The following is a 120,776-nucleotide window of genomic DNA, read 5'->3' on the forward strand; positions in this document are numbered from 1 at the left end:
TCAACAAGTGTTCAAGAATGAACCAAATAAATATAATTTGTTGAATATTGCCAAAGTATTTTTCCTTGCAATTTTCATTTTCAGAAGGTTGAATCCAAAGAAAATATATGAAATGTAATGCTCCAACAAACAAAATCAAAAAACACTAATCACAGATACTTTTATTTGATTATTCAATCAAAACAAAAATTCATAGAACATCGAACAATACTGCACAAGAATGGGCCCTTCGGCTCACAATGTTTGTGCCGAACATGATGCCAAGTTAAACCAATCTCATTGCCTGTACATAATCCATATTCCACTATTCCTTGCACTTCCAGGCGCCTCTCTAAAAGCTTCTTAAACGCCACTATCCTATCTGCCGCCAACACAACCCCAGGCAATGTGTTCTGGGCCACCACTACTCTCTGTAAAAAAAAACTTGCCCTGCACGTCTCCATTGACACATTTCCCTTCTCACCTTATAGCTAGGCACCACTAGTATTGGACATTTTCACCCTGGGGAAAAAGGTTCTGACTGTCTATCCAATCTATGCGTCTCAAAATTGTATATACTTTATCAAAGTTTCCCTTGAACCTTTGACATTCCAAAAAAAAAAAAACAATCCACGTCTATCCAATCTCTCCCTGCAGCCGAAATCCATTAATCCAAGCAACATTCTGGTAAACCTTCTTTGCACCCCCTCTAAACCCTCCACATCATTAGTGCAATGGGGTGACCTGAACTCCATGCAGTGCTCCAAATATGACATGACCAAAGTCCCAGGGAGCTGCATCGTGACTTTCTGATGGATATTCAATGCCCCTAGCAATGAAGGCAAGCCTTTACCATCCTATCTACTTGTGCTGCCACCTTCAATGAGCTATGAACTTGGACTCCAAGATCCCTCTGCACATCATTGCTGTTAAGGGTCTTGCCGTTAACTGTATATTCTTTCCTTACATTCAACTCCCCAAAGTGCAACAATTCACACTTGCTCAGGTTAAACTCCATCTACCATTTCTGCAGCTGGTCTATATCCTGTTGTGCTTTCTGACAGCAATCCTCACCGTCTGCAACTCCTCCAATCTTAATGCTGTCAGCAAACCTACTCACCAACCCATCTACATTTACTACTAGTTCAATTATATACCACAAACAACAGAGGTCCCAGCACAGATCTCCGCAGTATTCCAATGGTCACAGACCTCCAGCCAGAATATCTACCTTCCACCACAAACCTCTGTTCCATGTATAAACCAGCTCTGCATCCATATGACCAAGCAATCCTGAATCCCATCGACCTTAATCTTCTGGATCTGCCTACCATGAGGGACCTTATCAAAAGCCTCGCTAAAATTCATGTATACAACACCCACCACACAACCTTCTTCAATCCCTTTTGTCACCTCCTCAAAAAGCTCGATCAAGTTAGTCACGATCTGTCACTACAAAGCAGTGCTGGCTATCTCTCGTTAGTCCATTCTCTTCCAAATGGGAATAAATGTTATCTCAAAGTATTCGCTCCAATAGTTTCCCTACCTCTGATGTGAGGCTCACCAGCCTATAGATAGATCCCTGTATTCTCTCTGCTCCCCTTCTTAAACAATGGACAACATTGGCCACTATCCAGTTCTCTGGGACCTCGCGTGTGGCTAGAGAAGAAAAAGCGATCCCTGCAATTTCCTCTCTGGTTTCCCTCACTAAACTGGGATAGAGCCCATCAGGCCGTGGAGACTCGACCACCTTAATGCTCTTCAAGAGTCTCTGCACCACCTTCTCATTCTATAATTGCCCTAGCATATTTGCATTCTCTACACTGATCAAGTTGTCCTCCAACTCGTCCCCCTCAGTGAATACAGATGCAAAGTACTAATTTAGTACCTCACCTATATCCTCCAACTCAAAGTAAAGATTCCCTCCGTTGTTCTTGATCCAGCAAATGTTAAAAACATATTTATCAAAGATAATTTGGAATATTGAATAGCTTAAAATGATTTCTATATTAGCATAATCAATGACTAAGCAACAAGGTCCGAAAAGCTCACCTCCAGGTTGAATTTCGTCCTGATTTATTCCAGTTCGATTCACCTTTTGCTCCTGCTCTGTTTAAAAGTATTTGTGCAATTGTTTAATATTCACCTTATGACAATAACAATGTAATCATCATTGAATTGATAAATTATTCAGAATTAATTTGTTTTACCTAACTACTATTAGGTAACAAACAACAGTTCCACAAAATAGCTAACAGCAGAATCACAATTGGGAGCATGAGTGACTGATTTTGCTTGAGTGCAGCCATTTTGAGGAAGGCCCAATGTTTCCTTGGAGAGGTGCTGCCTATGTAGTAAATGGGGTGAGGAGAGCACAGGATTTTGATTGGTGACAACAATGCAGTAATGGCAAGTCAAGCCCTGAACCATGTGTAGGAAGGAACTGCAGTTGCTGGTTTAAACCAAAGATAAACACAAAAAGCTGGAGTAACACAGCGGGATAACTCTGGAGAGAGGGTCTGAAGAAGGGTCTTGACCCAAAGCATCACCCATTCCTTCTCTCCAGAGATGCCGCCTGTCCCGCTGAGTTACTCCAACATTTTGTGTCTATCTTGTTCCTGGAAACATGAGTAACGTTTGGGATGAAGGTACAGAGTTAAAAGGAAAACAGCTTTCCATTTATAAAGCTTTACTCCTTTAAAGACTCCTCAAAATGCTGGCTCCGTCCTGGGGTTGGAGTTGGATTCACTGGAGATGGTCTTGGAGCGGAGGATGCTCCTCAATCTGCAGAACATCTTGGACAATACAGCTCACCCCCTCCAGGACACACTGGTCAACCTGTGGAGCACCTTCAGCAACAGACTGGTTACACAGTACACACACAGATCTATTTTCCCTGTGGTTATCAAACTGTACATCTCCCCCTTCTGTCATGGGGTAGACCGACTTCCCTCCACCATCTTTGTACATCCCCAATCCGGGACTTTCAAGTCATCACTATAATTTCATGTTTCATGCATCTTGTTGTGTTTTTATGACTGTTGGCAGACCAATTTCCCTCCTGGGATAAATGAAGTTCTATTGCATCGTAAATATATTTTTCTTATTTATTTGCAGGAAACTGGCAACGCTAGCAAAGCCAGAACTTATTACCCAGCCCAAACTGCCCTTCGATCTGATGAATGGTCTCGACCCGAAACGTCACCTATTCCTTTTCTCCAGAGATGCTGCATGACCCACCTCCAGTTTAAATTCCATTTGGAATATTTTGGAGGACCAAGAAACCAAGAACCCACTGAGTTATTCCAGCATTCCAGTTATTCCAGCATTTTGTGTCTATCTGTCCTTCTGAGGTTGGCTGTAAGCTATCATAAATTGATAACTTGGTGGAGAGGTTTCTGGTTTGGGTATACATTTCATCAATGGCACACGCTACACTAGTGCACCCTTCTGCCACATTTGAATCTGTCTTCCGTTGCTTTTGAAAGCACATTCCTACTTTGAATCACTCTGACAATGAGGACAGTTTCTCTCTCTCTCTGCCTTCAACCATCATAATTTGTCTTCAAATCAACATGTACACCTCCTCTGATCCAAAGAGAACAATATTAATTTCTCCAGTGTATCTATATAATTGAAATGCCTCGTACTTGGCATTATTTTCGTAAATCTGTTCTGCGATCTCACTGAAGCAACAATATTTTTCCTATCCATCTTCCAAAATGTTATCAATTTTGTAATTATTCCTGTGGATTGGGGCGTAAATGTGACCTCACTATTTAAGAAGGGAAAAAGAAAACAGGGAACCACCAAACTATTAGCCTAATGGGAGGAATAGGGGAATTACAGGAACCTACGATTAAGGATATAACATAACAGAAATCAATACGATTGACTAGCTTCACAACGAAAGGAAAATCATATTTGATTCATCTGATTTTTTTTGAGAATGTAATTAAAACAGAAGGAACAAGTGGAAGTGATGCATTGGGATTGTGAGGAGGTTTTTAACAACTGTAGTATAGGTTGGTCATTGAGGTTTGAGAACATGAAACTGGGGAAATAACATTTTGACATTGACTATGAATCACAAACAAGGGGTGAAAGCTACTAGATAAAAGGCCAGTCATTTAAAACCGTGTATATAAAATCATTCTCTCAGGTGAGTCTCTGCAATTCTCCGCCCCAGGGAGCAGAGGGAGGCCAGATTATTAGATATATTCAAGCTGCAGATAAATCGATATTTAAAAGATCGATGAATTGTGGGCTTATAGGGAACTGGCAGAGGAATTAAATTCAGCATAGATTAGCTATGATCATATCAAATTGCAAGGCTGTCGTGAAGGGGTTATGGGTTGCTTCTATTTTCTGGAGAGCAGGTAATTGAATGAAAAGCACAGTGGGAATAAATGGATGGTTCTTAGGTTGACACCTGTGATGAGTGATGAACGGCAGGGATTGGAACTTTGGCCCCAGTTTTTCATAACCGACACTGACAATTCGTCACGAGGGGAACAAATGCCATACTTCCAAGTTTGCTCCAGATATTAAACTAAGTGGAATGATGATACAGAGAAATAAGTAATGAGGCTTGAAGAGGACATGACCAATTTTAGTGAGTGAATGAGAGAATGTAAAGTGGAAAATATCCACCGTGAGAATAGAAAAACATGGTATTTGGTTAATGGCGAGAGATTTCCAAAGGGACCTGGTAGTGTTTGTCTAGTGCTAGTCCTGAGGCGCAACATACCGTTAAAATGAGCGGACAAATTGATGAAGCCGAGTTTTAGTTAAAAATATAAGAAGATATTAAATTGGTTTCTGGGCTAGCTTACAGCTTATATTTAGTGTCAAATTAGGCTTTCCTCAGGTTTGTGTGAAAATGAAGGAGCGGACTTTGAAATGGCCATCCAAGACCAATTTATTATCAATAAAGAAGTACAGAAGTAACAAATGAAGTATTTTTGAGGGACCAAATGCAAGGAAGCAGTGAAAAGAGCTAGGGTTTGGCGAGATACTGTGGAGTTTTGGTCTCCTACCTATGAAAGAGGGGTTTCTAGAGTTTAGAAAAATGACAGATCTCATCAAAACACAACATAAAGGGCTTGACAGGCTAGATATAAGGATGTTTTCCCTGGCTGATGACTTCAGGTTCAGGGAGCAGATATTCAGAATAAGGGGTAGTCCATTTGAGACTGAAACATAGAAAATAGGTGCAGGTGTAGGCCATTCGGCCCTTCGAGGCTGCACCGCCATTCAATATGATCATGGCTGATCATCCAATTAAGAAGTATCCCGTTTACCTTAAGATAAGTAGCTCTCCATACCCCCATGATCCCTTATTATCAAAGAAGTACAAGGTGTAGGGTTTGGCGAGTACTGTGGAACCTATGAAAGAGGGGGTTCTAGAGTCTTAAAAAATGACAGATCTCATCAAAACACAATGAAAGGGCTGGACAGGCTAGATATACCTTCTGTGGCAGAGACTTCAGGTTCAGAGAGATATCACCACTGTTGAAAAATGTTGCAGGTTCCTCATCGGCCCTCGAGGCTCCCGCCAAAAATATTTCATGGCTGATCATCCAACTGTGACCCCTTGTTCTCCATACCCCCTTCCCAACAAGGGCCACAATCTCCCTGCATCTAGCCAATGAACTCCCTCAACCCTTCTGTAGAGAATGAGATTGTACCACTGTTTCTAAAATGTTTTCCCTCATCTCTTCCTAAAAGATTCTAGCCCCTTATCCGTAAACTGTGAAACTGGGATGAGGCCCCCAGACCCCTTGTTCTGGGACTTCCCAACATCGGGAACAATCTTTCTGCATCTAGCCTGTCCAACGGCTTAAGAATTTTGTAAGTTTCTATAAGTTCCCCCCTCAATCTTCTAAATTCTAGCGAGTACAAACCAAGTCTATCCAGTCTTTCTTCATATGAAAGTCCTGACATCCCAGGAATCAGTCTGGTGAACCTTCTCTGTACTCCCTCTATGGCAAGAATAACTTTCCTCAGATTAGGAGACCAAAACTGTACGCAATACTCCAGGTGTAGTCTCACCAAGACCCTGTACAACTGCAGTAGAACCTCCCTGCTTCTATTCTCAAATCCTTTCGCTATGAATGCTAACATACCATTCATTCGCCTTCTTCACTGCCTGCTGCACTTGCATGCCTACTTTTAATGACTGGTGTACCATGACACCCAGGTCTCGTTGCATCTCCCCATTTCCTAATCGGCCACCATTCAGATAAAGTCTACTTTCCTGTTTTTGCCACCAAAGTGGATCACCTCAAATTTATCCACATTATACTGCATCTGCCATGCATTTTCCCACTCATCCAGCCTATCCAAGTCACCTTGCAGCCTCCTAGCATCCTCCTCATAGCTAACACTGCCCCCCAGCTTCGTGTCATCCGCAAACTTGGAGATGTTGCATTCAATTGCCTCGTCCAAATCATTAATATATATCGTAAATAGCTGGGGTCCCAGCACTGAGCCTTGCGGTACCCCACTAGTCACTGCCTGCCATTGTAAAAAGGACCCGTTTACTCCTGCTCTTTGCTTCCTGTCTGCCAGCCAGTTCTCTATCCACATCAATACTGAACCCCCAATACCGTGTGCTTTAAGTTTGTATACTAATCTCTTATGTGGGACCTTGTCGAAAGCCTTCTGAAAGTCCAGATATAACACGTCCACTGGTTCTCCCTTATCCACTCTACTAGTGACATCCTCGAAAAATTCTATAAGATTCGTCAGACATGATTTACCTTTCATAAATCCATGCTGACTTTGTCCAATGATTTCACCACTTTCCAAATGTGCTGTTATCCCATCTTTAATAACCGATTCTAGCAGTTTCCCCACCACCGACATTAGACTAATTGGTCTGTAATTCCCCGTTTTCTCTCTCCCTCCCTTTTTAAAAAAGTGGGGTTACATTAGCTACCCTCCAATCCTCAGGAACTACTCCAGAATCTAAAGAGTTTTGAAAAATTACCATTAATGCATTAGCTATTTCTGGAGCTACTTCCTTAAGTACTCTGGGATGCAGCCTATCTGGCCCTGGGGATTTATCGGCCTTTAATCCATTCAATTTACCTAACACCACTTCCCGGCTAACCTGGATTTCACTCAGTTCCTCTATCTCATTTGACCCCCGGTCCGCTGCTATTTCCGGCAGATTATTTATGTCTTCCTTAGTGAAGACAGAAACAAAGTAGTTATTCAATTGGTCTGCCATGTCCTTGTTCCCCATGATCAATTCACCTGTTTCTGACTGCAAGGGACCTACATTTGTTTTAACTAATCTTTTTCTCTTCACATATCTATAAAAGCTTGTGCAGTCAGTTTTTGTGTTCCCTGCCAGTTTTCTTTCAATCTATTTCCCATTTCCTAATTAAGCCCTTTGTCCTCCTCTGCTGGACTCTGAATTTCTCCCAGTCCTCTGGTAGGCTGCTTTTTCTGGCTAATTTGTACGCTTCATCTTTTGTTTTGATACTATCCCTGATTTCCCTTGTTATCCACGGATGCACTACCTTCCCTGATTTATTTATTTGCCAATCTGGGCTGAACAATTGTTGTAGTTCATCCATGCAGTCTTTAAATGCCTTCCATTGCATATCCACCGTCAACCCATTAAGAATCAATTGCCAGTCTATCTTGGCCAATTCACTTCTCATACCCTCAAAGTTACCTTTCTTTAAGTTCAGGACCCTCGTTTCTGAATTAACAATGTCACTCTCCATCCTAATGAAGAACCCAACCTTATTATGGTTTTCTCTTGCTAATCTTCTCCTGCTGTTGCTTCCAAATCTACAGCAGCTCTGAGTGTACAGAGATCAGAAATGTCTTTATTCAGACGATGGTGAAATGCCTGGGCAGAGTGGACATGGAGAGGATGTTTCCAGTCATGGGAGTCTAGACCAGAGGGCACAACCTCAGAATAAAACGACATATCTTTAGAATGGAAGATGAGGAGGAATTTCTTTAGCCAGAGGGTGCTGAATCTGTGGAATTCATTTGGGGGCCAAATCATCAGGTATTTTTAAAGCCTAGTTTGATAGGTTCTTGATTAATAAGGACACCAATGGTTATGGGGTGAAGGCAGAATGCGGTTGAGGGAGAAATATAGATCTGCCATGATCAAATGATGGAGCAGACTCAATGGGTCGATTGGCGTAATTCTGCTCACACGTCTTATGATCTTTGGAATATATACTCCACTTGCTGTCATTCTGTTCATTTAAAACAGAAATTAATATATTCCTGGGCATTAAGCAAATCAAGGATAAGGACATAATGCTGGAAAGCAGCAGCAAAGGCCAATGGCCTCCTCTTGGTCCCAATTCGTGAAGTCTTCCACAAGAAACAGCTGCAAGGACTGGACACGAGACTCAAATTGCAACCAGGAAATTGTTTTAAGGTTCATTGGGTCTCCCTTGCTCGTGTGCTTCCATTTAAACGTTACAACCTGCCCAAGAAGAACTTCAAATGACTAAAAAGGCATGTTATCCCTATTACACCCTGTACTTTCATCCCTATTCACCCCTCTTCTCGTTCTACCAGCTGTCTCCCCTTTACTTCGGCAAAACACGAAGTGCAGTTGGAACTCAGGTCAGGCAGCATCTGTGGAGAGAAAAGGACAGACGTGACTGGAGGAGGATCTCGACCCCACCGGCGCTTGTTGATTCCCTCTACAGATGATGCCGCTGAGTTCCTCCAACACTTTGTGTTTTGCTGAAGTAGAGGAGAGATAGTTCTTAGAGATTGTACCATCTACGGTCTCTATCCATCCTTTAAACCCGCTTCCAGGTTGTGCGGGCCGCACAGGCACCAGTCCTCCGGGGCCGTACTGGGAGTTGACATTTGTTTGTTTTATCCTTCCAGTCGATTCGCAGGAATTCACAGAGACTGCATTAGTGGTCCGGAAAAAACTGCTCGAGGAACTCAGCTCCTCTATAATCTTTGCTCAGCAGGCTAGACTGGCTGACTGACGGCCGGGCCGGGTCGGATCGGGCAAGCGCCTGCTCCAGTCCTCCCTCCATCGGCCGAGCTCATGGAGACGGGACCGCGAACCTGGACCCGGTGCCATCCCGCTGGGGCCCAACCTGGACCCGTCCCGCTGGGGCTGGACCCGGGGCTCAACCGTCAAAGCAAACCGCCACCGCCGCGAAGTGCTGACCCTCATCCTCTGCAACTCACGGTAATCCTGAGTGTACATCAGCGGTCGGAAATAGATGGGATAAAACGCAGCTCCGACAGCGGCCGCAAAGCCGCCGAACAGCAGCACTGCCCGCAGATTCTTGGCCATCCCGGACCGGACACAACCGGCTGCAGCGGTGGCCAAATATACTATAAGAGCTCCTTTAGTATCTATGGCAGTGGCGGCTCCTCTCCCTCCTCCGCTCAGGCTGCGCCGGCTACCACGTGACGGCAGGCGCCATCTTTGACACGGTCACGGGTGGGCGCCATCTTTGACACGGTCACGGGTGGGCCCCATAGAGTACGAGTGGCGCAGGCGCAGAAAGTTATGCTTCCAAACTTGACCCATTTACAGAAATACAGTGAACCCTCCTTATAACGAACTATGGAGGGGAATGGCGTCCGTTATTGCCGAAGCAAAGAGTAGGAGGGAACGGGACCTTTTCAGAATCACAGGCAGTGGCGAGTGGAGTTCTGCAAGGCTCGGTGTTGGGGCCGCAACTGTTTACCATATATATTAATGATTTGGAAGAGAGAATTAGGAGCAACACTAGCAAATTTGTGGATGACACAAAGCTGGGTGGCAGTGTGAACTGTGAAGAGGATGTTAGGAGGTGGCAGGGTGACCTGGACAGGTTGAGTGAATGGGCAGATGCGTGGCAGATGCAGTATAGGGTGATTTCACTAAAGGTCACTGGAGCGTGGATCCGCACCCACGTGACCAAAATTCTCCGGTGGAGGACACATCCGGGTCCTGGTACATGTTAGTGGATGGGAAAAATCGCATTTTTCCACCCGTTAAAAACATAGAAAACGGCGAGGTTGAGAGCTGCAATTTACTGTGCCAGTCGGGGTGACTGTGAGGCACAGCTACCTAGATTTACAGGGAAAAAAAAAGATAGCAAGTAAGGTAAATTCAAGAGGGAACTGAAGGTGCCTATCCACCGGAAGTCAGGAGCCGATAATTGCCGAGGATATTTAAAGGTCCAGAATATCGGGAAATATCGCGTTTTCCCGCTGAATTTCATCAAAAGTAAGGCATTATATACTTTTTTATCTTTATTCATTTGTTAGATGAGAATTTTTAAAAGTGAAAAATCACTCAGTAAAAGTTCAAAATCGGCCATGGTTCTCAGGTTGGTTTTAACATGCAAAATCAAAACGCCTCTGAAGCTGCATTTACCATTTAAATAATGATAAACTATCAATGCATTTTTAAATAAATTTCACTCAGATGCAAGCTAAGGAATGTGATAATTATCAGCTGTCAGTTGGACAAAATTAGGACATTTTATTATTTGCCAAAATATATTTCTCAATGTTTCTTGTTTAAAGCCTGCCAACTTATGTATTAATTAGGTGAATGTGCAGGCTTTAAACAAGAAACATTGAGAAATATATTTTGGCAAATAATAAAATGTCCTAATTTTGTCCAACTGACAGCTGATAATTATCACATTCCTTAGCTTGCATCTGAGTGAAATTTATTTAAAAATGCATTGATAGTTTATCATTATTTAAATGGTAAATGCAGCTTCAGAGGCGTTTTGATTTTGCATGTTAAAACCAACCTGAGAACCATGGCCGATTTTGAACTTTTACTGAGTGATTTTTCACTTTTAAAAATTCTCATCTAACAAATGAATAAAGATAAAAAAGTATATAATGCCTTACTTTTGATGAAATTCAGCGGGAAAACGCGATATTTCCCGATATTCTGGACCTTTAAATATCCTCGGCAATTATCGGCTCCTGACTTCCGGTGGATAGGCACCTTCAGTTCCCTCTTGAATTTACCTTACTTGCTATCTTTTTTTTCTCCTGTAAATCTAGGTAGCTGTGCCTCACAGTCACCCCGACTGGCACAGAACATTGCAGCTCTCAACCTCGCCGTTTTCTATGTTTTTAACGGGTGGGAAAATGCGATTTTTCCCATCCACTAACATGTACCAGGACCCGGATGTGTCCTCCACCGGAGAATTTTGGTCACGTGGGTGCGGATCCACGCTCCAGTGACCTTTAGTGAAATCACCCTATAGGGGGGTTGCATGTAAGGTCACCGGGTCAAAGGGCTTGACGCACGGAGCTGCTCAATCAATCTGGAGGACATCGCAGCTTCCTGTATATGTTGTTAATACACGAAACGCATACTTTCCTACCTGTTAAAAACCGCCAAAATGGTGAATTTCTGCACTGTAAAAAATTGTGGAAGTCGGGGTAACCATGAGAGACATCTATCCTACTTCTGAATTCCAAAAGTGAAGAGAAATTAAGGTAAAGAGAAGCAAGAGCTGAAGGGACAACAGCTAAAGTGCTTGGCGAACATTGGCCGTGCAGATATCAAATTGGAAAATATTAGGAATTATCTCGTTTGCTCACTGCATTTCATCATCAGTAAGGCATTATGTATGTTTTTTCTTTATTCATTTGGTATCTAAAAAGTTTCTGAAGTGATAAATCTGGCTGTAAAATTTTAAAATCGCCCATGGTTCTGAAGTGGGTTTTCACATGCAAAAAGAAAATGCTTCTGAAGCTAAATTTATCCTTAAAAAAATCTCCAGACTTACGAGTGGTGTGTGGAAAAGTAAGTTTTTTTTTTATCATTATGCTATTGAGATGTATATTTTGGCAAATAATAAAATGTTCTGTCAGCTGAAACACCCACTCCCTTTCAATAGGATATTGTCAATTTGCTGAGGTTGATTATGTCCAATCAACAGCTAACAATTATGCCATTCCTTGGCTTGCATCTGAGTAAAATGTAATTCAAAACCCACGTATGGTTTGAGATTTTTTTTTAATGATAAATTTTGTTTCAGAGGCGTTTTCTTTTTGTATGTAAAAACTCACTTGAGAACCATGGGTGATTTAAAAATTTTACAGCCAGATTTATCACTTCTGAAACTTTTTAGATGCCAAAGGAATCAAGAAAAAATACAAATAATGCCTGACTGTTGATAAAATGCAGTGAGCAAACGCGATAATTACCTTTATTTTAAATCTCGATATCTGCACGGCCAATGTTCGCCAAGCACTTTGGCTGTTGTTGTCCCTTCAGCTCTCACTTCTATCTACTGTCATTTCTCCTCACTTTTGGAATTCTGAAGTAGGATAAATGTCTCTCACGCTTATCCCGATTTCCATAATTATTTACAGCGTGCAAAAATTGACCATTTTGGCGGGTTTTAATGGGCCCGCTACGCTGGAAACAATGGTCAGTGCTTACCTGCAGTTCATCGAGAGTGCTCCAGTTGGCATAGCGTAGCAACAGTACGGGTCACGGGTCGTGACCTCGACTGCCATGTAACCTCCCTATAATATAGATAAATGTGAGGTTATCTACCTTGGTGGCAAAAACAAGGGGGGCAGATTATTATCTCAATGGGGTTAGGTTAGGTAAGGGGGAGGTACAGCGAGACCTGGGTGTCCTTGTATACCAGGCACTGAAAGTTGGCTTACAGGTATAGCAGGCAGTGAAGAAAGCAAATGGAATGTTGGCCTTCATAACAAGAGGATTTCAGTATAGGAGTAGAGAGGTTCTTCTGCAATTGTATAGGGCTCTGGTAAGACCACATCTGGAGTATTGTGTACAGTTTTGGTCTATTTTGAGGAAGGACATCCTTGTGATTGAGGCAGTGCAGCGTAGGTTCCCGAGATTGATCCCTGGGATGGCGGGACTGTCATATGAGGAAAGATTGAAAAGACTAGGCTTGTATTCACTGGAGTTTAGAAGGATGAGGGGATCTTATAGAAACATATAAAATTATAAAGACTGGGCAAGCCAGATGCAGGAAAAATGTTCCCAATGTTAGGCAAGTCCAGAACCAGGGGCCACACTTAGAATAAAGGGAAGGCCATTTAAGACTGAGGTGAGAAAAAACGTTTTCACCCAGAGAGTTGTGAATTTGTGGAATTCCCTGCCACAGAGGGCAGTGGAGGCCAAATCATCGGATGCATTTAAGAGAGAGTTAGATAGAGCTCTAGGGGCTGGTGGCATCAAAGGATATGGGGAGAAGGCAGGCATGGGTTATTGATTGGGGACAATCAGCCATGATGACAATGAATGGCGGTGCTCGCTCGAAGGGCCGAATGGCCTCCTCCTGCACCTATTTTCTATGTTGCCATGATTGTCCGCTGTAACCGAGAAAGGTATTATCGTTGTATAATAGAAACGATCAACGGCAATTGCTGGTAAATACACAAAAGGACACAAAGTGCTGGGGTAACCTAACCAGTCAAACGGCATCTCTGGAGACCATGGATAGGTGATGTTTCAGGGCGAGACCCTTCAGACTGTCAGTCCGGAACTGGGCCTGGAATCCATGTGAGTCGACAGACCCTGGCCAGTTGGCAGCCAGGGGGAGAGGCAAAAATCAGCTGAGTCTATGTCGTGGCTCACGGGCGGCTGGAGAGCAGGTAAGGGACGGAGATGCATCAGGCGCGGCTTGGAAGCGGCCGAGGAAGCTGTGTGGGCCGGCAGTGGCAGCAGGAGGTCTGGCATAGAAGCGACACAAGCCAGGGATGGTGTGGGCAGTCAGGGTTGCAAGTGGCCGGGGAGGCGGCGCCAGCCAGGGTGACGTTGGCAGCCGTCCATAGGTCCGTGGGCATGACGAGTTAACATTCTGAGTGTAATTAGTGCCTCATTGTTGGCAGGATAGGCCTGAGAGAGAGGAAGTTGACATTTGTTCGATTTTTCCTCCCAGTGGATTCGGAGGAAACCATAGAGATGTGGCCCTAAAACACTGCTCATGGAACTCAGCAGGCCAGAGAACATCTATGAAGGAAAATGGATAGGAAATGTATCAGCACTTCCGGATTTTTTTGAGGATGTTATTAGGAAAATGGACAAGGGAGAGCCAGTGGATGTAGTGTACCTGGACTTTCAGAAAGCATTTGTTAAGGTCCCACATAGGAGACTAGTGGGCAAAATTAAGGCACACGGTATTGGGGGCAGAGTGCTGACACGGATAGAGAAGTGGTTGGCAGATAGCAAACAAAGAGTAGGGATTAACGGGTCGCTTTCAGAATGGCAGGCAGTGACTGGTGGGTTACCACAAGGCTCGATGCTGGGACAGTAGCTATTTACAATATACATCAATTATTTGGATGAAGGGATTCAAAGTAATATTAGCAAATTTGCAGATGACACAAAGCTGGGTGGCAGTGTGAACTGTGAGGAGGATGCTATGAGAATGCAGGGTGATTTGGACAGGTTGGGTGAGTGGGTAGATGCATGGCAGATGAAGTTTAACATGGATAAATGTGAGGTTATCCACTTTGGTATCAAAAACAGGAACAGATTACTATCTAAATGGCGTCAAGTTGGGAAAAGGGGAAGTACAACGGGATCTAGGGGTCCTTGTTCATCAGTCTATGAAAGTAAGCATGCAGATACAGCAGGCAGTGAAGAAAGCGAATGGCATGTTGGCCTTTATAACACAGGAGTCAAGTATGGGAGCAAAGAGGTTCTTCTGCAGTTGTAAAGGGCACTAGTAAGACCACACCTGGAGTATTGTGTGCAATTCTGGTCCCCTAACTTGAGGAAGGACATTCTTGCTATTGAGGGAGTGCATCTTAGGTTTACACGGTTAGTTCTTGGGATGGCGGGACTGTCATATGCTGAGAGAATGGAGCGGCTGGGCTTGTACACTATGGAGTTTAGAAGGATGAGACGGTTTAAGAATAAGGGATAAGCCATTTAGAATGGAGACGAGGAAACACCTTTTCTCACAGAGAGTTGTGAGTCTTGTGGAATTCTGTGCCTCAGAGGGTGGTGGAGGCTGGTTCTCTGGGTACTTTCAAGAGAGAGCTAGATAGTGCTCTAGCGGAGTCAGGGGAGAAGGCAGGAACGGGGTACTGATTGATCACATTGAATGACGGTGCTGGCTCGAAGGGCCGAATAACCTACTCCTGCACCTATTGTCTATTGTGTAACAGGTGCAGTTAATCCAAATTTAATGAGCGTATAGAGCAGATAGACTTCACTGCTGCTCATTAAACTGAGTTCATGCCACTTATGAAAACTTCAAATATCTTATTTTTTCTTCAGTTTACTTTAAAGCAGTGGTGAAGTTCATGATCAATGTTGGCTTTCTCCGAGATGCATCTTAGAGATACAGCATCGAAACAGGCCCTTCGGCCCACCGAGTTCTCACCAACCATTGATCACCTGTTCATACTTGTTCTGTTATCTCATTTTCTCACCTTGGCTAAGGACCAAATACACCAAGGCCTCATCTTCCTGGGTGCCAAGAACAGAGGTGAACTTATCAAATATAAAAAGGCAGTGTATGCTCAGTTGAAAAGTCTTCAAAAGCCTCCTCAACTGAAGCATTCCTCGATATGAACTCGCTTGACGCCCATCCCAAAGTATCCCGGCGAGCCAAAGGACCAGCTTGCCTGCCGAAGACTGGGGACTCGCCTGGTTGGCCTGACTCGCCTGCCACAGATGGAGGACCCGCGTTGCAGACCAGAATCCACCTCAAAGGCCCAGCTCGCCTGCCACAGACCGGAAACTCACCCGCCACGGACAAAGGTCCCACGCCACCTCACCAACGTGGATTGAGGGCCTGCTGCATGGATCGAGGACCTACGCTGCAGACCCACCTGGAAGGCACGGCTCGCCTGCCCAGAGTGGAAGGAATTGGATGGAGCGGACCGGTTGCGGGAGGCAATGCAGTGCCTTGACAGTGGAGCGGGTCACTGGAGGCCCTGCAACATCCTGGTGCTCAGCTAAACCGGGCGCCACTCCAAGAGGCCAAGTGCATGGATGCACATCGCCTACACTAGCACGGAGCAGTGGAGTAGCGCTGGAGAATACGAATTGCCATGCATCTCTGGGCTGACCCTGCAACGCCGCCATGACAACGGGCCTTCATGGTCAGGTCATGAACCCTACACGTGCAACAACTGGGACTTGAAAATGGCACCAAAATCTGTCGACTGTATAGTGTCTCAGTGTACTACTGCTATACACTTGTACTGTATCTGAGATGCTTATTTGATATGTATAGAAGTGCTTATATATAGTGATACTTGTACTGAACTGTAGACCAAAATGAATTTCATTTCGCCTCGGTACATGTGACAAATAAAGTACCTTGCTACAATCTATTCAATCCAGCTTTGCCGTTGCTTCTTACCGGCACAGAGTTATAAATGCCATATTGTCATGTAAAAAGCAACATGGCCAGGGCATCAGAAGGTATACATGCTGAAGTTCAAATACCCACTGGTGAGGAATATCAGTTGCACATCCAACACCCCATTTTATCCTGCAGCAGAATCTCAACCTAAAACATGGAGTGTCACTTTCCCTCCACAGTTGCTGCCTAACCCACTGAGTTTAATTTAATTTTTGGCTCCAGATTCCAGCATCTGCAGTTTCTTGTGTCTCCACAATCTCACTGAACACATCTGAGAAATGGAAGATCTCAGAGACTCCATAATGGATGTGCACCTCTAATTTCTGGATTCTCTCCCCTTTTAGAAAATACTAGACTAAGTGGGACCCGTTGGGTCCCATGTTCACACGGGAGGGCTGGTCCCCCGATGCAATATTCTACCTCTCCACCAATTCCAATATTGGTGGCCAGTGGGGGGGCTTTCTGGAGCGCTGGTATGGGTTCTTGGGGTGGCAGCTCAGTCTCTCAAGCCTGATCTGCTGGCAGCTCACTCACGGCTGGTGGGCTGGCAGTTGACTCATGGCTATTCCTTGAAATTCCATTTCAAGCAGGGTGCAAGGCCACCAAATTCAAATCAATTTTCCTATCATTTCAAGCAGGGTGCAAGGCCACCAAATTCAAGTGCAGTTTCTTACCACTTCAAGCAGGGTGGAAGGCCACCAAATGCAAGGCCGCCATACCACTTCAAGCGGGATGCAAGGCCGCCAAATTCAAGTGCAGTTTCATTCCACTTCAAGCAGGGTGCAAGGCCACCAAATTCAAATGCAGCTTTATACCATTTCATGCAGGGTGAAACCACCATAAAACCACACAAAACACCAAACTCACAGTTCAGTAGACATTCAGTCAGTTCAGTCAATTCACAGCTCAGCCAAAGTCGTGATCTCCCCCTCCATCATGCAGAGATTGAGCCACACCCACACTTCCGGATTTTATAACCCCTCCCTCCAGAAAAGGTGTGGCCTTCATGGCGCGATTGACAGAAGAGGGATTATAACGCTTTTATTTTTCATTGATGGGAAGAATTCTCTGCACCTGCTGAGCAGAGGGAGACTGAGTAAGATGGCCAAAAATCACAGCCGTAAATGGTAGAGTTTTATCTAAAATCAATATACAGTGCAAACAGGAAGAAGTGCATTTGCAGTAGTGCCTTTTAAATTCAAGCCAAAGCACCCAAGCCACCATTTACAGTAAGTAGTGCCTTTCAACTTCAAGCCACCATTTGCAGTAAGTAGTCCCTTTCAACTTCAAGCCAAAGCACCCTAGCCACCATTTTCAGTAAGTAGTGCCTTTCAACTTCAAGCCAAAGCACCCAAGCCACCATTTGCAGTAAGTAGTGCCTTTCAAGTGCAAGCCAAAGCACCCAAGCCACCATTTGCAGTAAGTAGTGCCTTTCAACTTCAAGCCAAAGCACCCAAGCCACCATTTGCAGTAAGTAGTGCCTTTCAACTTCAAGCCAAAGCACCCAAGCCACCATTTGCAGTAAGTAGTGCCTTTCAACTTCAAGCCAAAGCACCCAAGCCTCCATTTGCAGTAAGTAGTGCATTTCAACTTCAAGCCAAAGCACCCAAGCCACCATTTGCAGTATGTAGTGCCATTCAACTTCAAGCCAAAGCACCCAAGCCACCATTTGCAGTAAGTAGTGCCTTTTAACGTCAAGCCAAAGCACCAAAGCCACCATTTGCAGTAAGTAGTGCCTTTCAACTTCAAGCCAAAGCACCCAAGCCACCATTTGCAGTAAGTAGTGCCTTTTAACTTCAAGCCAAAACACCCAAGCCATCATTTGCAGTAAGTAGTGCCTTTTAATTTCAAGCCAAAGCACCCAAGCAACCGTTTGCAGGCAGTGTCTTTTTACTTCAAACAAACCAAATTTTCATTTTCAAACCACATTAAGGGGACTCACAGTTGAGTAGACATGTGTTCAGTGTTATTCAGAGCTCAGAGAGACGTGACCCTTTGGCTTCATCCATCTTGCAGAGACTGAGTGAGGCACACCACTTCCTGGTTTTATTGTCCCCCCCCCCCTCCAGCAGGGGCAACAGAGAGAATGGTGAATTTTTAAAAAACATTAATATCTCTCTGATTTGTCATCGATGGGAAAAATCCTCCGGTCCAGGGAGGCGGAGCGAGGTGGCCAAAAATGACGGCCGTAGGTGGCGGCGTTCTCTCGGAAATTGCGGCACAGTTGGCCAAAAACGGTCAAGATCAGACTTTTAGTAATATAAGATATTGATGGTAAGGAAAAGGCAGGGGGGGGGGGGGGGGGGGGGGAGGATGGATGTGGGTGCAGGAACAGATAATTTGCTTGCCATTGAATAAACCTGCTTACCATTGAATACAATTGCTGATCCAAAGAGATTGTTATCTTTTAAAATCCTGCAATCAAATCTTCAAATAAGTGCAAAAACTGGCAGAAAGGCAAGTAGAAATGTATTCATGGAGTCATAGAGCTGTACAGTCGGGAATCAGGCCCTTCGGCCCTCCCTGTCCATGCTGACCAAGTTGGCATATGGGGCAATCCCATTTGCCTGGATTTGGACCATATCCAAATGTGTTTAAAAAATGTAATTGTGCATTTACAGTGTTGGTTCTGATTAATTTGTAAATGTTAAGCTAGTTTTAGCAACTTAATTAAGCTACCAGAGATAACAAGAAACATAGTCCAATTTAATAACTCATTCAGCGCACCACTGGACTGGAGAAGCCTGCATTTCCACTGCAGCTTGGAGTGGCAGCTAATTGTGCTTGAATAGGGGTTGCAATGCTAGCTGAAGGTAGACACCTAGGGCTGGGGTGGCACAGCGGGTCAGGCAGCATCTCTGTAAAAATGGAATATGTGATGTTTCAGATCGAGACCCTTCATTTTCAACCTACAAGATACAAGATAGATTTAATTGTCACATGTGCCTGATGGCACAGTGAAATGAATTACCATACAGCCATACAATAAAAATCAACAGGACACAACACACTATAGGGTTTAACATAAAACATCCCCACACAGCAGAATCAATGTTTCCCATGGGAAGGCTCATTCTCACCTCCACTGTTCCCCGTGGCAGGGCCTCCCCAAGGACGTTGCCGCTCGGGCGGCCCGAGTTCAGGGGGGACCGCTTGGTTAAAAGTCACTCGGGGCTGCGGGACGTCCTCAGCGGCGTGGACACAGAGTCGGCCCCCTCCTACCGGAGTCGGCGGCTTCCAAAGTCCGCAGGCCGCGCCGGGTGGAGACTGCTGCTGGAGACCCTCTGCAAGGCACCCCAGGACTCCACAATGGCCGTCAGCGCCGCCCGCGTTTCTCCGCACCAGAGCTCCACGATGTGGAGCATCATTCCGGAGCTCCAAGGGAAAGGTATCGCCCGCTCCGCGGTGAATGCGCCGCCGTGTAGCAACCCAGGAGGAAAGGCCGCTCCGATCAGCACTGAGGTCAGCGCATCGATTGTGAGGAAAGAAACGGTACCCTTTAAAAAAGTTATTTCCCCCAATACAACACTTTGGACTAACTAAAAATAATAAAAAAGACAGAAATAACAGACAGGCTGTAGGCAGAGGCTGCTGCCAGTGCAGCGCCCCTAGGTTGATCCCACAACAGTGCTAATGAAACTCGTCACCACTTGCATGTTGGAAAGGACGGTCTCCAAGTAACTTGGCAAAACACTAATGATTTGGTGCCAGGATCTTCGATGCACCCTGATTCTAAGCTTAGTGTTTCTGAGATTCATTGGAGATATTAAGGGAATCAAGGGAAACAGGAATAGTGCAGGAAAACAGCACTGGTCAGCCATGATTATGAAAAAGTTACTTTTATAACTACTAAACCAGGTTCGCTTCTTAATAAACAGACACCACACAAACTGTTTGGTAGACCAGTTCAAAACTTTACTTAACATCGGCCGTTGGAAGGGAGCGAGAATTCCAGCTAAGTGACCAATGTAGACACTCAACTGTCCTCGGTCCTCTTCTCTGAACAACAGAATTAGCCCATTCCACAGACATTAGTCATGTCAGAGGTACAGGAAAAGGTTTCCACAGAATGCATCACATCAAAGGCCTTTTGTTTACATGGTACAAGATATACTAAAAACATTGGCCATTTGCTTTAGGTCATTTCATCTCTCCACTTCCCTGGTTCCTCTCTGTCACTTGGTCCCTCATAAACATAGGCCATTTGCTTTAAGTCATCTTATCTCTCCACTTCCCTGGTTCCTCTCTGTCACTTGGTCCCTCATAAACATAGGCCATTTGCTTTATTGCCTCTTGCTTCAAAGATGTGACTAGCTATGTCTCTCTTCCTCTATCGCCTCCTCCCCCATAAACATTGGCCATTTGCTTTATTGCATCTCACTTCAAAGATGTGACCAACTATGTCTCTCTTCCTCTATCGCCTCCTCCCCCATAAACATTGGTCATTTGCTTTATGGCATCTCACTTCAAAGATTTGACTAGCTATGTCTCTCTTCCTCTCTGTCACTTCCTCACTTGGGAGACAATGTTATGGTATTTATTATCCCACACACTGCAACCTGAGACAAGCCTAATTTGACACTAAATATAAACTGTAAGCTAGCCCTGAAACCTATTTTAATTTTTTCTTATTTTTGTAACTTTATTCGGCTTCATCATTCCATCCTTTTATCAAAATTTTGATAACTACAGTCCTTGCCGAATACATACGAAAGACCATAAGCATCGCATCAGACAAATTACGAGTACAACTAGTAATACAATCAATCCATAGTGGACAATCATTCCCCAAGTCCCTCCAAACATATTAAATGGCCACCAAACTCCACCGGAGCTATAACCATGGAATTCAGCTCCTACCTTCCTTATTTTAGCTACTTCCATTCTGATATGGGCAGCCAAGTTGGTAATGTTGGAGGAAGCATCGGGAATAAAAGTGCAACATTCTCGACCTATTATTGCACATGTTCCTCCTTTTTCTGCCAGGATAAAATCTAAGGCCATTCTGTTTTGTAATACTACGGTCCTCATAGCTACCATTTCAGCTGTTACCCCTTCTACCTCCTCCTGGGTTGCACTCAAGGAGATGGCAGTGGCATTAGCAAGTGTCTCTAAAGCGGAGGCCATTGTAATTAGTTCCCGTGACACTATTATACTACCAAAGGACGGGAAGAGTATCATAAAAAATTGCTCAGCCTTTGCTAGGCTTCGCTTGGAAATCCCCGTGTGCTGGTGCAACTGGCTCATGCTTCTCATGCGTGGGACTACATATGCAACATAACAACACCCTGTCCAGTGATGGGGTCCTTTTAGTCGTTCCCAAGCTGCCCCGTCTGCCGGCGGCATTCCTGGTAACCATGGGTAGGCCCAGGATCCACATACAAAATATGTGCCATTAACTGGTCGGGGTGGGCCGATAATGGTGGCTGCCTGAGTTGACATACAAGTACTGTTTCCCAAGAATACACCTGTGCCTTGGTGGTGGCAAAAACAGGTAGTATTAACTGGCCTATGAGGATCTTTTACTATCTGTAGTCGGGGTATATCTGCTGCATTTGTCACGTTCAATTTCCAATCTCCTTTGAAGGGAGGGGTGTACCATCCTTCAAAATTATTGTATTTCGGGCCTCCATAGGTGATGTTTATTGTTTCGTTTTTGGTATTTGTTATCCGTATGATTTTTAGGCATGACGATTTTTTTAGCAGAGTTACAAAAGCACCTCATCGCTAGTCTCTCGGTAAGGTTTAATGGAATGGGGACCAGGGGAATTCCTTCCTTACTGCTAGTCGGAACACCGGTGCATACCCAACATTCAGTCCCATGTGCCCGTACGGCAAACTCATGGCTCATAGTCAGATAGGTATTAGTCCATGTTACCCCGGCCATGGTTAGGATCGTCAGTAGAGCGAACATCACTCGTGCCATCCTTGTGTCCAATCTTTTTGCAGTCGGAGAGATGTATCCAACGTGGATGGTTTTCAACCTTCACTGCTGTTGGTGTAGTCAGCAGCACCTGGTATGGTCCGTTCCAACGGGGGCCGAGTTTCTTGCGGTTCCAATTTCTGATAAGTACGTAGTCCCCTGGTTGGACTATTTCGCACTGGTCAGCATCAGGTAGCGGCCTCTGGGACTCCTTTACCTGTAAATGCAATGCTGACAGAATATGGGTGAGTCGTTGAACATAGGTAATTATTTCAGAATATGGGTGATCGTTTAATGCGTGTAAATCTAAGGTTCCTTCATGAGTAATGCTTGCTCCCCAGGGGGTTCGTAGAGGTTTACCGTAGATAATTTCTGCTGGGGATAGCTTTGTAACACTGTGGGGAGTTACCCTCATTTCAAATAATGCTAAGGGTAATACTTTAATCCATGTCTGTCCCATTTCTCCCATCAGCTTGGTAATTTTGTTTTTTAATGCCCCATTGGCTCTTTCCACCATCCCAGATGCCTGTGGGTGGTGTACACAGTGAAATTGCTGTCGGATATTAAAATGTGCACATATTTCCTTATTAATAGTGGCAATAAAATGGGGACCATTGTCCGAGCTTATGACAGTAGGTAGGCCAAACCTGGGAATAACTTCTCTTAACAACAATGTTACCGTAGTTTCAGCAGTATTATTAGTGGTTGGTAGAGCTTCAATCCACCTGCTAAATAAATCTAAAATAACTAAGCAATATTTATAACACTGAGCCCTTGGCATTTCAATAAAATCAATCTGTATGCATTCAAACGGTCGTGATGGCATTGGCGTCACCCCTGAGGGTATCCTAATTGGTTTGCCTGGATTATTTCGTTGGCAAATTTTACATTCAGAGGCCTGCTTCAGTGCCTCTTGCCGGATTTTTGGGTGCCACCACGTCTCTTTTGTCATCCTTATCATTCCCTCCTTACCAGCATGGGTAAGTGAGTGAATATATGTTAGTAAAACAGGTAAAAATGCATCAGATACACAAACTTGCCCAAGCGGGGTGAGCCAAAGACCTGTGGTGGAGTCAATGGCACAGCCCTCTTGTTTCCATAGTTGTTTTTGGTTATCAGAGGCGTCCCTCTGTAATGCACATACCTCCCTCATATCTGGCAGGACCGTTCTATTTGCTAGTATCTGTTTACCAGATGTCACCACGCATTTGGATGTACAGGCTGCTTGCTTGGATACACTATCGGCAAATTCATTACCTTTTGCTATAGGGTCCCCAGCACCAGTGTGTGCAGTACATTTAATAATGGCCAGCTGATCTGGTAGCATCAACGCCGTAAGCAAATTACGCACAAAAAGGGCATTCTTAATGGGTGTTCCTGCCGAGGTCAGGAATCCTCGGTGTTGCCAGAGAGCGCCAAAGTCATGAGCAACGCCGAAGGCGTATCGGGAATCAGTATAGATGTTAATTTGTTTGTCCGTTGCTAATATGCAGGCTCGAGTTAGGGCAAATAATTCTGCCTGTTGCGCTGATAACGGAATCTGAAACCTTCCTTCTTCCAAAATCATCTGTGACCCGTTTACTACTGCATAGCCGGAAGCCCGCTGTCCTGTTTCAGGGATAACCATAGAGGAGCCATCGACAAACCATGATGGTATGTTGCCTTCCAATGGGATATCAGACAATCCTTCCCGTGTTTTTGTTAATAAGTCATTGGCCATCTCACAATTGTGGGGCGGCTCTGTGCAAGGCTCAGGTGGCTCCGTCAAAAAGGCAGATGGATTTATTGTAGAACAATGCTGAAAGGTCAAATTTGGATTATTCAACAATGTCAGTTCATAGCGGCCCAGGCGTGCCTGGGTGAGATATTTCGTTTGGCTTGCATTCATTAATGCGGCGACACAATGAGTTGTAAATACGATTACCGGTTGATGTAAAGTTATGTTTGCAGCAGCTGAAATAGCGGCATGTATACCAGGCAAAATCTGGGTGCAAGGGGGGTAGCCGCGTGCTACTGCATCCAGGCGAACTGAGAAGTAAGCTACTGGTCGTTTAACATCCCCATGTTGTTGCGTCAGTACGGCTGATACACAGTCTTGAATTATTGTTACATATAGCTGAAATGATCTGTCATACAGTGGTCTTCCGATGGCTGGGGCGGAGGCTAATGCATCTTTTAAGGCTAAAAAGGCCTCAGTCTGTTTTTCATCAAGGGAAAAATGTCGTTCGGCATTTGCAGACGCCAGTGGTGATAGATGCTTCGTATAAAGTACAACATTGGGAATCCACTGACGGCAAAAGTTCACTAACCCCAAGAAGGCTCTCATTTGTTTGGGGGTTTCTGGTTTTGGGTATCGAACAATAGGGTCCACTCTTGCTGGAGTAAGTGCTCTTTCAGTGGCACTGATCATAACTCCAAGAAATTTAACCTCCTTCTTGCCCTCTTTAACTTTCCTCTCAGGGATCACATACCCCCAAGCATGTAAGGCTTCTAATAACTTTGCAGTGTCAATAATGTTGCTGGCCTCATCAGAGCTGGCCAGAAGTAAATCATCAACATACTGAATTACAATGGAGCCTTGTGGGAGGGCTAATGTCTTTAACTGGTCTGCTAGTACTTGGGAAAACAGAGTGGGCGAATGTACAAAACCTTGTGGCAGGCGTGTCCATGTATATTGTTGTCCTTCGTATGTAAAGGCGAAAAGGTATTGGCAATCGGGATGCAGTGGGATTGAAAAGAATGCATGTTGTAGGTCAATAACTGTGAAGATTGTCGCAGAGGCGGGAACCTGGCTCAGGATAGTTGCGGGGTTCGGTACGATGGCGTGCATAGGCGTAACGATCTCATTAATTGCACGGAGGTCTTGTACTAGCCTCCACTCTGAACGTCCAGGCTTGGGTACCGGGAAGATTGGGGTGTTACATGGTGAGTGACACTGCACCAATATACCCTGGTGTAAAAGAGACTGCACCAGCTGTTGTATTCCTGCCACTGCTTCTGGTTTTAAAGGATATTGGGGAACTGCAGGGAGGCGGACATCCGGCTTAAGCGTGATCATTACAGGTACACAATAAGTCAGTCCTACCTCATGCGGTGATGTCGCCCAAATCTGATCTTTGTCCATGTCGTTTGCTGTTGGCTGATGGCGGCTGATAACTCCTTCAACGATCTGGTTCTCTTGCCAATATTCCAACGTTCCCTGAGAAAAATATTGCTCACCCAGTATGTTACTTGCTTGTTTGCATAATTCGTAGGTGAGGTACCCCAGCTCTTTTGCTGAGTGGTCTGCCCTCACTGAGGTGGTTACATGAGGTGCCACTAGAGAAGCATTCTGTTTCCACAACCCTTCCTCCACTTGCACGATCAAGGCAGTGCCAGGTTCGCCTGACACTGTTCCTATCAAGCGGACCCTAGTTGCTTCCCCTATTAGTGAACTAAAATAATCTTCCATTTCGGGATTGCAACCCGTAGGATCATAACATAAGGTCACATGTGGATCGGGTGTATTTCCAAAGACTGGTGCTGACAAAAGATCAATAGCCCACCATTGAGGTGTTGGGAAGTGTAAAGTGTGCATCATCTTCTGGGTCTGGAGGTGAATTCCCTCGTCAGTGCAGATAATTCCTGCTTTTAATCCTATCAATAGGTCTCTGCCTGCGAGGTTGCAGCCAAGAAATGGTGTAACGGAAAAGGGGAGGGTACATTGTTCCTGTCCATAGGTTACAGTCAAAGGCTGAGTTAGTGGGTAACACCGTACTTTCCCATCCAATCCTGATAATCGTGTTACATGGTCTGACATGGGAACTCCAAGAGATGCCGCAAGCTCCTGATTCAGGGTAGATGAGGTTGCTCCTGTATCAATCAAAAACGGAACTCTGGTGTCCCCCAGCATCATGTTTACTACGGGTTCTTCATCGGGGTTGGCGATTAATGGGAAGAGATGCTGTACAGGGAAGTGGGTGGGTCATTGGGAAAACGGGTTGTTGGTCGAGTACGGAGCCTGTCTTCCCTGTACTGCCCCGGAGACACCAGAGGGACATTCCTTTTTCCAATGCCCTCTTCCCCCACACTGAAAACAGCTTCCTCCAGTTTCCCTTTCACCTCGTGATCTTCCCTGCCCTGGGTGGTTTTGATTTTGTCTTCCCTGGAATGCTCCCCATCGTGGTCTATCCCATTGTGGTCTGGGTGGAAAACCCCTTCCTCTACCAGGGCGCATCCCGTTCCCAGGTCTGATAGCCAGAGCCTGGTAGGATTCCTCAGCTGCTGGATCCCACATATAATATTCAGTTTTTATTCTGGGTGCACTGGTGGCAGCCGTGTTTCCAGCACCGTCAGCCCAAAAGGCAGCTACCGCACGTCTCATCTGGGTTATGTCGTTGTCTGACCAGTTTAAGTCTGTTTTAATCATTGACTGCACTTTAAGAGGGAGACAACTCATCAACATAGCATTAAAAGCTGGGGACCTATTACCCGCATTGTATACAGAGTCTCCTGCAAAGGTCCCATAGATACTAGTGAAACGATCCAGATACGACTGGGGGTCTTCCTTTGGACCGGGCTTACAATCGAGGACCACCGACATGTTAATTGGCTTCTTCAAACATTCAAACAGATTGGTCATCATAAAATCTACACAAACTGTCTCGTCTGCATGTGCCTGCACGGCTTTTAGTGTCTGCCAAGTCTGATGTGTCATAATATCCTTCCACTTCTGTCGTTCGGCCGCTGACAAAAGTGACAAGGTCATGGACCAAATATCACGGTCCGTAGCCTGATAATATTCTACCGTACTGCGGAGGTATTCTACAAATTCCTTCGGGGTCTTATGGCGGTCTGGGGCTTTATCCCGTATCATACATTGCTCGTGTGGTCTCCATGGTGCGTATATTTGCATGGTATCAGCCTGATTGGCGTCACCTGCCCTAGGGTTTGGCACCGCTCTCATAGGGAGGTTCTGTGCAGTCCTTCTAGGGTTTGTTTTTACTCGCTCCCCAACCGATACCACCGTGTTAATTGCTTCATCTTGGACACTGTCCGTCAGCTCACTCATGTCTTCCTTTAGTATTGCACCGTAGCTTTGTAAGGTCGGAACTTCGGGGTATATGGATATTACTGACGGAGCTGCCAAAGGTAAGGATGCCATTGCTACTGGTAGGACATAGGGAGGTGGACGTCTCCCAGGATTATCTAACTCCTCATCTTCACTACCAAACAGGGTCGTCGTGCCAGACATGAAGTCTCCTCCAGAGGATTTACCAGTACTGGGTTTATTTTTACTAACCATCACCTGTTTATCACCTCCCGCCTGTCTCTTAATTCTTTTCTCTTGTTCCTCCGCCCACTGGCATTCTAGTTGCAATACTTTCCATCCTTTCATAGTGCCATCCTTATTCCGTAACTCTATCCCTTGTTTACATGCAGTATCCATCCAACTTCGATCCCTACTCTCCTCATGCTTCTTCTCTGCTTCTGCTTTCCACGTTTTAATTCCCTGCTTCCATTTCTTTCCTGCCTTCCTTTCCCATATCAACATCTCTGCTCTTTTAATTGTCTCGACATTCCATGTGCCCCCTACTGGCCAGGCTTCATCCCCCAACCGTTTGGTCAACTTGTAACTTAACATTCTAAATTTCTTATTATACTTAGGATTCAAATAACACATATGTTGGACGGGGGTTCCCCCCTCACTGTTATCCAAAGCATTCCCCATAGATAGATAGAGAAAAAGAGAGAGAGAGAAAAGAGAGAGAGAAAAAGAGAAAGCAGACCGCTTTTTAATTCCGAATTGTTCCAAATATATCAACCAGGCCGACTCGCTACTCGAGACCCCAGTTTCTCAATTTGGCTGACCTGTTTTTTTTTTTTTAACTCTTTAATATATGACCCAAGTGTCTCAACGAGGCCGACTCGCTAACCGAGACCCCCGTTTCTCAACCTGGCAGACTTAAAATAAGCCCCAGGTGTCTCAACGAAGCAGACCCGCGTACCGGGACCCCCGTTTCTCAACCTGGCAGACTTCTTACTCTTTAATATACAACGCCACTTATTTCTCAATCCGACAACCCTTCGGATGTCTCAATAAGCCAGACGCACACCTCAACCCCCGTATCTCAACCCGACAAATCACGGATATCTCAACGAGGCTGATGAGCCCTTAGTAGAGAGAGAGAAAAAGAGAAAACAAAGAGAGATAGACAGAGAGAGAGAAAGAAAGAGAAACCACTCACGCCCTTCTTAACAATATACACAAGCCCTTCTTAAAAAATACATGCACAATGCTGTCTGAAAAATACAAACACAATCCCGTCTGAAAAAAAAAAACCTATAAAGCCCAACTGGTCTTACCTTGGTCTGTCACTAAGAACCTCGGCAGGGAACCTGGATCAACCTCTGATGAAGGATCACAGACGTTCCCGGGAGTTTCTAGGGAGTCGGTCGTACAAGGGGGCCGATAGAGCTCAGTTATCTCCCTTCCAATCCCGGCAACCTCCGCAACCTCTTGCACAGTCAGCCGTTGATGTGGTCCCAGCGAGGCCTGCCAAAAAAAACGCCAATGAAAAAGTTACTTTTATAACTACTAAACCAGGTTCGCTTCTTAATAAACAGACACCACACAAACTGTTTGGTAGACCAGTTCAAAACTTTACTTAACATCGGCCGATGGAAGGGAGCGAGAATTCCAGCTAAGTGACCAATGTAGACACTCAACTGTCCTCGGTCCTCTTCTCTGAACAACAGAATTACATTGCCTTAAATAGGGTTTTTTTGTCCCCTTAGCACATTCCACAGACATTAGTCATGTCAGAGGTACAGGAAAAGGTTTCCACAGAATGCATCACATCAAAGGCCTTTTGTTTACATGGTACAAGATATACTAAAAACATTGGCCATTTGCTTTAGGTCATTTCATCTCTCCACTTCCCTGGTTCCTCTCTGTCACTTTGTCCCTCATAAACATAGGCCATTTGCTTTAAGTCATCTTATCTCTCCACTTCCCTGATTCCTCTCTGTCACTTGGTCCCTCATAAACATAGGCCATTTGCTTTATTGCCTCTTGCTTCAAAGATGTGACTAGCTATGTCTATGTTCCGGTAGGCGGCGCGGCTCTGGCCAGCAGCGGCCTCTGCAGCCTGTCCGCGTTTTTGTTATTTTTTGTCTGTGTTTCTGTGTAGTTTTTTGTTATTTTATGTTGGGGTGTGTGTGTGGGGGGGCGGGGGTGGGGTGGGAGGGGGGGGGGAAACTTTTTGAATCTCTCCCTGCACTGGAGACCCGACCTTTTCTCGTCGGGTCTCAGGTGTCGTTGAGGCCGCAACGAGGAGCGGCCTCCAACGGGAAGAAGCCAGGGACTCTGGTGCCGACTCACCGTTGCCGTCGCGGAGCTGGCCGACACCGGAGCGGGTGGAGCGGTGGAGGAGCGCTGCCGCTGCCGCTGCTGCTGCTGCTGCTGCTGCTGCCGATGCCGCTGCTGCTGCTGAGTCGGAGGCTGCTGCTGCGGGTCTGCGGACGGCTCGGACGACCCCGCGCGGCTCCCTGGAGGGAGACCGCTTTTCGGGCTGCTGCAACGGCGAATTCTCCCGCCCGTGTTGCGGGGTCGAAGAGCTCCTGGAGCGGGGCCTAACACCATTGCCCCGCGCGGCTGGAACGGCTGCGGGACTTTGCGAGCACACACCGGGGGCTCCAACATCAAGACCCGGTGTGCGACCTCGCACCACCCGGCGTGGCTTCAATGGCCGCGGGACAATCGCCATCGCCAGCCGGGGGCTTTGACTTTGACTGTGACATCGGGGGGGGGGGGAGAGAGTGCAGTGGAGAGATAAGTTTTTTTTTTGGCCTCCCATCACAGTTATGTGATGGATGTTTATGTTAAATGTAATTATGTTGTGTCTGGGGTCTATTTGTGTGTAATGTATGGCTGCAGAAACGGCATTTCGTTTGGACCCCCAGGGGTCCAAATGACAATTAAATTGACTCTTGACTCTTGACTCTTGACTATGTCTCTCTTCCTCTATCGCCTCCTCCCCCATAAACATTGGCCATTTGCTTTATTGCATCTCACTTCAAAGATGTGACCAACTATGTCTCTCTTCCTCTATCGCCTCCTCCCCCATAAACATTGGTCATTTGCTTTATTGCATCTCACTTCAAAGATGTGACTAGCTATGTCTCTCTTCCTCTCTGTCACTTCCTCACTTGGGAGACAATGTTATGGTATTTATTATCCCACACACTGCAACCTGAGATAAGCCTAATTTGACACTAAATATAAACTGTAAGCTAGCCCTGAAACCTATTTTAATTTTTTCTTATTTTTGTAACTTTATTCGGCTTCATCAATTGTGGTTCCCTCTTCTCCCCTCTCCCATCAGGCAAGAGGTACAGATGAAGTGTGAAAGCGCACACCTCCAGATTCAGGGATAATTTCTTCCCAGCTGTTATTAGGCAAGAGAACCATCCTATCACCAACTAGAGAGCAGTCCTGAGCTACTATCTACCTAATTGGAGACCCTCAGACCATCTTTAATCGGACTTTACTGGACTTTATCTTGCACAAAACGTTATTCCCTTTATCATGAATGTGTACACTGTGGTAATCATGTATGCTCTTTCCGCTGACTGGTTACCATGCAACAAACGCTTTTCACTGTACCTCGGTACAAGTGACAATAAACTAAACTAAACTTTCATCAGGTCCACTTTCCCACCCATCCCCAGAATTCTTGATTCCCTCACTAATTAAAAAGCTATCAGTCTCAGGTTTGAATATATTCTTTGATGCAGTCTCCGTGGTTTCCAGGGGCAAGGAATTCCAAAGATCCACAACTGTTTGAGTGAAATAAGTAATTCCTCATCTCAGTCTTAAATAGAGACCTGCTCATTCTGAGACTATGCCCTCTGGTCTTATTCTCTCCCACAAGGTAAACCATCCTCCCAGCATTTACTGATAGGCACAAAAGATAGACACACAATAACTCAGCTGGACAGGCAGCATCTCTGGAGAGAAGGAACGTGTGACATTTCGGGTCGAGATCCTTCTTCAGAATCCTGAGTCTTCAGACTTTACTGAGAGGCAACCTCCCACCAACTCCATCTGAACAAATTATTCATCAACTCTGCCCAGCCAATTCATTAACCAACTTTGGGAAGTTTGTTAACCATTTCCAACTGGGAAATTCATTAACCAAAAATCTAAACAGTTCAAAAGTTAGTTAATCTCTCCTGCTCTCTTAGAATTGTTACTCCTCATTGGCATACATTTTGTTGATAGTTACAAATTATATCCTTAAATATCTGCCATTACTTGTCCATTGTTTTGCCTATATATTGTTTTTCCCAGACCATTTTAGCTATTTTTTAGCTAACTATCCTTTATAGAATTCACTTAAATTTAATGCATTTGTATCAGACCTAAGTTACTTACTCTCTCGCTTAATGCTAATGTGCACTGTACTTCCTTGGGGTTCTGTTACTCTTGAGATTATTTATTAAAACTAATTTGTTAAAATATCTAATTTGACATTATCCGATCCAAAGTAGCCTGCTCTGGTTGGCTGGATAATGTGCGGTTCTGGGAAACTACCGAATGTGCTCTGTGAATTCATTCTTGTGGTTCCCATTTCCAATTCAAATAACCCAATCTTTGTGAACATTACATTCACAGATGATTTTGTTTACACCACTCCCTTCCCACCTCCTGTTACTGAAGAAGGGTTTTGGCCTGAAACGTTGCCTATTTCCTTTGCTCCATAGATGCTGCTGCACCCGCTGAGTTTCTCCAGCTTTTTTGTGTACCTTTGATTTTCCAGCATATGCAGTTCCTTCTTGAACAATCCATCTGAATGTTGGCCTCTTGGCGACGGAGTTGCTAACTGATTTGCGCATTAGTTTTAAATATGTGGTAAATAGGTGTTCGTTGATTTAACAAATATTGCAACCTTAAAACCAATTCAAAAGTGCAGTTTGCTGACCAATACAACTTCCTGTACCTTTCTCCGCGTTTGAAGAAAGACAAATCAAACACCGAGGTTTATAATATTTTTAGATGCCGAAACTTTTTAATTGAAAAAAAGTCAAAAAGCTCATTTTGGTTATTACATATCCGGAATTAATATAATGATTCATCAGTTTAATAATTTGAACTATAATAGTCCATGATAGGAAAGAAAACAACATGTTGTTTCATGAGTAATTGAACTGATACAAATTTCAAGCGACCTGGGCAGTGACAAGGTTAAAACTGTTTCCCTGTTTGAAAACATGTGGCATAGGTAGAATTAAAAATGCACATATTAAACACCGTAATTGGGGGAAATGACAGGAGATTTGATGATTGTTTGATATTTGCTTGCCTACCCGCCCCCATACTATACACACATATCCATAGCTTTTAGAGGAGAGAGAAAAGAAAAGGGAGGTAGACACAAAATGTTGGAGTAACTCAGCGGGACAGGCAGCATCTCTCGAGAGAATGAATGGGTGGACGTTTCGGGTCGAGCCGCTGGGTTACTCCAGTATTTTGTGTCTACCTTCGATTAAACCAGCATCTGAAGTTCTTTCCTACACCAAGACAAGGGAGCGTTATATCACCAAGGAAGATAGCCTCACATGCTGTAGAAGATCAAAACGCGCTCATACTGTTAAAGTTCGGGCGGATTAGTCTCATTTAATGTACCCAGGGGTTGCTTTGCGCCAAGGAGACGCGTGGATCTTCCTGGATTGCGCTGTGGCTGTCTCTCCTATTGGCCGCGCAGCTCCCGGAAGTACCTTGGGTTGCTCCACGTCTGTCAGATTCACCCGGGCTGAGTCAACAGTGGCCACCAGGCGAGACTCACCTGTTGCTTGCTGCTCCCCACCGGAGATCACGTAAGTGTGAACGGGTCACCAAACTGGGGGGGAAAAAGTCAAACTATCTTTCCTAGAACTTCCGAAATTATTTGTACACAGTTGAAACATGCAAGCCTCTAATCACTGAGCTCTTCTTAAAGTAATGTCCAATTCGAAGAAGTAAAATATACAGATGGAAGATGCAAAGCTATTGGATTTAGGATGGTGACCAGATTGCGTGCCATGGCGACTTGCAGGAGAATTAGGTCATTTCACTGGCTGCTCTGCCTCGGGTGGCTATTCGTGATGGTAAGTGATATTAAACAGAGATAATAGGTTATGCTGACGCCAAGATCAATGTTTACATAAGTGTTTCCAGGTTGTACTGCATCCTGTTCTTTTGCCCCGCTCTGCTGGTGACAGGTTGTGTGAGCTGGATGATCGTGCGCCAATGAAATGGGATTTACATAGAAACATAGAAACATAGATGGTCTACATCATGGTCTGAAAGAAAAATCTTGTTTTACTCCATTGCAGTTTCCCATTTTTCATCAGTTTTCTAATTGAAATATTTTCTTCTATTTTGGATTCATATTCTGGTACAGTTTTGGGAAATTATTATACCCCACAATAAGCTTTAACTAAAAGTAATCTCAAACAGTTTTTTTTTAAATTACTTGAAATTATGAGTCAGCTTATCAATTTAAGAATCAGTTTTTATAGCTTCTACTGATTTAACCTATTGTGAACAGTTGTCAGTATTTCAATCTGATCTCCATTTGGCCTTTATTGTATAAAACGAGTGCAGAGCTGTTGCTTTCTCAGATACAATTCCAGATTCTTGATACCATTTTTATGACTGCAGGTTCTATCCATGGGTTTGACATAGATCTCAAAGTAAAATCACAGCAAAAGTAGTTTCCATGCTCCAGAACCTATTGGAAAATAGTGACAAGTCCAGCATACCTGTGCTTATAATAATAAAAAGGCATGCCTGCTGTTGTGAGTGAATGCTATAAATTGTTTTGCATTTTGGGACAGTCTAATATTACTCTCACAAACATGGTTCAACTCCCTGTTACAAGGATAGTTTAACAGTCAAGAAACGTTTGCATTTGATCAATAGAACTGAATAAATCGTACTATACAGACATTGTAGTATGGTATTTGATGTCTCAAACGTGACTGGTAATTGATGTCCAAAAAGTGCAGTTAATGAACTGATTTATAGTCATGAGATAATATTCCATCTCGGAGGCCCAAAATGGATATAATTGAAACTGCGATGAGAAGATGGAGTCATATTTAGTTCTTTGCTTCCTCTGAGGAAGTATCATGGTGACTATGTTCATGAGATTTGGAAGGAAAGCACAAAGCAAACTGCTTGAGGGAATTGAATTTTGAACCAAATCCAAATCCTTTTTTTGTACCCTTTTGGAAATATTTAAAATTCGCCACAGAGAAACAGGCCATTTGGTTTATGCTCCATATAAGCAAATAGTCTTATCAGAAATTGTGGAGAACTAAAAGTCTTATGAGAGCAAAGAACTCAACAATCAATATTATCAGAATTTTTTTTTATTGAGCATAAAGCTAATAAATATTGTTGTGGTTAATTAATAGCTTAATCCCAATGAAGGGCTACGCAGAGATTGTATGATTTAATTTGAATCATTAATCTCTGACTTGGAATATTTTGTTGATAATAAGTACAGATAAAGGGTCTCGTCCCAAAATGTCAATTGTCTATATCCCTCTACAGATATACCTTACTGGCTGAGTTCCGAGCATGGAACATGAATTCAAGCATTTACAGCTTCTCATGCCATCATTTAACAAGAATGTTGCTTCTCAAAAAAATAGGGAAAGAGATAATAGAGACCCACAGGTCAGTTAGCATGATATTGGTCATTGGACAACCAACAGGTTGATAATGGGACAGAGCTAACATGGTTTCATGATAGTGGAATTAAGTTTAATAATTATGGCTAGTTTCTCAAAGATGCAAACACCGAGGAGGAACCAATCTATGGGATTTAAAAAGATAACTAAGTTCAATAATGTTGATCCTAGTTATTTTTTCTATCTAGTTTTTTCTAGACCATCAGAACGGCATAAAATTCATATTTGTAAATATTCTTTAGGAAAGGAAATTCACTATCCTATCCATAACTCCAGTCATACAGCAATACACTGGTTCTAAAATGCCCTCTGAAATGGCTTTGAAAGCCAAGCAGGTCTAGCAAACAGGCTATGTTTGAAACGCAATAAAAATAAAACCAGACAGATCACCCGACATTGACCTGGGCATCAAGCTTGCAATCATTTACACAAACACTCGGGAACTGGTATTTAAATTGAAATAGTTGTCATAATTGTACTTAATGAAACATAGAAACATAGAAAATAGGTGCAGCAGTAGGCCATTCGGCCCCTCGGCCCTTCGAGCCTGCACCGCAATTCAATATGATCATGGCTGATCATCCAACTCAGTATCCTGTACCTGCCTTCCCTCCATACCCCCTGATCCCTTTAGCCACAAGGGCCACATTTAACTCCCTCTTAAATATAGCCAATGAACTGGCCTCAACTACATTCGGTGGCAGAGAATTCCAGAGATTCACAACTTTCTGTGTGAAAAATGTTTTTCTCATCTCGGTCCTAAAAGATTTCCCTATTATCCTTAAACTGTGACCCCTTGTTCTGGACTTCCCCAACATCGGGAACAATCTTCCTGCATCTAGCGTGTCCAACCACTTAAGAAATTTGTAAGTTTCTATAAGATCCCCCCTCAGTCTTCTAAATTCTAGCGAGTGCAAGCCAAGTCTATCCAGTCTTTCTTCATATGAAAGTACTGACATCCCAGGAATCAGTCTGGTGAACCTTCTCTGTACGCCCTCGATGCCAAGAATGTCCTTCCTCAGATTAGGAGACCAAAACTGTACGCAATACTCCAGGTGTGGTCTCACCAAGACCCTGTATAACTGCAATAGAACCTCCTTGCTCCTATACTCAAATCCTTTTGCTATGAATGCTAACATACCATTCGCTTTCTTCACTGCCTGCTGCACCTGCATGCCTACTTTCAATGACTGGTGTACCATGACAACCAGGTCTCGTTGCATCGCCCCTTTTCCTAATCGGCCACCATTCAGATAATAATCTACTTTACTGTTTATGCCACCAAAGTGGAGAACCTCAAATGTATCCACATTATAGATAGATAGATAGATCCTTTATTGTCATTCAGACCTTTCGGTCTGAATGAAGTTATGTTGCCTGCAGTCATACACAGAATCAATAATAACAAAACATACAATAAACACAAATTAAACATCCACCACAGTGAGCTCACCAAGCACATCTTCACTGTGATGGAGGCAAAGTCTTAGTCTCCGTCTCTTCCCTCCTTGTTCTCCCCCTGCGCTGAGGCGATCGATCCAGGCCGAAGATTCCGCTCTCCAGTCCAGCGGACCTCCGTGGTGATGTCGCCGCCGCCGAAAGCCGAAACGCCGTCTCCGCTCCGAGACGGCCCGCCACAGCATCAGCACCAGGCAGCCGCCCCAGCTCCAGGCCGCCGCCCCAGCTCCAGTTCCCGCAGTCTCCGCTCCAGGCCGCCGCCCCAGCTCCAGTTCCCGCAGTCTCCGCTCCAGGCCACCGCCCCAGCTCCAGGCCGTCGCCCCATCTCCAGTCTCCGCTCCGGGCAGCTGCCCCAGCTCTGGGCAGCCGCCCCAGCTCCAGGCCGCCGCCCCAGCTCCAGGCCCCACAGTTTCCGCTCCGGGCAGCCGCCCCAGCTCTGGGCAGCCGCCCCAGCTCTGGGTCCCGCAGTCTCTGCTCTGGGCCACCACCCTCAGCTCCGGGCAGCCGCCCCAGCTCTGGGCAGCCGCCCCAGCTCCAGGCCACTGCCCCAGCTCCGGGTCCCGCAGTCTCAGCTCCGAGCCCCGCTGCATCAGCTCCAGGCCGCCGCCGAAAGCCAGAACACCGCACCAGCAAGTCGGGCCACCGCTACCTTAACCCCGAAGACAGCCAGCCAAGTCCTGGCTGGCTCTGCCTCCGGAGCCTCGGAGTCGGTCGCAGGTTGGAGGCCGCCAGCTCCGCCATTAGGCCTCAGCGCAGATGGAGGCAGAGAAGGGGGATACGACACGAAAAAGTCGCATTCCCCCGAAGGAAGAGACAGAGAACATGTTTCACCCCCTCTAACACAACCCAACAAACTAAAACTTAACCAAAACAAGACAAAAAAAACAACAGAAAAAAGTAAAGACAGACGGACTGCAGGTGAGCCGCAGCTGTTAACAGCGCCGCCACTTCCGGATATACTGCATCTGCCATGCATTTGCCCACTCACCCAGCCTATCCAAGTCACCTTGCAGCCTCCTAGCATCCTCCTCACAGCTATCACTGCCCCCCAGCTTTGTGTCATCCGCAAACATGGAGATGTTGCATTAATTTCCCTCGTCCAAATCATTAATATATATTGTAAATAGCTGGGGTCCCAGCGCTGAGCCTTGCGGTACCCCACTAGTCAATGCCTGCCATTCTAAAAAGGACCTGTTTACTCCTACTCTTTGCTTCCTGTCTGCCAGCCAGTTCTCTATCCACATCAATACTGAACTCCCAATACCGTGTGCTTTAAGGTTGTATACTAATCTCTTATGTGGGACCTTGTCGAAAGTCTTCTGAAAGTCCGGATATAACACATCCAGATATAACACATACACTGGTTCTCCCTTATCCACTCTACTAGTTACATCCTCGAAAAAAATTCTATAAGATTCGTCAGACATGATTTACCTTTCATAAATTCATGCTGACTTTGTCCAATGATTTCACCACTTTCCAAATGTGCTGCTATCCCATCTTTAATAACTGTCTGTAATTCCCCGTTTTCTCTCTCCCTCCCTTTTTAAAAAGTGGGATTACATTAGCTACCCTCCAATCCTCAGGATCTTTGTACTAATTGTACAAATTGTACCAATTGTACTAATGGACTTTTAATCAACCTTGGGCACATCCCATCCTTGTGGCAGAATAAGCCCTGTGAGGTAGTGGCCCAAGAGAATACCAGCAAGACTGTCTTCAATATTGATCCAAACCCAATTGCAGTCATAATACTGCCCAATTTGACCAGGGCCATCGGACCTTATATCTAAACTAGGTTTACAGTAAATTATGAATGAAGCAACACATAGGTAAACGTGTTTGACCTTGTTCCCATCAATCTACCCGTACCAGACTCATTACATTACGGCAGGAATGAACCACAAGATAGGCCTTGTGGAGGCAATGTCCCAACTTTGGAAATACCCTTTATTGTATCATGTGGCACTTTCATTATGTCTTAGGGGATATGTGCAGAACCAATTCTGGGACTCCATGAATATCCCTCATTATGCCATTACTTTAAACTAGTAGTTCAATCCTGGTTCAACAAGGGGTGTAGTTAGGCTTGCCTGCTGTGGCATTGGAATGTTTGCACATTAAACAGGAAGAGTGTTATGCAATGGACAGAGGCAAATGATTTTGCAGTTTACAGATCAAAGTTCTCTCGTCCAGTCATAATCATTTGTGAGTATAGGTGGGCAAATAAGCAGCTAATGGGAGGAAGAGGCTGTAAGAACATTTCCAATCTTATCTTTGGTAGATGCTAATATGCCAGTGCTAAAGACAAGGCTGAATCTTTTGCAACAAAACCATTCAAAAGTACTGGGTGGATGCTCTTTATCTATTTACTCCTGAAGCCCCCGCTATCACACGTTAACCTTCAGCTAACTCGAATCGTATTATGGACCAGCTGAAAAGACAATTGGACTGGGAAACATATCTGCTGTAATGCTCTAAAATTAGCTACAAATCCAACCAATTTTTTAAATCACGAAACAGCTGCAAAATTGGCACCCTATTAATCAAATGTGGAAGCTCAAAATTGTCCAAAATGAATTGCCCTGTCCATAAGCAAAATCACTCCTGACAAATCTATTCTCCCTCCAGGTAGACCATTACCATCTTTATTAATCATAGGCAATTTTGCTAGTTGTTTGTACTTGTGTTTTATCATCATTGTTTGGCGTATGTTTTAAGCCTCGTGTTAGTTGTATGTTCTGTTTATTCACCTTGTTTTCTACCCATTAATTGATGCTAGATTACATTTTGCTATGGTGACTCGCTCACATCTCCTATAGGCTTCTTCCAAACCTGGATTATGTAGCACAGGGCACTGGTCGTCGTACTCAATGAAAAGCTCAGGCTTATGGTGATTGGGGGAAGGAGGGTTACAATAGTAAAAAATACTAAAGGACACAAAATGCTGGAGTAACTCAGCGGGTCAGGCAGCATCCATGGAGAAAATGGATAGGTGATGTTTCGGGTTGAGACCCTTCTTCAGATTGATTGTAGGGTTGTAAGCGACCCTAGGTGCTGTTCCTCCAGTTTACATGTGGCCTCACTCTGGCAATGGAGGAGTCCCAGTTCTTTATTTAAAAACAAGGAATAACTCAAAAGAGAAAAGTGGGAGTTAAGGAATTAAATGAAAGAACAGGACAAGGAAAACAAAAGGAGGAATCAAAAAATGCAATGCCACCTCAAGGGAAAGCAAGGTCAAGTGTTTTATTATCATATGTCCCGAAATGGAATAATGAAATTCTTACTTGCAGCAGCACAACAGAATATGTAAACATAGTAGTCCGTAAATAATAGCACATCACTCACACGATGGAGCTGATTTGTTAGTTGTTGGTGAGTATCCTTGTTTTTAAACTCTATTGATTTCTGAGAGCACTGGATACAGCAAAGCCTATGGGTCCAGGCAATATCCCAGCTGTGGTACTGAAGGCTTGCACTCCAGGACGCATGTTTGTGAATGGGTATCACGTGTATGCATGGATCCTGCCCCTTCGCGAAAGCCACTCATAATCGCTCGTCCCCAGCCTATTGACAACCCCGATCCTGACCAAAGATCATAGAGCGGATCTTTGATCCCGACAGTGAAGCCCAGACACAGAAGGTGCGCAGCCGTGCCGGCAGCCTTGCGCAGGATGCGGTACAGCCAGAGCTCAGCGCTGCTAGGCGCTCGATGGCTCTGCATGTTTGATTCAAAATGGCGGCGGCGCGGGCACACCGCGACGCCCTGTGTCTCCCTAGAATGGGAAAAATAGCGACGATCCCCTTATTCGTTTGCTATGTCGCTCTTCAAGGGAGATGCTAAATGCATTTCGTTGTCTCTGTACTGTACACTGACAATGACAATTAAAATTGAATCTGAATCTGAATCTGAATCAGTGCAGGCCTCCTTGTGTCACCACGCCTGGGTGCCGCGGCCTCGGGCACAGGAGGTACCGGAGATAATGGAAATCTGCGGGCCGGTTGATTTCGGGTTACGGGCCGCATTCGGTCCAGGGGCCGCAGGTTGCTGACCTCTGATCTAGTCAGTGGAAGCTTGTGACCCGTGGTCTATAGCCAGAAATTGCTTGGCATTTACTATTCACCAAATTCCTTCAGTGCAGTTTGCAAATCTTTAGAGATTTGAGTCTGAAGAAGGGTTTTCGGCCCAAAATGTTGCCTATCTCCTTCGCTCAATAGATGCTGCTGCACCCGCTGAGTTTCTCCAGCATTTTTGTGTACCTTCGATTTTCCAGCATCTGCAGTTCCTTCTTAAACACTATTCTTGTTGTGAATCGTGGAATATGGGAATTGATGTAAAAGAGAGATTAGTATAGCAACACATCACTCTATGGCCTATTCCTACTCTCATTATGCCCATCAATTTTATGCATCCTGTTTCTGTATCGTATTCAGCTTGTTCTTACTTAGCCACAAAAATTTGGTTGTCAATTCTTTTGCTTTACAACTGTGTATAAAGGAGTTTCACATGTCATCTGTTCACATGTCATCTTAGATTAAAGCCATTTAAATTTAGAAAAAAAGTCTCCAAATGTCACAAAAAATCAGATGGATTACAATGCCACATAAATGCGACGTTAATTTTTGTAATTTATATCTTGACCATTGTGGGGCATGGAAGCCCAGGTTTGTTGGTTGTTGGGGACAGAGGTAAGATTGATATTTATAGTTTGACCCCCTACTACAATCATTTTCAGATTAATCAACTGGATTTCATAAACCAGTAGACAGGGGAGGTGTGATTTATCAGAAATATATGTTGTCCTTGTATTTCCTGCCTCCATGTTTCTGCTTATGCTGCACATAAGCACCTCAGCTAAACTTCTTGGTGTTGGAAACTTTTATCTTCAGCAGTTGCCATCATCTGTTGTTTACTCAATCATAATCCAGCATTTCTGGAAGTTATTAAAATAATAAAGAGAATTAAAAATTATAACTATTTGCATGTATAAATAATTTCAAGAAGTATGATTGTTAAATTTTGGATTTTATGTGGAGAAAACAATAATGCCAAGATTATCACTCTTCAAGGTTAATTCTCAGTTTTTGTTTGTTATGTGAATTACTTTTTCATAATTCTAAGTGGCCATTCTAGGTAATTTATTATGAGATACATGAAAGATTAAAAATTATTAACATTAAAATATAAAAACATCATGACAATGGTGATGGTGATCTAATAGAAGTTTGATGTTTGTGAATTTCTTTAGGTACCAGCACCTTCCTACAGTGCAAATACCACACAAACTACATCTGTTTTGAAATTATCAGAAGATAGAGCGGTCAAAGATTTCATTCGATTCATTAATGCAACTGATGTGGTAGAGGCCAAGTATAAACTCTCTATTGAATATTTATGTTCTGAACCGAGTACTGTTGGTGTTGAGGTGTTAGTTTCGACTGATGTCAAAATTGGCGTCACTGTTTACAGGAAAAAATGGAAATGTAAGAAACGTCTTAATACCTTCAGCAATCGGACACTGTGGGTGAAATTTCCAAACATCATGTTATACAGACCTGATAATTTGATCAAACACTCCATTGTTATTAACAATGTAATATTAAGAGCCTGGATTATAAATACCAACCGGGCAGCATCTGAGAATCGTGAGGCAACTTTTTATGAACAAGCAATTGCTAGAACCTACAAATTGCTGAAAACATTCAGTCCTTTTGAAAGGCCTTACAAAGATCATAAACACTGCCTTCAGTGGGACACAGAGAAGATAGAAGCAATAAAAGAAAAGCATATACCCCAATGCTTGCTTGAAAATGGTATGTGTATTTTACTTCAATGTCCTCATGTCTATCTTTTCTCTCAGATTTGCACAATCCAGATAGGAAACTGCTATGTGAATGTGCATTTCAATTTATCACATTGATGTTTGCCTTCACTGGCTTTGCATCAACTGATTTAATAATATGTCTGCTACTCATTTAGATTCTGCCTGATCAGTTTCCAGAAATCAAAGATGAAAAGTCTATCATATTGTTATAAATATTTAGTTACAATATCTTTTGTGAAATTAATATTTTTATTAAGGCAATTAATTTGCATCTTTCGGAAGTTGGATTTCAGAAACTGAGGTATTTTTCCATTGGAAGTGTCCCAAACTTTCATTTCACTTTGAATAGCATATTCAAGATATATTATCAAGATATATTCAAGATATATTCATAGATATATTATCTTCCCTGTAAGGACTCCATCCCCTATTCCCAATTCCTCCGTCTACGCCGCATCTGCTCCCGGGATGAGGCGTTCCACACCAGGGCATCTGAAATGTCCTCATTCTTCAGGGAACGGGGGTTCCCCTCCTCCACCATAGATGAGGCTCGCAGCAGGGTCTCTTCCATACCCTGCAACACTGCTCTCTGTCCCCATCCCCCCCACTCGCAACAAGGGCAGAGTCCTCACCTTTCACCCCACCAGCCGTCACATATAACAAGTCATCCTCCGTCAGTTTTGCCACCTCCAACGTGACCCCACCACTCACCACATCTTCCCATCTCCCCCCATGTCTGCCTTCCGCAAAGACCGCTCCCTCCATAACTCCCTTGTCAATTCTTCCCTTCCCTCCCGTACTACCCCCTCCCCGGGCACTTTCCCTAGCAACCGCAAGAGATGCGACACTTGTCCCTTTACATCCCCCCTCGACTCCATTCAAGGACCCAAGCAGTCATTCCAGGTGCGACAGAGGTTTACCTGCATCTCCTCCAACCTCATCTATTGCATCCGCTGCTCTAGATGTCAGCAGATCTACATCGGTGAGACCAAGCGGAGGCTGGGCGATCGTTTCGCCGAACACCTCCGCTCGGTCCGCAATAACCAACCTGACCTCCCGGTGGCTCAGCACTTCAACTCCCCCTCCCATTCGGTATCCGACCTCTCTGTCCTGCGTCTCCTCCATGGCCAGAGCGAGCAACACCGGAAATTGGAGGAACAGCACCTCATATTCCGCTTGGAGAGTCTGCATCCTGGGAGCATGAACATTGAATTCTCCCAATTTTGTTAGTCCTTGCTGTCTCCTCCCATCCCTCACCCTCAGGCTCCTCCTCCTCCTTTTTTCCATTCTTCTCACCGCCCCCCCCCCACCACCCCCCCCCCCCCATCAGTCTGAAGAAGGGTTTCCGCCAGAAACGTTGCCTATTTCCTTCGCTCCATAGATGCTGCTGCACCCGCTGAGTTTCTCCAGCATTTTTGTGTATCTTTAAAAACAACCTTAATTGGCTTCAACGTACTGATTCAATATCAGCCAATATCTGCCTACACAGTTTTAAGAAAACTTCCTACACAGTTGTGCTATGAATCTAATCCCATGAATGCTATATATATATCTTATGTATCTGTGATGTATCCTACAGCTAACCTGCTTGGCTCTTAGTTACACCTTGTCATGTAAATCTGGAATTCAGTGAAGTTCTGAGAACAAGAGGCCATGTTGGAAGTGCAATCTTTTGGATGAGACAATTAATTGAATCCCATCCGCCTCTAATCATTGAAGTAATTCTCAAGACATCAATATGGAAGAAAAGCTAGGGAGTTATCACTGTTGCCCCAGACTAGGTGTACCTTCCTTTCCTTGCCTGATCCATCTCACCCTCGCCAACTGTCTACCATCATGTCAAGAAAGCTAAATGGTCATTATTGTGTTGATGTTCTTATGAACTTGATGTACACAAATTGGCTATTGCTTTCTACGTTTGCACTTATCTTCAAAAAGCACTTTTATTGTCAGTGGGAGGACTGAAAAAACACTATGGAAATATAACTTTAGTTTTGAGAAAAATGTTGTCTTCCTCTTCCACCAGCTGTGCCCTCTTGAATTAATTCTTGTAGCCTACCCACCTCTTTACCTCTCCATCTAACTCCAACCACCCCTGTCCTCCTGTCCCTGAACTTGAGACAGAAATTATTTTTGAATATGGTCTTTCAAAGCCATCTTGTGATTTTTTTACATAAGAAGTGTTATGCAAATATGTTATTTTATTGTTGTAAATAGAATTGGTCATGTACGTTATTTGGGGTACATTGCTGCATTGATTATTCAGATACCTGGACAAATAGAGTCGGACAAATAGTTCAAATTTCATCATGGCCGGGGGGAATTTAAATTCTTTTGATTAAAAATCTGATAATATTGAACCATTTACATAAAACTACCAGATTGTTATCAAAGACCTTGAGCAAATGAAATTGGCTGTTCTAATGTGAACAGGCTTGTTAGTGAAGTCAGAACCTTAACAATGTGATTACGTTTAGCTTTACTCGAGGTGGCCCAGCAAACCATTTGACTGCAACAAACTGCAGCTTCAAAGTACGATAAATGCTAAACAGGATGAAGTAACAGCCATGACCTTATTGAATAGTAGAGCAGGCACAAAGGGCCACTCCTGCTTCTTTTTACACGTAGAAGGAACTGCAGATGCTGGTTTACACCGAAGTTAGATATAAGATACTCAAGTACCTCAGCGGGTCAGGCTGCATCTCTAGAAAAGGAACAGGTGACGTTTTTGGGTCAAGACCCTTCAGCTCCTCTTAACAACTGGGGTTGACATAGACACTGGGTTTGACAAAAAAAAGCGAGTAGATTTGGCACAGTCAACCCTGCAATCTCTTCCAAATGAACATGCTTGGAATGCCAGTGGTGAAAGAGGTAGCCACGGACTAGTCTAGCAGAACTTGACTGGATCAGAATAAGATCTTTGATCTAACATCCTAGATTATTCTTCCATTGGTACTCTGTGCTTACCCTGTCCTACCACCAGGGCTGTGCTGGCATCAGAGCCCTGGGGAAATGGCCTGTTGGGGAAATGGCCTTGCTCTGAATATTCATCTCAGGCTTTTATGAAGTCCCTTGGCCTCGGGTCAATCACAGAAACATAGAAATATAGAAAATAGGTGCAGTTGTAGGCCATTCGGCCCTTCGAGCCCGCACAGCCATTCAATATGATCATGGCTGATCATCCAACTCAGTATCCTGTACCTGCCTTCTCTCCATACCCCCTGATCCCTTTAGCCTCAAGGGCCACATCTAACTCCCTCTTAAATGAACTGGCCTCAATTACCTTCTGTGGCAGAGAATTCCTCACATTTGCCACTCTCTGTGTGAAAAATGTTTTTCTCATCTTGGTCCTGAAAGACTTCCCCCTTATCCTCAAACTGTGACCCCTTGTTCTGGACTTCCCCAACATCGGGAACAATCTTCCTGCATCTAGCCTGTCCAACCCCTTAAGAATTTTGTACGTTTCTATAAGATCCCCCCCTCAATCTTCTAAATTCTAGCGAGTACAAGCCGAGTCTATCCAGTCTTTCTTCATATGAAATTCCTCACATCCCAGGAATCAGTCTGGTGAACCTTCTCTGTACTCCCTCTATGGCAAGAATGTTTTTCCTCAGATTAGGAGACCAAAATTGTACGAAATACTCCAGGTGTGATCTCACCAAGACCCTGTACAACTGCAGTAGAACCTCCCTGCTCTTATACTCAAATCCTTTTGCTATGAATGTTAACATACCATTCGCCTTTTTCACTGCCTGCTGCACCTGCATGCCTACTTTCAATGACTGGTGTACCATGACACCCAGGTCTCGTTGCATCTCCCCTTTTCCTACTCGGCCACCATTCAGATAACAGTCTACTTTCCTGTTTTTGCCACCCAAGTGGATAACCTCACATTTATCCACATTATACTGCATCTGCCATGCATTTGCCCAATCACCCAACCTATCCAAGTCACCTTGCAGCCTCCAAGCATCCTCCTCACAGCTAACATTGCCCCCCAGCTTCATGTCATCCGCAAACTTGGAGATGTTGCATTCAATTCCCTCATCCAGATCATTCATATATATTATAAATAGCTGGGGTCCCAGCACTGAGCCTTGCGGTACCCCACTAGTCACTGCCTGCCATTCTGAAAAGGACCCGTTTACTCCTTCTCTTTGCTTCCTGTCTGCCAGCCAGTTCTCTATCCACATCAATACTGAACCCCCAATACTGTGTGCTTTAAGTTTGCATACGAATCTCTTATGGGGGACCTTGTCGAAAGCCTTCTGAAAGTCTAGATATAACACATCCACTCTACTAGTTACATCCTCGAAAAATTATATAAGATTCGTCAGACATGATTTACCTTTCATAAATCCATGCTGACTTAGTCCAATGATTTCACCACTTTCCAAATGTGCTGCTATCCCATCTTTAATAACTGACTCTAGCATTTCCCCCACTACCGATGTTAGACTAACTGGTCTGTAATTCCCACGTTTTCTCTCTCCCTCCCTTTTTAAAAAGTGGGGTTACATTAGCTACCCTCCAATCCTCAGGAACTACTCCAGAATCTAAAGAGTTTTGAAATATTATCACTAATGCATCCTCTATTTCTGGGGCTACTTCCTTAAGTACTCTGGGATGCAGCCTATCTGGCCCTGGGGATTTATTGGCCTTTAATCCATTCAATTTACCTAACACCACTTCCCTGCTAACCTGGATTTCACTCAGTTCCTCCATCTCATTTGACCCCCGGTCCCCTGCTATTTCCGGCAGATTATTTATGTTTTCCTTAGCGAAGACAGAACCAAAGTAGTTATTCAATTGGTGGTTACACAGAAAAGCTGGAGAAACTCAGCGGGTGCAGCAGCATCTATGGAGCGAAGGAAATACGCAAAATAGTTATTCAATTGGTCTGCCATGTCCTTGTTCCCCATGATCAATTCACAGACATGGGAACTTGTTGCTGCTGAATCAATATTTCTCTGTGTAGGGACCAATTCAATTTGAGGATGTCCCACAGGCCCTGAAGAAGGGTTTTAGCCCCAAATGTTGCCTATTTCCTTCGCTCCGTAGATGCTGCCGGACCCGCTGAATTTCCCCAGCATTTTTGTCTACCTAGTATTGGCAGACAGCTCTGAGAATTTTATAATGGAGTCCTTTTTTAATTGGAAATGGTGTCATTTAGTTCAGATAATATCTTTAGTTACCACATGGAAACAGGCCCTTCATCTCACCAAGTCTAGGCCGATCATCGATCACCCATTGATACTAGTTCTATTTTATCCCGAGTTCGCATTCACTCCCGACAAATTAGAGGCATTTAAAGAGGCCAATTCGCCTACAAACCTGCACGTCTTTGGGATGTGGGAGGAAACTGGAGCACCCGGAGGAAACCCACATGGTCATAGGAAGAATGTGCAAACTCCACACAGACAGCACCTAAGGTCAGGATTGAACCCAGGTCTCTGGTGCTATGAGTCAGCAACCCTACCAGTTGTCCCAATGTTCCACCCATTCAGAGTAATTTGTAAGTATGGTTTGTATTGCAAAGTGAGCTCATATTGCACATATTTTATTTTCTGTTAAGTGCCACCAATCCAGCAGATACAGTTCAGATTTTTCTTTTCACTCGGACAAGTAGACTTCCAATAGAATTCTAGTAAATTACAGATAATAGGCCTTGTATGCCTTTTCCTGTTATTTAATAGAGTTATTAACTTTTTTTTCATTTTCCCTAGATGTTGTGGAGCTGCTTTGTTTTCCATTTGCGTTAACTGGTTTGAGTTATGGAATAACAAAAAGGTTAAAAAATTTTAATAACTTAGAAATGGAACTGACTGGTAAACAACTTCTCAATAACCCAAGGTATGCCCAACAACCTCAAATATTCCAATTTACATTCACGCAAAATAGTCATTGTTCGGAAATGTTTAATTTATACTTCAGAATTGCAAACTGCAGAATTACAAACTTCAGAGTTTTTAATGTATACTTCAGATATCTGCAGAAGAATTAATTATGTATTCTAATTAGCCTCTACTAATCTAAATTTAAGCAAAGCAGAACGTGTACACAACAATGAATGTTTTCAGAGAGGCACTTAACATGCCTCAAAGTCTCCACTATTGTTCCCGTACCCAAAAAGCCAAGGATTACTGGTCTTAATGACAACAGGCCTGTCGCACTGACCTCTGTAATCATGAAGACCCTTGAAAGACTTGTGCTGGCCCACCTGAACAATATCACAAACCCTCTGCTGGACCCTCTGCAGTTTGCATACCGGCCATTAGATCAGTGCATGATGCAGTCAACCTGGGCCTGCACTTCATCCTCCAGCACCTAGACTGCCAGGGGACCTATGCAAGGATTTTGTTTGTGGATTTTAGCTCTGCATTCAACACCATTGTGCCAGAGCTACTACACTCCAAACTCTCCCAGTTGACTGTGCCTGAACCCCTCTGTCAGTGGATCATCAACGTCTTGACAGACAGGAAGCAGCATGTGAGGCTGAGAAAACACATCTCAGACCCGCCGACCCTCAGCATACTCTCCCCCCTCCTTTACTCTCTCTACACCAACGACTGCACCTCCACAGACTCCTCTGTCAAGCTTCTCAAGTTTGCGGATGACACAACCCTGATTGGACTGATCCAGGATGGGGAGAAATCTGCCTACAGGTAGGAAGTGTCACAGCTGGCATCCTGGTGCCATTGCAACAATCTGCAGCTCAATGTTCTTAAGACATGGAATTGATTGTGGACTTTTGGAGAACTCCCCCTTCCCCCCCCCCCTACTCACCATCAACAACACCACAGTCACACCTGTGGAGTCATTTAAGTTCCTTGGAACCATCATTTCCAGGGACCTTAAATGGGAGGCCACCATTGACTCCACAGTCAAAAAGGCCCAACAGAGCGTGTACTTCCTGCAGCAGCTGAGAAAACACAATCTGCCACAGGCAATGATGGTCCAGTTTTATATTGCCATCATAGAGTCTGTACTCACCTTCTCCATCATGGTCTGGTTTGGCTCAGCCAGCACGCATGACATCCGGAGGCTGCAGCGAATCGTTCGATCAGCCAAGAAGGTCATTGGCTGCAACCATCGCCTCATCGACGAACTGTACACAGAAAGGGCCAGGAAGTGAGTGGGAAAGATCATCTCTGACTCCTTTCACCCTGGCCACATACTCTTTGAAGCACTTCCCTCTGGAAGGCGACTCCGGACTGTCAAAGCCAGCACAGCCAGACATAAAACCGCTTTTTCCACGAGCAGTAGCTCTACTCAACAACCAAAAGTCTGTATCCTCCTTTTGCTCTGGTATTTTATTTCATTCTTCACATGTTTAAATTATAATATTTTATTCTTAATTGTTTACTGTATATCGTGCTGTTACTTGCGAGCAAAACACCAAGACAAATTCCTTGTATGTATACATACTTGGCTAATAAAATGTAATCAATTAAATTCAATTCAACCATGAGAATATACCAAGGGATCTGCGTGTGATATTAGTTTGTAGATTCCTTTTTTGTTGGCATTATTTTTGTGTTATATAATCATATTATTTCTACAATAATGTCTGATAGGTTCACAATATCAATCTGGATTTATGTCCTCAAAGCATGCAAACGGCATCTTTGTGGGATCCTTCATCAGATCAATGAAAAACAGAAGTATGGCACCCCATTGTTGTTTCTAACATCAAATGGTAAGCTTCAATGAGAATCTGAAATTGCCAAATATATCTAACCAAAGCAATCATTATGTTATGCTCGAGATAAGATTCAGGGCTTTCACTCTTCTCATTGCTGACTGGGTGATTTGGTCAATTGAGGAAAAGAGTATTTCAAATTCAAGATCTCAGTGATGTCACAAAACTAGTGATCTACTTTGCAGCAGTGCCCACTGGCCTACTATATGCTTTGGACTCTTGAACTTCCCACAACAAGCACCTCAAGGCACAGAGAAAATACCATCCACAATGATTCCACAGAATTGTGCAAATTCATTGCATGGTCCAGCAAACCACCATCGAGTTAACATACACTATATTGCAATTGAGCAGTCACCTGGTTCAGATCATCATATAGACGTCTTTGGTGTTTCTAGCTCTTTGGGTTCTCTGGGTTGTCTAGTTACCAACTTTCAGCAATATTTGAACCATTCCATTCCCTTTGGTCATCTCCCTATATTACCTGCAATTACCTCTCTGCCACCCATTTTCAACAAAGAGATTCCTGGTCTGAGTACATAGCGCAATGCAGAAGAGTAATTACTAATAACTATGCTATTGTTATTTTCTTTAGGTAATATTCACTTTCAGATGACGCTATCCTCTGGAAAAAGCGTTGCAGGATTATCGAATTTCAAAGTGGTATTGAGGCGATGGTGTCGACTGGATCTCACCATGCAAGGAAGACACGTAACACATGTTTTTTTTAAATGAACTCCTGCTGTTTGATAAACTACTATTATCTTTTCTTCGCATTCTTTTCTTCATACTTATAGACCATGTCCATGCCGACCAAGTTGGCATTATGGGATAGTCTAATTTGCCTGGATTTGGCCCTTATCCCTGTAAACCCTTCCTATCCATATAGCCATCCAAATGTATTTTTAAAGTCATAATTTTATCCGCTTCAATAACTTCCTCTAGCAGCTCATTCCAGATACGGACTACCCTCTGATGGTAACATTTGCCCCTGAGGTCCTGCTTAAATCTCTCTTCTCTCGCCTTAATTCTTTGCCCATTAGTTTTTGAATCTTCTACTCTGGGAAAGGGACTGAGTGCGTTCACCATATCCCTGCCCCTCATGATCCTGTACACCTCAATAAGGTCACCCCTTACGCAACAAAGATAAATGTCCCAGCCTATCCAACCTCTCCCTTTAATTCAAGCCTGCACCCTGGTGAATATTTTTTTGTGCTCTTTCCATCTTTTGATATCCTTCCTATAGTAGGGCAAACAGAACTGCACATAGTACTCAAAGTGTGGTCTCACCAAGATGTGTACAGCTGTTTCATGATGTTCCAACGGTTATACTCAACACCCTTGCCAATGAAGGCAAGCATGCTAAATGACTTTTTTACTACACTGACAAGCTACTTTTAGGGAACAATGCACGTACTCTCAGATCTCTTTGTTCAGGAATACACTACAGAAATCTACCATTTAGTCCTGCATAAGTCCTGCCTTGGTTTGACATAGCATAGTGTAACACTTCACCTTACCAGAGTTAAATTCCATTTGCTATTCCTTGGCTCACCTTCCCAACTGATCCAGATCTTCTTGTAAACTTAGATATCCTTCCTCACTGCCCACTATATCACCAATTTTTGTGTCATATACAAATTTACTATCCATGTTCACTACATTGTGATTCAAGCCATTAATGTATTTAATGCATTTAGTGTATGGACCCGGCAATATGGATTAGAAGAATTTATTTAATATCTCCCACATGTCTTGCGGTTCTATACAAAGATAGCCTATTCTTGTCCTGGCCAACCGTTTATTGTTAATATACTGACAGAATCCTTTTGAATTTTCCTTGACCTTGCCTGACAGCTCCATTTCATCACTTTTTGGCTTCGTTGATTGCCTACTTACGTGTACTCCTGCCCTTCTTATACTCAAGGAGAGATTCTCTTGATCCCAACTGCGTAAATCTGACGTATGCCTCCTTTTTCCTGACCAGAGCCTCAACATCTCTCATCAACTTGGGTTCCCTAATTTTGCCAACCTTGTCCTTCACAAAACAGGAACTCACTTTTGAAAGCCTCCCACTTGCCAGCCACTCTCTTATCTGCAAACAGATTTACCATTAGACCTCTGCAAGTTCCCACCTGATGAATCCTTGTCCTAATTTGGGACATAAACTTCATGGACCAGTCCTATTCTTCTCCATCACTACTTTAAAACTAATGGAATTGTGATCACTGGTTGTGCTTCTTCCACTGACGATTCAACCACTTGTCCCATGTGTTCCCTGAGAGGATGTCCCTCTCTAGTAAGGTCCTCTATATAGAAGCTTTTTCGGACATAGAGCCATACAGCGTGGAAACAGGCCTTTTGGACCAACTTACCCACACCAACCATCATGTCCCATCTACAATGGTAACATACCTAACAAATTGCTGATAAAAGCTATTTTAGTAAATTACCAACTCAACAACTAATTCTAGGTGAAAATGTCTGTACATAACAATTTGCAATTACACTTTTGCTTGTTCAACATATTTCATAGATGACTTTGACTGTCAGCTATGGAGAAAAACTGCAAGCAAGAGAAAATGCAGTATACACGTAAGTTAACTTAAAATATGCAGCTAAAAATCTTTGACATCCAAATTATTATTTTATGGTGACTATTTGTGAGATAACCTTAGCAATGCAAATATATGTATCAACGTTATTTGTGTTTGAACAATGGGCCTGTGTATTATCTCAATGGTCTCTATTATCACGTGTTCCAAGGTGGTCAGATTATTTTTTTGCATACATATCAGTGAGATTTGTTGCCATACATAAGTAATTAACTGGTTGTCACATTATGCAAAGAAACAACCCATTGAGTTTATCTGCAATAGTTGGCAGATTTTAAACAATAGACAATAGGAGCAGGAGTAGGCCATTCAGCCCTTCGAGAGTTTCACTATGATCATGGTTGATCATCCACAATCAATACCCCGTTCCTGCCTTCTCTCCATATATTCACTGGGAAACGTCTTTTCATTTTGCACTGTACTTGTTGCTTGCAAGATGACATTAAAGGTTGATTGATTGATTGATTGATTGATATTCCCTGACTCCGCTATCTTTAAGAGATCTATCCAACTCTCTCTTGAAAGCATCCAGAGAATAGGCCTCCCCTGCCTTCTGAGGCAGAGAATTCCACTGATTCAAAACTCTCTGGGTGAAAAAGTGTTTCCTCATCTCCGTTCTAAGTGGCTTACCACTTATTCTTAAACTGTGGCCCCTGGTTCTGGACTCCCCCAACATTGGGAACATGTTTTCTACCTCTCGCTTGTCCAAACCCTTCATAATCTTATATGTTTCAATAAGATCATCCTCTCATCCTTCTAAATTCCAGAGTATACAAGCCCAGCCACTCCATTCTATCAACATTTGACAGTCCCGCCACCCCGGGAATTAACCTTGTGAACCTACGCTGCACTCCCTCAATAGCAAGAATGTCTTTCCTCAAGTTTGGAGACCGAAACTGCACACTATACTCCAGATGTGCTCTCACTACGGCCCTGTACAACTGCGGAATGTTGCTCCTATACTCAACTCCTCTTGTTATGAAGGCCAACATGCCATTCGCTTTCTTCACTGTCTGACTACCTGCATGCTTCCTTTCAGTGTTCAAGAAGGAACTGCAGATGCTGGAAAATCGAAGGTACACAAAAAAGCTGGAGAAACTCAGCGGGTGCAGCAGCATCTATGGAGTGAGGGAAATAGGCAACGTTTCGGGCCGAAACCCTTCTTCAGACTGATAGGGGGTGGCGGGGAAAAGGAAGCTACCCCCTATCTTTCTTCCCGCCACCCCCTATCAGTCTGAAGAAGGGTTTCGGCCCAAAACGTTGCCTATTTCCCTCACTCCATAGATGCTGCTGCACCCGCTGAGTTTCTCCAGCTTTTTTGTGTACCTGCTTCCTTTCAGTGACTGATGAACAAGCCCTCGTTGTACTATCCCTTTTCCCAACTTGACAACATTCAGATAATAATCTACCTTGCTGATTTTGCCACCAAAGTGGATAACCTCACATTTATCCATATTAAACTGCATCTGCCTTCCATCTTCCCACTCACCCAACCTGTCCAAGTCACCCTGCATCCTCATAGCATCCTCCTCACAGTTCACACTGCCACCCAGCTTTGTGTCACCTGCAAATTTGCTAATGTGACTTTTAATCCCTTTATCTAAATCATTACTGTATATTGTAAATAGCTGCAGTCCCCAGCACCGAGCCTTGCAGTAGCCCACTAGTCACTGCCTGCCATTTTGAAAGGGAACTGTTAATCCCTACTTTTTGCTTCCTGTCTGCCAACCAATTTTCTATCCATATCAGAACTCTACCCCCAATTCCATGTGCTTTAATTTTGCCCGTTAATCTCCTATGTGGGACCTTTTCAAATGTTTTCTGAAAGTCCAGGTACACTACATCCACTGGCTCTCCCTTGTCCATTACCCTAGTTACCTCCTCAAAAAATTACGGAACATAAGTCAAGCATAATTTCCCCTTCGTAAATCCATGCTGACTCGGACCGATCCTGTTACTGCTATCCAAATGTTCCGCTATTTCATCGTTTATAATTGACTCCACCATCTTCCCCACCACCGATGTCAGGCTAACTTGTCTATAATTCCCGGTTTTCTCTCCCCCGCCTTTCTTAAAAAGTGGGATAACATTAGCTACCCTCCTGAATCTATAGAACATAGGAAAATGATCACCAATGCATCAACGATTTCTAGAGCCACTTCCTTAAGTATCCTGGAATGCAGACCATCAGGTCCTGGGGATTTATCAGCCTTCAGTCCCATCAGTCTACCCAACACCATTTCCTGCCTAATGTGAATTTTCTTCAGTTCCTCCGTCACCCTAGATCACCCTAAATCCCTTGGCCACTAGTATATCAGGAAAATTGTTTGTGTCTTCCTTAGTGAAGATAGATCCAAAGTACCTGTTCAACTCATCTGCCATTTCCTTGTTCCCCATAATAAATTCACCTTGTTCAGTCTTCACGCGTCTTGCCGGGACCTGCAGCTGCACGTGACATTTATGGATCTTTGGTTATCACCCCACTTTATAATCAGAGCTTTGAGAGTTCTCATGCAGACTCAAGCACATAACCTTTTACTTTAAATTGCTGTAGTCACTAATCCAATGATACTGCTGCAACATTCTTTGATCAGGGATTCAATAATTTTCACCCATTGACAGTGAAGCAAAGGGAAATCTATACGAGTCAGGATGATTTTTAGCAAAACTTGATAATGATGCGACTTTCATGAAACTTCTGTTCTTGCAGATCTCAATGTTGGGCTTAAAATATTCAAACAGCAATGAAAAGCTGATTAATTGCATCTGGTGATCTTCTAAAAACACAACTTTGCATTCTGTAAATATAATAAACGCTGCATTGTCTATAAGCAAACAAGTATTTATTCTGTCAAAATTTGAATTTATTGATTAGCATTATTCAGTGTGCAGGACATATTTTGATCCGGAAGTGTAAATGAGTCCCGGACACATTCATAAAAATGGAAGTCTTGGCTGGAAGAAAAGGGAAAACGTCAAGGTTAACGTTCCCACATGAGGCAAAACAGACAACTCATCCAACTTGATCATCTCCCCCCACTGATGTCAATTTCATCCATAAACAAGTTGCTAATTAAGTTAGGGTTCAATAATTTTGGACACAAATTATATTGGTCACGGGATGAATAAGGTGATTGATGAATTATGGTCCCAGTTCTTTCCTTGCATCATATCTGTTGATAAACCTCTCATCATATCTAGGTCTGTTATAGTCTAATTGATAGAGGTTAATTGATTATTTCAATTTGTCGTACAATTGAGAGGATGAAGTAGATGGACCTAGATATATTTTGTTTTATCTATTGACTCTTTGACACCAGAGAAAAACCACTGTTAGAATTAATCTCCTTTACTCTTCCATGGTCAATGGATTTAATAATCCTAAACAGCTAATTTTATGTGTATAGTGTCTTTATAATTTGACAAACACAGTGTGAATTACAGGAATATTTTAAACCCTTTGTGTGCAGAATGGTGCAATAGTCATTATCTTTAAATCCCATCCTTTTCTAGCTTTCCTGGAGATGTCCATCACAATGTTTTAGCTGGATACTTTGTACTTGGAGGCAGCAACTATGTACAGAGTTTTGAGGGATTCATTGGTCCTGTGAAATTTTACCGTGTCATGGGTCCAAAAGGAGAAAAGGTAAAGGTCAAATTCTCTGAACATGTTTACATTCACAAAAAAATGGTGTTCTTTCAATTATTTTCATTACAATGCCTGAAATAGTTAATTTACTATCTCTTGAATTTCTGATGAATGGTCAGATATTAGACAGATTAACAACTAACCCCATTGAAATTCCAGTTGCGCTATTGAACAAACTAATTCTTGTTCAAGGGCTCTTAAATGTTCCTTCATGCTTCTAACTGACCTGTTCTGACAACAGTTTAAGACAACCAGTCTTTATGGATGAATAGATAAATTGTGATAATGGCTACTGAACTCAAAAGCATTTTTCTGAAATTTGCAAATACAAAAAGAATCTTGAGAAAGAAATTTGAAAAGCTAAAAGAATATACGAGGTTGCTTTGGCAAGTAAGGTGAAAGTAAATCCAAAGGGTTTCTACAGCTATATTAATAGAAAAAGGATAACAAGGAATAAAATTGGTCCATTAGAGAGTCAGAGTGGACAGCTATGTGCAGAGCCAAAAGAGATGGGGGGAGATACTGAACAATTTATTTTCTTCGGTATTCACCAAGGAGAAGGATATTGAATTATGTGAAGTAATGGAAACAAGTAGGGTAGCTATGGAAACTATGAGGATCAAAGAAGAGGAGGTACGGACACTTTTGAAAAATATAAAAGTGGATAAGTCTCCAGGTCCTGACAGGATATTCCCTAGGACATTGAGGGTAGAGATAGCAGGGGCTATTACAGAAATATTTCAAATGTCATTAGAAACAGGAATGGTGCCGGAGGATTGGCGTACTGCGCATGTTGTTCCATTGTTTAAAAAGGGTTCTAAGATTAAACCTAGCAATTATAGACCTGTTAGTTTGACGTCAGTGATGGGCAAATTAATGGAAAGGATACTTAGAGATAATATATATAATCATCTGGATAAACAAGGTCTGATTAGGAACAGTCAACATGGATTTGTGCCTGGAAGGTCATGTTTGACTAACCTTGAATTTTTTGAAGAGGTTACTAGGGAAATTGATGAGGGTAAAGCAGTGAATGTTGTCTATATGGACTTCAGTAAGGCATTTGACAAGGTTCCACATGGAAGGTTGGTTAAGAAGGTTCAATTGTTGGGTATTAATAGTGGAGTAACAAGATGGATTCAACAGTGGCTGAATGGGAGATACCAGAGATTAATGGATCCTGGATAACTGTTTGTCAGGCTGGAGGCCGGTGACTAGTGGGGTGCCTCGGGGATCTGTGTTGGGTCCACTGTTGTTTGTCATATACATCAATGATCTGGATGATGGTGTGGTAAATTGGATTAGTAAGTATGCAGATGATACTAAGATAGGTGGCGTTGTGGATAATGAAGTAGAGTTTCAAAGTCTACAGAGAGGTTTAGGCGATTTGGAAGAGTGGGCTGAAAGATGACAGATGGAGTTTAATGCTGATAAGTGTGAGGTGCTACATCTTGGTAGGACAAATCAAAATATATTGTAAATGGTAGCGAATTGAGGAATGCAGTAGAACAGAGGGATCTAGGAATAACTGTGCATAGTTCCCTGAAGGTGGAATCTCATGTAGATAGGGTGGTAAAGAAAGCTTTTGGTGTCCTGGCATTTATAAATCAGAGCATTGAGTATAGAAGTTGGGATGTAATGTTAAAATTGTACAGGGCATTGGTGAGGCCAATTCTGGAATATGGTGTACAATTCTGGTCACCAAATTATAGGAAAGATGTCAACAAAATAGAGAGAGTACAAAGGAGATTTACTATAATGTTGCTTGGGTTTCAGCACCTAAGTTACAGAGAAAGGTTGAACAAGATAGGTCTTTGTTCTTTGGAGCATTGAAAGTTAAGGAGGGACTTGATAGAGGTCTTTAAAATTATGAGAGAGATAGACAGAATTGACGTGGATAAGCTTTTCCCATTGAGAGTAGGGAAGATTCAAACAAGAGGACATGATTTAATAATTAAGGGACAAAAGTCCAGGGGTAACATGAGGGGGAACTTCTTTACTCAGAGAGTGGTAGCTGTGTGGAATGAGCTTCCAGTGGAAGTGGTGGAGGCAGGTTCGATTTTATCATTTAAAAATAAATTGGATAGGTATATGGATGGGAAAGGAATGGAGGGTTATGGTCTGAGTGCAGGTAGATGGGACTAGGTGAGAATAAGTGTTCGGCACGGACTAGAGGGGCCGAGATGGCCTGTTTCCGTGCTGTAATTGTTATATGGTTATATGGTTAATTAAGTGTTTCATGCATTAGAGAAGTGCTTTCTGATTTTTATGACTTGTATTTAGTTGTAAAACAAGGTTTGTAAGGTTTTATATTCATTGCGAAAAGACCTTAATGGGAGTAACCTACAGGCCCCCAAACAGTAGCCAGGGTACAAGTTACATCAGGAGATAAAATTGGCAAGTAAAAAAGGCAATACTACAGTGGTCATGGGAGATTTTAATATGCAGGTAGGCTGCGTAAATCAGGTTGGTACTGGACCCCAAGAAAAGGAATTTGTAGAGTGTCTTCGAGATGGATTCATAGAGCAGCTTGTTGTGCACCCTGCCAGGGAAAAGGCAATTTTGGGTTTAGTGTTATGTAATGAATCAGATTTGATAAGGGAACTCAAGGTAAAGGAACCATTAGGAGGTAGTGACCACAACATGATAAGATTTAATCCAAAGTTTGACAGGGAGAAGGAGAAATTAGATGTGTTGGTATTGCAACTGGGCAAAGGGGCTACAGAGGCATGAGGGAGGAGCGCTCAAAGTTGATTAGAAAGGGACCCTAGCAGGGATGACGGTGGAACAGCAATGCAGGAATTTCTGGGAATAATGTTGCTTGGGTTTCAGCACTTAAGTTACAGAGAAAGGTTGAACAAGATAGGTCTTTATTCTTTGGAGCATTGAAGGTTAAGGGTGGACTTGATAGAGATCTTTAAAATTATGAGAGGGATAGACAGAATTGACGGATGCAGATGCAGGATCTTTTCAATCCAAAGAGGAAGGCAGATTCTAGGGGGAGAAAGATGCGACCATGGCTGACAAGGGTAGTCGGGAAAGACAGTATAAAACTAATAAAGAAGGCGTATAACATAGCAAAGATTCGTGGGAAGCCAGAGGACTGGGAAGCTTTTAAAGAAAAACAGATATGGGGAGAAAAAATGAAATACAAAGGTAACCTAGCCAATAATATAAAATGATAGCAAGAGTTTCTTCAGTTGTATAAAGAGCAAGTAAGAGGCAAGAATGGATGATGGACCGCTGGAGAATGATGCAGGAGAAGTGATAATGGGGAATAAAGAAATGGCAGATAAGTTGAATAGCTTTTTTGCATCAGTCTTCACAGTGAAAGACACCAGCAAAATGCCTGAAATTCAACAGTCAGAGGTGGAAGTTAGTCTAATGGCTATCACCAGGGAGAAGGTGCTTGGGAAGCTGAAAGGGCTGAAGGTGGATAAGTCACCTGGGCTGGATAGACTGCACCCTAGGGTTCTGAAAGAGGTGGCTTTAGAAATTCGGAAGGCATTGAAAGTGATCTTTCAGGAATCACTAGAGTCAGGAGTGGTCCCAGAAGATTGGAAAATTACCAATATTACCCCGCTGCTCAAAAAGGGAGCAAGGCAGAATAGTGGCAACTATAGGTCGGTTAGTCTGACTTTGGTAGTGGGTAAGATTTTAGTCCATTATAAAGGATGTGGTTACGGAGTATTTAGAAGTTAATGATAAAATAGGCCAAAGTCAGCATGGCTTTGTGAAGGGGAGGTCTTGCTTACCAAATTTGATGGAATTATTTGAAGAAGTAAATAGCAGGATAGACAAAGGAGAGTCAGTAGTTGTTTACTTGGATTTTCAGAAAGCCTTTGATAAGGTGCCACATGTTAGGCTGCTTAGGAAGATGAGCCCATGGTATCAAATGGTAGATACTAGCATGGATAGCAGGTTGGCTGGATGGTAGAAGACAAGGAGTGGCAATAAAGGGGGCTTTTTTTTGGTTGGCTGCCAGTAACTAGTGGGGTTCGTAAGGGTCGGTGCTGGGGCCGCTACTCTTCACGTTGTATATTAATGATTTGGACGAGGGGATTGAAGGCTTTTGTGGCAAAGTTTGCGTGAGATATGAAAATAGGTGGAGGAGAAGGTAGTGTAGAGAAAGCAGGGACTCTGCAGAAGGACTTGGACAGGTTGGGAGAGTGGGCAGTGAAGTGGCAGATGGAATATAACGTGTGGAGTCATGCATGTTGGTAGTAGAAATAAAGGCATAGATTATTTTCAAAATGGGGAGAGAATCCAGAAATCGGAGGTGCAAAGGGACTTGTGAGTGCTGGTGCAGGATTCCCCCAAAACAGGGATGTAATGTTGAAGCTCTATAAGGTGCTGGTAAGGCTGCATTTGGAATATTGTGAGCAATTTTGGGCACCATATCTGAGGAAAGGTGTGCTGGCTCTGGAGAGGGTCCAGAGGAAGTTTACCAGATTGATCCCAGGAATTAGTAGGTTAACCTATGATGAGTGTTTGTCGGCACTCGGCCTGTACTCGACGGAATTTAGAAGAATGAGGGAGAACCTTATTGAAACATACAGAATAGTGAAAGGCTTGGATATAAAGGTTGTGGATAGGATGTTTCCACTAGTGGGAGAGTCTAGGACTATAGATCATAGCCTCAGAATTAAAGGCCATTTTTTTAAGAAGGTGATGAAGAGAAATTTCTTTAGTCAGAGGACGGTGAATGTGGAATTCTTTGCCACACAAGGCTGGAGAGGCTGCCAGTGGATATTTTTAAGGCAGAGATAGATAGATTCTTGATTTGTACAGGTGTCAGAGGATATGGCGAGAAGGCAGGAGAATGGGGTTAGAAGGGAGAGATAGATTAGCCATGATTGAATGGCGGCGTAGACCAGATGGGCCGAATGGCCTAATTCAACTGCTATTCCTTATGACCCTATGAAAAGCTGGCAAAATGTTAGTGTTGCTAATCCACTAAAGGATAAAGTCACAGTTGTGAGACTACTCCTTTTTGTCCAAACTGATCATTTATTTCAATTTGGAGAAGATGACATTCATTTATTGTTGGCTTCTGCCAGCAGATGGATGCTACTTGTTAGATGTACACATTGATTGTGATCCAATTATGGGTCAAAACTCTGAATACTTATAGTAACTGAAGGAACTTGATGGTTTTGAAGATGGGGGCAGGTGAAGGTTGGAAGGATTGCTTCCCAAAGGAATGAAGACGTCTAGATGAAGGGAAAATGCCTCACTATATCGTAATGATTAAACTACTGGAGAAAATGTCCCTAAAGATATTGAGCCAACTAGGACCTCAGCATGTTCAGACAGGGTACTTTATCTCATTGAGAACATGACTGAATTCAGTGTAACATTTTCACTTTTAAAAGAGCTTTGATATCCTTACAAAATGTAACTGCCTTTTCTCTCTTTCCTACTGCTTTTGCCACTGAACAAAATTACCTATTATCTTTTTAATAAACCATGATACTTACATGGCAAATAAGCAATGGATTTATGGACCTATTAATGTTGCGTCATATTTGCAGATTTCGAATCCTCTTGTAATTACTCACAATGTCGACAAACATATTGATCGGTATTATCGAAAGTGCAAACATATCAATCTACTCATCATCAAGTATTTAAAGTCCCTTGGATTACTCAAGACAATAGAGAAAAGGAGTAAGTAAACTAAAATTTATGAACTACATCAGTAAGTCAAATAAACACTACCTTATACAGTATGTGCATGCAAAAGTAGTAAATGATTATAGAATCTGAATGCAGAGAAATCAAGAGCTAATTTAAAGCTGAGGTGGAAAATATATAATTGAATCACTTATTTTTAACGTCAATCATTACCACATACAATGCATGAAAAACACATGTTTAAATTAAATCTGTACTTTTCTGAATCACAACTTTTTTAAGATATCCAAGCATTTCCCATGTCCCATGCCATCGCAACAACCTGGAGCTCAATGCTCTTAAGGTGGTGGAATTGATTGTAGACTTTAGGAGAGCTCCCCTATAAGGGGTAAGCCATTTAGAACAGAGATGAGGAAACACTTTTTCACACAGAGAGTTGTGAGTCTGTGGAATTCTCTGCCTCAGGGGGGTGGTTCTCTAGATACTTTCAAGAGAGAGTATAGGGCTCTTAAAGATAGCAGAGCCAGGGGATATGGGGAGAAGGCAGGAACGGGGTACTGATTGGGGATGATCAGCCATGATCACATTGAATGGCAGTACTGGCTCGAAGGGAAGCAATCCTTCCACCATCGACTCCACAGACAAAAAGGTCCAACAGAACAGAGAATGTACTTCCTGTGGCAGCTGAGAAAACACAACCTGCCACAGGCAATGATGGTCCAGTTTTATGCTGCCATCATAGAGTCTGTCCTCACCTTCTCCATCATGGTCTGGTTTGGCTCAGCCACCATGCATGACATCTGAAGGCTGCAGTGAATCATTCGATCAGCCGAGAAGGTTGTTGGCTGCCACCTTGCCCCCATCGACGAACTGTAGACTGCAAGGGCCAGGAAGAGAGCGGGTGAGATCACCTCTGACCGCTCTCACTTTGGCCACATACTCTGGAAGGCGACTCCGGACTGTCTCAACCACCACAGCCAGACACAAAAACAGCTTTTTTCCATGAGCAGTAGCTTTACTCAACAGCCAAAAGTGTGTAGCCTCCTTTTGCTCTGGTATTTTATTTCATTCTTCAAATGTTTAAATTATAATGTTTTATTCTTAATTGTCTACTGTATATCGCGTTGTTACTTGTGAGCAAAGCACCAAGGCAAATTCCTTGTATATATACATGTTGGGCTAATAAAATGTATTCAATTCAATTCAATGTCAGGAGTTTATAAAGGTAAAGGAGTTAAACTTTCTGATCTGGATGAAGGTATTAAATATTTTCTGAGTATATTTTTCACTTGGGTTTTGTTGGTGATCCTGTTTCAGTGCTGCTGCACTTTTGGATAATTCTGTCTTTCTTGCCATAGCTATTTTAAGATTCTGTTATTTTATTTAGGATTGAAGCTCATGGAATAAGGTGGTGTGGTCCTGAACTTGAGCGATGCCTTTGTGGAGTTTGCATGTTCTCCCCATGACCTCGTAGCCTTCCTCCGGATGCACTGGTTTCCCCTCACATCCCAAAGATAGGCTGGTTGCCCCTAGCATGTGGATGGTAGGAGAAGCAGGGTAGAGTTGGTGGGCCTGTGAGAGACAATAGTTTATAGGGAAATGGAAGGAAAAATGGAACCTCACGGACATAACTGATGGGATTGTTCTGAGAAACAGCTCGATGGGCTGAATGGCCTCCTTCAACGTCACAAAAAATATGAATAAAATGAACAGCAAGTTTGGAAAAATAGCTGAATAGCTGAAAATAGGGAGTTTTTTTCCCTCAGACTGAAGGAATGGGGTCAATGGTGTACCCCAGGGGCTAGTACTCAGACACTTGGTTTTCTGAATATATTTAAACTAGTTGTACTTGACCTGGAGTTGAGTGTGAAAGATGCAACGTGAAAAACTGCAGAGAACATGTAGATGATAAATGTGGAGAACTGTGAGGCAGTTAGTAAAGGGCTTCAACAGGATGTAGAGTAGCTGGCGGAGTGGGCGGGATCCTGGCAAATGAAATTTAATCCAGGAAAACATGAAATATTACATTCCAGTAAGAAGATCAAAGGCATGTGAATTAATTGGATGACAAATTTCTGAGAGTAGTTCAGGGAATAGAGAAATCTGAGTATGTACATAAATTATTGAAAGTGGAAGGACAGGTTGAAAAAGTGGTTAAAGATCATGCAGGATCCTAGGCATTATAAACCAAAGAATACATCATAAAAGTTTGGAAATAACAATGAACCTTTATCAAATGCTGATTTGCCCAAAGCTTGATATTTTACCTGGTTCAGGGAGTCATAATACGATACCCACACATAGGACAGTGACGCATAGATTTGATAGTGGTGTTTTAGAATCCTTTAGATAGGTGCATAAATAATCATAGAATGGCAGGATATGGATGATGTGTAGGCAGACGAGATTAGTTAATCTTGGCATCATGATCGGCATAAACATCGTGGGACAAAGTTCCTGTTCTTGTGCTGCACTATTCTATGTTCTATAATGTGGGAAAATTTGAAGGCTTTGGAGAGGATGCAGAGGAGAATTATTAGAATGATCCCAGAAATGGGAGAATTTAGCCATGAGGGTTGCGTGAAAAGGCTGGGGTAGTCTTCCTGGAACAGAGGAAAGGAGATCTGATGGAGATAATTAAAACCATAATGTGTCCAGATAGATAGAGAGAGATAGTCATCTTTGTAAAAATATTTGCATGGAAAAAAAAAAAATTACTTTGCTCTGAGGAAGGAGGTGGATCCTTGTTAAACCGTACAAACATGGAAGTAGAATCATAGAGTGATAGAGCAAAGAAACCAGCCCTTCAACCACAGAGCCTGAGGTGACTATCAAGTTCCCATGTACACCAATTTTCCCCCTCCCCACACCTTTTTTGTCTCTCCATTTTATCATCGACTGCCTCCAGATTCTACCACTACACACCAATGGCAATATGCAGTGGTGCATTAATGAGCTTGTCCCACTTAGGCGACTGCAGACGACTATACAGTCGCCATATGTTCGCGGTTGGTTGCCGGGGAAACGCCTTCATGGTCGTGAGGAGTTCCCGCATTCTGGGAACTAGTCGCGGCCTTATTAGAATGAAGCCACCATGGAGAGTAGCGAGAATTCTCGTGCCACAGGTGGGTCGCCAGGAGGTCCTTGTGGACGTCGAAGGTTCTCCTAGGTTCATGTAGGTTGTAGCTGGTGCTGACCGGTGAATTTCATCGGCTCATTGGGGGAAAAACAACATAAGCAGTAGTTTTCAGAACCATGGATAACCGACCGGTAATGTTAAATGTCTGCCGAGCTTCACAGCCGTGTATCTCTGGCTTCTTAAAGGTTGTCTCCATGTCCCTCCATGTCCGTCCATCTCTCTCCATCTCCCTCCTTCTCCCTACTTCTCCCTCCTTCTCCCTCCATCTTTTAAAGGACTTACAGTACACTTTGATTTATGGGCCTGTTCCACAAGCAATTTTTCAGGCGACTGCCAGCTTCATTTATTTTGTGACTGCCAAGCTTTTACTGTTGAATGATTCATTGTTGGTTGCATCAGTTTGACAACATAGGTGTGTTGACCTAGATGTTCGATTGATTCCTTGGAAGATATAACACATCAAACTGTTTGGTGGAACAGTTGTTTAGTTCAGTTTTTTATACAGTAGTGTAATTCAGAATTTTCTACATTGCACATCAATCATGTCTCGTGATTGCAAGGGCATGTGAAAAAGTTCAGACAAGACATAATAAAAGCAATCATGCTTTAAGAGAACAATGGCATTCACACATTGAAGGAACGTATAATGTTATGCTACTGCCGATTAAGAATGCACAATAATCACACTGCTGAGTTCACTGAGGGTCTGAAGAAAGGTCTCGACCCGAAACATCACCCATTCCTTCTCTCCAGAGATGTTACCAGTCCCGCTGAGTTATTCCAGTATTTTGTGTCTATCCTCGCACAGCCAAGTTCAGGGACCACAGAATATAAACCCGAGGACATAATGTGAAAAGGGGTTCATTGCTGATTTCAGAGAATGCACTGAACTGAAATAAATGAGCTTTGCTGAGTGCTGACTGTTTTAGTGTGAGCACCATGCACTCTCTATACTCGGTAGTGTGAGCACCATGCTCACTTTACACTCGGGGGGCGAGCGCTGTGCACTTTCTAAACAGTAGTGTGAGCACTGTGCACTCTATACTCAGCAGTGTGAGAACTGTGTTCTTTGTGCACTGGGTAGTCTGAGCATCATGCACTCTCTATACTCGATAATGTGAGCAACGTGTGACCTGTACACTTGCTAGTGTGAACACAGTGTTCTCTATGCTCACACTAGATGTTGCAACCAGTAGAGGGCACTAGTGCACCTGATACCCACTACAATAATATTGAAGGCATCCTTCTAGTTAAAAACCATGACCTAGTTTCTGCAGCATTAGATTCTGCTGGGACCTGCAGAGACAGCACCCATTTAAGATTCACCAAATCTGGCCTCACGTTAAATTTGGAGCAAAAGCCTTTGGACATGTAAATATTGGAGTATGTCTTTGCTGAATAATAGACAATAGGTGCAGGAGTAGGCCATTTGGCCCTTCGAGCCAGCACCGCCATTCAATGTGATCGTGGCTGATCATCCCCAATCAGTACCCCGTTCCTGCCTTCTCCCCATACCCCCTGACACCGCTATCTTTAAGAGCCCTATCTAGCTCTCTCTTGAAAGTATCCAGAGAACCGGCCTCCACCGCCCTCTGAGGCAGAGAATTCCAGACTCACAACTCAGAAGGGGGGGAGAAGGAGTGGGGACACTTTTAAGAAGCCAGACAACTTTTAATAAGCCAGAGATACACCGTTGTGAAGTTTGGAGGGCATTTAACAATTTTGGTCGGTTAACCTTGGTCCTGAAAACTCGTGCTTACGTTTTTTTTCCCCCAATGAGCAAATGAAAATGCCCGGACAGCAAAGGCGATTAACTAAAACTATCTACGACTACCTCGACTACCCATAACTACATGGTGACCCCACTACAACTGCACCTACGACTGCAGGATTGACGATTTTCTCCTTGACGAAAATTTTGCGGTGACCATACTGAGGCTGCGACTAGTTCCCAGAATGCGGGAACTCCTCGGGACCATGAAGGAGAGTCACCAGAGACCACCAACGACCATGTGGCGAGTGCAGAGTCTCCTGCACTCGGCTAAAAAGTCGCTTAAGTGGGACAGGCCATTAAAAGGCTTACCCTTTATTATTAAGTAGTAAGCCAGTAGAGGATCCCTCCAAATACTGTACATATCTAAAATGGAAGGCAAGAAGATATAGAAGGTGTGCAGATACACTGTCAGTCACTTATCCAATTTGGTCTGTAGGAATTGCATTTGTTTAGTTTGTGTGTCTGCTTAGTTGCACTTAGTTGCATTTTCATGATAATTAAATAACTACTTATAAAACATTGCCAAATCTTATACTTGCAACCATTTAATAAGTCCAACAGTGGCCAGACATGCATTGTACCCCTCTGCGACACTATTATGTATGTCTGGCTCTTCGGTATGTTTAGTTTAGTTCAGCGACACAGCTGTCAGGTGAAGGCGTAGCCTTGCAACTGGTACCATGTAGTGCAGTTCAACCTGTGAGACATGCTCATCCTTCATGGAAAGTCTGCTTTGGCGGACCAGGCTGAAGAGATCTTTAGGAACCAATGGCTGGAAAGGCTACGCAGCAACAAACTGTGGAATGCGAAGGGCTAGTCAGAGCACTAAAGACGACATGGCCATTAACTGCAGCCAAGAAGTCTCCAGCCAATTAACCTACAAATCCGCACTTCTTTGGGATGCGAGAGGAAAGCACCCGGTAGAAATCCACACGGTCACAGACAGAATGTGAAAACTCCATACAGACAGCACCAGAAGTCGGGATCGAACCTGTCGCTGTGAGGCTGCTGCTCTACCAACTGTGGCATTGTGCCATTACCACATGATTGTTAACACATCCAATCCACAGAGGACTCAAAGTCACAACATTTGAAATCTATACATTGAGCACAACATGATCAATTTTCCAATAGTGGTATCATTTTTGACAGAATTTATTGGTCATACATTTTTCAGATGTATCCATAATATAATTTATGGAAAATTATTTGCACATTAGCAATCAAGGTAATTAATTATAATGCTTTTTTGTTGCAGCTAGAAACAATGATTACTATTTACAGTTGCTGAATGGGTCAAAAGACGATGATGGCAATAAATGCCCAGCACGTCCTTGGGGAAAAAGAACAGAGAAACGTTATAAGGCATTATTTGATTTGCTTCAAACAATGGCGTCAGACCCCTTAATAGGTAACTTCAAATTATTTGCATAATGAAAAAAACAAAAGTGCATTCAATCCTTTTAGCTCCTTCACCCCACCCCACATTCATACCCATTATTTTCAGCTTTGATTCATCTTCATTGTCAATACACTAGGCAGATGTTAATTTCTGATGTTAATTTCTGCTGGACCCGCAGGGTTACTCCAGCACTTTGTGATTCTCTTCAGTATAAACCAACATCTGCAATTCCTTTCTACACAATCATATTTTTCGTTTAGTTTAGTTTATTGCTGTCACACATACCGAGGTACAATGAAAAGCTTTTTGGCTTCTGCCTTTCTTGTGTGGAAATATACAACAATACTAGACCAAGTGCAGACCCGTTGGGTCTGTTCCCCCAACGTGCGGTTGTGGGGGGGGGGGGAGGCGGCATGCAGCGTCACACACACTAACTATCCCCACTCCCCGCACTCACGCTAATTACCCCCCTTGATATTATATTAATATTATTAATTTGTTCCTTTTACCCCATAACCACCCTATCTACTGACACATAGCCCCCAACTTGCAGTCACATCTAGAGAGGGGGGAGGGGGGGGGGGGGGTAGAGAGTGAGGGTGGAGAGAGAGGGGCAGAGAGACACAGAGAGAGAGGCAAGAGGGAGAGGGGGGGTGAGTGGCGGGGAGGAGAAGAGAGAGGATGGGTGAGAGGGGGGGGGGGATGGAGGGGAGGAGTGAGAGAGGGTGAGAGTGAGGGGGAGAGAGGGGGGGAGAGGAGGGGGGGGGGGAGAGGGGAGGGGGGGAGGTGGGAGGGGAGGAGGGAGGGGTGTGGGGAGGGGGGGGGGGGGGGTTGAAGGAGGGGGGGTTGGATGGTGGGGGAGGGGATGAGAGGGAAGGAGGGGGGGGGAAAGAGGGGAGAGAGAGGGGGGGGGGGGAGGGGGGGGAAGGAGGAGTGGAGAGGGGGAAGAGGAGAGGAGGAGGAGAGAGGGGGGAGGGAGAGGGGGGGGAAGGAGAGGGGGGGGAGGAGAGGGGGGGGAGAGGAGAGGGGGGGGGAGGAGGAGGGGAGGGGGGGGAGAGGAGGGGGGGGGGGGGGGGGGGGGGGGGGGGGGGGGGAGAGGGAGGGGGGGAGGAGAGAGGGGGGGGAGAGGAGATTGGGGGGGGGGAGAGAGAGAGTACCTTTTTATTTCAACCCAAAACCCCCCAAACAACCATTTGCAGTGCTTTTTTACTTTAACCATGTTTTCATTTTCAAACCACATTAAGGGTACTTACTCACAGTTGTGTGGACATGTGTTCAGTGTTATTCACAGCTTAGAGAAACGTGCCCCTCTGCCTTCCTCCACCTTGCAGACAAATTGAGGCACACCACTTCCTGGTTTTATAGTCCATCCCCCCTGCCGCCAGCGGGGGCAGCAGAGAGAATGGGGAATTTTGTAAATTCATTAATATCTCTGTCATTTTTCATCGACTGGAAAAATCCTCAGCACACATGCGGCGGAGGGGGGCTCTGAGCGAGGTGGCCAAAAATGACGGCCGTAGGTGGCGGCGTTCTCTCGGAAATCGCAGCACAGATCGCCAAAACCGGTCAAGAACAGAGTTTTAGTAATCTAGATATAGCAACCATACAATGTCTTGACTTCATGAGACAGGATCTGGAACAGATCAAGTGAACATTATGGCAGCAAAATATTGCCTTAATATTGCACGTGTAAGGACTTATGAATTAGAAACAGGTGTAGGCCACACCCCTCATACCTTCTCTAACATTTAATAAGATCATGGATGATCTGTTGTAACTCACTCCACATTCCCACTTACCTCTGGTAGCCTTTCACCCTCTAGTTAAACAGGTATCTATCTATCTTTGCCTTGAAACTATTCTAGGACTACTTCTATTGAATAGGTCACTTCTATCTGTGGTTATGGTGAACCTTCCCTCTCTCATATTCCTTAAGAGTATATATGTGCCTTGGCTTTCACCTGCAAATGACATGCATGCCTTGATGGGATGTAATTTTGTTACAAATGATGGACAAAAAGCTGCTGATAGGTCTCATTCATTCTAAGTTTTATCAGGGAAGAATTCAATAACTACATGAAATGAATCATTGGCAGTTTTGACTCCACAGTCAAAAAGGCACAACAGAGGATGTACTTCCTGCGGCAGCTGAAGTACAGGCAATGATGGTCCAATTCTATGTGGCCATCGTAGAATCTGTCCTCACTTTCTCCATCATGGTCTGGTTTGGCTCAGCCACCAAGCACGATATCCGGAGGCTGCAGCGAATCGTCCGATCAGCTGAGAAGGTTATTGGCTGCAACCTTCCCTCCATTGACGAACTATACACTGCAAGGGCCAGGAAGCGAGCGGGTAAGATCATCTCTGATCCAACTCACCCTGGCCACAAACTCTTTGAATTATTTCCCTCTGTAAGGCGACTCCGGACTGTCAAAGCAGCCACAGCCAGACGTAAAAACAGCTTTTTTTCCAAATAACCAAAGATCTATTGCCTCCTTTTGCTGTGGTATTTTATTTAATTCACATGTTTAATCGATAATGTTTTATTATTAATGTTTAATGTTTTATGTGTCATTCCAAACTGTCACTGTGTGTTATGTTGTCACTTGCTGGCGGAGCACCAAGGCAAATTCCTTGTATGTGAATACCTGGCCAATAAACGTATTCATTCATTCATTTCAGTGATATTCTGTTTCAAATTAAAATAGAGAACTACAATTCAGAGATAATTTTGAAAGGAACAAAATGTAGTCAGAAGAGTAATTTATTGCATGCTATTGCATGCTATCTAGTGTTGTGATATCTCAATTTATAAGTCGGAACATTCAATTGTTCCAACACTTGTTTATATTTTCCATTCTACAAAGAACATTGCAGTTGAAATTCCCACACGTGATACAAACAGCCGTGGTTACACATGTATTTTTCAATGCCTCTGCTAAAATAGGCGTGGAAGAATTATAAACCACTTATAAAGCTGGTTGTTGTGTAGAAGGCAAGTACTGGGGATGCTGTAAATGTGAAAATAAAACAGAGGCTGTTGGAAGTACTCTGCAGTCAGGCAAGATTTGTGATAAGAGAAAGGAGTAGCATCTCAAAATGATGACATATTATTGGAACTATAAAATAAGTGGTTGAAATATACCAGATTAGCTTAAAGCCTACAGGGGCAATAGAAATGTGGTTCGTCATTGCGAATTGTGTATTTCATTGTATTTTTTATCTAACATTTTAACAATTTATTTTTGTGCCTAGATGCCACTCATTTACCAAATTTACCTTCCATACTTAATAAAGTTGGTGAGAAACTTTACTGGAAGACAATGGAGAAACTTACTGGTGCAGATGGTATCAAGCAGATTGGACACCATATATCTTCATTAATAGAAGCCAGCTGCTGCGGCTATTATAAAGCCGCTTACTTGCTGGGAGTCATTTTTGAGACAGGTCTGGGTGTGGAAGTACAATCCTCAAAGGTAATGCAATCTTTTGGACAATAATTAAACCTTTAACATGCTTTGGTTTTAAACCTCAGATAGTTTTATCTTCCTCCAGGTTCCAAGTTCTCCAACTAGACATTCAAGCAATTATGACAGTGTAGACTTGAGAACATTTTTGACATCTTCAACAAATAACCAACATTTCGTAATAAATGTTTGATGGCAACAGACCGATGAAACATTCCCTGACATTCATAGTGTCGAGATGGATTTGGTTTGATTTGATCAACAAAGGACCAAAGCCTCTCTAATGTATCTTCTACCATACATAACTGAAAGATTTGCCGAGTACCCATAGCAATCAATTGCCCTCAGTCTACAAAAAGATCCAGATGTGAATGAAGAAAACTTGAAAGTCACCTTTGCCCTAATAAGACTCGTATGTCTTGAATATACAAATATCTATATTTCACCATAATATTTTTTGAACAAAATGCAACTTGCTTTGGGATGATATCATATGTTTTCGTCTTTCCCAGGATGGGAACTAGGCATTGATTCAATAATAACCCTAATATTTATTTGCCTGAGAAAAGAGTGGTAATTGATTATGAATCTTAGAGGGGAAACAAAAGCATGGGCTTTCTGAAAGTCCTACAGAATTTAACTACAAACTTTCCCAAAATAATTCAACAAGTTTCAGTCCTGACCTTTTGCTGGTGGATAGGAAAGCAGTCATGGTTCAGATCCATGGATTAGGATATTACGGGCCATTTTTGATGAAACCGATTCCATGGCTCAAAATTATTGCTTTGCAGATTGTAGGGAGAGCAAGGAGATAATTATATGGTAAGAGCAATAAAGCAACAGTGACCATCTCCTTTACCAAGGAACTTTAGAGAGGTGAAATGATGGAGAAATATAATGAATACAAGTATACAAGTATACTCTTTCTATATTCATATACAAGTATAGGAAGAGAAATAAAGAAAGGATAAGAAAGAAGGGGTTTATGGGAGTGTGCGGAGAGAATGAGATCAAGAAAGTAAAATGAAAAAAAAATCAAAAAATATTTTTATGCGTGGTTTCAGAATTCACGGTTTCAATTGATCCCTTTTCTGGGCTGGAGAAATGTAAACTTTGTGGGAAAAGAAGAGTGTCCTTGATCTTTTAGTTAATTACGCTTCTCTGTTGAGTTTTAATAGCACTTACTGCACAAAAGTAGCAATTTCTCAATTTTAGGAGTTTAGAAGCATGAGAGGGGACATTGAAACTTTAGAAAGGACATAAGGAGGAATTTATTTTGTCAGACTGTGGTGAATCTGTGGAATTCATTGCCACAGACATATTTTAAATGTGGAGATTGACAGATTCTTAATTAGTAAGGGTGTCAGATGTTATTGGTAGAAGGCAGGAGAATGGAGTTGATAGGGACAGATAGACCAGCCATGATTGTAGGGCGTAGTAGAATCGATGGGCCGAATAGCCCAATTATGTACCTAGAACTTATACACTTATGAACTCATAAATCCATTGTCATTCTGAGGACGAGTTGCTGTTTTCAACAACAATCTGTTCTTTTCTTTAGCACAAACTGTTGAATGATTGTACACTGATATCAAGTTAGCATCTTTAATCCTGTTTTAACTATGCCCACACGTTAAGGCCCACAGAGCTTGTCTAAAGTCACTTTCATATTCTGTTTTCTCTTGATGGTTTGTCTTGGGGAGGATTAGGAGGAAAGGTTCTTTGTAAATGTGTAACATGGTATGGCATTTTACTTAATTTTTTAAAATTTCAAATCCAAAATGATTGGCTTTGAAGATGCTAATGAAGCAAAAAATAGAAAAAGTTAGAGGTCAGTCAGTATCTGGAAAGAAAAAGTTAATATTTCAGGACTGGGATGCTTCATCAGAACTGGGAAAGAGAGAGATGAACAAGTTAGTTTTACATAAGTGAAAAGGTGAGTGAGAATGTATAGAACAAAAGGACAAAGAACCTTAAATGTGCTGATAATTGCACTCATTAATTGAACCCATCCCATCAAAATTATTCTATTTGTTCTACATTTCCCTCTACTTCAGTCAAAACCTTTTTGAAATTCTCTTTCCCAGTTCAAATGAAGGGTCTCAGACCTGAAATGTTAACTTATTTTTTTTCTACACATAGTCATTCTCTGCCTTGCGCAATATGCAACTTGTGTAAACAATTCTGAACTCAGTCCTTAGTGCATTCAAGGCAGTTTGTAATTTCCACAACACTGCAGGATCTCTCAAGTTTGACCCATTGAATTACTCCAGCACGTTATGCTCAGGGGGAAGATTACAGAGGGAGCTGAGGGACAGACTGCACACCTTACCCTGTCCGACAACTTAAAGGAGACAGAAATACACTTGTGAGTCTTGGTTTCTTTCCTATCCTGCACTCACTGCAGACTGAAAGTTGCAAACTCAAAAAGAAAAAAACTATAATACCAAAATTGCAAAGGTATTTCCAAACCCTCCTTCCCCTTCTACCACTTACGAAAACCAACATGCAATTTCACTATGGTGGGACCTGCTGAAAACGAAAAACTAAACTAATGAGGAAATGGTTGAGTTCAGTAATCCTGTTTACGGGCCTGTCCCACTTACGCGACCTTGGCTCGCAAATTCCGCGACTTCGTGGTCGCTTGAGGCGTACGGGCACCGTATGGCCGCGCAGGGCCGGTCTCACTTAGAAGCACGGAGTTGTGCGGGGCTCTGAAATTCTGACAGTGGCCGAAATCTTTGCGCGCCAACGGCCTGTCGGCACGCAGGCGCATTACGGTCGTTGCAGCGTCTTGACGTCGTACGCAGCGTCTTGATGGCGTACGCCTAGCCCCTGGCGTTGCGTGATGACGTCACAGCCCGGCGTGGCGTTGCGTGATGATGTCACCGCCCGACGCCGTGCGACGCCCAAATTCAGTTGGCCCGCCTCCTGCCCAGCTGATTGGTAAGCATGACGCAAATGACGTCTAGCGCGAACTTCACGTGAACTCCGCTTCTGTTTGGTCGCGCCAAACGCACGCAATCGCATGCAAGTGGGACAGGCCCTTTATTTCACTGCTGGTTGGCTTCTGGGCTTGCAAGGTCACACCAGTCCATTCCCTCTGAATCCGATTAACTTCAGACATGCACTGCTCATCGTGTGACTGGCTGAGTGTCAGGATCCATCCACTCACCTTAAATGTTAGACAACGAGCGGTACGGTTGAGCAGCGGTAGTGTTGCGGCCTTACAGCGCTTGCAACACCAGAGACCCGGGTTCAATCCCAATCCCGACATTGTGCTGAAAATAAGGTATACAACCAAAAGTTGCATGGAGGCAAGAGGGTAGGACCAAGTTAATTTGCTTGGTTCAATCAAGTCCATTAATTCAAATGAAAGAGAATTGTAGTATGGTTTTCACTTTGTTTTATTGCATGAATCTAAATTGTTTTCTGCAGGTTGACTAAGTGAACTCAGCTGGCTGTTCACTTTGCTATAAAATAAGAAGCACTTGTCTATTTATTTTACACATCTTGTTTGTAATATTTGACATTGCTTCAATTTATGATTCTCTTTCAAATGACAAACCATTTACACTTTCTGTTCTTGTATATATCGAAGCAAGTATGATGATTTGTGGGTGAGTTGTAATGACTGGTTAAACTACCATGAACAGTTGACTAATATGTGCCCTTGTTTAGTAAATACATTGTGCTTATCATTGATAATACAACCACAAAGTGCAACCATAGTAAATATTTATTGCAAACATTTTTTAAAGTAATAATCTTATTGGTATTTCATCAGGGCATGTTGTACAGTCTGGTTGCAGCACAAGGAAATGACAGACTTGCCTTACTGCATCTTGGATATAAGCATGATCAGGGTATTGATGGTTACCCCTTGGACTATGGTGTGTCATATGGTTACTACATAAACATTGCCCAACGCACAGTTAAAGATCGGCATGATTTTGATGTAGAACAGGTGAGTGTTATGGATCTCAAAATTATGGCATTTTCGAAATAATGTGAATCTTTGATGCAGGTTTTGTTCTTGAGTCTGTTTGTGCACGTGGGCTGGCACTTTCATCTCTTTTTACTTTTATTTTGATTAGCCACCCTTCATTTCCCATTGCAGAGATCTCACCGTTCTTATCTTTACCAGCCAGGTCAATTTGCCTTGCCCCACACTCAGTCCTAACTCTTTTTATGTTAGCCGAAGACTTTCCTCTGCACCTCTTTTGTCAGACTCCTGATGGTCGATTGAGGCAACTCACCACTAGTTCTTTCAAACAGCCACCTCATTGCTCTCTCCCCTCTCACCAGTGGGACTACCAGTCTCTACTCTTGCCTCGCGCCTTCCTGACTGTGCTGGGGCCCTGTGGATTCTGTCAGTAAATCTGTTATGAGAAAAAGACTGGACTCTGTTGCCTTCCCTCACAGTGGGAACCATTGTGGGGGGGTGTTTTTATGTTTTATGTTAAATCCTTCTTTAATGTTGTGTCTAAACCAGAAGTGAGAGTGAACACTGGCGTAATTAGCTGCTGCTGCTCTCTCTCTCCGAATTATGTATTATTGATATGTTATTTTTGTTTCATTTTATTTATATATTTGTAATTTGCTTGTTTTAACTGTAAGGTGTCCTTGAGTGTTCTGAAAGGCGCACATAAATAAAATGTATAAAATGTATTAACAACTCTGGAAACAGAAACAAATGTTTTAGGTCACAGATCATTTAATTCTGAAAAATCATTGATCTGCGGCATGTCGACAGTGTTCTCTGTTTATTTCACAGTTCCAGCATCTATTTTGTTTTGTTTTTGTACTTTTGTACTTTCTTGGTCACCACATTTAACTAGAGAATCAGCAGTAAAGGCTTTTCCTCTCACTCTCACATCATTATCTCTGGTGTGGTCTATGAGGAGGAATTTCTTTAATCGGAGGGTGGTGAATCTGTGGAATTCTTTGCCACAGAAGGCTGTGGAGGCCAAGTCAATTGATATCTTTAAGGCAGAGATAGATAGATTCCTGATTAGTAAGGGTGTCAGGGGTTATGGGGAGAAGGCAGGAATATGGGGTTAGGAGGGAGAGATAGACCAGCCATGATTAAATGGCGGAGCAGACTTGATGAGCCGAATGACCTAATTGTGCTCCTATCACTTATGACCTTATGGTGTTACTCAAACTCCCGTCCTTATCTCCCTTCTATTTTTGCATCACCTCAGAAAGAAAGGTCAATCACCGCAATGAAGGTAACTGCTCCCCCCCCCACCACCCCGGAATGGGTGTTACCTTCATTGCAGTGATTGACAGGCGAGAGGACCAATCAGCTGATTTTTCAGGGATGGGAAAATCTTCGGGGCTGCCTCAGCGGAGGAGGACTGTGAGTAAGATGGCCAAAAATTATAGCGATACTGGGTAGCGTTTTTTCTAAAATCAATATACAGCGCAGACAGGAAGTGGTCAAGATGAGACTTTTAATTATATAGATCGCATTATTGGCCCAACAGCACATATTGGTCCAACTAGATCAGGCCTGAGTGACTGAACAATTGTCTGTTTATCTATTCAAAGCCAGGACTTTGAAGTAAGATGAGAGCAGTACTGGAGGTGTAGCACTGTCGAATGATATTCATGATGATCGTAGGGCTCTGGAGTCAAAGGAAGAGGCATATGGTTACAGTCCTGGTGTCTTGTTTAACCTCATGTTGTGTGTTGGGCAGCATGTTCATGCCATCACATCTGCCTCATTCTAGTCCGATACCACTACAGGACATTGTAACATAAATGAATGGGATGATGCAAGTTTATGGAGGGTTGAATGAGGAAGCATCTAGGGGTGTGTTGGCAGAGTACCTTTGCTGTTGCTCAATAGCTGCAGAAATGGAGCAAATGTAGGAGCAAATGTTACGTTGTGATTCTGACCGTATAGATGTAAACGAATTGGGAGTGAGATTTTTTGAGCAGTGATTCTGCTCCTCGTGATTTATTTTCCTCGACAAGTGGATTCATCAACTGTAATATGTTTATCACTAAAATATCCCTCATGTAAATAAAGTATCAGCCTTTTAATTGCACTGCTGTAACCTATCGCTCAAAAACCTCAAAAAAGAAATTGTGTAACAATTTGGGCAGTGCTACATTCATGGAGCAAACAACTAGAAATTCTGTTGATAGAATTGTGTTCAGTTCTGGGCACCATGTTATAAGAAAGATATTGCCAAGCTTGAAAGGGTTCAGAGTAGATTTACGAGGATGTTGCCAGGACTAGAGGGTCTGAGCCACAGGGAGAGGTTGAGTAGGTTGGGCCTCTATTCCTTGGAGCACAAGAGGATGAGAGGTGATCTAATGGAGATGTATAAGATCATGAGATGAATAGATCAGGTAGATGCACAGAGTCTCTTGCCCAGAGTAGGGGAATCGAGGAGCATAGGTTTAAGGTGAAGGGGAAAATATTTAATTGGAATCTGAGGGGTAAGTTTTTCACACAAAGGGTGGTGGAACAAGCTTCCAGAGGAGATAGTTGAGGCTGGGACTATCCCAACGTTTAAGAAACAGTTAAACAGGTACATGGATAGGACAAGTTAAGAGGGATATGGACCAAGCGCAGGCAGGTAGCACTAGTGTAGCTGGGACATGTTGGCCGGTGTGGGCAAGTTGGGCCGAAGGGCCTGTTTCCACACTGTATCACTCTATAATAGTTGCCAATATTTTTGAGGGGTGGGATAGAATTTTAACTATTAAAGGTTTCTTGAGGTTTCAACTTGAGCTCTCTTCAAGTGCCACAAACCCCTCTTTCCTGTAATCCCCGTAACTATCTTCATGTGCCATGGTTTCCTTTCTTCCTGCGATGTTTAGTGTTACAATTTGTTCATCCCACTGCAATTATTTTATCTTTATAATCTTTCCTCTAAAAATCATCCTGACACCTGCCTGTCCACTCTGCGTGAGTGTCTGAGTTGTGTGCAAATATTCTGCTCAGAATCCCAACCGGTATATTTGTTTCTTAGATTGGATGAATTCATGCAAATTTTCTATTTAAATTTCCATAAGTTTTTCAAAAAGGCAACATTTTTGCTTTTTATCTTCAAATCAATGACTGACTGTTCATTGTGTTTTATGAATTCTGGCAAAATTCCCCGTTGCACCCATTCCTGTCTTAAATCTTAACAGTAAGTGTTAACTGTAGGTTTTTACATGCCATATGGCCAATGGAGGACACATCACGCATCAATGACAACTCATTTTAGAAGCAACCAACTTTTCTCTTAGGATTTAAGGGAAACTTGTAAATTGGAATAAAAATGGGTTTTGCGGTGGGCAAAACAAAGCTATATAATTTCTCAGGCAATGCACAGAAGGAATGTTACAAGGCAAAAGATGCCGACCCATGTACAACTGTGCAGAAGGCAAATTAGCAGCTCACAAATGATTAATAGCATCATTCCCTCCAGAAATGACTACGATCTATGCAGGGAATAAATGTTATTTAACATAGAAACATAGAAACATAGAAAATTGGTGCAGGAGCAGGCCATTCGGCCCTTCGAGCCTGCACCACCATTCAATATGATCATGGCTGATCATCCAACTCAGTATCTTGTACCTGCCTTCTCTCCATACCCCAGGATCCCTTTAGCCACAAGGGCCACATCTAACTCCCTCTTCAACATAGCCAATGAACTGGCCTCAACTACCTTCTGTGGCAGAGAATTCCAGAGATTCACCACTCTCTGTGTGAAAAATGTTTTTCTCATCTCGGTCCTAAAAGACTTCCCCCTTATCCTTAAACTGTGACCCCTTGTTCTGGACTTCCCCAACATCGGGAACAATCTTCCTGCATCTAGCCTGTCCAACCCCTTAAGGATTTAGTAAGTTTCTATAAGATCCCCCATCAATCTTCTAAATTCTAGCGAGTACAAGCAGAGTCTATCCAGTCTTTCTTCATATGAAAGTCCTGCCATCCCAGGAATCAGTCTGGTGAACCTTCTCTGTACTCCCTCTATGACAAGAATGTCTTTCCTCAGATTAGGAGACCAAAACCATACACAATACTCCAGGTGTAGTCTCATCAAGGCCCTGTACAACTGCAGTAGAACCTCCCTGCTCCTATACTCAGATCCGTTTGCTATGAATGCTAACAGACTATTCACTTTCTTCACTGCCTGCTGCAACTGCATGCCTATATAGGAAAATAGCCTACTTTCCTGTTCTTGCCACCAAAGTGGATAACCTCATATTTGTCCACATTATACTGCATCTGCCATGCATTTGCCCACTCACCCTACCTATCCAAGTCCCCTAGCATCCTCCTCACAGCTCACACTGCCCCCCAGCTTCGTGTCATCCACAAACTTGGAGATGTTGCATTCAATTCCCTCATCCAAATGATTAATATATATTGTAAATAGCTGGGGTCCCAGCACTGAAGCTTGCGGTACCCCACTAGTCACTGCCTGCCATTCTGAAAAGGACCCGTTTACTCCTACTCTTTGCTTCCTGTCTGCCAGCCAGTTCTCTATCCACATCAATACTGAACCCCCAATACTGTGTGCTTTAAGTTTGCATACGAATCTCTTATGTGGGACCTTGTCGAAAGTGTAGGGGTTTTGCGTTTCCCTTTATTTCCCTTCGGGCCCAACTGCCCGAGTTATTCTCTCCCTTGTCGGAGGGTCAAACGGCCACCACTCCACTTGAGCGGTTTCCAAGAGAGAGAATACAACAAAAGGGATTCCCCTAGGTTCTAGACCTCGGAATTATGGTGGGATATGATAAAAGGTTGAATTGACCAGAGTGTGCTGATGAGGGAAAACAGAAACCAAGATGGACTCAAAGCAAGTCTAAAATTTACAGGCTTTATTGAACAATGAGAAATCGAATCTCACCAACACTACATAATACGTGGCTAAACTTATGCTTTAAACTAAGACTATGGACGGAAAACTATCGAGCACGTCGTAAAACTTACTTTACACAATTTTACTTGCAAGTACACTCCCCCTTTCCACAATTTTATTTCCTCAACCTCTATCCTATTTCGGGAATTTCACCAGGTCACTGGGGTATTTACAGTTGGTCGTCACAGGCCCACGAGCTGTCCAGCAGAGCAGAAAGAGAGAAAGAGTTCTGGCTTGACTCCTGTTTTTATACCTGAGCTTACTTAGAAACCCCCAGGTGGTCCTCTGGATGAAAAGGGTTCTTTTGATGATTCCCAGTTTCGAACTGGCATGAACAATAGGCTTCCGATGATAAGGGGTTTGCTGATGTCATGATCCCTCAGCCTGATCGTTATCCCATCGCCTGGACGGGCTCCTATTGTCTCGATGTATGGGTCATCCAAGATGGTGATTGAGCTTGGGCAGGCCTGTTTACCACCGTCTGCTGAGGCTTGGTTCCTTCCTTTGTGTATCCAAGATAATCTCGTTATCTCCGTCTCAGCCTTTCCTCCCCACACCATTCGCCCAGTTGTTTGATGCCCACAGGCCAGACAGGTTTGTGGATTGGGGGTTTTTCCGTTGCAGCCAGCAAATTTGTCTTTTTTAAAATGTCCATGTCCTTATCCGAGTTCTTCCATGATTTTGGAGGATTTGCCCCAATAACTTACAATAGTCTTCTGAAAGTCCAGATAGAACACATCCACTGGTTCCCCCTTATCCACTCTACTAGTTACATCCTCGAAAAATTCTATAAGATTCGTCAGACATGATTTACCTTTCATAAATCCATGCTGACTGTCCAATGAATTCACCACTTTCCAAATGTGCTGCTATCCCATCTTTAATAACTGACTTTTGATGTACATTATAGAGAAATATAATCACTGAAGCATGACTGGATTTCTATACCTTTACAATAGTTTGGTCATGACAATGTTAAATGATTCTATAATAATGAGTTATTATTTTTCAGGCTTTTGTTGAACATGTGAGGCTAATGGATGATTCAGTTTTGCAGCGTCAAACTAAAGAAAATGAAGACTTCTTTTTATGGCTTAGATATCAAGCAAAACATGGAGATGCATTTGCTCAGGTATATATTGTACATTGTAATTGTAATTCAGAAATGTCACTAACTCATGAGGATTCACTGTACTTGTTATCAATATTTTACTGAACATGTTAGAAATTCTGTAATTTTCTTTTGGCTTGGAAGACTTACACACTGGTTATAGATGAAGTGCCTGGTTCTGCCACAAGTTTAGTTGCCTGTTCTGGTGGTTAGATGAAAGGTGAGACTGAAGAGAATTGGGATATATTATCACAATGAAGGCAGGGCAATTCTCAGCAAGAACAGGAATAGCAACAACCGGTACCTTTTTTTTTAAAGAGGTGGATAGTTGGTATAGTGGCACTGCCAATATTCTTTGCAGGAATTGTGTATGCAATTGTTTTTTTCCTTTTGATTGGGGGATATTTATAGTTATGATAATAATGTATTGGTTACAATGAACATGCATCAGATGAGTCCATGTGGGTTTGTATAAAGTCCAAATAAATATTTTGAGGAGATGATGAAGGTGATTGACAAAGGTGGTAAGGTGGATATTGTCTATGTCGATTTAAGTAGGCCGTTTGTTAAAGTCCCTCATGGTGGCTGATCCAGAACATACAATGCATGGGAGCAACAGTGACTTGGTAGTTTGGATTCTGCACTAGTTTACCAAATAGAAGAACAAGGGTAATGGTGGAAGGGCGTTATTCTGGCTAGAGGTCTGTGACCAGTGGTGCTTTGTAGGGATTTGTACGAGGACCTCTGTTGATCGTGAAATGACCAGAACGTAAATTTGGATGGGTTCGCTAATAAGTTTGCAGCCAACATCAACATTTGTGGATTTATGGACATTGAGGATAGCTGTTAAAGGATACAGCAGGATAAAGATTAGTGATATATATGGATGAGATGAATGGCAGATGGATTTTGATTGCAGCAAGTGTGGCCTGTTGCACTTTGGGAGGTCAAATGCAAGGAGAAAGTAGAGAGTTAATGGCAAAATCCTTAACAGTATTGGTGTACAGGGGGATCTTGAGATCCAAGTATGGGTTTATTGTGACATTAATTGTTCAGCAGACATTGTGGGCCGAAGAGCCTGTTCCTCTGCCAAATGTTCCATATTCTAAGTTTTGCATATTGTCACAATATGGCTTGTTGAGTGAAAGACTATGAGAAGGTGAATGATGTACCCTTTCTCGTGAACTTTTCATTAATCTAGGCTGGGATGAGGAGGTCAAGGAGGTGTAAGGGAGTTCTACCTTGGATTGACCCAGCAGCCAGTAGGTGATGCTCTCTCCCCAATAATGATCAGCAAGTTTGTTAAACAAAATGGTTTTGAGGACTTACTAAATCACTGTAAAAATATAAAATATAGGTATCCTTTTCTTATTCATTAAGGATTTATGAATGTAGCTGCAGACTAATAGTAGTCAGACTTTGCTGGACATGTTCAGATTATTTTTTGTGAATTGTACTACGTAATGTAGATTACTTAGCAACCATCGTTGGATCTGTCAATTTCACAGAAATTATAATTAGATTTCTCATTATTATCCTTCGATCCACAGCGATTGGGATGTAATACACTGGAAATGTTCCTCCATATCTAGCCACAATTTACCCGGCACCATTTATGTCCACTTTCAGGTGCTGATCTGTACCCAACTTCAGTTGTTCTTTTGGCTCCCTCCAAGCATTCCTCCTTTCTCCTGTCCATTGGGCAATTTGACTCCCTTTTCCCAGTCCTTTCCGAAACATGACTTCACTGCCTTATTATGTTCTTATTGTCAGATTCAGATTCAGATTCAGATTCAACTTTATTGTCATTGTGCAGTGTACAGTACAGAGACAACGAAATGCAGTTTGCATCTCCCTAGAAGAGCGACATAAATATGAGCAATAAATAAATCTATTTACGTGCATACAGTCATAGTTTTTTTTTCCTGGTGGGAGGAGTGTCCGGGGGGGGGGGGGGGGGGATTGGCAATCACTGAGGTATAGTGTTGAGTAGTGTAACAGCCGCAGGAAAGAAGCTGTTCCTGGACCTGCTGTGCCGGCAACGGTTAGACCTGTAGCATCTCCCGGATGGTAGGAGGGTAAACAGTCTGTGGTTGGGGTGAGAGCAGTCCTTGGCGATGCTGAGCGCCCTTCGCAGACAACGCTTGCTTTGGACAGACTCAATGGAGGGGAGCAAGGAACCGGTGATGCGTTGGGCAATTTTCACCACCCTCTGCAGTGCTTTCCGGTTGGAGACAGAGCAGTTGCCATACCATACTGTGATACAGTTGGTAAGGATGCTCTCGATGGTGCAGCGGTAGAAGTTCACCAGAATCTGAGGAGACAGATGGACCTTCTTTAGTCTCCTCAGGAAGAAGAGACGCTGGTGAGCCTTCTTGACCAGAGTTGAGGTATTGTGGGTCCAAGAGAGGTCATCGGAGATGTTGACCCCCCAGGAACCTGAGGCTGGAAACATGTTCCACCTCCGTCCCGTTGATGTGGATGGGGGTGTGCGTGCCGCCCCTAGACTTCCTGAAGTCTACAATGGTCCTTCTTGGAGTTAAGGGCCAGGTTGTTGTCAGAGCACCATGCTGCTCGGAGCTGGACCTCCTCCCTATAGGCCGGCTCATCGTTGTTGCTGATGACTGATGAGGCCAAACATTGTTGTATCATCTGCATATCTTGATTTACCTGTTGCTCCCAATTTAATGGCTATTTCATCTGCTCGATTTCCTCTTCCTTCAAATTTCCAGTTTTGTGCACAGGTAGCGGATAGTCATGTTTTCTTCCTCGTCCACTGACCCCAATCAATGCAGCTTTGAATCCAAAAATCAACACCTCACTTGCATTTCCCCAAGTCACTTGGAAACAAGACTCTTTCTGTCCGCAATCTCACTGTAGTTGATTATATCAGAATTGTGATTAACTGACCACCAGCAGCACAAATCCTATGACCAAACCACTCTAAGCCCTGGCCAAAGAAGCAAATGGCTGCATTTTATCTCCCCTATCTCTCTGTAGCCAATGACATATTGATTACTTCTTCTTCAGCACTTCTCTGATGCTCACTGATAGAGATGCGCGTTCTACTCTTTCGTAAACTATTTGGTTAGCATGCCTTTTGGATTTTTTTTTCACTCCTATGCCATTCATTACCAATGAAATTCTCTATTTAATCCCCAGCTTCTCTCTCTTGAAACTTTTGTAGTTTTCTTAAAATCTTCTCAGAAGTGATTCATTTTTTATTCTAAAGACACCATATAAAGATGTTAACAATGGAGATGAAGAAGAAGGAATTGGTAATAGTAGCGGAATATATTCCAAGCAATTAAGTGGTAGGAATTAAGTCTGGGTTTTAAAGATGTTCAACCAGAATAGAAAAAAATCATTTTAATTCATTGGAAAAAAAAGGGGGAAATATTAACTGTAATAAAAATGGAAGTTAATCGAAGAATCAATCTAATTTAATCATTCAATCAAATGAAATGTTCCTTTTTAGCAAAAACTTGCAAGAATGCTGTACTGGGGCCAGCAGGGCATAACACGTGATGTGCAAAGAGCAATGAAATGGTATTCCAGAAGTGCAATGGAATTAAAACATCCCGCATCAATGTTTGAGTATGGACTCTTTCTTATTAAGGTTGGTGGCACTGTTGAATGTAGATACTCGTATGTAGTGAATTCATTGTTTTATTTTCGTCAGTGTTACACCCAACAGACCTTCATCTGACTGTGCAGTAAGATAATGCATGGGCATAAAAACAGTTCTCTTATGACACATGATCCGCGTAAGAGCTCACTAGAAGAATAACCAATCCAAAAACAACCATTGACAATTACCATTGCATAATGGAGAAGGCTGAGGTGAAATAACAATATAGTAGTTCCTTATATATTTTCTCATCTTCAGTTGTCCCTGCTTGGGACTGCTCAATTGAAAATGTGCTTCTTTATATAATTGTACATTTGAGGTATCTCACTGGAAAGAGATTGGGCTTCATGGCAATTGTTTGGATTCAGGGAGGGGTGCTGATCTGCGGGAATTGATAAAATCGGTGAAATACCTTGAGTTCAAATCATTAACTCTACTGTGTTCTAATATTATTTTTAGGGTCAAGGTGTGAAAAAGAATACAGAATTAGGTTTAAGATTAATCACTGAAGCAGCTTCCAAGGTAAGTGTTCATATAAACTAACTATGTCCACGTGCTAAGCTTTCTTTTGTTTACTGTTTGTTTATTGTTTAATGTGAATTTAATAATGAAAGTTATAAGAATTAAATAATAATCAAGCCTTCCCAGTGTTAATCATACAGGCTCAGTTCTATCCTGAATATTACAACATAACCTTAAACATTGAAAAGCATTTGTGGTACGTAACATAAGGTGGAATCAATTGCACAGAAAAGTCTGCGTGTTCCTTGCCAGCACTTGGATATCACACAAACTACTCCAACCTATTTCTCAATTCCTATTCAATTTTCCTTCAGATTTGCAACAAATCTCCCATTATGTGTATCAGTTTTACCCATATCCACAACAGAAATTCTGCATGGGTAATACACTTCCCACGAAACATGGGCATATACATTGTACTGAAGAGCTTCTCTCCACTCCCTGTCCAACACATTTTATATCATCCTGTCATTCCTTTTAAACAATAGATGCAGGAGTAGGCCATTCGGCCCTTCGAGCCAGCACCGCCATTCAATGGGATCATGGCTGAGATAAGTGATCGGAGATCTTTATCGGATCTCCTTTTAAGCCTCATTGCCAGCATCTATTTTCTGATTTTTAGACCATCTGCCTTAATGACCTATCAAAGTAAGAGTGCCAAGTAGTGCTGGCCTATTATGTCTTTAATACTGTTAAAATGCTCTAGTCTTGGTTAATTAAGTTTAAGTGTGTTTCCTTAGTGGACATGGACAAGCAAGGATTTTTACCTGAGCTAACTGCCTTTGATTTGGAACCAAGCTTTGATCAGTAAAATAATGTTCTAAACCCATAGTGGCACTCTCCACATTCAGAGAATATAGATATTTTGTAATTGCAATTATTAATATCATTTATTATTGAAACAGGGAATCACTGAAGCAATTAACGCTTTGGGATGGTATTATGAAACCCATCAAAAGGATTATGTGAAAGCGGCAGAATATTGGAAAGAAGCTGTGAAAAGGGGCAATCTCGATGCCTTTCATAATCTCGGGGTGCTTTATGAGAGTGGAACATATCCTGGCAAACCGCAAAAAAATGTGGTAAATTTACACAAATTACTAAATACAGATACTTTATTTATCATCAGAAACTACATTAGGCTTCATTGTTTAAAATATATTGCATTCTTTATTAATTTCTTCATAGAAACAAAAGTAACATATTCAGTCGCTCTTAAAAATACTTAACATTTTCCTTACAGAACAGAGCAATAATACATGAAGCAGACCATAGGTACACAAAAACGCTGGAGAAACTCAGCGGGTGCAGCAGCATCCTTCGCTCCATAGCTGAGTTTCTCCAGCTTTTTTGTGTACCTTCTTTTTTTCCAGCATCTGCAGTTCCTTCTTAAACACTTTGTCTACTCCACTGCAAAATCTCTTCAAGGTATGCCTACCTTGAAGAAGTTCTCCTCCTCTCTCCGGAGACAGTTTCACAACCTCCTCTCTAACTGCCCCCTCTCTGTGATTTCCTTCGCTCCATAGATGCTGCTGCACCCGCTGAGTTTCTCCAGCTTTTTTGTGTACCTTCGATTTTCCAGCATCTGCAGTTCCTTCTTTAACATGAAGCAGACCATTCCTGCCGGAAACGTCCAGTGTGCATCTGTAGAACCTTTACCTCAGCCAGACACTCTGTTGAACTATGATTTCTGTTTCTATGTCAGTTTGCAATCCACTTGACAATTTGGTCTTGATACAACTGCTAAATTTTGCATGGAGCAGCATCCCTTCTGGCCATTTAATGTTGTAAATCCTGATCGAATTGTACCTTGCTGGGGCCTATGTCTCTTCATCAGTGAGGAGTACTGGAAATGTTCAGGCGGACCTACACCTATCTATACACAAACTTATGAATTAAGAATAGGCTAGTTGGTCCCCTAAATTTGCTCTGCTATTCAATAAAAACATGAGTGTTGTGACTATACTCTCAACTCTCTATTATTGTGTACCCACGGGTAACCTTTCACTCATGCCATCCTTTAAATATTAAGTTCCTATATTCCTCATCCTTAAAAATAATCTAAGGTTCTAGAAGAGATTTTCAGGGACTTCAGCTCTGAAGGGAAACCATTTTATCTTAAATGGAAGCAGTCTTCTTCTTATCGAGTCCACACACAAGATTAGGAGTGTACCTGGGTAACAAACTGGACTGGTCTGTCAACTCTGACGCCCTCTACAAAAAAAGCCAGAGCAGACTCTTTTTCCTCAGAAGGCTCAAATCCTTCAATGTGCGTAATGATATGCTGCACATGTTTTAAAACACTGTGGTTGCAAGTGTTATTTTCTACGCTGTTGTCTGCTGGGGCAACAGCATTAGTGCAAAAATCAACAAGAAGCTGGACGAACTGGTTAAACGAGCTAGCTCAGTGCTGGAGGGGAGAGTGGACTCTGGGATGGATGTGCTTGAGAGGCGTATGAGGCACAAGGTGCAGGTCATCCTGAAAAACTCCGGGCATCCCCTCCATGTAATTCTGGAGAGTCAAAAAAGCACTCGGAACAACAACTGGCTCCTCTCCCTGCCCTGTAGAACGGAGCGGTTCAGGAGATCCTTCACCCCTGCAGCCATTAGATTTTATAATTCGGACCGCTAGGCTGTAGGGGGATGCATTTTTTTATTTTTTTATTTTTAATTGTTAATTATTGGTCTTTTTAAGGATTTATTGCTCTCAGGTAGTGTCCACATTGTATTTTATGTATTTTCGGTCTGCATTCGGTTTGAATGTGTGGGTTTGTTGGTTGGGGGCTTCTGGACATCTGAATTTCCCTGAGGGGATCAATAAAGTATTTATTATTATTATTATTATTATTATTATTTATCATTATTATTATTATTATTATTATTATTATTATTATTATTATTATTATTATTATCTCTTTGCAATCTCTACAAGTTGTCCACGTCTTGTCACAAACTTTTGCAATCCCAAATTTAGGTTATCTTAGCTGTTGGTGGCCAAGTGGCTCTCAAATTCCTTAGCTCTGGAATTCCCTCCCTCAGCCCTTTCCCACTCTGGCATCCCTACAATTCTCCATAAAACTAATCTCTTTGATCAAGGAGTTGGTCAACTCTTTCAATAGTTCCCGATGTCACATCATGTTTGATAATGACCATGGGATATTTCACAAAAGTATTCTCTCAATATTTGTCTTTGTTGTTCTATCGTAGAATGCATGAGTTACCTAGTTGTTGTTTTTTGAAGTGCAAGAGTACAATTTGAGTTTTGGTTACTTTTATCTTTTGCCGTATGGTAATAATATGAGAATGTCTTGACATAGCTTTGACCTCTCAAATGGCAAAATAGAGCCAGAAGGGCGGAAACCCTGATCATGAATGGGATGAGGGTTTCCATTAAAGACTCCAAGGATATTACTTGCCAACATCTGACAACATTGTTCAATGTTGATAAGGTTAAATTAAATGCTGTTTATTTTATGTCCTTTTCTTTTTAGACGGAAGCATTTCCATACTACTATAAAGCTGGATTTGGTGGACATTTGGAAAGTCTAGTTCGTTGTTCCTTCTTTTGGAATACAGGGAATTTTGAATATATTCCACACAACCCCAAACAGGCAGTCCTGTAAGATATCTATTTCACATTTATTCTTCGTTATATTTACCTTGAAACAACTATTCAACCTCACAGATTTTTGTTCCCCATTGACAGCTGGGCCAGATATGTCGCTGAGCAAAATGGGTTCTTGGGTTATAACATGAGAAGAGCTCTGGATGCCTATCTTCAGAATTCTTGGTAAGATTAAGAGCCATGCCCTTGAATTAGAGAAAGCAAGTATATTATTTTTCTACGGATCAAATGTCATTGTATTCCGTTGCTGTTTTTCTGGAGCATCAGCATGTAGCCTTGTTTGCTACCAGCAGATAAGTTATAGTTGCACATCTCACAGTTTGAGGATATGTTATTTTATGGCAGGTAATTTCATATGAAATGGGTGAAGAGACAATGGTGGCACCAGTTTTTGTTTATTCATGGTGCAAGAGCATCTTTGGAAAGTTAAACATTTATTGCCATTTTTACTGTCCTGGGGAAATGGCGTTGAGCTTCCTTTTGAACCATTGTAACCCATCAGTTGAATGTACTCTGAGATCCTGTTCCCCAGTGAGTTCCAGGATTGGAAACAATGAAGAAGCAGGGATAGTGTGCAGCTTTGGTGACAATCGGCAGGGATGTCAGTGATTGCATTCCAATGAATGGGAATGGACTACAAGCAATATAGAGCCAAGGGACCAGACTCTGTACTGTGCCCAGTGATGAAGGGAAGGAGGTTGCATGGGCATCTAACCACCACTTTGTCTCTGACACTCACAACACTCAATGCAACTGCCACACAAACAGAATGTGCCCAGTAGTTTTGTTATCTCTGCAGCCAGCGAGGTCCAGCCCTATGTGATGATGTGGGCAATGGATGATCTTTTATTTAAATTGTTTAGGAATGGCAAGGCTGAGGTCTTGATTTCTATGTTTATACTCGCCTGTTTTTAATTACTGAACCTACACCAGCACCAACACTATCACTGGATTTAGAACCTGAAAAACATTGTCCATATTTTTTGAAAAATAGATTGTGTAATTCTTGTTGTACCATGTTGCTATATCTGAGCATCAATTGGTGAATGTTCAAGTGGTGTAATATTCATATTTAAATGCATTGTAAATGTCTGTATTTTAATTCTGTACCTTAATTCAAATATCTTAAATTGACACACTTTCTTTTCATACCCATGTTTCCTTCTGCTCCAGGAATGAAGCTCTTCTGTATTTCCTCATCACAGCAGAAACAGGAATTGAATTATCCCAGACAAACGTTGCCTATCTCTGTGAAGAAAGAACAGTGAGTTACAGAATGGAGATGTCTCCTCTTTGAAATTAGGGATTTATCTTTTATTTAGCTTAGTTTTTAGTTTAGAGATACAGAGTGGCAACAGGCCCTTTGGCTCACCAAGTCTGCATCGACCAGTGATCACCCAAACACTAGTTCTACCCTACCCACTAGGGACAATTTACAGAAGTCAAGTCAAGTCAAGTCAAGTCAAGTTTATTTGTCACATACACATACGAGATGTGCAGTGAAATGAAAGTGGCAATGCTCGCGGACTTTTGTGCAAAAGACAAACAACAAAACAACCAAACAAATTATAAACACAATCATAACACACATATTCTTTTACATAATAAATAATGGAAGGAAAAATAATGGAAGGAAAAACGTTCTGTAGAGTTAGTCCCTGGTGAGATAGGCGTTTACAGTCCGAATTGCCTCTGGGAAGAAACTCCTTCTCAACCTCTCCGTTCTCACGCATGGCAACGGAGGCGTTTGCCTGACTGTAGCAGCTGGAACAGTCCGTTGCAGGGGTGGAAGGGGTCTCTCATGATTTTGTTTGCTCTGGAGTTGCACCTCCTGTTGTATAGTTCCTGCAGGGGGGTGAGTGAAGTTCCCATAGTGCGTTCGGCCGAACGCACTACTCTCTGCAGAGCCTTCTTGTCCTTGGCAGAGCAATTCCCAAACCAGATGGTAATGTTCCCGGACAAGATGCTTTCCACCGCCGCTGCGTAGAAGCACTGGAGGATCCTCGGAGACACTCTGAATTTCCTCAATTGCCTGAGGTGGTAAAGGCGCTGCCTTGCCTTACTCACGAGTGCTGAGGCGTGTGATGCCCATGTCATATCCTCAGAGATGTGAACTCCCAGATATTTAAAACAGTTCACCCTATCCACAGGATCCCCATTTATCCTCAATGGAGTGTACGTCCTCGGATGATGTGCCCTCCTAAAGTCCATGATCAGCTCCTTCGTTTTTTTGATGTTCAAGAGGAGGCTGTTATCCTGGCACCAGAGTGCTAAAGTCAATTAACCTATAAAACTGCACGTTGTGGGAATGTGGGAGGATACTGGAGCACCTGGAGAAAACTTGCGCAATAACAGGGAGCACATACAAACTCTGTAGACAGCACCCGTAGTGAGGATCGATCCAGGGTTTCTGTCGCTGTAAGGCAGCAACTCAACCGCAGCGCCACATTAATAATGTCCCCTTGTGTTTCTTCTGATTAGGAGCTCAAAAACAGCTGTGCTGATTTTACTTGGAGATATTATAAATTATCAACTTTTCAGCAGAATGTACATCCTTTCGGTACGTATGTTGTAGATATGTAACCTGTAATTGCACTCCCTGCATGCAGCAATACACTAACTTGTTTCTTAATTTTATATGAATTCTAGTTCTCGTGAAAATGGGTGATTTCTACTATTATGGCCACAAGAGCCATGAAAAGGACATCGAACAATCAATTGAGATGTACACCTCTGCTGCATTATTGAATTATTCTCAAGTATGTCACAAAGTGTTTTTTTTGGTCTGGTTTAGCAAAAAATGTTGTAATATTTAAATACTCTGGTACCTTAGTGTTCAATACGCATGCTCCAGAACAAGCACCATTGGAATCAGCATTAAAAGAGACAGGTAGTCCTGCAATACCCCGGCCCTCTGCTGGTGCAATCTGCATTAATCAATGACTACTGATGAACTTGTTATGGTAGAGATATCCCAAGGCTGTGGAGAGCTGTGCACACAGACAGAGCAAGGGGGACACAGGGATTTCCAGTACATCCAATGGGAGAGTGAGAGAAAGTGGGGGAGAGTGAGAGAGAGGGGGAGAGTGAGAGGGAGAGTGTGGGAGAGGGAGAGAATGAATAGACCAGGGCTGCCAACATTGGGTGAGAGGTGAGAGTGAGAAATTGCGTGGGAGAGGGGGGGGGAAGCTTTTGCATTTTTCAGTTTGAAATTGTGGAATCCTTTATGGAATCTGGTGCATTCTTTTAACTTAAACGATGCAACATTTATGCTTCAAATTGGATTAGGTGTGAGTAAGGTTAGACTGAATTACATTCCTAATTACATTCCACAGTAGAGCCAGGCTTTGATCAACAGGTGCAGCACATGAATGACCTTAGTATATTCATGTATGGAAATCAGATTATAATTCATGCTGTTATGCATATATATATAGAGAAACAAAAACATAGAAACAAGGCAAGAGGAGGCAGACTTCCATTCTTAAGGGGTTGGACAGGCTAGATGCAGGAGATTGTTCCCGATGTTGGGGAAGTCCAGAACAAGGGGTCACAGTTTAAGGATAAGGGATCTTTTAAGATGAGAAAAACATTTTTCACACAGAGAGTGGTGAATCTCTGGAATTCTCTGCCGCAGAAGGTAGTTGAGGCCAGTTCATTGGCTATATTTAAGAGGGAGTTAGATGTGGCCCTTGTGGCTAAAGCGATCAGGGAGTATGGAGAGAAGGCAGGTGCAGGATACTGTTGGATGATCAGCCATGATCATATTGAATGGCGGTGCAGGCTCGAAGGGCTGAATGGCCTACTCCTGCACCTATTTTCTATGTTTCTATGTTTCTATCACTGTTCTGCACAAATAAATCAATTAACCTTACCTTTTGACTATAGAAACAAGATGAAAATACTGCTACATATTCAACCGTATATGGTTCAATGAAATTAAGATTTATATGTAAAACATATATATGGACCCTTCGGCCCACCAAGTCGACACCGCAATATACCATACACCAGTTGTAGCCTACACGCCAGGGACAATTTACAGAAGCCAATTAACCTACAAACCTGCACTTCTTTCAGATGTTATGGTGACACGTCAATAAAGATGAACACATGATTCTGATTTCTGCCTTTAGTTAGATAACACACATCTCCAGTCATTGTGTTTTATTTCTGAAACATCACCTATTCTTTCCCTCCAGAAATGCTGCCTGTCCTGCTGAGTTATTCCAGCTTTTAGTACCTATCTTCAGTTTAAACCACCATCAGCAGTTCCTTCTTACACTCTTTATTAAACAAAACAGGTCCTATTCTCATAATATTATTCACCTCAACTAAGTCTTTTCTTCACCTCTGTTGTTGCAGAGAATACCATACCAGTTATCAAATCTTTCTTCAAAGTGAAACAAAAATTCCAGCCCAGCCAATATGTTCATAAATCGACCCTGGATCATCTCCAGAGCAATTGCACCCATTCTACAGTTTGGCATAGTCTTACCGCATGAAAACAGGCTTTTCATCCCAACTTGTTCATGCAGATCAAGATGTCCCATCTAAACTAGTCCCATTTACCCTTATTTGGCCCAAATCCCTTTAAACCTTGTGTGTGCCAGTGTGTGAGTAAGGCTGTGTGTTAGGGTGTGTGTGAGAATGTGGGTCAGTGAAGCGGTGACAACACCCGGAGTGAGCGGAGACTTGGCGATGTCCGGGGAGCATTTACCTCTCCATATGCCGTGGAGATTTAAAGATCCAAAATATCGGGAATTATCGCGTTTGCTCACTGAATTTCATCAAAAGTAAGTTATTAATGCCTTACTTTTGATGAAATTCAGTGAGCAAACACGATAATTCCCGATATTTTGGATCTTTAAATCTCCACGGCAAATGTCTGCTGTTCACTTCCGCTGTTTTTCCACCTTCAGTTCCCTCTTGTAATTACCTTACTTTCTATCTTTTTTTTTGCCTGAAAATTTAGGTCGCTTTGCTTCACGGTCACCCCGACTAGCACAGAAAATTTCAGCTAAAAACTCGGCCGTTTTCCATGTTTTTAACGGGTGTGAAAGTGCGTGTTTCCCCATTCACTAACATGTACCGAAGTGACATATGTCCTCCAGTTAAATTTTTCGGTCACGTGAGGGGGGATCTACGCTCATTTGAGATTTGGTGAAATCACCCTATAGAGCAGGGGACAAAAATGCTGGAGTCTGAAGAAGGATCAAACTCAGACATAGATGCTGCTTCACCCGCTGAGTTTCTCCAGCATTTTTGTCTACATTGCCATTTTAAATACTGTGTGATGGAACCCGCTGACAAAAATCAGTTCTCATTGGTGAGTGTGGAGGAGTGTGACTTTATTTATTTATTCATATATTTTTTTAAATATTCTTTTGAGCGTGCGAACTTCTGTTATCAGCGTGAGAGCTTGAGAATTTCCTCAAATGCGTTAGTCTCAAATGCGTGAGAGTTGGCAGCCCTGAATATACATACTTTGTGATGGACAAAAGTGCTGCAGTTACTTTCTTCATTTGACTCCTAACAGGCATTTTATAATTTGGGCTCACTGGCAGAGGAGGGTCTTCACATTCCACAGAGTGTTTCAGATCTCCTGAACCTGAACACAAGAAACCAATTCACCAACTTCACACTTCAGCAGGAATTATATGAGAGGTAATAGCAAAGTATATTTAAACAATGCAAACTTTGTTTAATTCTGGTCAGCAGTCAGATTGTTGAGTCGTGTATCACAGAGTTCAATGATGCAAACTAACAATTTAAAATATTAAACAGTGATCACGCTGTTACACCTTTGTCATTCAATACCGTTGCACAATCAAATCCTGTCAAGCGTTCTCAACCTAGTCAAAGAAAATTGCTGTAATGGAAGAAAATACCATGTTCAAAATTTAAAATCGACCAAGGAAATGGTGATGGACAATGAAAAAAAGAAAATGTTCAGTATTTAAAAAATTCTATTATGAAGAAAGAGAGGAATAATTGGGTTATCAATCTAAAACACGTTTTCAAATTGTGAAAGAAGTTAAACGCAGATTCAAGTCACGTCAGCTGCAAAATTCAGAGATTAAAAAGGCAAACCCCCTGGTTTAGACCACGAACTCCCTCTTAAATATAAATGAACTGACAACTACCCTCTGTGGCAGAGAGTTCCAGAGATTCACCACTCTCTGCGTGAAAAAAAGTTCTTCTCAAAACCCCCTTATCCTTAAGCTGTGGAAACAATCTTCCTGCATCTAGCCTGTCCAACCCCTTAAGAATTTTGTAAGTTTCTATAAGATCCCCTCTCAATCTTCTAAATTCCTTCCAGTTTTCATAAGACAGTCCTGACCAAATCAGTTGGTGAACCTTTTTCCCTCTAAAATTAAAGAAAAACTGTATACTCCAGGTGTGGTCTCACCCCTATGAACCTGAATACTAAATGAGAAAGCTAACATATTTTTCTTTATGAACCTATTTTAATGACTTTTGCATCTCCCCTGGCACATTTACCATTCAGTTTGAATGTGAGAGGGAAAACTGAAAAGCAGCAATGGCTACACCAAATGTTTTTTTTTAAATCAGGAAAATAGCCATGATGAAAAAAATGAGAACTATTTTATGAATATTTTACTTTTTCTGCACATTACCATTCAGATGAATGTGTGAAAAGCAGCAATGGCTACAGGTTTATCAGGTAGCCACTATAAATCCTTTTGGGACCAGTAACTTTAAACCGCTCGTATTCTGAACTGAGAATATTTGCAGAATAACACAGTAATTGAATTCTAAGTGACAACCATCTTGATTTCATTAAATTTCCTTGTTTTTAGGTGTATAACAGTTGATGTTGAAGAGGCTTTTATCCCATGCTCAATAGCTTTGCTTCGTGTTCACTTGAAAACAATGTGGATTCATACCGACACTCCAGTTTTAGTACGTATTCCAACAAACACCTTTGATCTGTTGCTCTTTATATATTGCTTCTACATATTTAATATACAGACGACTGAACATGCAAAATATTTTCCAAATCATGCATTGAAAATGATTTTGAATTTTAATCGGCATCATCTTCATGAAATGATTGGAATCATTTTAGGTATATTTGCATTAATTGAGATTTGCAATGTTGTCATCTCGATAATTCACAATATAATTCACAGCAAGGTATGTGTTCGCAAACAATACATGCTTGCCAAATAAATTGTCATGCAGTGTGCCTCTCCATTAATAATGTTTCTGTGATGTCTACACATTCAAACTTTTTACATTTGTGTTCTGTGCCCAGCTATTGCTTAACATCCAAATGGTCAAATATTTGTCAATGGTTTATCGAACTAAAGCAAGTTGCAGTTTCCACATAAGAATTAAATATCTATGGTATCTGGTGCAGAATATTTATTCACCAATATGGTCTGCAAAACTTAGTGCATTCTGTAATTGTTATACTTGTTGAAGCTTTCAAAAATGATCTATTAAATCATGTATGTTTTTGTTTCTAGTTATATACTGCAATCTCAATGCTCCTGTCCACATTGATTTGTTTTGCTATGAAACGTTACTGGGACTTTACAGGTAACATATTGTTATATCTTGAAGAAATTCAGCAGTTTTAATTTTGTACCATTTACTTTTAGAAAAATGGGGAAGTAGAATGTAAGTGATTATATTCTATTTACCAGAATGCTGCCTGGATAAGAGGTTATTAGCTATAAGGAGAGGTTGGACAAACATGGATTGTTTCCTCTGGAGCATCAGAGATAAGGGGAGATCTGATAGAAGTTTATAAAATTATGACAACAACTGATGTGGTAGACAGTCACAACTTGTTTGCCAGGTTGGAAATATTAAAGACTAGAAGGCATAGCCTTATGGTGAGAGGGGCTAGTTTAAAGACAATGCGTGGTGGAGATATTTTTTTACAGAGAGTGGTGGGTGCGTGGAATGAGCTGCCAAGGGTGGTGGTGGAGGCAGCACATTAGCAGCATTTAAGAGGCTTTTGGATAGATACTTGGATATGCAGGGATTGGAGGGATATGAATCAGGTGCAAGCAGAGACTAGTTTAACACGTGCCTGTTTGGCACGGACAATTTAGGCCAAAGTCCTGTTCTATGTTATATGAAATTTCATGATACAAGATAAACATAAAAATATGGTAAAACAAGATAAATAAACCTAGAAATTGGATATGTTAGTGTCTGTTTTTCATGTCAAATTACTGAAAATGTAATTTAACTCCATCCAGGGTCAATCACCTTGATGGTCGTAACACAGTCAAACAGTATTTGTCAGAAAGACTGACTATTTCTGTCCACTATTCTCAATACATACCTTTGGACATCTCCAAATGGCCAGTGTTCATTTTCATCAATAAAAGCATAAATTGAGCTTTAGGATACAATCCTCGACCATGGATAAACAGTTACAGCACACCCAGGAGCACATTGTGCAACATTGCTACATGTATTGTATTTAAAGTATTGGGATACCTGACTGGCAGCTTCAGAAATCATAACAAGCTGCTCAAGCACCTTCCAAATCCATAGAGTGCTAAACTGAAAGGGATTGATATATTCAGCAGTTATCAGCCGGCATCCTTAGCTAATGATTGCCTCAGTTATGACAATTGCTGGCAGAAATCTGTTAGTGGAGGTGCTGGTATGGCAATGAATGGCCACTCAAAACTGGGTTGAGGGCTGAACAGGAGACAAAAATATGCCCTTCGGCAAAGATCTTGCCCTTTGACCAAACTTGACTATGATGGGCAAAGATGCTCCATCTATGCTATATAACCATATGCTACAAGTCCACCTGCCTGCATTTCTCATTGCTCACTCAATTAGCCCCCCTCATATCTAAATCAGTCCCTTTTCTATCCACGTAATCCCCTATCTCAAAGGTAAAAGCTTTTTAAAACTCTGCTGTCCCTCTAGAACTTGCCCCCCTTAACAAGAGAATAAAGACCTCCACTTGCAAACCCAGGCAACATCAACATTAGTCCCATTTGCTCACAGTTATATCAAATCATCCTCTGTGTGATTTTAAATGCTGTTATAGTACTTGCCTCAACGACCTCCACTTGCAGCTCATTCCATATATTCACCATCCTCTGTGTGAAAAAGTTGCTCCTCAGGATCCTATTAAATCTTTCCCCTCTCCCACACCAGGCGTTTTCTCATTGTAGAGACGACTACATCGTGATTGCTGAACCCAATTCCCCAAATCTGGTGATGCTTCTGGTCAACAAAATTGTGGCACTGTAATGGCTGCAGCCCCTGCAGTTCGCCTGTCCTTTTTTTTTAATGTTCCGTCGAGTGTATAGTTTGTTGTGGTTTTTATATTGTTTTTAACTGTGTATATGGGGGGGGGGACTTTTGGCGGGAGACCGGACCTTTTCCCTGTTGGATCTCCGGTGTCGCTGGGGCCTAGGACCGTGGAGTGGCCTCCAGCTGGAGCGACCTGGGGACTCACCATTGTGGGGCTGGCTGGCCTTGGAGCTTGGAGAGCTGTGGTGGCGTGCGACTGTGACCCGACTTCGGAGCTTCGGAAGCTCCAGCCGTAGGCCAGGTGGACGATAACATCGGGAGCTCGCGGGTCCCATGTGGGAGACCGCTCTTTGGAGCTCCCGCGGCGGCAGCTTCTCCCGTCCGAGTTGCGGGGCTGAAAACGGAGCGAAGCCTGACATTGCCCGGGGTGGCTTTAACGGCCGCAGGACTTGCCATCGCCCACTGGGGGCTCCAACGTTAAGACCCAGAGCAGGGCCTTACATCACAGATCCTACAACTTGCAATGGTAAACAAAAAAGCTGGAGAAACTCACCGGGTAAGGCAGCTTCTATGGAGCGAATGAATAGGCGACGTTTCAGGTTGAGACCCTTCTTCAGACTTGATGTTGAATGTTGACTTCAAAGATGCAACAGAAGCTCTGGAACTGAATGAGACAAAGTCCATGGACTAATTGCATCATCAGCAATCTGATCGGAACCATTATTAAATTAATTGAGTACTTCATCAGTCTGAAGAAGGGTCTCAACCGGAAATGTCGCATATTCCTTCGCTCCATAAATGCTGCCTCACCCACTGAGTTTCTCCAGCTTTTTTGTCTACCTTTGATTTTTCCAACATCTGCAATTCTTTCTTAAACACTACAACTTGCAATAATCTTTTCCTATTTTGATATTTAAAAAAACTTAAATCACTACATTTGTGACAATTTATATGATATAAATAAATAAATTGTGCTGTGTTTATGTGCTTTTAGCAGTGGCCTCAAGTGTAAATGTATATCCTCCAGATTTGAACTCTTCCAGTGAAAACATTCAGGCGGGTGAGGCATTGTCTGAAGAAGCATCATGACCTCAAAGGTGCAACAGAATCTCTGGAACTGAATGAGACAAAGCCCATGGACTAATTGTGTCATCGCCAGTCTGATCGGAACCATTATGAAGAAATTAATTGAGAGCTTCTTTTTGGAATATTTCTACCCTTTGCCGAGTCACATAGATATTTAGCACAGAATCATCTTGTCCATCGAAGTTGACCTACATTAGCGGTTCTGCTCCACATAAACCATTTCCCACTCTACTCCATTAAACCGATCATCACATTTCTACTATTCCATTGTTCCTCATATGCCTAATCAGTTTTCCCTTACATTATTTCGTAATTCACCTCAAATACTGCATATAGGATCAAATCCCATGTTCTTACCATTCCCTGAAGGGATAGCTCAAAGGTGAAAAGGGCAACATTTAAAGTATATGTGTCGGGCAGTACTTGGTGAGTACTTGGAACGTGCTGCCGGGGTAGTGATGGCCCCAGATACAATAGTGTCTTTTAAGAAGCTGCAAGATAGGTACACAGGTATGCAGGGAATATGAATGTAAAATGGACAGAAGAGATTAGTTTAATTTAGCATCATGTTTGCCATTGTGGGCCGATGGGCGTTGTTGTGCTGTACTGTTCTATGTTCTAATAAGAATTATTATCTTCCCTATATTTATTCTGTTAAACCCCTTCATAATCGTGGGAACCTCCATCAGGAAATCTTTAGCCTTAAGGGTCCAGTTCTGCATTTCATGATACATTCCAGATCCTCAGTTCTAGTATCCTTGTAAATCATTTTATAGAGAGGAAGACCAGAGCTAAGATGAATATTCCAACTCTGGTCTCGCTAGTCCTATGCATTCTTAACACTATTTCACTATTTTGTTCTATTCATGAAAAATGTCCCCAGGGCAATGTTTATAAGTTTACAGATTTGTCATCTGGTATTTGAATGTTTTACGATGGTTTTCCTCTGTCACTTTGTTTAACTTTACCATCCACACATAGGCAGTCAATGGATGTAATTTCAAATCACGTGCTAAGTATCAGTGGCTAGAAATCACTGACATAAAGGCATATTCTGTATCATATGAGCCAATGTAAATATTGATTAATTTCACACACTTTCAATTGAGCTACAGTAAGTTATTTGGTTAAGTGAAAAAAAAGTTAACTATAATCTTAAATGATGAAAACGCTGAATAATAATATTTACTTGAATTACTTGAATTAATTACTTTAGGTAATCATTGTCAAAAATCAGATATTGTCCATTAGATTAAATACACTTCTCTCATTAAGAATATAAATATTGCTCAGTATAATAAATAACAGAGAAACTATCACTCATTCCATAGATGCTGCCTCTTTGCACAATTTGCTGCCTCCAGCACCTGCACCATTTTCCTTTTGTACTGTTAATTAAATTGCTTTCCCTGATAAATATAGCAAACAATGCTTCCATGTGGCTGAGTTAGCATTACATTGTGTATCAGTCTGATCGTGCATGATTTGGACTTTTATCAGTCATTTTTGCCAATTTTATGTTGGTGAGGTTGATCACAAGATTGTGTTCGGGTTAACGGTAATCAATGTAAAGCTCTCTGTATGTATGTTTTAGTCATTGAAAAATGTAATGATTAAATGTTTTAATCATGGAAAACTTCTGCAACTGGAGGGTGGTGCAGGGACAGGGGTTTGCTTGGGTTGTTGCATGAAATACTGATTTGGGAATATCTCATCATCATTGTGGTTGTGAAAAAACCCTGGAGCTTCCGACCCAACAGCATCATGCAAACATCTTCACTGGAAGGACAGCAGCTGTTCTGAGGTTGGCTGACCACCATCTTTTGAAGAACACTTAGGTATCGGAAGCAAGTGGTGGCCTTGTTAGCGATGCCCGCACTCTGAGAAATAAATACATTACTAAAACCACTGTCCATCTCCCAGCAATGAAGGAGTAATGACATTGAGTGATTGGCATCTGGAGCCAACTCCTTCGTCATTTTCGCAGCTGGGGTTCTCAATCTGAGGGAATACCTGTGTGGACTTGTTAAATATAAATCATGTGCAGCCAACAGGCATTTAAATCTGTTAATTTTGTGCTGCCTCTCCACAGAAAAATGCCACTGAGCGGGCCTGATGCTCACCAACAGAAAAAAAAAAGTCATTGCAGGCAGCACAATGTTTAGTTTAGTTTAAGATAAAGCATGGAAACAGGCCCTTCGGCCCACTGAGTCCACGCTGACCAACGATCCCCGTACATTAGCACTCGGGACAATTTATAATTTTACCAAAACCAATTAACCTACATGACCTACCTGTACGTCTTTGGAGTGTGGGAGGAAACTGGAGCATCCAGATAAAACCCATGTGGTCATGAGGAGAACTTACAAACTCTGCAGTCAGGATCAAACCCGGGTCACTGGAACTGCACGAAGACGACTCTAACGCTGTGCCACCCTAACGTGCAGAGGCTCGTCCTAGGACTTAAATTTAATGACAATCCATCGTGTCCTGAGGGATGAGAGATTGTTAAGTCCCTTTGAGCTTAAATGGCAGCATTACTCGAGAGTGAGCTTATTTCCTTTCCATGTCCAAGTTACAAATTACTGGTAGGAGAACTGGGAAGAGAACCAGTCCACCCCCTTCCCAGTTCGATCATTCTTATGCCCCTGTCCCACTTAGGAAACCTGAACAGAAACCTCTGGAGACCTTGTGCCCCACCCAAGGTTTCCGTGAGGTTCCCGGAGGTTTTGGTCACTCTCCCTAATGGTCGAAAATGGTTTCCGCGTAGTCATGGCTTCTTCTATGTTCATGCGATTACTTCAACAAAACCAAAACCGCCTCAACTAAACTTAGGTTGCCGTTTGGTCGAAGCCAGTGGAGTGGGGTTGCTATTTACTTACAGGCAGTCGAAGGCAATCTCCTTCACTGACCGGCCATTTTGATTAGCTCATTGGAGTTTTCAGCAAAGATCCTATAGGATCTTTGGTTTTCAGGACCCAGAAGATCCGCCAGCTAACTTTATTAAACTCCCACCCCCCCCTTTTCTCCCTTTCTCCCCTCTTCTCTCCCCTTCTTTCTCGCCTTCTCTCTCCACTTCTCTCCCCTTCTCTGTCCTTCTCTCCCCTTCTTTCCCCTTCTCTCCCTCCCTCCCGCACCCTCTAAAGGTGCGGCCTTTCCTGCGGGAGACTGGCCAGACCTTCAGCTGCAGCAGTGGAGCAGCACTGAAGTACCATCGCGGAGCGGGCGATGTCTTACTGGCGTCGCCGTGTGGAGCTCCGGAGTGCTGGGACTGCCGATTTTAACCGTGGAGCTGTGGTCTGCGGAGCTTCCAGCCGCGGGCGGCGCTGACCTTAACATCGCGGAGTCCTGGGATCCCGTTGCCGAGAGCCGTCAGTGTTAAATCTCTGCCCAGCTTGGCCTGAAGACTTTGGGAGCCAGGGTCTCGGTAGGAAGTGGCTGATTCGGAAACTCCAAGCCGCTGAAAATGTTCTTATGTTGTGACGTCGGAGTTTTGATCATCCTGGCGAGAGGGCCTGAACATCGGGCCGCCGTAGAGGCGACTGTGGAGGCCCCGACCACGGGGAACAAAGAGGAAGGAAGATGATTGAACTTTATTGCCATCCCTCACAGTGGGAAACGCTGATTCAGCTGTGTGGGGATGTTTATGTTAAATTCTATTGTGTGTTGTGTTTTTATTCATATAGCTTATGGCAACCCAAATTTTACCGTACCAATTGGTGCATGAGACAATAAATGTAAATTTGAACGAACTATAGTTGTGAAAGATGCTTTAGATATCCTTGAGCATTTCATTCCAGTTGTTTCCCATGTCAATAACTCTTACATTGATCACCGTTGCCTGGTCTTCTCTCCCTTTAAGTAGTAAACCAGCACCTGTAGCTCCCCAATATGTCTGTATCCCCCCCCACCCCATATGGTTTTTTTTTTCAATTTACGAGGGTCTAATTTCTGTAGCAGCTCACTGTCCAGCAGTTTATTTTAATGTTCACTGTTCGCACAGATTCACTTCTTTACTGGTTTCTTACTTAGTTCATGGTCCCCATATCTGCAGTGAGGGCTAGGATGTCTTCTCAGTTACAGCAATCACCTGAATTACTATTCCATCCCCCGTTCCTCTCATGAACTTGTTCCATACTTTTTCATTACATTCTTCCATTCTTAATGACAATCTTTGTTGTTTCCTTTCCAAGTGACCTTTACAGTTGGCTCCTGATCTTTCCCTCTCGGTAAATGTGGTTTCAATTGACACCACGGGGGTGGGGGGGCAAAGATTTTGATTAGGACGCAATTGCCAATTTAGCAAAATTGCCCCTATTTTGAAAAAATATTTTCTTCCCATATTTCTGTTGAAACCAATTCGAATAACCCTACATAAAATTACATTAAATATGTATAAAATTGGTCAGGATCTTAAATGTACTTTAAAATTATGTTTCATCTATTTTTATACAGTACTAGACTAAATGTGACCCGTTTGGTCCTAGCTTCACACGGGAGGGCTGGTCCCCCAATACAATATTCTACCTCTCCACCAATTCCAACATTGCAGGCCAGTGTGTGGGGGGGGGGGGGCTTTCTGGAGCGCTAGCATGGTGTTGTGGGCTGAAGGGACTGGTTTCCAGAGGGCTAGTATAGACATTGTGGGCCGAATGGATTCTTGGGCTGGCAGCTCAGTCACTGAGACCACTCACACAGTCACACACACAAACATCCATACACACACAAACATACATACACACACACACAGACACTCACATACACAGACACACTCTCAAACACATACACACACACTCACTGACTCACACACCATATATATGGCAGTAAACTTACACGACTCACACGGTTCCTCCACTTTGGGGCTTCCGCAGTCAGCGGCACTTCCGCAATCAGGGTGACCTCTGCACTTACCGGAAATTACGCAATCAGCATTACCTCTGCACCCACCGGAAATTACACAATCAGCGCGACCTGTCCACCAAGCGGAAGTTACAAAATGAGCGGGATTTTTGAACCAAACACAGTCAGACCTAATAAAGTATTTATTCCTTCCAAACAGTCAGACCTAATAAAGCATTGCAGTTTCAAGCACAGGCAGGGCAGCAGGCCAAACAACTCATGGCATTGTCATTAAGGGCTAACAAATCATGTATTGCAAGTACATTGCAGACTCATAGTTCAGTTGATTCACAGCTTAGGTGAGAGACGTGGCCTCTCCCTCGCGATCTTGCAGAGTGACTGAGTTACATCCAGGCATCCAAGGCTTTATAGTGCTGCCCCCGCCCCCCCGGAAGGGGCGTTACCTTCATCGCGGTGATTGACGGGTGAGAGGATCTCAAGGTTTTTTTAACACTCAACTTTTTTATTTTTCTCCGATGGGAAAAATCCTCGGGGCCTGCTCAGCAGAGGAGGACTCTGAGTAAGATGACCAAAAATCATAGCGATATATGGTAGCATTGTTTCTAAAATCAATATATAGTGCAGAAAGGAAGTGGTCAAGATGAGACTTTTAATTACGTATATAGACTAGACTAAGTGGGACCCGTTGAGTCCCATGTTCACACGGGAGGGCTGGTCCCCCAACACAAAATTCCACCTCTCCACCAATTCCAATATTGGTGGCCAGTGGGGGGGGGCTTTCTGGAGCGCTGGTATGGGTTCTTGGGGTGGCAGCTCAGTACCTCAAGCCTGATCTGCTGGCAGCTCACTCACGGCTGGTGGGCTGGCAGTTGACTCGTGGCTATTCCTTGAAATTCCATTTCAAGCGAGGTGCAAGGTCATAAAATTCAAATCCATTTTCCTACCATTTCAAGCAGGGTGCAAGGCCACCAAATTCAAGTGCAGTTTCTCACCACCTTGAGCAGGGAGCTCGGCCACCAAATTCAAGTGCAGTTTCATACCACTTCAAGCAGGATGCAAGGCCGCCAAATTCAAGTGCAGTTTCATTCCATTTCAAGCAGGGTGCAAGGCCGCCAATTTCAAGCGCAGTTTCATACCATTTCATGCAGGGTGAAACCACCATAAAACCACACAAAACACCAAACTCACAGTTCAGTAGACATTCAGTGTGTTCAGTTGATTCACAGCTCAGACAGTCATGATTTCTCCCTGCCCCATCATGCAGAGACTGAGCCACACCCACACTTCGAGTTTTATAACCCCTCCCCCTCCCACCAGAAAAGGTGTAGCCTTCATGGCGTGATTGACAGCAGAGAGATTCTCAACATTTTTAAACACTAATAACACTTATTTTTCATTGATGGGAAGAATACCCTGCTGAGCAGAAGGGGACTGAGTAAGATGGCCAAAAATCACAGCCGTAAGTAGTAGCGTTTTATCTAAAATCAATATACAGTGCAAACGAAGTAAGTGCATTTGCAGTAGTGCCTTTTAACTTCAAGCCAAAGCACCCAAACTGTCATTCTCAGTAAATAGTGCCTTTCAACTTCAAGCCAAAGCATCCAAGCCACCATTTGCAGTAATGCCTTTCAACTTCAAGCCAAAGCACCCAAGCCACCATTTGCAGTAAGTAGTGCCTTTCAACTTCAAGCCAAAGCACCCAAGCCACCATTTGCAGTAAGTAGTGCCTTTTACCTTCAAGCCAAAGCACCCAAGCCACCATTTGCAGTAAGTAGTGCCTTTTAACTTCGCCAAAGCACCCAAACAACCATTTGCAGGCAGTGCCTTTTTACTTCAAATAAACCATATTTTCATTTTCAAACCACATTAAGGGGACTCACAGTTGAGTAGACATTTGTTCTGTGTTATTCAGAGCTCATAGAGACGTGACCCTTTGCCTTCATCCATCTTGCAGAGACTGAGTGAGGCATACAACTTCCTGGTTTTATAGTCCCTCCCCCTCCCTCCAGCAGGGGCAGCAGAAAGAATGGTAAATTTTTTTAAAACGTTAAAATATCTATGATTTGTCATCGATGGGAAAAATCCTCCGGTCCAGGAAGGCGGAGGGGGCTCTGAGCAAGGTGGCCAAAAATGACGGCCATAGGCGGCGGCGTTCTCTCGGAAATCGCAGCACAGTGGGCCAAAAGTGGTCAAGATCAGACTTTTAGTAATATAGATATTCGCATTCGCATTCAGACCGAAAGATCTGAATGACAATAAAGGAATCCAATCCAATCCTATTCAAGGACAGAAACTTGCTGATTAATACAGCCAAAAATAGTCTTTCATACTTAAAATTATGGCACAAAAAACTTTATGACATCAAAATATGTGGTGTCTGCGCATCGTTTCTTCGAGTAGATGTGAACACACACACACACACACTGGTGAGATTTGGTTACTCTTGTATAAGAAGGATATCATTGAGCTGGAAAGAGTGCAGAGAAGATTTGAGGATGCAGGCAGAATATGAGGGCCTGAGGTATAGTGAGCGGTATTTTATTCCTTGGAGCACAGGACGCTGAGCGGTGATATTATAGAGGAGGATATAATCATGAAGGAAATAGATTGAATGCACAGAGACGCTTTCCCAGGTTAGGGGTGTCAAGAACTAGACTGCAAATGTTTCGGGTGAGAAGGGAAAGATTGTGGGAATCTGAGTGGCATCTTTTTCACTCAGAGGTTGGTGGATATATGGAATAAGCTGACAAGTGAAGTAGTTAAGACAGATCCAGTGCTGGGCATTTGGACACAAACTTGGATAGGAACGATTTGGAGGAATACAGGCCAACCTTGGGCAAATGCGACTAGCTTAGATGGCGGATCTTGGTCAGCATGGCTGAGTTGGGCTGAAGGTTCTGTTTCAGCGCTATATGACTTTGTGACAAAATAAGCATATAGAAACCTAGAAACATAGAAATTACTATCACTGTCAATTTTTCACTTGTGCAAATGACTGAAGATGGCTCCTAAAAAATTGTTTCAAAAATTCTGGTTAGAATGGAACAGAATAATACTGAGTGCATCAGTACTTCATTTATCATCAGATGTAGCTATCAAAAAAATGGCACGACAGAACTGCCACCGTATATCGAAGCTCTATGGGCCAGAGTTGATGACAAATGTAAATTTTTTTCGAAACACTCAGAGAAAATCCTTTTCAGCTGATGATTATGAGACAACACCTCAGCAATCTTATGTAGAAACAAAGAACTGCAAATGCTGGTTTATACCAAATATAGACACAAAGTAATTGCATAATTCAGCAGGTCAGGCAGCATCTCTAGAAAAAAAGTTAGGTGACGTTTCTGGTTTCCTTCTTGTTCAGACTGAAAGTCGGAGGCAAGGGGGGTGATAAGATGTAGGAGAGAAAAGACCAGGACCTATCAGGACCAGCAGCAAATGACAACAATGGTGTTAGCTAGGGAAGGTGTGATTTCAAAAGGGATACAATGTTGTGAACTGTGGAACTGGTTCAATGACTAAGATGGGGGAAGGGGGCAAGGGGGGAAGAGAGGGAAGCGTTAATAGAAGTTGCCAAAATTTAGAGAATTCAATGTTGATACTATAGGTTGTAAGCTACACAAGCAAAGTATGAGGTGCTGGTCCTCCAGTTTGCCTGGGGCCTCACTCTGGCAATTGAGAAGACCCAAGACAGAAAGGTCAGTGTGGGAATGGGAAGGGTAGTTGAAATGGATGGCAACTGGGAGAGCCTGCGAGACTTGGCGGAAAAAGTGGAAATGTTCAGTGAAATGGTCATCGAGTGAACGTTTGGTCTTGCCAATGCATAGGAACCCATATTGGGAAAACCAGGTGTAGTAGATGAGGTTAACCTCTGTCTCACCTAAAAGGACTGTCAGAGTCCCTGGATGGAGTCGCGGGAGGAGGTATAATGACATGTGTTGCACCCCCTGCTCTTGCAGGGGAAAGTACCTGGGCAGGCAGAGGTTTGGGTGGAAATGGATAAGTGAACCAAGGAGTTGCAGAGGGAGAGCTCTCTGTGGCAGGCGGAAAGGGGTGGATGAGAAGATGTGATTAGTGGTGTGATCCCATAGGGGGTGACAGAAATGTTGCAGGATAATGTGTTGGATGGGGAGGGTGGTGGGGTGAAAGGTGAGAACCAGAGGAACTTTGTTCTTGTTGTGTTTGGGGGGAAGGGGGCGGGGGGCGAGAGCAGAACTATGGGACACAGAGGTGACACGTGTGGGAGCCCCATCTATGACAGAAGGGGGGAACCCATGTTCTCTGATGAATGAGGAAATCTCGGATGTCCAAGTATGGAACACCTTATCTTGGGAGCAGATACGGCGGAGACGGAGGAATTGAGAGTAGGGAATGGCATCTTTACAAGAGGCAGGGTGGGAAGACTAGTAGTCCAGATAACTGTGGGAGTCAGTAGGTCTGTAATACTCATCTCCTGTGATGAAGACAGAGATATCAATACAGGGGAGAGAGGTGTCAGAGATAGTCCAGGTGAATTTAGGGTGAAAGTTCATGTTGAAGTTAAAGTTCATGAGTTCTGCAGGGGTGCAGGAGGGAGCCTCAATGTGGGCATTGATGTAGCGGAGATAGAGTTGGGGGATAGGGCCAGCGTGTGCCTGGAAAAAGGATGTTGGATGTAACCGACAAAAAGACAGGCATAGCTTGGGTCCATGCTAGTGCCCATGGCAGACAAAAATGCTGGAGAAACTCAGCGGGCGAGGCAGCGGTATCCGGACGTGGCGCTGACAAACAAGAAGCCGAAGCAAAGAAGTCGAAGCCAAAGAACCGAATGGACATGAGGCCGAAACGGCAATAAACCGATTGAGTCTAAAGCCGAAACGCCTACTAACCGAAAGGATGGGACGCCTAAAGGCAAACTAACCAAAAAGGGCGGGACGCCTAAAAGCCAACGAACCGAAAAGCTGTGTCACCTAAAAGCAAACTTACCGATTGGCCGCTCTGTTAAAACGCCATGGACGGGCGGGTCTGGACCAATCACTGACAAGTCCCGTCCCCCGGCAACGTCATGTCTATTATTGGACGTTTCTGTTGGCCTGTATGCGACGTCGCATTTGGGGTAGGTAGCGTTTGGACAGAGCGGCCACTCTGTATGTTTGCTTTTAGGCTATGCAGCTTTTCAGTTCGTTGGCTTTTAGGCGTCCTGCCCTTTCAGTTAGTTTGTATTTAGGCGTCCCATCCTTTCGGTTAGTAGGCGTTTCGTCTTTGTAATCTTTCGGTTTATTGGCGTTTCGGCCTCGTTTCCATTCGGTTCATTGGCTTCGACTTCTTTGCTTCAGCCTCTCGTCCGTCGGCGCCACGTCCGCACACGGAGACAGCAAACGAGGGAGTGAAGGAAATGAGCAACATTTCGGGCCGAAATCCTTCTTCAGACAGGAAGGGTTTCGGCCCGAAACGTTGCCTATTTCCTTCGCTCCAAAGATGCTGCCTCGCCCGCTGAGTTTCTCCAGCATTTTTGTCTACCTTTGATTTTCCAGCATCTGCAGTTCCTTCTTAAACACTTAGTGCCCATGGCTACACCTTTGATTTGGAGAACATGGGAGGAGACAAAGGAGAGGTTATTTGTGGGGAGGATGTTCCATTTGGCGGAGCAGAGTTTTAGTAGAGGGAAATTGGTTGGGTCTTTGATCGAGGAAGAGATGGATGGCCTTAAGGCCCTACTGGTGGGGGATGGAGGTGTAGAGGGACTGAACATCCATTGTAAAGATCAGTGAACAGGAGAATGGAAACTGAAAGCTATGAAAGTGTTGAAGAGCATGTGATGTATCTTGGACATTGGTGGAAAGGGATTGGTCAAGAGGGGGATAGGATAGAATTGAGGTGTGTGGAGGTGAGTTTACTGGGGCAGGAACAGGCAGAAGCAATGGGCCTGTCAGGGCAATTCTGTTTGTGGATTACTGGGAGGAGATAGAAACAGGCCATGCGGGACTGGGGAACAATGAAGTTGGAGGCTGTGGTTAAAGAAAAATGGAATAAAGTTTACTTTGAAACCCATCCAAGAGAAAAGGCATCTGTCACACGAACAAAAGGTATTGTTGCTTGTTGCACAACTCTAATTCCGAAACATGACAAGATCCAACGGCACTCAACCCATCTGCACCTACTCCTCCCCATTCACCACTTCACGTACTTAAAGCAAGACTCCAGTCTGGACCCTTTCCCACCCCAACCAACACTTCACACCCACTCACAGCCTAACCTCAGTCTGCAAAGACTGGGCTCTTCTACACCCATTCCTCCCCATTCACCACTTCACACATACTTAGGGTAAGATTCCCTTTCCCGCCTACCCCACTCCAATTACCACTTCACACCCAATTACCCACACCCTCCGTGCTGAACAACATCACTTCTCCATCCTTAACAATAAAAATAGAGGAGGTGGAGAGGCTTTTCAGAAAACAGAAAAGCCAGAAATCTCCAGGACCGGACAATATTTCCCCCTCAACTCTCAAGCAAAGTTCATAGAGGGGAGCAAGATAGTCCACTTGTCCAAAAAGCCATAGTAGGTCATGGGTAATCCTCAGCGCCATTTCCATAACTGGCTTCCGTCTCCGCTCCAATCTATAATCTTTGCTCATGGCATCCAGCCTATGAACTTTGGAGTGGACTATCTTCAATCTACATTTAGATTGGGTGAATCTACATATAGATTCGGTGAATCAAATTGGCAGCAATGCTGACGAATAAGGATTTCTTGGAATGTATGCGGGATAGTTTTCTAAACCAACATGTAGAGGAACCAACGAGAGAGCAGGCTATTCTAGATTGGGTATTGAGTAATGAGGAAGGGTTAGTTAGCAGTCTTGTTGTGCGTGGCCCCTTGGGCAAGAGTGACCATAATATGGTTGAGTTCTTCATTAGGATGGAGAGTGACATTGTTTTTTCAGAAACAAGGATTCTGAATGGAGATGCAGCGAGACCTGGGTGTCATGGTTCTGAACTTAAAGAAAGGTAACTTTGAGGGTATGAGACGTGAATTGTCCAAGATAGACTGGCAATTGATTCTTAAAGGGTTGGCGGTGGATATGCAATGGAAGGTATTTAAAGACTGCATGGATGAACTACAACAATTGTTCAGCCCAGTTTTGCAAAAGAATAAATCAGGGAAGGTAGTGCATCTGTCGATAACAAGGGAAATCAGGGAAAGTATCAAAATAAATGATGAAGCATACAAATTAGCCAGAAAAAAGCAGCCTACCAGAGGACTGGGAGAAATTCAGAGTCCAGCAGAGGTGGACAAATGGAAAGTGGAAATAGATTATGAAAGAAAACTGGCAGGGAACATAAAAACTGACTGCAAACGTTTTTATAGATATGTGAAGAGAAAAAGATTAGTTAAAACAAATGTAGGTCCCTTGCAGTCAGAATCAGGTGAATTGATCATGAGGAACAAGGACATGGCAGACCAATTGAATAACTACTTTGTTTCTGTCTTCACTAAGGAAGACATAAATAATCTGCCGGAAATAGCATTGGACCGGGGGTCAAATGAGATGGAAGAACTGAGTGAAATCCAGGTTAGTCGGGAAGTGGTGTTAGGTAAATTGAATGGATTAAAGGCCGATAAATCCCCAGGGCCAGATAGGCTGCATCCCAGAGTACTTAAGAAAGTAGCCCCAGAAATAGTGGATGCATTAGTAATAATTTTTCAAAACTCTTTAGATTCTGTAGTTCCTGAGGATTGGAGGGTACCTAATGTAACCCCACTTTTTAAAAAGGGAGGGAGAGAGAAAACGGGGAATTACAGACCAGTTAGTCTAACATCGGTAGTGGGGAAAATGCTAGTCAGTTATCCACTTGTGAGGAATGTGAGGTTGTTCACTTTGGTGGAAAGAACAGGAAAGTAGGACTATTACCTGAATGGTGGCCAATTAGGAAAAGGGGAGATGCAACGAGACCTGGGTGTCATGCTACACCAGTCATTGAAAGTAGGCATGCAGGTGCAGCAGGCAGTGAAGAAATCGAATGGTATGTTAGCATTCATAGCAAAAGGATTTGAGTATAGGAGCAGGAAGGTTCTACTGCAGTTGTACAGGGCCTTGGTGAGACCACACCTGGAGTATTGTGTACACGTTTGGTCTCCTAATCTGAGGAAAGACATTCTTGCCATAGAGGGAGTACAGAGAAGGTTCACCAGACTGATTCCTGGGATGGCAGGACTTTCATATGAAGAAAGACTGGATAGACTCAGCTTGTACTCGCATGAATTTGGAAGATTGAGGGGGGATCTTATAGAAATTTACAAAATTCTTAAGGGGTTGGACTGGCTAGATGCAGGAAGATTGTTCCCGATGTTGGGGAAGTCCAGAACAAGGGGTCACAGTTTAAGGATAAGGGGGAAGTCTTTTAGGACCGAGATGAGAAAAACATTTTTCACACAGAGAGTGGTAAATCTCGGAAATTATCTGCCACAGAAGGTAGTTGAGGCCAGTTCATTGACTATATTTAAGAGGGTGTTAGATGTGGCCCTTGTGGCTAAAGGGATCAGGGGGTATGGAGAGAAGGCAGGTACAGGATACTGAGTTGGATGATTAGCCATGATCATATTGAATGGCGGTGCAGGCTCGAAGGACCGAATGGCCTACTCCTGCACCTATTTTCTATGTTTATATCTTACTCCGCTGTATGATCTTTGGTTTATTTCCGAAGATGGACACAATAAGCTGGAGTAACACAGCGGTTCGGGCCAGGCAGCATCTCTGGAGAGAAGGAATAGGTGACGTTTCGGGTCGAGAGCCTTCTCACCCAGGTGTTAGATAAAGTTAATTATTTTTCTTTTGATTACCTGTAATTGTGCCGTGCTCTAAAACTACAGACGCTCGCTTCAGCTCCGAGCTCAATATGTATGAAATTGTTGCAATGCAGAACACAGTTCTGAATCTAAAGAACGATGCATTTCATTTGCCCAAGGGCGTGCCGCACACAGAACTATCGTGGTTCCTGTTGGATCGGATTGGGAGTCTAAAATCAAATTATAATCTGATGCAGTTTCTTAATTGTGAATTAGGAATTCATGCACTCAGGGCATTTTTCCTCGATTTTTGTTTTGGGAAAATATTATTGGTTTCTATTTCAAATGGTTTACACCGTTAACTAATCACAACTGAAGAAAACATTTAAAATCACGTTGATCCTGCAATTTATCATTTACGCGGTTTAAAAAATATATATATGAATACCAATTAGCAGAATATAGGGTAACCAGCTATGACCATGTGTAACTATTTATTTTACAGGAAAGAAATATTTAGATTTTAAAACGCAGGCATTTTAAGCGTCGGATTGTAGTAACGGTGCCACAACATTAAGTGTTCTATTTCTCTACAAATCTCCAAAATGCTACCCAGCTAGATAGGGCTCTTACAGATAGCGGAGTCAGGGAATATGGGGGGAAGGCAGGAAGGGGGTAAAGATTGTGGATGATCAGACATGATCACATTGAATGGCGGTGCTGGCTCAAAGGGCTGAATGGCCTACTCCTGCACCTATCGTCTATTGTCTATTGTTTATAATAAAATTAATTTCCGAATTCCGTGTAAACGTCTCACTTTTATTTATTCGATCCAAAATGAAAAGGTGAAATGTTAATAAGATGATAATCATTACAAGCTTTTTAGGTTGTTTGTGGCAAGAATCATCATGTTGTATTGTCATTTGCTTTTAAGCGCATTGAAACAAGTAAAGAAAATATCTATATTGGGCTAAGATTCAAAATCGCTGTATTTTTCACCCATTCAAACGGCCCCCAAAGCATTGTGTGCGCTGATTTTAGAAGCTGTCATATGTAATGAAAAGAGGGGAACAAAGCATGTATTTACTGGTGATTAATACACCCTGCATCAGGAAACATCAGATTATAATTCGATTTTAGACTCCCAATCCGATCCATTAGGAACCGCGACGGTTCTGTGTGCGGCACGCCCTTGGGCAAATACACCCTGGGATCGGGATGAAGTTAAGTACATAAACTGGAGCCAGGTGCATTAATCATCCTTGAACACAAAGATCAGCTCCGCTCTATGATCTTTGCTTGAACATTCGCTGTTGTATTTCGATCGGCAATTGTACCCTCGACTGGACAGACTGATGTGTGTATAGGAAGGAACTGCAGATGCTGGTTTAAACCAAAGATAAACACAAAATGCTGGAGTAACTCAGTGGGACAGGATCTCTGGAGAGAAGGAATGGGTGATGTTTCGGGTCAAGACCATTCTTCAGACTGAAGGTCACGGGAAAGGGACTTTCGGTCTGAAGAAGGGTCTCGACCCGAAACGTCACCCATTCCTTCTCTCCAGACATGCTGCCTGGCCTGCTAAATTACTCCAGCATTCTGTGTCTATCTTCAGTTTAAACCAGCATCTGCAGTACCTTCCTAAGCATTGCCCTCACCTTCATGCCATTTTTAATGTTCGAATTGCAGATAATGCAGGCCATTAAAATATTGCTCTGACAGCAAGCAAACATTTGTTAAAATTAATTCCATCCTGGGCTTTAAGCCAAAGCTCTCATCCATCCTCTTCAAAAAAGACAATGGTTGCATACTCCGATTCCATTCTGTTAGTACTTCAGAAACTTTTCAATAACCATACCAAATCATCCCCTTGATAGTTTTCTTCATTTCTATTTTCAAATAAAGAAATCAACCCGACCCGACCCGACCCTGCTCTATGATCTTTGCTGATTGCACATTCTACGGAAGTTGGGTCGCGTTTGCTAAAATGGCGGACGTCCCGCCCCATTCCGTACTACACGTTAGTCCATTGGATTTTGCAGGAGCGGACCATCTTGCTCCGCTCTATGATCTTTGCTCTCAAGCTCAGTGCCGAACAACTGGCACCAGTTTACACAGGCATTTCTAACCAGTCCCTGCAAACTTGTACTGTCCCTGCCTGCTTCAAAGTCTCCACTATTGTCCCTGTACCCAAAAAGGCAAGGATTACTGGTCTTAATGACTACAGGCCTGTCGCACTGACCTCTGTAGTCATGAAGACCATTGAAAGGCTTGTGCTGGACAAGCTGAAAAATATCACAAACTCCCTGCTGGACCCTCTGCAGTTTGCATATCGGGCCAATAGATCTGTGGAAGACACAGTCAACCTGGGCCTGCACTTCATCCTCCAGCACCTAGACCGCCAGGGGACCTATGCGAGGATCATCAGCTTCGTGACAGACGGGGTGCAGCATGTGAGGCTGGGAAAGCACATCTCAGACCCGCAAACCCTCAGCATAGGAGCACCGTAAGGCTGTGTAATCTCCCCTCTCCTCTACTCTCTCCACCAATGACTGCACCTCCATAGATTCCGTTGTCAAGCTTCTCAAGTTTGCGGACGACACAACCCTGATTGGACTGATCCAGGATGGGGAGGAATCTGCCTACAGACAGGAAGTGTCACAGCTGGCGTCCTGGTGCCATCGCAACAACCTGGAGCTCAATGCTCTTAAGACAGTGGAATTGATTGTAGACTAGGAGAGCTCCCCCTCCCCTCACCCCACTCACCATCAACAACACCACAGTCACATCTATGGAGTCTTTTAAGTTCCTGGGAACCATCATCTCCAAGGACCTTAAGTGGGGGGGCTATCATCGACTCCACAGTCAAAAAGGCACAACAGAGGATGTACTTCCTACGGCAGCTGAGGAAACACAATCTGCCAAAGGCAATGATGGTCCAATTCTACACGGCCATCGTAGAGTCTGGCCTCACCTTCTCCATCATGGTCTGGTTTGGCTCAGCCACCAAGCACGACACCCGGAGGCTGCAGCGAATCGTCCGATCAGCCGAGGTTATTGGCTGCAACCTTCCCTCCATTGACGAACTGTACACTGCAAGGGCCAGGAAGTGAGCGGGCAAGATCATCTCTGGGTTCTCACCCTGGCCACAAACTCTTTGAATCACTTCCCTCTGGAAGGCGACTCCGGACTGTCAAAGCTGCCACAGCCAGACATAAAAACAGCATTTTTCCACGAGTTGTAGCTCTGCTCAATAACCAAAAATCTGTAGCTTTCTTTTGCTCTGGTATTTTGTTTAGTTCACATGTTTGTTCAATGGTGTTTTATTATTAATGTTTAGTGTTTTATGTGTCATTCGTAACTGTCACGGTATGTCAAGTTGTCACTTGTGGGCGGAGCACCAAGGCAGATTCCTTGAATGTGAATACTTGGCCAATAAACTTCATTCATTCAATACTATTGTAAAAAGGCAAAGATATTCTGAAAAGCTGCACTGTTTCAACTTACGCTAGGAAACTCTGGTTGCTATGACAACAGGGATCTCTGCCCTTGTATTAAGAATGGACTTGGCCCTACATCACACTTGCTCAACTGAAACCTACAGATGAAAACAAGCAGATTGTCAGCAAGGAAAGACATAAGTCTGAGCTGTGTTTGTGTGAAACTGATAACTGGCTGCCAATGCTTACTGGACTTTATCTGCCATGAATGAGCTTGACGGAGTGCCTTCAGCAAATGAGCTCGGACAGCCTACTGATTTTTTGAAGTAGGAAAGCACCTGGGAAGATATGGTTTCAATTGAACGATGAAATTGAAATTCAGCTTGGCTGCTGCATATCCAAAATCACATACAAATTACAAGGTTGCCAATCAGTCACAATTTATCACTGGGGCATCTGTATAGACAAGTAAATAATGAACATATTTTTTTTACTAGAATTCAAAACCTTTCAAAATGTACGTGTTAGCATCTTACACTCAAGCGAACCTGGTTAATTGTTCAAATCTGAAGTCATGCAAAGAAGTGTAAAGAACCTGTCTCACTTTCACGACCTAATTCACGACCTCTGACGAGTTTGCCCTTGACTCATACTCGCAGCATGGTCGTAGGAGATCTTCCTCATGCTTGTGAGTGGTCTCCGCGTACTCGTGGCATCAAGTAGGCTGCGGCGTTTTTTTCTAGCCTGATAAAAAATGTCCCTACGTAAAAAAAAAGGTTGGCATGGAAAAAATTGATACTTTTTACTCGTAGGTAGGTCGTAGTAGGTCGTGATGCTAATTGTAGGTAGTTGTAAGTAGTCGTAGGTGGTTGGAGGCAGTTGAAGGTAATATTTCCAGGGTGAAAAAAAGGTCAGTAGAAAAAAAAGTTATTGAAACAGCAGATCGTCACCTCTGTCACTCCAAGGCATGTTCATTCATAGCTGCAGAGTTGTTTGGAGAGGAGACTTGTGTTTTAGAGATGGCACCAAAAAGGCAGCAGCGTAGGGGGAGGGCACAACAAAAATGGCCATGCAGGTGTTGCCCACCCAAGTGGAGGAGTGATTCCACATGTGGTGATAGTGCAGGAGGAGGTAGCCCTGCATGAGAGACCCCCGGAGGAGGAGACTAGGGGGGTAGTATATGTCCCCACCACCACCCCATCCTTCACTGCCTCATTTGAAGGCAGCAAAGCAGCCCTTTCTCCTGACACAGAGGCAGATGCCCCATTGGTGGTGAGGGAGGGCTGGAGGAAGGTTATGCCCTACACCTTCACCAGGCAGCAGGAGGGGGACCTTGAGGAATGGTTCCAGCAGAATGCCATCCTTTACGAAAAGGAAAATGAGGGGTACAGGGACAGGGACCAGAATGGCATGCTTGCCATCCACTGCTCCACATGTGTGCTTAAAGTTCCATCTTTTGTCAAAGCCCAGCGCCACTCTCTTCCAGTCATCTGGTGTACTGGGATAGTCCATCACATCATCTCCATTCACCCATTGAGACCTCTTCTTGTGCTTCCTCTTTACCTTTCTTAAAAGGCTGCTGAAGCAAAAGGGCTACTGCAAACAGCAGTAAAACGTACATGGTCGAAGCCAGTCTTCAACATAGTTGAAGGAGGTCGAAGGAGGCCTTCAACATAGTCGTGGAAGGTCATAGGAATTTAGGTTCTGAAAGTGGGACAGGGGTTTAAGGCCTGAGACCACTTGCCTGAACTTACTTCAGCTAACTTATCTTACTTTGTCGAATCAAAGTGGAACATTGGTGTTTTGAACTATGCTCGACTTAGAAAAAATAACTGGGTCATATAGGTGGTCTTAAATAAAAGTCCTATCCACAAATCTATTCTGGAAGGCTATCAGAGCCAGGAAACCCCTCACCCTTAGAGCATTTTGAGAAGCATCTAAATATTAAACTGGATCTTTTGTGTGCAAGGAAATTATTAGGTGGTGTTGAATTAAGGAAACATTTCAATGTTTTTATTAATATGCTCTCAGGAAACTGTGCCTAAGGACTGCCATTCAGAAACAATTGAAAGCTTAAAAGTGAAATATAGAATTAAAAATGCTATGCTATTAATTATTTAAAAAGAAAAAGATCAACATTTTTGAAATTATAATTTTTCTTAAACCTACCACAAATAATTTATAAAAGTAGCATGACTTATACTTCTTATTCTTACCCCACTAGCCCTGCAATCCCCATTCAAATCCCCATCAGTGAAGTGTCATTGCTCAGTGTATATGTGGGGAACCTGAGGAGGACCATCTCTACAGCCCAGCTGGCATAGCACAGCCAATAACCACAAGGAAATATACCGGCACTTACACAGAGAAATGGTGGCATTCCCATGAATGAAAGCACGTTAGTAAAATAAATCACAGCAAAAAATGTTTTCTGTAACGTACTTGCAATATATATATTTCAAATCACACATTAAATGTTGTTTAAAATCTACAGTACAATAGAAAAATAAGTAACAAAATATACACAGATGTCCATTGTTCAAATTGATAAGTTAGAGCGCTGTTAGGCAACTAGTCATTCAATACATAAATTATATATTCTATAAAAAGAATAAAATATTGAATATGTCTCTTTACTGTCTCTTGACAAATTTACAATTTAGGGGAGTCCATTTAGTTTGTCATTATACATTTTATATAGTACATAATTTCACCATAGAATCCTAATTTCCAGTTCTGCTGCCATAAACAAAAATAACCACTCTCTCCAAGGCCGTCATAACCTTTCCTGTTCTCTCTGGGCTGAGCTGCCATCAGAGAGGAATCACCCCGTCAGTTGTGGTTTTGCCCACAGATTATTCCAAAGTTCTGTATAACTTTGTTAAGAAATCCTTACGTTCTCATAGCGGCAATGAAGGGTCTTTGGCCAATGAAACCCTGAAATTCAGCCAGGACTATGAGGTCTATGAGGTCTATGGAGGTCTCTTCCTTGTTTGAATGACCCTTTCTCATCACCGTTTTCAAACATTGTGAAAGTAGCATATGAGAGGTATTAATGCAACTCTGCAGACATCATAATATGTTCAATCTCAAAAAGTGAAATCACTGGTTGGAAAAGTGATGGAATAGTTTCAGACTGGTTACAATAGTTTCTCATTGTTTTTATAATTGAGGTTGTGAAAACTTGGAAGTGAAGAAAACTGTTCATTGTGAACTCTGCAAGCAAGAGTTATTATTCTAGTACCATCCAGCAGAACTAATGTACCCTTGAATACTTGGAACTTGACCTTCAATGATTTATTGTTGGAACCCCAAGCTTGTGACTGGATGCATCTGAGGGGCAGGAATCCACCTTTGGTCGCAGACGTGCAAGAGTATCTGCTTCTAGTTGTACTCAACCTCTGCACATTCGCTTCCACTGCAGCCAACAGAACTAAATGTGCCAACATGGGGCACTGCTGCTGACATTTCCCAAATAAATGTAGTTTGAAGTTATTTTCTACCAGTGGGAGAGATTAAATGATGAATCCCCCACTAAATAGAAACCAGCAAGGAACCACTAAATAAAATTACTCCAGTCAACATTTTACAAATAACACCTGGGATAAAGATGTTGTGTCTTTTTCATAACTTCACTTTGAATTTGTATTAGCACCTCTTTGTTCATCTCTATATAACAAAAAGTATTTGTCTTGTTTGTGTGTATGTGTGCCAATCTGGTTAATTCCAATCTTCTTCCAAACGCTAAGTCACAGCCTTCCCATTTTCACACACCCTATTCCCATGTTTCCCCTGGTGGCGCTAAACATCTTCCCGTCGCATTTCCACCTACATTTCCAAAGTTATTAATCTTTGAAATTTAAAAAACAGCCAAAACCCCCTTCTTGCAGACAGCTTCCAGCCTTCTCACAGTGATGATGTCACAATGCCTCTCCCAGTGGACCAATCACAA

General features: G+C 43.0%; 2 protein-coding genes across 5 annotated transcripts in view; one reads left to right on the top strand and one right to left on the bottom strand.

The window, feature by feature from the left end:
* The window catches only part of smim20 (small integral membrane protein 20), a 10,759-nt gene extending 1,370 nt beyond the window's left edge, over nucleotides 1-9,389 (bottom strand). The window contains exons 1-2 of the mRNA XM_055637956.1: nucleotides 9,178-9,389; nucleotides 2,032-2,088 (exon numbers count right to left, since the gene is read on the bottom strand). Coding sequence (XP_055493931.1) covers nucleotides 2,032-2,088; nucleotides 9,178-9,286 — 166 coding nt within the window. The 5' untranslated portion in view covers nucleotides 9,287-9,389. The remainder of the gene's footprint in view (nucleotides 1-2,031; nucleotides 2,089-9,177) is intronic.
* Nucleotides 9,390-32,209: 22,820 nt separating this feature from the next.
* LOC129698744 (protein sel-1 homolog 3-like) lies at nucleotides 32,210-103,548 on the top strand. 4 transcript variants are annotated; one of them, XM_055637970.1, is made up of 25 exons: nucleotides 32,210-33,105; nucleotides 33,228-33,375; nucleotides 41,676-42,240; nucleotides 47,978-48,104; nucleotides 49,829-49,950; nucleotides 50,549-50,664; nucleotides 52,490-52,548; nucleotides 56,082-56,214; nucleotides 61,752-61,887; nucleotides 68,026-68,178; nucleotides 71,425-71,645; nucleotides 75,424-75,603; nucleotides 81,528-81,647; nucleotides 85,105-85,245; nucleotides 85,717-85,779; nucleotides 86,685-86,861; nucleotides 89,271-89,398; nucleotides 89,486-89,569; nucleotides 90,578-90,668; nucleotides 91,886-91,964; nucleotides 92,054-92,163; nucleotides 94,944-95,071; nucleotides 96,229-96,331; nucleotides 96,901-96,973; nucleotides 102,898-103,548. In XM_055637970.1, the coding sequence occupies exons 1-25, from the start codon at nucleotides 32,909-32,911 to the stop codon at nucleotides 103,131-103,133; spliced, it is 3,690 nt and encodes a 1,229-aa protein (XP_055493945.1). In that variant the 5' UTR covers nucleotides 32,210-32,908; the 3' UTR covers nucleotides 103,134-103,548. The 4 variants fall into 4 exon arrangements, with proteins under 4 accessions (XP_055493945.1, XP_055493960.1, XP_055493965.1 ...); XM_055637985.1 differs by lacking the exon at nucleotides 102,898-103,548 and adding an exon at nucleotides 99,693-102,662 and having other exon boundaries at nucleotides 32,214-33,105; XM_055637990.1 differs by lacking the exon at nucleotides 102,898-103,548 and adding an exon at nucleotides 98,567-98,712 and having other exon boundaries at nucleotides 32,214-33,105.
* The last annotated feature ends 17,228 nt before the right edge of the window (nucleotides 103,549-120,776 follow it).

This window comes from Leucoraja erinacea, chromosome 1 (genome assembly GCF_028641065.1).
Source record: "Leucoraja erinacea ecotype New England chromosome 1, Leri_hhj_1, whole genome shotgun sequence".
Lineage (NCBI taxonomy): Eukaryota > Metazoa > Chordata > Chondrichthyes > Rajiformes > Rajidae > Leucoraja > Leucoraja erinaceus.

Coding starts and splice junctions, on each gene's coding strand:
- LOC129698744 (XM_055637970.1), top strand. CDS start 32,909: ATGTACCCAGGGGTTGCTTTGCGCCAAGGAGACGCGTGGATCTTCCTG. Junction 75,604..81,527: donor ATGATTTTGATGTAGAACAG/GTGAGTGTTATG, acceptor ATTATTTTTCAG/GCTTTTGTTGAACATGTGAG. Junction 96,332..96,900: donor ATACCGACACTCCAGTTTTA/GTACGTATTCCA, acceptor TTTTGTTTCTAG/TTATATACTGCAATCTCAAT.